This window comes from Melopsittacus undulatus, chromosome 4, assembly GCF_012275295.1.
Source record: "Melopsittacus undulatus isolate bMelUnd1 chromosome 4, bMelUnd1.mat.Z, whole genome shotgun sequence".
NCBI classification, from domain to species: Eukaryota; Metazoa; Chordata; class Aves; order Psittaciformes; family Psittaculidae; genus Melopsittacus; species Melopsittacus undulatus.
The window spans coordinates 111,691,219-111,835,397 of NC_047530.1; the positions used below are offsets into that span (position 1 = coordinate 111,691,219).

Sequence of the window (144,179 nt, forward strand, 5' to 3'; positions counted from 1 at the left end):
GAGACCAGCAAAGCAGAGAGGAAAAAATGGCTTTTCTTCCATCCTAATCTTCACTTTGGTGCACAACAAACCCAAACCTCAACATTCGCTGCACAAGTGACCCCCATAACAAGTGTGGTAAAGCACAACCAAGGCTGTAAAGAGGACATGGAAACACTCTTCACTGGAGAGCCTTGAGGGCAGGCTCGGAAAGCTGTGTGAGCTGTAGATACATCTGAACAGAGCTGAGGCCATGCTTCCTGGATAACACAAGTCCCAGAAGAGATGCATTTGCACTGCATGGCCCTGGCACTACACTGTGAAACCCATAAAATCCATGTGCTCAAAGGAGTGCTGCAGGTGGCCTCTTTTAATATTAATCTCTCCACCTTGCTGTTATTGCATGCCTCCCCTTCCTCCTTCACTTTGCCAGGGGCCCATGTAGGCACTCCTGCATCAGCAATGACTCCCCGGTGTGAAGGGTGAGGAAGGTCCTTTGGCAGGTTATAATTCAGTCAGTTTGTGTTGCATTTATTGCACTGTTTCTTAGCAAACTTTCTTACATTAACAAAAATAAATAATTCCTCCTGCAGTTGATGGAAACAGCAGAATATTATAGAACATAAGGATGGTTTGTGTTTGAAAGGACCTCAAAGCTCCTCCAGCTCCAACCCCTGCCACGGGCAGGGACCCCTTCCACTGGAGCAGCTGCTCCAAGCCCCTGTGTCCAACCTGGCCTTGAGCACTGCCAGGGATGGGGCAGCCACAGCTTCTCTGGGCACCCTGTGCCAGCGCCTCAGCACCCTCACAGGGAACAGCTTCTGCCTCAGAGCTCAGCTCAGTCTCCCCTGTTCTGGCAGGTTCAAGCCATTCTCCTTGTCCCGTCCCTACAGGCCCTTGTCCCAAGCCCCTCTCCAGAGCTCTCTTCAGTAATGGAATTTATAGTTTGCTTTAGGTGATTAAAATTACCTATTTTGACTTTTTTTAATGCACATAATTTAAAGCAATGCACCCATCTCCCTTTTCACAGCAACCCACTGCAGCAGAAACTTTGTTGTAACCATTTCAAACCCGACATGGGGACAATCTCCCTCTGTTCAGTGCCACTGCAGAGCCTTCAGCCACACAATGTGACAGCCAAGAATTGATAGATTGAATGATTTTTAATTAGGTACTATTTGTGCAAATTGGCCCCGACAAAAGCGCTACCCACAGAGTGCATCTGCCACCCATAATTGTCCCTTGTGACAGCCAAGGCCCCTGTCAGCACATCCCCTGAGCCCGTCTGCTCTAAATGTCAGACACAGAGACCATCAGTTCTGCTGCACCGAGACCTTTTGCTGCTCGTCAACAGCAGCAATTTATTACTTACTCACCCAGTACCCACCTAAGTGATTGTAGCACAAAGAAATTAACTTGACTTTTAGGTCACCAGTGTTAGGCTGCTGCAGGGTACAAGGGATAGGAGCCCAGCAATAGCCAGAGGTCCTCAGGACAACTGCATGGATGGGAAGTTAAACTGGGGTAAAAGTTACAGCATCCCTTATGAGTGGCTGCTGTGAGGCCAGAATAATACAGGGAGATTGCCAGAGCTGAGAACATTGTCTGCTTAGGTTCACAGAATGGTTTAGGTTGGGAAAGACTTACAAGATCAAGCCCAGCTATTAACCCAGCACTGCCAAGACTACCACTAACCCATGTCTCCAAATGCCACATCTACACAGCTTTTAAAGCCACATCTACACAGCTTTTAAATACACCCATGGACTCCACCACTGCCCTGAGCAGCGTGTTCCAGTGCCTGACATCCTTTTAGTCAAGGTCATTCCTAATATCCAATCCAAACCTCCTCCTTTAAAAGCAGTAGAGGACAAGGCTTTGTTTTTGTTGTGTTTTAAGCCCAGGCAGTAACTCAGAACCACGCAGCCACTCGCTCACTGCCTCCCCACCTCCTGCCTTCCTCCCTCTGCTCCTGAAGGGATGGGGAGGAGAATCGAAAGAATGCAACTCGCACAGGTTGAGATAAGAGCAGTCCAGTAACTAAGGTATAACACAAATCACAGCTGCTACCACCAATAATAATAATGATAAGGGAAATAACAAGGGAAGAGAATACAGCCACTCACCACCCGCTGACCGATACCCAGCCTGACCCAAGCAGTGAACTCACCCTTTTGGGTAACTCTCAGTTACATCCTGGGCATGACGTGCTGTGGTATGGAATACCTCTTTGGTCAGTTTGGGTCAGGTGTCCTGTCTCTGCTTCCTCCTGGCTTCCCCTCCTCCCTGGCAGAGCATGAGACTCACAAAGTCCTTGGTCACACTAAACATGACTGAGCAGTAACTAAAACCATCGGTGTTATCAGCGCTGTTCCCAGGCTGAAAGTCAAAACCACAGCACTGCACCAGGTACTAAGAAGGAGAAACAATGACTGCTACTGCTGAACCCAGGACAGTTTTGCACCATTTTTGCAGACTCCATGCAGATACTCAGTGGCCACAGGAAGCAAATGCACCAGCCCTGCCATCACTGCAGGTCATTCTGTTGCCAAGATGTCAGCTAAAGTTTTGTGAGGTGCCTTTGGGGCCATTTCCCCCCCTTCAGTACCACCCATGCAGACTGCCTGGGGGTATGTTCTTCAAAAGATAGTCCGTATTTATCCTGGAGATGACCACATCATCTATCTGTGCTCTATTCAGCTGTGCAAGGGAGAAGATACCAGGTGATTATATATTTTGGTCTTGAAGAATGAGGATGTTTCAGTGCTGAAAGTTATTCATTTTTTCTGTAAGGAGGCCAAATACTCCCAAACCCTGTGGCTTTTCTGAGAGAAGAAAGAGGAGAATTTACAACTGGCAAGAATTAAACACCACAAGGATCTCTCATAAACCAGGATCCCACCCCAGGAGAACGGTGCTGCAGATGACAAGCAATAACTGCCCTCACTATGACTTCAAGCTAATTAAACATAGAGCAAATCACCTAGGGAATATATTTTTTACAGGGTTTTTATTTCCCCCTCTCTCTACTGCTTCTCAGTGGGGGATGAAGCATGGCCAGGTGTCAAAGATGCAGTAATGCACTCAAAAAGCAGTAATGTACCAAGAAAAAAGAGTGAGATGCAACAGAGGTTCAGGTAGCTTTGAACTCCTCACTGGTCTGAGGGGGACAGGAGGGACTTCCCCAAGCAGCTCATCCTGAAGGACTGGCTGTTTGCTGGAGGTGGTGGGTTGGACAGCCACTGGCATTGACAGGCTATGCTGCCCCTTAATGCAGTCACACCATTTTGACACTGGTCCCCTTCAGCAACCAGCCATGCACCATTCAAAAGTAGAGACAGCTCCTCCTGGTTATCACCCATCATCACTTCTGTCTGTTTTAGCTGCACCATGTACATCAGTACCATGTGTTGTGCTGCTTCTCAGGGCTGAGCAGGACTGACACTGAAATCATCATAGTCGCAGAATGGTCTAGGTTGAAGGGACCTTAAAGCTCCTCCAGCTCCAGCCCCTGCCACAGGCAGGGACCCCTTCCACTGGAGCAGCTGCTCCAAGCCCCTGTGTCCAACCTGGCCTTGAGCACTGCCAGGGATGGGGCAGCCACAGCTTTTCCTATGTCAGTGCTTCAGCACCCTCACATTATCCACTAGGTGTGGGATCACAAATCCAGCAGATATTTAGATCTGTGTCCCTCCAGAAAGACTTAAAGAGGATATGGAAGAGAAGAGAGAGCTCTCTATGGTTTGTAAATAATACATTTTAACTAAGGCCTGATTTTCACCTTAAGCCACATACAAAAACTTATGAATCAATTAAATGCCTTTAATCTCCTTTAGGATTCCAAATATTAAATGGCAACTGAGAGAACAAACATCGCACATTGTGCCAACAAACCCAGCTCATTTACACTGACCAGGTTCTCCTAAAGCTCTTATTTTCCACATTTTATGACCTTCCCAGTCTAACCATCCAGATTTCCCTTAACCACAGAGAGGTTTTGGCACAATCCCATCAGTCTCTTTGTCCCTGCCATGCTCTTCATTCCGAGAAGCACCATTGTGTGATGCAGGGAAGAGGATTTCCCATCACTTTAACATTACAGCTACTCTGAATATCAGTAAGAAGAATAAACAGCTTTTGTTAAAGAATAAAAACACAGCAGTGCAATTTGTAAGAGAAAGGAGGCAGATGACATGTCAACATCCTGTTGACTGTTTGAATTATTAAATCAATATTTAATTCTTTTAGAAGGAAAAAACATCACATTTTATGGAAAATTACTTTCAATCCAAACAAAACACGAGCCTTGGAAGTCTCAGACAACTGTGCCTACAATCACTGACATTTCAGATGTGGAAGGACTTGATTAAGAATTCTCTTTACACTTAAATGTATTCCTGTTTTTCATGCAGGGCTTGTTCCAGGCAGAAATGCTGCTTCTCTGCATGCCAGGGAGGGACTTTTCAAGGTAGGAAAAGGAGGAATATATTAAAAAGGACATTTTGTTTCATCACATAAAGCCTGTTCATGCTGCTCACAAAGTTGGGATGATGCTGAAGAACACAACCTCCAACAAGTGCCCCTTGAAGGTGCTTTATTTGCTTGTATATATTTCAGGAGGATAGCACTGAAGAAGAAGTCTGAGGAAGAGGCAGTGGAGTTCTTGTAACAGGAAGGACAACATAGGAACAGAAAACTCAATGTGATTGTGCTCTGCTATGAAAGCTCCAAGGGAGAGGAGCTAACAAGAGAGCTGCTCTAGCTGAACACATAATAGGAAAATCACTACCAGAAGATGATGCTGTGCTAAGAGCAAGGCTGATAAATGCTAGGAATTGCATGGAAGAGCTAGTTAGGAAAACACAAGGAAAAAAAAATCATGTTGATTTGTTAATCCAAAGCTGTTTTGTTCAAAGTCAGTGATAGAAAAAGAGATTCCAACAGGCAAATGTGGGAAAATTAATGTAGAAAGATAGGGATTAATCTTTAGAGCAATAGCAACATGTATGCAGAGCTGGAGACTTAGGTTCAATTGAAAAGCTGCCTGAAATCTGCACCTTGAGCAAGAATCAGACTTACAAGGACAGGCTTTTTTCCTTCTAAATAACAAGCTCACAAAGAAGGGGGAGTGTTGGGAGCCTGCAAATAAGAAAAGGCTGAAATGGCAAAGAAAGCTTCTGGTAACAAAAAGGTACAGCTAACTCCAACAAATAACTACAGAAGACATTGAGGTATATACTGAAAACTGTTTCAGAGTTAAATAGTGACAACTTCTTCAGGTGTATACCTAGAAAGAGAACAGAAAAGGATGTGTTGTGGTTTTCAGTGAAGAGGTAGGACAGGAACAGCAGCAGTTTAAACCAGCAAAAAATATCCTTCATTTTTCTCCCCAAAGCTAAACCTGGGCATGGAAATACAGTGGATTGGGAATGAGCTGTAAGCAAAGACAAACACTTCTGCTATGATCACAGTCCAAACATCCTTAATGGGCAGAAACTGCAGGGAACGACAGGCACAGAAGGGTGGAGAATCCCAGATTGGTTTGTGTTGGAAGGGACCTCAAAGCTCATCCACCTCCAACCCCTGACACAGGCAGGGACACCTTCCACTAGAGCAAGCTGCTCCAAGCCCCATCTAACCTGGCTTGAACAGACCACAGCTCATAGCTCCATGACTCATGTGTGGCTGAGCATTGATTTCTTAGACACTTTTTAGGCAAACTCTGTGGTGCATTTGGGTTTCCAAAGAGCTTTCAAGAAGGATGCCACACAAAGGGTGCTAAGTAAGATGTTAATGAACCCAGCACAGGAGACAGGATGAACAGCAATGGGAAATCATTAACAACAAGAAATGTGAGATCAAGCACCTGGGGATTAATTTATGCCAAAACAAAGGTGATTGTCGAGCAGAAACATGAAAGACTCAAATTTACCTTGTACCTTTGTGGTAACTGCATCAAATTATCATGTGTTGCTGATCACTGAAAAAGCCTTTCATAGAAATGAATGGGGTAGGTACAAGGAAAAGCTATGAGGCAACTGTAAAAATGAGTTGCTAACCTGAGAGGCTGGAAGAAATCTGCGTTACTTAGGATGAGTGATGTCAGGATAAGGGCACTTTCTACCAGCACACCAGGCAGAGGACCACTAAGGAGGGGAAAGAACAATTGTTATGTGTTTTCTAGGGTTGGAAAGGGAAATCAGATTGAAAAATACTATTTTAAGAGTGGAACAACTAAAGCATAGGATGGGGTCAGGCATCTCTGCAGGGATGTAGAACAGGACAGAGCTGAGGACTGATGACCAAAACCCCTGCTTTTTGTCCAAATTTAAGCATTTATGACCCAAGAGGTGAAGCCCGACTCTGCTGATGTCAGCAGGAACTTCAGCAAAACCCTGTATCTGCACTTTAATTTAAGGTTGTGGTTTTCTGGAGATTTGGATGCTTAAAAATATTTAAACCTATTGTTCTCAATGTCAAGTACATTCAGCCAAACCAGCACCTGCAGCTGCCCATGTGCAGTTGGGTTCCCAACCCATTTTCATACATACACCTATTTCATCTCCACAACTACGTATTTCACCTAATATCTTGCAAAACCAGGTTAACACACCCCAAAACTACAGACAGATATGTGTAGGGTTCTGCATTAATGTCCCTCCCAATCCAGTGTAGGTTGCTTGAGGGAAAATAGAGTCCAGTTGATAGCAATTTCAACCAAGCACAAAGCATTCAGTGAGGGGTAGACAGCACATCCACCTCACTGTCTCAATGCAACTTCTCACAAACCCTTCAAAAGCAAAGCAGCTTCAGTTCTCTCAATGCAGCCAGTCATGGAACTCAGTTCCCTGTCCAAGACAAAGCATTTCTTCTGTGTTTCTAGTTACTGCCCTCTTTCCTTCCGCAGTGTGAAACATGATTAAATACAACAACCTCAAGACATGTAAGCAAAAGAAAACCACACAAAACTGTCTGGATACAGAAGAGCTCTGAGAGAAGCAAACTTGCCAACAGTATATTCATTATGGAAAGTGTGTGGAGAGGCAACAATTCAGGATGTCACAGCCACTGCTGAAGAAATACAATATATAGATATTTCATTGACGGCTGGAAGGATAAATCAAGTTAAATTGCTCGCAGAAGCAAACCCAAAGCATCTTGCTGTGAATCCAGAAAGGTAAATTTGTGCTATCTTGGGAACATTCCCATCGTTTGTTTTCATTCCTGTGACTTCTCTTCGTTTATGCTACGGATTAGCTCTCCCAACAATGATCACAGCGATATCAAGATGTGCTCCCAGAGGAAGGGGTTGAAAGTAACATTTACTGAGGTAAACCCGAGTGAAGAAAACACAATAGGAAGAACTAAACTTAAGAGAGCCAGAAAGTACTTAGGAAAGGGGATCAGAATGACTTTAACTGCTGCTGAACCACCTATCATCTACCCTAAAACCTGTAGCCTTCTTAGGAAGCCAACAAGCAGAGAAAATCTCAAGCCAAAACCCATGAAGAACCACCATCAACAGTCTCTCTTTTATATTTCCACATTGCTCATATTGGTCAGAATTTATTCTCTTTTTCACTTTTCCTCAAGACAAACCCCCATAGGATTATCACCTTTGCTTTTTCCTCCTATTTGTCTCATTTTTAGTCAAATCTCATCCTCTTCAGGTTGTAAGCAAACACATTACTCTTGAAACAGCATTATTCAAGCTAATTATTAGTATTCTATCAGCATATGGAGCTAATATGCAACCAGCTCAAGCCTTTGACAGTCCATTTCACCTCAACTTAGTCTTAAATTACAACTTCCTTGTTCACAAGGGAGGCAAAACCAAAGCTCTGTCTAGGCATGTACCCTGTGGGCAGCTCAGTACCAATGACTCAACCAACCTACAAGCATATCATCTATGCATGCCCTGTTGTGGGACTTCTTGAGGGTTCAGGGTTGTTCTCTCTATGCTGTTGGTTAAACTGATAACCATCACATACTTTGTAGTGCTTTGCTTTTCCAACTTGAGAAAGAGCAAATATACAACCCCCCCAAGGCACTTACCTGAGCAAAACACCAAATCCATCACAGACAGGAAATCATGGAGCAACCAAAGAAGATGCAGATCAACTGGAGACTCCATTGAGCAGCAAGGAATCCAGTACCTTGATAAGCATCACCACATGAGCAGACATCAGGTACTATGCATGTCCAGCCCACACATGGAGCAGTTCCATGGCCATTATTGTAGCCCCTTTCCCTATCCTATTGCCAAGACTGGGGATTGCTCAGACAAAAGAGCCAACTGCTTCAAATATATTAGGTTTCCAGGCAAAATACAAAGCATATACATTGCTTCCTATGTCCATATGGGTCAAGCCATAATGGGCTTCAATTATAACAGGAGAAAGTCACACAAGAAAGGGAAAAGCTTTCCTGCTAAGAGCAGTTAAACTAAGGAATGAATCACCTGAGATCTCTGAAACCTATTTCAATAGCCCAATTCCTATCAAGTGGGATTATCCACAGCTGAGGCTACTGAACACAGGGAATGGCTTAAAGGAACAGGGCAGTGCTGTTTGTTGTGATCCCCCCTGTATTCCAAGTTTAATTTCCATAATTCAGTTAACAAAGCGAACCAGGATCTGCTTTACTGAAATACAAATACAGTGCTGAACAAACACTACAGGATCAGAATCTTTTCATTCTGATGACTTTCTGGTCCTAAGAAATCCAATATCCTAAGAAATTCACCAGCACCAGCAGCTTCTTTCTGGATGTGTGTTAGCTCATTCTTGCTCCATGTATTCTCAAGCTCATTTCCAGTTCTGTCCCTCGTTGCTATGGTGGGGTTGGGCTCTGCTGCTGATGGCATTTCGTTTTCTTGGTACTTTAAAACATAGCAAAGGTTTTAATCTTCTCACAACAAAGACAGATTATAGTTATTACAAATCTTGTTGAAGATTCTGTTTCCACTTTATTTCCCCTGCAGAAATAGCAAATTTCAATGTCATTACACACTTTTATTGGCTCCTTTAGGACCACTTAGAGTCATTACAGAATATTTGTTTTCTAACTTTGCATAAAAAAAGGAAAACCTCACAAATCTGCCCCTCTCCCAACACCTTTTCTTTTGCTCATTTTCAGAAATCCAGTGAAAATTAACCTTTTTCTACTTTCAACAGCCAAACCATCACTGCTCCACAGGAGAAATGGGCCCAGAACACCCACACCAGAACCCCAAAGTTATCTCCTCCTGCCCAGGCAGCTCTGAGCTGCGGCTGTGACAAGAATAGGGCAGCTTGGACACACCTGAGCCCACAAGCTGAGAGCTGGAGCAGCTCTGCTCTGGAACCAGGCTGAGAGAGCTGGGCTGGGGCAGCCTGGACAAGAGAAGGGGAGACCTGAGAGCAGCTCCAGTGCCTAAAGGGGCTGCAGGGAACCTGGAGAGGGGCTTGGGACAAGGGATGTAGGGCCAGGCCAAGGGGAATGGCTTGAACCTGCCAGAACAGGGGAGACTGAGCTGAGCTCTGAGGCAGAAGCTGTTCCCTGTGAGGGTGCTGAGGCGCTGGCACAGGGTGCCCAGAGAAGCTGTGGCTGCCCCATCCCTGGCAGTGCTCAATCCCCCTCATCAACCATCATGTGCAGTTATCCCAGTGAGCTAAAAGTTGGATTGCACCTGTTTTAATGCGTCAGGTATTAGGAAACGTGGGATTCCTGGAACGCTGAAGATGGAACAAAGTTTGTAACACTAATTTGAACAATTTATTCACCATCCACCCTGGTGCTGCTCTCTTCAAACCACACCAGAAAAAACTGCAATGGGCTGCTCGAGTCAGGAATAATTAGATTTTCCTCTTGGTTACCCAGATAAAAGGAAGAGTGATCTCAATTTAGAAGGGGAAAAGTGAGTCCTGAAAATTAACTAACTCATGAAATCAGTGTGTCCTCTGGTTTATTCTTGTGGGGTTGTTCAGGTTTGGTAAAAATCATCTCTCTTTGCTCAGATCACGATCTCCCTTTCCAGACCTAACTGAACCAGCTGAACAAAGGCTGAGGGGTTTAAGTCTTCTCTTACATGAGCATCTCCTTTTCTCCTTGGTGTTCGCTACTGATGGGTCTGCCACCACATAACTGCACACAGATGAGCTCCATACAAAACTGTTGTCAACATGGTCTTCCCAATGATCAAGGGTAGGCAGCACTGTTTGTCCACCCTTGATATAGCTTAGGACATACTGAAGTGTGCAACCCAGCATGTGGAAATTCAGATATATTGCAGACAAGAAATAACTAACTCAGGAAAAATGGTATTTCCTGAGAAAAATCACCAACTCTGAGCATTTCATGGAGCCTTCTGCTTTCCAGACATCCATGAGGAAGTTCAAAGCTCTGTGTGTGCTTTGCACCTGAGCTGTGGGGATTGATGCTGCCTCCAAAGCTGGCAGGTAGACAGGCAGGTATTGGGTACAGCTCCACAGGTGATCTCCCCTGGACTTAGCTATAATGTCTTGGCACTCGGTATATGCCATCAATGTGTTGTGGTGACACATTTGTGGCCATATGCTCTGCCACGTCTGAGGAGCATCCTGGTAATGAAAAGCAGTTGTAGAATCCAAGACCAGTTTGTGTTGGAAGAGACCTTAAAGCTCCTCCAGCTCCAAGCCCCTGTGTCCAACCTGGCCTTGAACACTGCTGGGATGTGGTGTTATCCATTCACTACCACATTTACATTGTGATGAGGATTTCTGACATTGTCAGGAAATGCTAAAATCAAGGAGAACCCTCAAAATATTAATATCCCATTTTATTCATACTCAAAATAGGGGATGGCAGTAGAAGGTCCAGATACACACATACAGTTAAACCGGAAAACAACACAAGGGCTACAAGCCACTGAAACAGAAGCGCTTTAGTCATAAAAGCCTCCTCTCATTGGTTTGCTGCAGCAAAAGGAAGATCTCCATAACCTCCTGAAAGCCCCAGTGAAGTCTGTCCTCAGCCTGCTCAACCCATGTCTTTCTCCCAGGTCACTGCTGCCTGGTCCTACCACACTTGAAGTGAACAGCATTTGTCCCTACATCATTCCCACAGGGCTCCCGGGTCACACAGGGATGGATGGGAGCAAACCAGGCTCCTCCAGGGATGGAAAAATAACTGTTAAATAAAGCTGTTATCACATGTCATGCGAGCCATTAAAACCAAATGGCATCTACCAGCTTGCACTCCGCTTGGTCCCAAAGCATCACCCTCACCTGTGAAAATGGGCAGCATCTGTTAAACCCCATAATGCCAACACAGCAACATGTTTCCTGACCCACACCACCAGTCAGATCTTGCTCTCATAGAAATAAATGACTTTTGTTTTCCATGTAGAAGTTAGAAATGGTACATACTTCATACTGGAACAGGTTGCCCAGGCATGTGGTAAATACTGTAGTGACAGGACAAGGCGTAATAGGTTTAAACTTAAACAGGGGGAGTTCAGGTTAAATATAAGGAAGAATTTCTTTTACTGGGAGGGTGCTGAGGCGCTGGCACAGGGTGCCCAGAGAAGCTGTGGCTGCCCCATCCCTGGCAGTGCTCAAGGCCAGGCTGGATAGAGCACATGGTGCAGTTTGAGGTTGGAGCTGGATGATCTTAAGGTCCTTTCCAATTCAAACCAATCTGTGACTCTATGATTCTATATGTGGCATCTCTGCAGACACTCAAGACCAGGCTGGATGTGGCTCTGGGCAACCTGATCTAGATGAAGATGTCCCTGCTCATTGCAGGGGTTTGGACTAGATGACCTTTGAAGGTGCTTTCCAACCCAAACCATTCTATGATTATACATATCTTACATTAAATATTCTTTGAATTATTCTGAGTTCATTTTCCCAAAGGATTAGAAAATACCCTTTATTTCCTTGATTATAAAAAATACCCAGTGCAAGGCTAAAGAAAAATTGCCATCAGCTGGAGAAAATACCAACAGCTTACTTAGAAAATAGAAATCTATAAATCTATTGGGTAATAACTTAAAACTCAGGTCAAATGAGAAAATGATTATGACCACAGAGGAGAGTGTGTCTTTCATGCAGCATAAAGGAAGGGATTTACTGCTGTGCTGAGTTACTCGAGCCACGGTATTCTACCTTCACAGCCAGAGCAACTATTTTGCTCTCAATATGCTCCAGATTCCAACTGACTGTAGTGGAATTAGCACACAACTCATGAGTGGTGGGAACTCTCCCTGGTCTTCTCTGTCTCAAACCCATCAGACCTGCGTTCTCTCACCCAACATTCCCAACAGTTCAGAAACTTTAACCCCCCTGAAAATTGGCTTAAAATATTTATTAATTAAAAAAGTTAAATATTTATGTATACAAATAGGATGAGAAAAATCTCATGCAGACTTTTCACATACAGCAACATAACTCATGGTGTGAGGGTTGTACAAATTAACTGACAGTGAAATGCTGCTACCACCCGTGTGCTCAGAAGCACCATCCACGGTAAGTTAAAAGCTAGTTCTGAAACTTAAGAGTTTTCCTATGGAATATATGCCAAGATTTCCACACTCTTCACTAAGATTAACAATTAATATCTTATTACTACTACTCAGAGAACTGGACAGAGACGTATGAATACCAGGTAATGGATTCCTGCATACAACAGCACCTCCGAACACTTTAGGGTAATGCGTAAAGCTGCCAAAAGATTGCTTTAGATGATTCCCCTAAATGATGGAAATATCTTGAGATAGTTATGGATGGCATCTGCTTCTGCTTAATTATAAATCTGCATTGGATTCATAATTTGTGTATATTACAAGTAATTTGCATAATTAAAACAATTAAGGGATTGACATATCATGGCAATTAGAAATGCATCAAACTCTGGATGTTGTACAAAAGAGAGCTTCAATATGAAACATTAATTCTTTGAGAACAAAATATCCTTCTGATTCCTGCAGAACAGCCTTCCCAAATTCAATATATGTTCACCAAACTCCACTTAGAAGAACGTTTCCTCAGGGATCTCCTCTTCATCATCAAGCTGTCCCAAGCTTAACCCTGAACGCTTTAGCCTTCATGTGAGCTCCTTACTGCAGTCACAGCCTGGACCTGTGTCTTTATTGCCAGTTTCAGGGGGTTTTATCTCATTTTCCGTAGCCTTATCCTGTTTTCTTTGTCCCTCTTTTTAAGAATAAGTATGAACTGATTGAAAAAGTGCTCCTGGTCCTTCTTCTTCTGCACGAGCCGGAACCGTTGGTCTCTTCCATATTTCTCTGCAAATTCCTTGAACGTTGTTCTGCAGGAAAGAGACACATTTAAAAGCTGTGATTTGGCCAATCTATTCTCTGACTCTAACCTGGGTCTGACTTTTCATACAGACACTAAACCCAAGGATGTTCTGGAGGACCTGCCCTAATGCAATTTGCCTGATGGTTTGTTAATTAACAAAAATAAGCTTTAAAAATAGCTGGTTTAAAAGCCTCAGAAGTTCAAGAGGCTTTAAAAGGTTTAATTTAAGAGGTTTTATACTGGAATAATTTAGACTGGATCTCAGGCTCTTCCCTGTGAGGGTGCTGAGGCGCTGGCACAGGGTGCCCAGAGAAGCTGTGGCTGCCCCATCCCTGGCAGTGCTCAAGGCCAGGTTGGACACAGGGGCTTGGAGCAGCTGCTCCAGTGGAAGGGGTCCTGAAATGGATGAGCTTTAAGGTCCCTTCCAACACAAACCATTCTGTGAGTCTATGAATGAATTCCATACAAATTAAGACTCCTTCTGAATATTCTGATATTTGACAGGAATATAGTGGTAAACCCAGGAGGAGGAAAGCAAGATGCCATGGTTTAAGTGCAGTCAGTAACTCAGACCCACACAGCCCACTTGCTCACTCCCTTCCCTTCCTCCCCATTTCCCCACTCCCGGAGGGATGGGGAGGAGAATTGAATGAATATAACTCCCACGGGTTGAGATAAGAACAGTCCAGTAACTGAGGTATAACACAAATCACTGCTGCTACCACCAATAATAATAATGATAAGGGAAATAACAAGGGAAGAGAATACAACCGCTCACCACCTGCCGACCGATACCCAGCCAGAACAAGCAGTGATCTAACTCTTCCGGGTAACTGTCCCCAGTTCTACATCCTGGGCATGACGTGCTGTGGTATGGAATACCTCTTTGCCTAGTTTGGGTCAGGTGTCCTGTCTTTACTTACTCCCAGCTTCCCCTCCTCCCTGGCAGAGCATGAGACTCACAAAGTCCTTGGTCAGACTAAACGTTTGAGTAGCAACCAAAAACATTGGTGCTATCAGCGCTGTTCTCAGGCCAAAAGTCAAAACACAGCAATGCATCAGGTACTAAGAAGGAGAGAAATGACTGCTACTGCTGAACTCAGGATACAAGACCATGCCAGAACTGCTTTGGACTCATGGATCAGCCTGCAACATTTAAGTTGCTTTAAAAATATCTAGGTGAGGGTTGACAGGATATTTCAGAATCATTAACACAGTATTTGCTGCACCCCAGGTTACTGCAGCTTTAATCTACACCTGCCTGTACTTCTGGACAGTATTTCAATAATTAGCTTATAACAGAGCAGAAAACCACATCTGTGGCTAATTGCAAACAAATGCACTTTGCACCGCACCTGATGAAACACCCAATAGTTTCATCTTGCCCAAAAATAGCAAAAAATTAATTGCAGCTCTGAGTGATGGGCACCATGTAATTGAAACCCACAGGGAGCTCTGCAGGAGGATTTCGTCATCAAGCCCAGCATTTTCCACTGCAAACATGGTATCTGAGAACAGAAACATTCACTGGTATCTTTGCTGGGATGCTTCTGCTAATCCCACTACAGGTCCGTCGGTCCCAGTCTGAGAGCAGCATGGTGGGCACTATAATGAACTGGAACCATAAGTCACAAGCCACCAACAAAGGTCTATAGTTAAACTCCTTGACCTTTTGTATATTTATATATACAGGCCAAGGGGAATGGCTTGAAGCTGCCAGAACAGGGGAGACTGAGCTGAGCTCTGAGGCAGAAGCTGTTCCCTGTGAGGGTGCTGAGGCGCTGGCACAGGGTGCCCAGAGAAGCTGTGGCTGCCCCATCCCTGGCAGTGCTCAAGGCCAGGTTGGACACAGGGGCTTGGAGCAGCTGCTCCAGTGGAAGGGGTCCCTGCCCGTGGCAGGGGTTGGAGCTGGAGGAGCTTTAAGGTCCCTTCAACCCAAACCAGGCTGGGATTGGATGATCCCCACCACTCCAGAAAAGCACACGGGGACACTGGAGATGCTCCAGGTCAGTGGGTGTTCCCTTGGCTGTTTGGCACTCCGGCTGGTCCCAGAGCTGCTACCGAGGATGCTGTGATGGGACACCTCTGCCTGTGCTGCCCTCTGCACCACGCTGCTGCCTGCTTCTGTCAGTGATGGTGTTCAGTCGCTGTGCTCTGCCACATCGACTCTGCAATTCTTATTCTTGGCTGAATCAGAGCTCTAAACACTGCAGATTTGTAAGAGTCCCTTGGGAAAAGGCCTGTTTTCTTCTTATTGGAAATACGTTTGATTTATTTATCTCATTGCATATCAAAATCAAGACAGAGACTGTTGCTGGAACACGAGTTTCTTTGCTGCTGTGGTCTTGCATTCAGCTCAACAGACACATTAACATAACAGCTCTGTCCTCAAGGCCAGCACATTGCTGGGACCAGCATTTAGCTGCTACATTAGCCCAGAATATTCTCCGTTTCATTGTAAAAAGCTTGTTATTACTTCCACACAGCCTGATGTGCTGCTTGAACCCACGTGCCTGGGCAGGAGGTGCTGTACAATTACCCGCGTATTTGAGCAGAGAAAACTAATTTCTCAGTTCCAATAATTTAATTGGATTTCTAATATATAAACCTTTATTTCCATATCATTTACAAATGAGAAAGCAGCATCCTCAGCTCTGCATTCTCAATGGTGCAGTTTGGGGTCCATTACTTAAAAAGCAATGTAGAGAAATAGATTCTTTCACTGCATGCTTTATTTTAATTTAGCGATGTGCCATTAATACTAACTTGGCTGAATTATATTTGTCCTCCATCAAAAGGCAAACCTAAATGGGTTTTCACTAGTTACACCTGTATGCCTAATGTAAATGAGGTTTAATATGTATTGATTTTATCTAATTAATAGATATGTGTGTGTTCTATAATTACAATGTATATATGCAGATAAAATAAGAGTGTTATGCAAAATACTACATATTGTGAATAAGAGAGGGAGAAAGGAACGGGGAAGGATGGAATGTTCCCTCTCCCAATAATATAACAAGATATTGCAAAATATCAGGGAAGAAATGCCAACCCAGCACTGGAACAACGGAAGTACAAGCTGGATATGAAGAGTCTGCTCAGTGTTATGGCTTTCTAGGGCTGATAAGCACAGGCTAAATGAGAAAACTTATCTCAATAACTCAACGAGGCAATGCCATACCTTGGTGATACCTTAGATTCTTCAAGGAGCTTTTTAAACTCTTCTTTGGCTAACAATAACTTGTTTTTCTTCTCTTTGTACTCTTCTCTGATCCTGGTCTTGACAAACTGTTCAAATATCTTTCCAAGAAAGGGAAACGAGATAAAAAGTTTATTAACAAAGCCTTCGTGGTGTTTATGCTTCATCAAAGGGCTGTCAATCTCCGGACCTGCAGTTCTTATCTGCCCTCATTGACTCAACGTGCAGCTGTACCCACTTCATGCAGCACAAACAGTGTGTTCACACAAAACAAGTGGATAGGTAAAGGTACAATGTGGACAGATAGCACCTTCACCCAAACACTGAGAGCAACATAAATCACAGTTTCCTGACTTCAGTGGCTTGCTCACGTTTTCATGTCTATAGCCTTATTTTGGGGCATCTGCACAGCTGACTGCAGTTATTTACTTTGGATCTTGCATCTTTCCCAACTTGCTGGAATTCCTGAAAATGTCTATAAATCTAAACATCAATATTCTGTAGTTTTCCCCCAAATAGCCTGAAGACCTTTCAAATCAGTTGTCAAACCCCACAAGCTTATACAAGACTCTCGGTACACATACACCCGAAAGCTTTAATGTGTTTGGAACAGTCGATGACCTTCCTCTAACAGTATTTGGCAGCTAAATATGCAGCATGGCCTCAGCATCTGGATTTCTGATGTCTTGAAAAGGAACCAAGTAGTGCACTATGGCACAAAACTCTGCCAACTGCTTTAACCACATCTTTAATAGTAAAGATCAGGCCCTGCTCCTTTCATGCTCTGAGAAGTGTGGCACACTAACTTGTTGAATAAAAGCCCCAAAATGCCATTAGCTTTCTATATTCACCACCTTTCCCACTACAAATCACATACATTAGATGTGATTACGACGGTTACTACCTCAGATGCTTCCTCATCAGCCATGAGGATGCACAGCTGCAAATCTACATGCCATGAAAGCTAAAGTAGCCAACTTAAAACTGGTATTTAGCATAGTAAGTGGAAAAGGGAAGAAATAGCACCGGGAAAGCAAACATCAAAAATTGGCCATGAAAAAAGTACTATGAAAACCTCAGGAAATACAGACTTATGATACTGTGGGCAATTGTGTAAGCTGAGTGTAAGAGCAGATGGAAAACTGGAACAAATAGAGTAGATGACACTGTATTGCTGGCCCTTCTGCTATCAGTGAAACTATCAGCAAGATACTAAATCAAAATTAACAGATAGCTCATTATTTTAATACAATTGCTCCTTTACCCTTCACTGTTCCTGTCTTATACACAAGAGCATCCTTCAACAGCTAATAACCCCTTGGAAACCACTGGTGAGTGTGCAGACATTCAGTACCGGATCGCTATGTCCCTTAGGCTGTGTGAGGACATCCACCAAGAGCAGAGCTTCCATTCCTGAATATCAAACCCACCTCAACACAAGTTCAGGTCAAGAGGAAGTTCCCTCAGACACTTGCAGATCTCAGTCAAAACACTTTCCCTGCCCTTTCCTACCTGACAATCTAAAGGAGGAAACGGCAGTACAGCCAGCCATGCTCATTCTCCTTTCCCTTTCCTTTCTCTTTTCCCTTCTCCTTTTCATTTGCTTTTCTTCTTTTCCCATTTCCTTTCTTTACCTTCCTTCCTTCTTCCCTCCCCACTTTCCTCCCTTCTTCCCTTTTTCATTCCTTCCTTCCTCACTTCCATTGTGAGCCACTTTTCACCTCCAACCCCCTCCAATACCAATTAATCTGCACAATTTAGAGTGTTCTCAGGCACTTGCTCTTCAGGCCACACACCAGCAGCCGTGAAGGTAAATGTTTCCATAAACCTAAATAATGTCTTCTACTAATTGGAGTTGTGCTTCAAGAAGTACTTTCATTAAATCAGGCATCTCCTCTGGCGGAGGCTTTATCCTTAAACTACTTCTTGGAGGAAAATGGGGTCTAATTAAATGGCACTACTCATAATGAACATCTGGGTATCTTGGAGCTTAGCACCTACAATATATTACACAGCTGGCACACGCTCCCACACACTGCTTTTATAGCACTGGTTGGCAGACGAGCAACCAACAATCACCCTCTTCCACATTAGCTCTGAGCCAGCCTCTACCTGGTGGCAGGTTTCTACCTTCAGGACTGACAATGATTTCTTGTCCATAACCCTTTTGTTATGAAGCCCACCCCACAAACGAGGTCCTCTCAGCAGTGCTTCACGCACATTATGTGTATTCATGATGTATTTTTATTACACCATCTCCAAGGCTGATAAAAAGAAAGAAGCCATAAATCTTAATTGACTCAGCAAGGTCTAGGTTTTGTCCTTGCTGATTCCCTGGAATAAGTACAAAACTCCCTGCTTGTTCTCTTGCCTTGCACTATTTCCCATTCTAGCAGTTTCTCTTGCATTTTCATTCCCATATTTCCTTATTCTTTTCACTGTTTTTTCTTAGGAAAGAAAACACTGGAAAAGGAATAAAGGAAGATGTACATGACCAGTGCCTCGGTAAATCCCCACAAGAAGCTCTCTGGTGACTCATGGACAAGACAGCCCCCAGTGCAATGGAATAGGAATAAGAACATTTTTCATTGTGTTGATTTAAAGAATGGACAATTCCATATTCAAAGTTCTTCCCTCTCTAGGATGACAAAAGATTGTAAGGAAGAGAAATACGGAATAGAAGCATTCCCCTTCCCTGCTACATCCTAGCATCTCCCCTACATTTTTTAGACTGATCTGCAGCCCTCAGGTCCTTTTAGATCCCCAGTGATGATTAATGCCCGAATAACCAAGGCAGCAAGAACCCCACTCCCTTTGCAGCCTGCCAGAGAAGCTAAACCCTTTCAAACAGACACTGGCACAGCCACAGTGTTCTCCATTTATGTCTTAGCAAGCTTACTTATTGCAAGATATAGCAGTAAATAACAGCAAACTCCCAGAAAACATTCTAAGTAATAAAAATGAAGTAGTCTCTCTACAGTATTTAAATAATTCAGAGTGGTAACATTGCTTTATGGCCGCTTCCCTTTCTACAGCCCAGTTTTCCAGCCTCAGTACTCGTTGTTCCTACAATCCAAGAGCCCGTGGCTCATCTCGATGCACTTTACTACTTGGTCTCCTAAGGAGACAGCACTTTCCTATGAGCAAAGCCTAACTTATGATTCTCACTGAAGAACTCAAAAAAGACATTTTAATTCTATGCAATTCCCTTTATCCTGCCAAGATAATTCCTCTTTTATTACGCTTCATTTGGGAGACATTTGTCGCCAATGAGGAGCGATGCTGGAGGCAACACTCACCTGCTTACGTTCCTCTGAATTTAGCAGAAGGTAGCGCGGATCAAATACTATCTTGTGTAACTCCTTTTCCCACGTAGAAAAAGCTGAAACCTGTGAAATACACAAACACGGCTGCATTAAGGAATTTTAATAAGGATGTGAGAGAAGAAAATGTTCCAAGGTGAAGCAAAAGTGTGGTTCAGAAAGCTAATGAACCCCCTAAAGAATGTTTCAGAGCAGTTGGAAGTTGAATTCTAATCTGTTTCTAGCAATGCTCTGGTCGCCCCCACACCGTTACTATTGATTTGCTCTAGGACGTCTCAGGGAGTGTCTGGGAGAGGGTCATTCCACATTTTTGATGGAAAGAATCCGTAGCAGAAAGGAAAATGCCATTTTATGATCCCCTTTGTACAACAGAAGCATCAATTTCCAGTGAAACAATTACCTCAGCTTTAACTCCCTCCTCTCTGAAACTGAAATAATAACCTAAATGAGCTTCTTCCACCTTCTCCCAAACCACTTTTGGATGTGTGGGCTATAAGGACCATGGTGGATCTCAGCAGGTCCCTTTCATGCTCAGTGCCATGCGCCAAAGACTTCTACAACACAGGAGTCTGGGAGCATAGGACTGAGATCCCCAGGCTGGTTTCTATGCCTTGTACAACATCACTGTTAATTAGTTTGTTACAGAAAACTCTGGAGTAACATTAAATATTTTAATCATTCATCTAATTACAATGAAGAATAAAGTCACTAAAAATATGTGAAGTATAATTAAAATAGAGTCATTAATGCTCAAGCAGGAAAGCTCTGATGAAGCCAAGTGGGTTTGTGGATCACAAGGGTGGACAAGTCCCAAGGTTTGGGGTTTCCTCCTGGAAAGGTTCTTGGCTTCAGGAGCACTTCCCCCTTGAGAAGGATCAAGCAGGAATCCTTTGCTTTAGGGTATCTTTCACACAGTTGGACATCAGCTTTGTTCCCAGTACAAAGGCCAGTTAGAACGCAAAGCTAGGTAAGCTTGGGCTAATTCATCATATAATTATATATCATATATATATAATCATTTATAGAGCCATAAAATCATGGGATGAAATTCCAGGAGGATATCAGAGGTTCCATTTTTTCCATAGGAAAACTTGCCACAGACTTTATAGAGCCATTGTGCTGGAGACAGACCCAAAACCTTATAAAACTTCACAAGAAGGAATCTTCTGTTGCTGTAACTGATGTCGGATTCAGAGGGATGCTGAAGATCTTCCCACCCAGTTCAAGCTCTTTGCAAAGTCACCAAGGAACTTGTTGAGAAATAACATTATGAGAAAATGGCAGGAGATGTTCATTAAATAGCCAGTTTAAAAGCACACCGATAGCCTCACTTTATGTCAAGCAATGCCAAGAAGCTGGTGCTAACCAGTGGCTTCTCTGGACCTTTAAAACCCGCTCAGGGCAAAAGCAAAGTAAGCAATTATCACTGCATTTTAAATAATAGCAAAACCAAGCAGCTAATCTCCTGATTTCCTTGGTTTTATCAGTAAGTCTGACTCACACTGGAAACACTTGAGGAATCCTATTATAGAACATCCCTAATGCTTTTGATTTTGACTTACTGCCCCCTGACTTAAATGATGCCAGCAGACGTCTTTAACCAGTATTCATTTCTGGCACTTCTGCATTTTCTAAGCATAAATAACAAAATGTGTTAATAAAGCAGGTCTGGTGTGGAGATAATTTACTGTTGAGCTTCTGGAGTTCTAATTATCTACCTTTAAAGCCTGCTGATTACCAGTGATAAATATCACAGGCTTTGCTGCCTAACAACAGACACCTTGGCTATTTATTCCTTACAGAAATTACATGAACTTCTACAGAATTATGTATTTGCAGAGTGTTGGAGGGAGGCAAAAAATCTGCACTCACTGCTCCATTATATACCCATTTACATTGGCAGGATTAGGACCTAAACCTGGTGTGCTTACTAATTCTATTCAGGCTCAAAATGTCAGGCCAGGTTGGTCAGGTCTTGGAGCAGCTGCTCTAGTGGAAGGTGTTCCTGCCCATGGCAGGGGTTGGAGCTGGATGAGCTTCAAGGTCCCTTCAACCCAAACTAGTCTGAATTCCATGGCTCTGGAAGGCCAGTAAGAGAATTTGGAATCATGAGAGTTTGCGGTGATGAAACCTCGCCCATGCTAAACAAAGCAGAGCATGCCAGGACTGTTCTAGACACTCCTAAGCCTGGCACTGCCTTTCAGGTGATGTACACGACACATCTCTTCCTCTTTGTTCCATTTCTGAGGTTCATGCGGGACCCCAGGGCTGGTGTGTGACCATGGTCCCCATGCCCTTCTCAGCTACCACCTCTGGTTATCTTTGGGTCTGTCTACAGGCATTTACCTGGAACTGCATCTGCAAAGGGCTTTCAGTTCCACAAGGCCATGTTTGACTGGATGGCATTGGAAGAACAGTCACAGTAGAGTACAGCAAACCCAGCATGGCTAAAAGGCAGAAAAGCCTTCAATAATTCTTCATCTGACCGCTAAGACACAGTTATGAAGTGATTCCTGTATTGGTCCTAGATGCTGCTCTACCTTAATAAATGGGACATGTCATAGAAGTAAGTGTTTCTTACCCCTCTCTCCAGAAGCATGTCTCGGAAATGAGTGATGCGCTCTTCTAGGGGAGGCGTGACCTGAGGTGCTGATGTCTCCTCATTTTTCTCCTCCGTTTCAGCCTTTCCCTGGTCAGCAGCTTGGGAATCTTCTGTTCTTTAACAAGGTAAGACAGACAACAGTTCAGTAATTGCCAGCTGGGGAGGGGACTTTCAACCCTCCCAAGAAAGCCCTCCAGGATGTTGGACTTCTTGCTCACAAGCAAAGGTTGACAGCTCAGAAGTTACCCAGCCTTATACTGTGTTATTAAACCATGGGGCTCACGGGCCCTGCCAGTGGACCTCCGACAGCTCATTATGTGGAAGGATGCTCATCAGTGTGATCACAGAGGAGCTCACACCACAGTGGTAGGCTCTATTTCAAGCTACAGAAACATGACAACTTCATCTAAGATGTGTCAAGGAGTGGAGACTTGAAAGCAGTGACTGAAGAGACTCATCTTGGTTTATTTTTCCAGCCTCTGTTTTTGTGCCCCAGAACTTGAAAGTCAACACTAATCTTTATTTGATGTTCCCATGCACCCCAGGAGCTCACTCCTAAGGGAAGAAATCTGGCAATACATAAACCTGCCAATAAAGCATCAGTGAAGAACCTACCCTTTGTCAGTACAGAAAGGTCTGTATTTATCCTGAAAGCCCTTTTCTAAGGTTGCTTCTGATTTGGATAAATAGCTGTTTCTGAGAAATACTATGCATTGCCTGAGTCCCTTTGCCTGCAGGAACCCCCTGGATAAAGGCACATACATAGCAATGCTGTGCCCCATCCCTGGCAGTGCTCAAGGCCAGGTTGGACACAGGGGCTTGGAGCAGCTGCTCCAGTGGAAGGGGTCCCTGCCCGTGGCAGGGGTTGGAGCTGGAGGAGCTTTAAGGTCCCTTCCAACATAAACCAGGCTGGGATTCTGTGAATGAATGCCATACAAGTCTGGAAAGATCTGGAGCTTCACAAGGTTCAAGTGAGGATAACGGATATAAGGTGATTGCATTTTTAGCCTCCTACCGACATGACTGTATTTTCTACTGAGGCAATTTTCACCACTACAGAACATTACTTAGTTTGAAATTTCAACAGGAAAGCATTATTTTGTTTCTAAGCAAATGAATTAATTAGTGTGGAGTGTGAGCTCCGGCGGATTATCTTCCTTCTGCAAGTAATTACATTACACTCACATTTATCCTAAAATGATGCTAGTAATAACTAGTGATTTGAGAGATACCAAATTGGTGTTCTTCACAGATTGACAGTGACTTTAATATTGTAATAGGGCATTTCAGTCTGTGACACGATCTATGAAAGGCCCAATCCAATCTCTAGTAGACACAAAGTGCTTTTTTAGGCCCAAACTAGGAGGAATACAGCATCCTGCTCCACCACCCAAGCACCAGAAGAGCCCCTCTTTCCTTCAGTCCTCCTTATGCAATTGAAAACGATGCTGCAAATTACACAGGTTTTTTTTTCTCATGGCAAAAATACAATAAAGAATACAACATAACAGAGAATAGAACACAATAAAGAATTTTCTTTAGAAAATAATACCATAATCTGCACAAACAGCTATGTGACTTCCTTCTCAAATGGGCACATACGAGCAGCCTACTAGAACAATCTTGGAAGCCTGGAAGTCTTCACATGGATAGGGCAGTGGGATGTTTCTATGTAACTGTGGTACCCACTGACAAAAGAAGAGGCAATGGGCACAAAAAGAAAACCCATCTAAGCATAAGATACTGTGAGGCTGGTGGGCACTGGGGCAGGCTGCCCAGGGAGACTGGGGCTCCAGCCTTGGAGATGCTCAACCCACAGGACCTGGTGGGAGCAGGGGGATGGAGGTGTCCCCAGCCCTTCTGTCACTGTAAGGAAACCCCAAAAGACCTAAGTTTCTGTGAAGATTGCTTTACTCTTTATATTAACCTGCTCTAGTGGAAGGTGTCCGTGCCCATGGCAGGGGGTTGGAACTGGATGAGTTTTAAAGTCACTTCCAACACAAACCATTCCAGGATTCTGTGATTCTATGAACTTATGGCAACGTTCTTAGAGCTTTAAATATCCTCTCCACGAACATCTTGTCACAAATCTCAAGTACCATAAAGGTTGTATTATTTGTTATGCCATACATAAAAATAATATAATATAAAGGATGGCATAAGCAGCAGTTGATATAAATTCATTACCACCTGCTATTCAACTTCTGTGGCATGAAGTTACAACTGAGGGTTGCTTTGCAGTGCTATTTTGCTGCCTGTGCTCAGCAAATGTTGCTGGCAATTCAAGATGCTGGCCACCATCCTGTTGCATTTATGATGTGATTGTGCTTTTAGCTTGATTACTATAAGATTTATGCTTATATATGTATCTATGTATCTACAAATATATACCACAAGAATGATTCTACAGTGCATTAAGGCAGGAGAGTAGCGCAGCATCTCTGTGGTAGGCTGACACTGCCAGCTTGAGCTGCATTTAACTATTTGCTTTAGGGAAAAGGCATATATACGGAGATGTATTTTTGCAAATAAATACAAGATAAATTCTAACAAGATGTGCTATATGTGGGACGGATAATTTTGACAATGTTGCTTTGAGAATAAAGAAAACAAGGGACTAAAAGTTGGTCTTTCAAGTGAGTAAGTCATGGAAACCCACTGAAGATAACACTCTTTACTCACAAGTGAACATCGAAAGAGGCACTTTTAACACAATAATCTTTGAATAAGTGCATTTTTCTGGAGTTCTTTGAATAAGATTCTCAAGTTTTGGAATTCTCCTTAGCTACATGAATGGAAAGATGCTTCCACATTTTCTCAGCCAGTCACAAAAGGAAATTCCCTTAATAGCACATGGAAAATATCCACCTCTATACAGAGGTCACACAATGTGTCAAACCCACTGATATCAGAAGATGTATTCTTAAGTATTTTATACTAAATATAAACTTTTATACTGTTTATGAATGCTAAATACTATGTAAATAGGAAAAGTACATATTTAGTATACATAAAGTATAAATAGACTCTCTTATACCAGGCATTAAACGCTTAAATAGCATGAGTATTCCATCTGGGAGTATCCGATTTTTCCTTCATAACAACACAAAACCACAGGAAGTCTTTACAAGGTCAGAGGAACCACCCAATGTAGTAGGATAGGAACAGCAATGAGAATAGACTTATCTTCAATCTATTCATTTGGAAAACACAAGACATTTGCTGTGCTCACTCATCACAATGCCCTCAAAATATAACACACTGTGCTAATCAGATTTATTTTACAGGCTTATTTTTAATGGCCCAAACCAGTATCTTACCCATAGTAACCCTAGTTAGGTTAACTAGAATGAAAAGTCTCTAAGGTACTCCTTAAAACACAAACTGTTTCCTTCCTTTCCTTGCTGTTCTGGTGAAGGGTGAGGGAGTTGCTTGTTTGGCACATGGGATTTTTTGCCTCTTACTTCATCAGAATTTGAAACACACATGGTAATAAAGGTCAAATGAAAGCACAATAACAGAAATACCTCCGGATATTCTAAGCTGGCAGCCTGGCACCAGTGGAAAACAATCTGCTCCACTTCAATGAAGATAAAGCTTTTATCCAACGGCTTTGAAACAAACACATATATCTTTATAGGCTTTTAACCATTTCAAAATAAGCATGAATTCGACAAAAAATGATGAATTTCAGGGGAAACAGAGATTATAAAGAATCATGGGATTTCATGAAGACTGGCTACCTTAACAGTGACTTTCATAAGCAGTTATCCACACATAAAAGAACTGTATTTCTCTTTACATTTATTTGCGCCAGATATTAGCTTCCCAACATTATATATAGATAAGTAAACTTTAGAACTTACTTATTTCTCTTAGTTTTGATGCTAAGATCATCAGTTTCATCCCCTGGGCAAGAACTAACACATTTGTCTGCTAAAAAGAAATAAATAGTTATTAGATTTGAACCAGATAAATGGGAATACAGATTCCTCAAATTAACCTTTCATTCCCTGCCTTTGGCTGCTGCTCAGATATTTGCTATTCTCTCCTCTCCACAGAGCGCTTTAGAAATAACACATCTTTCATCAGACCCTCAAAATTGCCTTCATCCAAATGAAAGTGATAGCAATAAACCCGACCATTTCCATTCTGAAAAGCTCCTCATTTTTCATTTGTGACATGACTGGTTGAAATCTTGTTATGGTTTCACCTGATCCTCCCTTCCCTTAAAAATGCAACTACAAAGGCACTTCTGCAAGATTATGTCAGTACCGGCAACCAAGGATTCAATAGCAGCACCTCGCACCAGAACTTCCCTCCTCAGCCTATTCCTTTCTTATGTAAGCAAATATAATGCTGCTTTTCTGGTAATCCACCACCAGTGCATCAAGGTTATGGGCATACCAACAACCTCCATGCTCCCTATGCCACAGATAACTCCAAGGTAATGTTATACTCCTGGCTTGGTCTGGACAACCATCCTTGGAGGTCTCCAAGGTTGCACTGTCACATAATGAATGTGAAGCATATGGGACAGATATGTATTTCTGGGAATCCTTTTTCTTCAGGTATACAAACTGCAGTTTTCATCACAAATCAAACAGAGCATCAGGAGCCTCATCCACCCAGTGCTCAGTTTGTGCTGGGGACTCCAGTAGTTCGCCATGAGAAACGTAATAATCAAGGTGTACGTGGTTAGGTTGGGCATATCAGAAACACCAAACGTCAGCCTCTCTGTATTAGCGTGGTAATGAAAACATGGCTTTGCTATGGAGGAGATGATGAAAAACTACATTGAAAATAAAGCTAAAATTGAACTAAGGTTATGGAGTTTAAAGGTTTGAATAGCTTGGTATGGGGAGGTCTGATCTCACTGAAATCAGATGAAACTTCAAGACATTTCCTACAAAATGGGTCTAATATCTGATAATCACTGAAGATAATAGAAAATTGGCCATTTATTTCAAGTTTCAATTTAAGAATCTTGTTCTCAGCTCATTTTGCTTCCCTATTTTAGGTAAATGTCACGTTTCTTAGTGCGCTTCCAGCAAATGTTACCTTTTTATATTAAGTGTTTGAACAACACAAACACTAAATCACTGCAAAAGGAACAACAAAAAGCAAATGGCAGCTGCAATGTTGCAATGAGGGAGACCAGGAACAGAGAGCACATAAGGAGGAAATACAAATGGACAATGTACAAACTAGAACATAACATGTTAATACAGAGAGATGAACGGCATTCCAAAACACGGAGAGTTTGGTCTCAGCATTCCTGACAACATATGAGCATTATGGATACACAAATGAATTTGGTATCATCTCAAATAAACACAAGTTCACAAGAGCTATTACCTCTACTTGGAAATTGTTCTACCTATTTTGAAGGTAAAAACGTGACATATCTGAAGGTAAAAACATGACAGAGTACTTAATGGTGCTTCCCAAGAGAGCTGAAGGGGACTGGGCAAGCACAGCTCTGCTCCTACCAAATTTCACCACTGATAAAGAAGAGGAGAAGCCATTTGTCACACCACAGCCAGCTTATCCAGAGCTGGTTGGAGGACATATACGTGGACATCACAAACCCTGATGGGATGTTCTTTTCCTAAAGCAAGTGGCGAGAAGTCTGGTCAGGGCAGTGAGTCTTTCCCATTCAGCATTTCAACAGGACAAGAGCAAACTCATTGGTGATGACAAACAATTATATGGAGCTCTACAGGTACTTGAAGAACACAAATCTGAAGTCAAATTACACCAAAATCTCACACAGATTTTTGAAAAGGATAAGGAATTTCTAGATTTTTCTGTGAAAAATAGGTCAACTCTGCATTTATACAAAGAAATCTCAGCCACCATCCAGCCTTCAGACAAAAGAACTGATACAAAGGGGGCTGCAGGAAACCTGGAGAGGAGCTTGGGACAAGGGTCTGTAGGGACAGGCCAAGGGGAATGGCTTGAACCTGCCAGAACAGGGGAGACTGAGCTGAGCTCTGAGGCAGAAGCTGTTCCCTGTGAGGGTGCTGAGGCGCTGGCACAGGGTGCCCAGAGAAGCTGTGGCTGCCCCATCCCTGGCAGTGCTCAAGGCCAGGTTGGACACAGGGGCTTGGAGCAGCTGCTCCAGTGGAAGGGGTCCCTGCCTGTGTCAGGGGCTGGAGCTGGAGGAGCTTTGAGGTCCCTTCCAATACAAACCAGGCTGGGATTCTGTGATTTCAGAGCTTACTTCCATCTGCTGGTTCCTGACACACGTCAGGTTCTCCCAGAGAGCAATGACAGCCTCCCAAGTCCTTCTCACTTTCCCTGCGTGACTGACTACTGTGGTTACACTGCCTTGGATAAACGGAACGAGATTAGAATCAGCATCATCACTTCAAATTTCAGTGCAATGGAAAGCTCAGTAAAACATGACAAACGCTATCTATCCTCTCACTCAGGAACCTACTGATTCACTTTGCACCGCTGGACCCTTGCTAAGATTATAAACTGACTTTGAAAGGGAAGAGCAGCAGCCAAGCACAAAATCCAGTAATTGATTTAAAGCTTTGAGGAAGAATATTACCTGGCAGTAATCTTTCCATGAAATCACTGCCCCAGTCTGACGGTCTGTCAAGTTTAGAGCTTCTTAATGAAATCATTCAGCTAATCCCAGCCAAGTCATGAATGCCGGTTCAATTCCCAGAACAAAGAGGGAACACCAGCGTTTACAAGGTGAGTTGAAGCATTAGCAAGCCATTGGCCACATGCAAAGATGCGATCAGCAGTGCTGTAGTGTATGTATCGCACATAAGCTTGGGAGCTTACCTATACTATTTGTAGGAGCCATGCTTTATACATATGTTTGAATGCTAGAGGGTCCTAAATATGTGTGGGAACAGACTAAACTAAATCATAACTGGTTTTGGACAGGGATCACCCCAACTCTGAATTAACTAGCCAGAATGTCTGTTTTCTTTTAATTAGCTGAATAAATAACCCTCAGCCTGAGCATCCACAGAAACCATTTGAGCAGAGGAAGGAATAGAAATAAGTAAGAATGGGTTTTTCCCATTGTAGTAAGACAAATATTTCAAGGAATCTTTGAGGGAAAATAGGGATATTATGGTCAGTCTGTCACCCCGGTGATGTCCCCATGGAGGAGCCAGGGATGCCAGCCGAGAGATGGCCTGATGGGAACACATCAGTAATGAGTATACAACACATCAGTAATGCGCATACAACCTCAACACCTCACACATCCCCCTAAGAACTATTACTTAGTGCAGGGGGAGTAACTGATAAATGAGTAATTTTGCATCTATGCCTAAATTATAAGCGTGCTCACTCTTTCAGCAGAGGGATGCACACACAGCCTCCAGCATCCCATGAAGAACTACTCTGCCAACTTCTTTTCATGCCCGTGATTTAAGAATTCCAATTAAAACTCAGCAGCACCAACTAAACTAAATACATTTGGCAACCATTGTTGGAAGCACACAGCTCATGTGTTATTTATTTACTCCAGATCCCGAGCTAAGAGAAATAGTGACAAATAATTCCTTTCACCTCAGCAGCTCATATATACTAATTATAACCCAACTCTCTCAAATACCGAGCAACCACAATTCCCAGCTATATCAAGGAAGATTAAGACTATTAGCAATGATGATAACCACGGTCACAAAGCAACTGGTGCATGAATCAAATCTGCATGGTATATATTGGTAATAAACAGAAAGGATGGAACACACAGCAAGAAATAGGCTTTGAAGCAGCACATATCAACAACTTTAGACTCTTTAATTAAAGACCATGCACAATGACCCTCAGTTTTGTCCTTGGTCATCATTCTCCCTGGTCAGCAATTAATTGGCCTTTCAGTATAACCTGTACTAGCAAACATGTGCCATATCCTTCTCCTGAAGAATGAACTTCAGGCTTTGGAATTATTAGATATACAGCTGAAGTTCTTCAAGCCACAGACATAAATGATACATAAAAGAGCACCTGATGATTGAAATTTATACTGAAAAACGTTATGACATTATATGGGGATAAAGACTAACACAAAACCACTCTGCAGCTTTTTTATCAGCACACTTCTGCTAATACTGGTAGCATAAATCCTGATTATCATTCACTTTTATCTACCTGCAGGCAGTGTTTCAAGTCCACACACACACACTCACAGCTGTTAAGTGGGAGGTGTGCCTGTGGATCAAAGCATGTTGTCTATATGCAGCTGGATGTCCTGCCAGTAAGAGCAGGTCTTACTGGCACTGCTCCCACATGAAAGCTGGGAAAACTGCCTCCATGCACTGGTCATGGTGGGAATGACAGGATAGCAAATACCCTTATCACCGACCAGCCAAACAGTGTATTTAACCTGTGTTTTGAAGCACTGAGCACACAGCCCTGCAGATCAGCATGTTGTTCTTCAGCACAACTAAGTAATGGGAATTCAGCATTTAGAAGGTGAATGCAGGGTCACGTTTAGATGGAGCCACCCATGTTTCCACCAAACCTTTGAGCACTCATCAGAGATTTACTGCAGGGATTTTCCTCCCCCCCCCCCAATTTGGTTGGATAATCATTACCTACGGAGCATCTCCCTCTGCATAACAGCTGAATAATGCACTGGTAATGCATTCCTAATGTACATCTTGGACATAAGTGCAATAAAACATAAAGACAGCATCTTCAGAGATGTATTTCCTACATCAAAGATTGATCCAGTATAAGAAGACACCTGGTTCTTCATTACCAATAATGAGAACACTCTATCCCCAAGCTCAGCAGTGCTGTGGAAATAAGGATTCTGCAATAAACATCAATTTTAACGCAATACTTGAGATGAAATCCCCAAAGGAAACCCACTCTAATTACAGTTATCAAACTTTCTCTGAGCGTACTTAGTGACCACGCTTCGTTCCATATTTGAGTTTAAATAGAGGCAAATAATCACAGGGCTTTAGTTACTTGCTGCAGCTTCCAGCTTGCGCTTGTGAGGAGGATCCTCGATGATCCGGTTTATGTCGCCGCGGTGCTTCAGGTCCACCGGCTTCTCCCACACTGACAGCTGCATTGTAGGGTTGAAGAAGAAGACCCGGTCATCTCCCGTCCAGACTACACACCTATTCCAAGTGATAGACTATGCTTAGATAACGTCAGGTACACCCACGAACAAGCAGTTAACCCACAGCTGATGTATTGCACCCCTGTTTGCAGCCTGTGGGTTGAGGCTCCTCTTGGATTGACAGCCTGCTCCATGCCAGCCCACGTCAGTCACCTCAGGTAGGATGAAATGTCATAGAAATGGTCTAAACACCCCCAGAAAAGCAGTGGGGGGAATATTCCATCACAGAAGGGGAAAAGAACCAGGCAAAGAGGAGCACTGTGGTGCTCACAGCAAGAGAAGCCACAGGAAAAGACATTGCATGCTCTAAAGACACAGCTGAGAGCAGCAAGTAGCAGAAGCCTCAGCACTGGGGCTGGGTGCCCATCACTTTGATGGCCTTGATGACCATGGGTCACCTCCTTTGCCTGCAACTAGAAGGGAGGAGGTAAAACCACAGCATCCCTATGGCAACCCAACAGCACCCCCATAGCATCCCATTGCACCTCAGTGGCATCCCCGCTGGTTCCCACTATGCCCTGCTCTGGACAGGTACCATCAGGCACTGTAGAAATCTGCCACAAGGGTTTAGGTTTATGGGCTCTTTCAAGTATGTAAAACACACTCAAGTGCTGTTGAGCAAACTGCAGCTCCCTGGCTTGGTCAGTTTAAACATGCACAGCAGCAGCTCCACTTCTTGTCCTGGCATTAATTTTAGATCAGGTAAAGCAACATGAAAATAAGCATCACAACATCCTTAATAGACATTCAAACCCCTCAAGTTGCACTTCACTAGATCTATATACTAAATATACTAAATCTGTATGTAAATAAACAACCAGAATATCAATCTCAAACCCACATGCTCTGAATCATAATGAAAACTAACAAACATCATCTACACACTTTGACTTCCTCATGCACACAAATACTTATAATAGGAAAATGCTGGTCTCTGAAGCAAGAAGGAAGGAAAAAATCTTATCATTAGAAGCTCTGATGTTTTATTGTGATTAAAACCAGGAACAAAACTGGTTAACAAAGAGACTGGTCTGGGTAAAAGACTGCAAACATGAAAATGCTCCATCAGTGTGGAGTGCTATAATAAGATAACCCAAGATACAATGTGTACCATGGTAAGACATGACCACTTATCTTGCCCAGACATGTAATGAAAGATGCACAACCCCTGTCAGAAGCCATGGAGGAAGCTGCAGGGTGATGGCAGCAAATGTGTTTCTGAGCCTGAAAAACCCTGTTATTATGTTCAGTGGAGTTAAATGATCTCCCAGTAAAGAGAAGCACAGAACTGGTTGTATAAACCCAGCTGTGGACTTCAGGCAATTTGAATAACTTCATTTTGATGCACAACTGTTTTGGATCACAAACAGCCCCACAAGACAGATGCTCTAATCCTCTGTTAGGGGATGATTATCAGAGAATCCCTGACTAGTTTCTGGTGGAAGGGACCTTAAAGCTCATCCAGCTCCAGCCTCTGCCACAGGCAGGGACCCCTTCCACTGCAGCAGCTGCTCCAAGCCCCTGTGTCCAACCTGGCCTTGAGCACTGCCAGGGATGGGGTATGGTAACACATTTTCTGTCCCTAGAGGTGCACTTGAATGAAGGTCCTGGATGCTCATCCCACACAAGCAGATGCTGCTGAAGGAGGGGGTGCTGTTAGATCCCACTGTGAGTACCATCAGCTACTGCTCTTTACTGTAAGAAGGTAGGAGCCATAATCTGCTTATGACACTGCTGGGCTCAATGGCTCCTCTGCACTACACTACAGAGCAGCAATTGTCTAGAAGAGAAATGACTGATGTAAATAATGTATTTATGATGTTGAGACTAAGTAGGATGTTGGACTGTGCATACAACAGTGGTCTGTAAAATGGCACAATATAATAATAACAAATAATGGCTGATACCCACATATAGTGCCTTACCCAAAGATCCCACAGATAGGCCAAGGGGAATGGCTTGAACCTGCCCGAGGGGAGACTGAGCTGAGCTCTGAGGCAGAAGCTGCTCCCTGGGAGGGTGCTGAGGCGCTGGTACTAGGCTGTGGCTCTAGACCAGCCATGAAGTATAACTGATTATTATGAGATTTAGTTACCCAGTATGTAGTTGCCTGAATGGGAACATGGTCAGGAATGTGGATCATGAGGTTAATTAGAAGCTCTAGTGGAAGCTTGGACAGGAACCCAGCATTGCTACTTAGCACCCAGGGCAGTGTGTCTTCCCCATGTAACAGAGCACTAATGCATTTCTGGCAACAGAAACAGCACTGCTGAATGGCTTATAACAATTGCTTACCATGGTGATCCCGGCACTGGAGTGGATGCCACAGGCCTGTTGCCACTGGATGAGCTGTCATCCTCATTTACTAGTTTAAAAGAATGCTCCTTGAAAGACAGATAGAGATTAGTCAGCAAATAAAGCCGATGCAAAAGGCTGCTACTGCTACACAAATCACTCCCTTTAACTTGAAGTGGCTCAGCCTCATTGCCATTATTCCACAAGGGGCTTTATGAACAACCAGCTACCTTGAGAATAGCCCAGTTAAACAGGGAACCATAAAAACGTCGCCTGACTTAAAGCAATAGAAATGAAAAACCAGCAGACACGTTTCTATCCACACCAACAGCTCACTGGGGAGAGTGGATATGATTGAACATTGCAGCCTGAGATGCAGGAATCCCCCTGTGACAGGGCCAGGCTGTTTGGATGGAGCAACAGGCAATGCAGGAGGTTGTATGGTGCAACCTGCAAGTACAGGTGCTGTTTTACCTGCTGAAGAACAGCTATTGATTGTAAAAGCTTATGGAAATGAACTGCAAGGGAAGGTTTGGGAGAGGTTCTCCTCCCCTTCTACTCTGCCTTGGTGAGGCTGCATCTGGAATATTGCATCCAGTTCTGGGCCCCTCAGTTCAAGGACAGGGAATTGCTTGAAAGAGTCCAGCGCAGAGCCACAAAGATGATGAAGGGAGTGGAACACCTCCCTTATGAGGGGGGGCTGAGGGAGCTGGGTCTCTTTAGCTTGGGGGAGACTGAGGGGTGACTTCATCAGTGCTTACAGATATGTAAAGGGTGGGTGTCAGGATGATGGAGCTAGGCTTCTTTCACTGATATCCAGTGGTAGGACAAGGGGCAATGGGTGTAAACTGGAGCATAGGAGGTTCCACATTAACATCAGGAAGAACTTCTTTACTGTAAGAGTGACAGAGCACTGGAACAGGTTGCCCAGGGGGGTTGTGGAGTCTCCTACATCGGAGATATTCAAGGCCCACCTGGACAAGTTCCTGTGTAATGTACTCTAGGTTACCCTGCTCTTGCAGGGGGTTGGACTAAATGATCTTTCAAGGTCCCTTCCAACCCTTGGGATACTGTGATTCCCCTTGGCCTGTCCCTACAGGCCCTTGCCCGAAGCCCCTCTCCAGGTTTCCTGTAGGTCCCCTTTAATAAGGTTCTGTTTCAGGAGGGTGCAGTTGTAAAGGAAGGCTATGGAAGTGCACAGCAACTCAAACCAGAAACATGAAAAAGGGGCAGAAATAAACTCTTTCCAGCCCCTGGGGCTGATATTGCAATAAGCAGCACAACACCCACCCAGGGGATGATCCTGCCCTGAGCAGGGGCTGAGCCACCTCCACAGGTCACTGTCACTGCAGTGAGACAGCAAATCACAGACACTGTGATCTGATCACAGCTTCTCAGCACATGAATTGCTGTGTGGGCTGTGTCACAGCTCCACATATGCACACACACCCCCACCTACAGACTCCCTTCTCCTCCAGGATGGGAAGAAAACCCATCCATCAGCATCAAACCCATCCACGAGCATCCCTCCTCCCATACCCTGACACTACAGTGGCAGAGCTCCTATAAACCAAGATAAATTAGATAGATAGCTCTTTAAAATCGACCCTAGGAAACCATCCTGTATCAGCAGCACAGCTCCAGAGGACGGTGCTTTATCCTTTACCCATAGTCTAAAGAGGTTTAAAGGAGAAGACCCCCCCAGCCCTGCAGACCTTCTCTCCAGCGCTGTGCACAGGGGTGCTCTTCCTCTCCGTGTGCAGAATCAAGGCAGGTGGGCAGGAGGATCGACTGGATTCCTTGCCATTATCTGCAAGGGGAAACGATCTCTGTTTAATGAGCAATTAATACACTCCCAACGAGCCACAGCTGATGAATTAAACCCAACCCCTCTCCCTGTTGCCTCTTCCCCTCTTCCTCCTCACTCATTTACTGACACCCATACATGTCTGTAACACATATATGTGCTGAGGACTACGTTGCCTGTCTAAAGATCATCCTGTGTTTCAATGGGACACATTCATACACTTCAGAGTGAGCAGTTTATTGCTCTGAGATTTTCATCCTGAACCTGGAACAAAGCAGAATCCTGTTGTGTGAGCTCTTGGTTGGCTCCTCACTCACCCCCATGCCCTCCAGCCGGTCACTGACACAGGGGGTGACACCTCCTCCTCCTCTGCCTGTGCTTCCCAAAGAGCTTGTACCCTTCCATTCCAATGCTCCAGGCACAGAAGCCATCCCACCATATCTAAATGTTACCAATAAGGTCATAGCCCTACCCTGCAGCCATGCACACAGAATCATAGACTCATCATAGAATCATAGAACAGTTAGGGTTGGAAAGGACCTTAAGGTGATCCAGTTCTTTGTCTAACTGCTCTTGTTTATTCATAGGATCCCACTCTGGTTTGTGTTGGAAGGGACCTTAAAGCTCCTCCAGCTCCAACCCCTGCCACGGGCAGGGACCCCTTCCACTGGAGCAGCTGCTCCAAGCCCCTGTGTCCAACCTGGCCTTGAGCACTGCCAGGGATGGGGCAGCCACAGCTTCTCTGGGCACCCTGTGCCAGCGCCTCAGCACCCTCACAGGGAACAGCTTTTGCCTCAGAGCTCAGCTCAACCTACCAAATAATGATGATGCTTCAACTCACATATGACAAACCCCCACACGTGATGTGTGATCATCACCGAAGCCTTTCTGTGCCTGAGGAGCTCCAGTACAGCAGTTATATTGCCAAAGGAGGCTCCAGAATCTCAAAGACAGGGGCATGGTGATCCCTCCTCATCAGCTCTGCACCCACCCTACACTGCATCCTATGCACCCACAGGCTCCATGCAGAGCTCAAGTGCAGCCCTGCACTGCAAATAGGGGCTGCTACCACCAGTGTTAGGGTGCCATGATGACAGCAAGTCATGACATAGCTTACCCCTTATCCATACTTAACCATCTTATCCTACTCCATTTATGGAGCACTTGCCATCTGCCTAACAACAAAGCTTCAGTGCAGTAGCTTCAAGAAACTCTTTGCAAGCAAGGCTTTTGTAGGACTGCATGTTACATAGCAGATTCACACATCAAAATACTATTCATTTCATTTCAAAATCACTCAGACCACAGCACAGGTGACATGTAACAGGAGCTACGCTGAGGGAAAGGTAGAGCCTGAGCCATTTGCTTCACCGTGGAATATATCATAATGATAAATATTTAAACAAATGTAGTTTTCTCAGAAGATGACTTAATTTTTATGGGCAGCGAAAAAGAAGCTTTACAAATCATGGCAATTAATTTCCACATTAAAGGAGTGAGGAGTAGGGAGCAGCTAATACACATCAAAAGGGTCTCTAAATTTATCCTTCTTCTATCGACATCTGGTAATTGGGAATCAAAGTGATGTGCTGCACATGGGGTTTTGAACGTGGCACTGTCACACCAGCTTCAGCCAGGCCCTGAGCACCAACCTCCATGGAGCAGGAGAGCCAAGGACCAAGGATGCTTCCTGCATTCACTGCTCGGAGAGACCTGGAGCCACAATGAGGGAACCTCACTTCAATTAAACTGTGCTAATACATTCTCTGTCTCTAACACACAGCAGGAGGAAGACAGAGTGCAGTTTCTGAGCTGTTTCATGGAGGTGTTTAATTATCTCACCCTGTGTTTTCCTGTCATTCCAGCTGCTCTCCCTCAGGGACACCCTTGGTGGCTTGTTCTCCACTCCCATGGCGTGCAATGAGCCAGCCCTCGGCACGACCGGTGAACCGGTGCTGTACAGCCACCACCTTTCTGACAAGGGGTTTGAACCAAAATACATCTGTAGGGGATTAAAGGAACCTTTTCACATGTCCCTCCCCAGCAAAGGTTCCTTTGTACCTCATTGATTTTGTAGCAATTTAAAGCCCAAGGTTGGGATCCCTTTGCAGGCACACATCTGGTGCCAGGCACATTCTGCAGGTGCATATTTGACACAGGCACCATGGTTGACCATGTGCTAGGAGCCTTTCAAGGCAATGCTGCTGAATGGCATGGTGTGTGTATCCTGGGTTCAGCAGTAACAGTCATTTTTCTCCTTCTTAGTACCTGGTGCAGTGCTGTGGTTTTGACTTTCAGCCTGGGAACAACGCTGATAACACCAATGGTTTTAGTTACTGCTCAGTAATGTTTAGTCTGACCAAGGACTTTGTGAGCCTCATGCTCTGCCAGGGAGGAGGGGAAGCCAGGAGGAAGCAGAGACAGGACACCTGACCCAAACTGACCAAAGAGGTATTCCATACCATAGCATGTCATGCCCAGGATGTAAACTGAGAGTTACCTGGAAGGGTGAGTTCACTGCTGGGTTGGGCTGGGTATCGGTCAGCAGGTGGTGAGTGGTTGTATTCTCTTCCCTTGTTATTTCCCTTATCATTATTATTATTGGTGGTAGCAGCAGTGATTTGTGTTATACCTGAGTTACTGGACTGTTCTTATCTCAACCTGTGAGAGTTGCATTCCTTCGATTCTCCTCCCCATCCCTCTGGGAGCAGGGGGAGGGCAAGAAGTGGGGGGGGGGGGGGGGGGGGGGAGAGGGTGATGTTTGTAAGAGAGAGACTACATGGCTGGGTTTAAACCATGACAATGCCCCAGCATTTCCAGCTCTTGACTCTTCTGCTCTTGTCATGAAACAAGCCCTGGAGCAACAAGTCTGGGAGGCCTGTTAACTGCTGATGAAAGAGCCACACACAAACTGCTGCTTGGATTCTGTCACTCAGACACAGAGCAGCAGCACTTGGGAAACGATGCCTAACAAAGCTGGGATTTTAGTTTTGATTTGCAGGGAAATCCCATCAATCCCTCTCAGCTCTGCTTCTTTCTCCTCTTATCTCACAAGGAAAAAAAAAGCTTTTTCTTATTATTAGAATTTTGCTTCCTTTGTAGTCTTCATTATCACATTGGTTTAAGAAGGAGTCACGATGTTTCCTTCATGTACATGCATACACACATGGATGAGGAACACGACAACTCATCTGCCTGGCTTTGGAAGCATTAATGCAAACACAGAACTGTCAGTTGGCAGATTTAAACAAACCTTTGCACATGTGAAATTCAGCAGAGGATTTTCCCAAAGCTGACGCTGAGGAAATGCAATAGGAGAGAGAACCTAAGCCAGCCTTGGCACAGCGCTGGGAGCTCCGGCTTGGTGCAAAGGAAGGCACCACATATGGAGTATGTACTTTCATTACTGCTGCTTCTCCCCTGCTCTTTCATAAATGAAGATTGGGTTGAAGCATGGAGCATGGACGCGGCTCTTGCCCATTGCAGCCATTCTCACTCCCCTTTGAACCTTACACATCTTCAGCATGGAAACACTGCTGCAAAGGCCAAAGTCAACCTGTTTTCCTTCCCCCTTTAAAAAGTCCCCTCACTGCATCCAAACTGGAAGCAGAAGCCCCATGGAGGAACGTGGGTGCTGTAGATTTTGCTTGAAACACAGTACCAACAGCACAGCACGTGTCAGGGAACATTTGCAGCACGCAGTGCATTAGGCATTCACATGTGCAATATACATCCACAACATTCTGGACAGTCAGCATAGAGGAAATAAGATGGAAATAAAAGACCCATAAAATAACAGAAAGACCTGAAAGTCACTGTGCATGTCAGGAGTCATTTGTATCAATGGTTGAACATTGAGACTGGTTTCCATGTCATGGAAAGAAAAGATAACTTGACCTTATATGCTGCCCTGGAGCTCAGCAGTCACTTGGTGCCCCTGGAGCAGGGAACACATGCCAGGGCAGGAGCACACCTCAGCTCAGACTCACTTTGCTATGGAGGGACACCAAGCTTCTGAAAAGCAAAGGTATCAGACCTGCAACTGCAATGGGGGAGGCAGAGAGCTCCTGCTGCTGAGACACAGCCCTGCTCTGCTTCCAGAGGAGGGCATTGAGCAGAACACTGGCAGAACTTAGATCACAGAATCCCAGCCATTCCCCTTGGCCTGTCCCTACATCCCTTGTCCCAAGCCCCTCTCCAGCTTTCCTGCAGCCCCTTTAGGCACTGGAGCTGCTCTGGGGTCTCCCCTTCAGGAGCCTTCTCTTGTCCAGGCTGCCCCAGCCCAGCTCTCTCAGCCTGGCTCCAGAGCAGAGCTGCTCCAGCCCTTGCAGCAGCTCCATACTCTCCCCCCACAGATCCTTAGAGACTCCTCTGAACGCACCAGGAACAGCCAGCAAGCAAGATGCATTTACCCTCTAGCAGCAACCAGTGCATGTCTTTGCTCAGGATCACTCTTTTCTCATTAATCAAACTCTTTCCCCCCTGCTTTAATTTCCATACATATAAAAACCCACAACCTGACAATTAAGTCACCCTGACATGTTTCAACATAATCACACACCTTTTTTGCCCCTAAATTTAGCACTACAATTACTGATGATGTGTTCCCGTGCTTGCTATAATGCCACCGAAGGATGCGCTGGAGATGGGAGGGTAAAGATATCTGATTAAAGACACTTCTCTGAGGCTCCACAGCAGGTAGAGAGCCATGAATAATTCACAGTATGAAAAATAAAGGTGAAGCAGCAAAACTGTCTTGGGTGTATCACAGAGGATGTAGGTGTGTGATCATAAACATCTCATTGAAAGCAGAATTAGGGAGAGGAAAGAGAAGATTGATCCATGCCACAAGAAAGTATGGACAACAGATTAAACCAAATACTGTGCAAAAGTATTTAGAAGCCAAACCCCCATTAGTTTAAAATGTTGATCATAAATGTTTTCATTGATTGGATTTTACTTAAAGAGCACACATAGATGACTATAGAATTGTGGAACTGTGTTGGAAGGGACCTTAAAGCTCCTCCAGCTCCAACCCCTGCCACGGGCAGGGACCCCTTCCACTGCAGCAGCTGCTCCAAGCCCCTGTGTCCAACCTGGCCTTGAGCACTGCCAGGGATGGGGCAGCCACAGCTTCTCTGGGCACCCTGTGCCAGAGCCTCAGATGGAAACAAGAACCCCCACTCAGAACCATGGGGGTGGTTCTAAACCCACCTCTCCACCATAACTGCCCACCTGGCTGCTGCTGGTGACCTGGAGCAGGATGATGTTCCTGCACTTGCCCCCAGAGGCCTCAGCACGGACTTCTGGCCTCCAGCACCAACTGACCAGGGACAGGCCACCCATGAGGCTCTGTCAGGGTCCCAGCATCTCCTCATGGCCCCCTCAAGTGCACATTTGCTTTTCTGCAGCACTTAGAGGCTGTGAAAGGTGTGAATACTCCTGTACGACTGTCACATGCTGTCAGTTACGATTCCTGCTTTGACTGTTGTTCCACTGGAGATAAGGACAGTCTGCAGCAACCTGGACAAAAAGAGTGTGATCTCCTCCAAAATGCTAAAGCAAAATCCATTTTACCACTTTTCTCTTACATATATTTGGCAGCAGAGCAAAAATGACAAAAGGAGAACAAAAGAAGATCTTTTGTCTTTTCAAGAGAGAGCTGGGAACAAAAAATGTAATGTTTGTCTTATTTCCATTACTTGTATGCATATAAGAACATACTAATTGCTCTTCCAAAGTGATGGCCTCCCAACAGCATGGGGGCACTTGGCTTAGGCAATCTATGGATCAAACGTCACACTGGCCTTGTCATCAGATGTCACCTAGTCATCAAAAGGCTTTCTACAGACACATCCTTATTCAGCATGCCCGATAACAGCAGGAGCATTTGTGTTTTCAAGACTGCCAGCAAGGAGATTATAAAGTATGTTCCATGTGGAATATACAAGAAACCAGGATTTCAGCTCTCAACAAGCCTGATCCTTGCACGCATCTTCATCCCTGCATTCTTTGAAGAGGTTTACTATCTCCATCATCTCACTTGCTTCTGACAAGGAGGTAAGTCAATACAACTCCAGGGGACTTTAAGAAGGATGCAATCCTTGAAACACAATAACTAGGGGCAGTAAAGGAGGTAGGTGTTTACCAGAAGCAAACCAAACCAGACAAGAAACTTTAAGCTAAGTATGTCAAGAGACATGCATGAGTATTTCTGCAGTTTTAAGGTGTCTGTGTCATTAAAGTTTCAGCAGTTTCTAGACAGAGCTGGAATACTCAGCACACGATTCAGTCAGAGGCTCCTACTGAGCAGCAAGGGCACCCGCTTCAGAGGGACCCTCCAGCTCCACTTAGAGATCTGCCCAGCAGAGCTGAGTACAAAGTGCTTTAAGAAGCTTTAATCTTAGCTGTGGGTAGAGGCAGTGAGCTGGGGTATCCATGAAGGAAACAGCTTAACTGGACAGGTGAGAGCTTCTACCCCAAATCCATCCCCATGAACAAGGACTGACCAAGCACATTCATTTCTAACTCTTCAACACCTCCATAACTGTGCTAATCCCCCGCACAGGGAACAGCTTCTGCCTAAGAGCTCAGCTCAGTCTCCCCTGTTCTGGCAGGTTCAAGCCATTCCCCTTGTGCTGCTGCCCCAGAGCTGGAGCAGGGCTGCGGGGGGGGTCAATGATGTTCCCAATTTCCTATACAAATCTGATTTTGATTATCATTTGCAATGCACATATGTGAACCTGAACAAAGGCACAAGACTTCCTCCAGTCTTTGGGAACAGCACTGCCCCTTCTCTCACAATAGCACATACACACATTTACATGACAGTAAACGAACCAGCTTTATCACACCATACAGCACAAAGCATCCTCCGAGGCTCCAGCCAACAAGCCTTCATGGAGCAACTACCCAAAAGATAACCACGTTATTACTGTAATGCTTGTGAATACCACTGGCATGGGACATGAAAAGCCCAAGGACATTTCGGAAACCTGCCTTTTGTATCATCAAATGCAAAGCAACTGCCAGACCGAGCACACAGGATCCAAACCCCTCTGAACACACTCGTAATGAGCTAAAGCAAATGTCATAACATTTGAGCTGATTTTTTAAGGTTCCCCCATTTAAGTGCAGTATGGAAAGATGGTTTGGAAGTATGCAAATACACAACATATGCTTCAGTAATATAATCAGTGTATAGAACCATAAACACACCTGCTAAGGCCTGATCCATCAAGTTGGTTGCCATGAACGTCACCGTCGGTGCAGACACAGCCGTTACACGGGTGACTTGCGTTGGCATCAAGGGACCCACGTGAGCATCCATTCTGGAGGCAGAACCTGCATTCAAACCACAAGGAAACATTTGGGGTTTTTCCAGTAAACAAAAATGCCTTTAAAATACCCCATTTTTCCAGCTGTATTTCATGGATGCTCTTTTAACCTCCTGCTAACCACTTGTCCCTATGCCTGTCTGCATGGTAAAACAGGAGGGCTGTGTTACTTGAATTACTGCTCTACTCTGGCCATGATGTCCATCAATTCACACGAAATAAGCATTGGTGGAAATCTTAAATTAGTAAAACATGGCTTTAAGATAAGGACTTCAAGGATATATTAATGCCTTCAGAATGGGTTACAGCAAGATTAGTTTTCTTATTTAAGGTTAAATAACAGACCTCCAGTTTCTACTGTTAATTCACCACAAACTCTTTTGTGTTCCATTCTATCCGTTGAAAATCATTTTCCTGATACTATAAACCAGCAGCTTTATCCTTGGGAATCACAGTCTGCTCAGACAATGCAGAAAGCAGAAAATCACTACATCCCTACTATATGTCATTCATGTTAAATCAGTAATCCAGGTCTGCTGCTAGAACTGTGCCAATTAAACCAAGCTACTTAATCCTTGGGAATTTGTGGCCATCACCAAATTTGAGGGCAAACCTTGAGCATCAGCTTCCCATTAAGTGTTCATGAAACCACCTCTCAGAACCTGAACGACCCATAGCACACATCCTTTCATTTCAGATGGACATTCCAGTGCCCCATTAGCAGTCTTCATATGCTGTGTACAAGCCACCATCTGAAAACTGAGCTGACAATGACCCTGCAACAGCAGCAGCATGGGCTGCCTGGGGGCACAGGGCAGGTGAGCTACAAGCAGCTGCAGGAAAACACCAGAAAAGGGAAAGAAAGATAGGATTATTTCTCTTTTTTTTCCCTGCCATCATCAGGATAAGAGAAATCAAGACATGATCAGGAGCACGGTAAAGAAAATACCCTGCAAAGTACTAAGTTTAATCCATACTTGCTTTGATGAAAGAATGACAAATGAAGCATGTACAGAAGAGGAACAGGTCAGTGTGATGTTTGTTGTGCTACCTGCAGCACAATAACATCGCGGGAGGCACTCGTAACTTGGCCATCTCTAAGAAGGCAATGAGCCATTCTCCTGCCCAAGCTGCTGTTCAGACCTCAGGCAATGACAGCTTCTTTTTAATGCTCCTGTCAAAGCCCCTGGCAAAACTATTACCTTTGATGAGCTCTCTGGATATAAAGAAATGCTGAGGAACCATCAATTCCTACACCAAAGTCTAAGGTGCCTCTAATTATATGAAGCAACCCACACGACACAGACTCGCAACAGCCCTCCAGCTTTAAGGAGATGCCCAGCAGGATGCCCACAGGAACAGACTGAAATGCTGATTTCCATACCCTTGGGGACCATTACTTAAGCTAGGAACCCCATCTGTAACTTAGGTTACGTTACTACACATTTAATTCCAGGAGTAATATTCCATGAAGCAAGTGTTGAGTTTTCTTTGGCTTCCCAAATTAACTGGGGGTTGAAGCTGGATGATATTTAAGGTCATTTCCAACCCAAACCATTCTGTGCTTTTGTAAATTTGATGACAACAAAAAGGACACTTTAATCCTATTGCTTGCAGAGTCTGATTAAAATCAGTCTCAAGTGAGGTATGTGCATGTGAATGCCTTGCACTACAACAATATCCTTGGAAAGGGCTACACAGTGATTCTGAATTTACCCAAAATGACCATCCTAATGACAGCAGTCATCACCTTAAAGATGGTCATCATCTTGAGGTATTAATCTTAAAGGTGATCATAAGACAGCAACAAATCCAAACCATACTGGAGATGAGCATGACCAGGAACCTCCAGTTTGCCCCTTAATGCCCATGTTTCCAGATGTGAACCCCTGCCCTGGAACAGGGTTGGACCTGGTCCCCTCCTGCTGCTGAAGCTCCCTGTTGCCACAGAGCACCTGAAGAACACATGGGACACGTGCAGACACTTGGAGGTTAACAGCCCAGTGCTGACATTTATAGGGACACCAGGCTGCTGGAGGCTCCCATTAAGGTGTGCACGTGGATTTTGGTACACAGGCAATTAGGGTCAATTCTCTACACCCCAAATTGGAACAATTTGCATAATGTGCTTAATTATGTCCCTCTAGTTGGACACATGAGATGAGCTCTGCTCATTTGGTTACCACAGTGCATGCTCCATGTTCAAACATGACTTGCCATTATACAATTTCAGCTGCTTCTTTATGTTGATTTATTATCACAACCAGGAATAACAAAATCATCAGTGCATCTTTTGGTGTGATGGAAGCAATTAGCTCACACCTTCTGTCCATACTGGAGCCAAGCACATATATATATATATATACATATATATATACACACACATTATTTCATATCTGCAGATTGCGTTCAACTGCTCATTTTAATTACATCTGATGCTCACCAAACAAGCTTGAATGATTTAAGGCAATCTTAACCTTTGAGGAATAAATATTTATGCTTTCTAGCTTTTCATGCTCATAAAGAGCAGGGATGGATTTGGAATACAAATAAACTCTGTGGATTGAGTTTAATGTCATGATGCAGCACAAGCTTTCAGCCTGAACATAACCTGGGCTGGAAGAACACCCAAAGGTGACCCATGAAGAACCTGGCACCCACCTATAGATGCTCTGTGCATTGTATGATTGAGTTTAGGTAAATTGTATTGCAAACCAATGAATGCTGAAGAGGGGGAGGAGGAAAGTGATGTTTTCTATGAAGTTTGTGATGACTGTTAGAGCCAAGGAGGCCTGAGCAGCAAGTCATGCGTTTGGAGAACATCTGTCCCTGTTTAAGACTGTTTCAGTGCATTTTACCATCGCTTACAAACACAAGCGACCTTGGTCTCACCTGTAACCAGGACAGTACAAGGACAAAGGATGATGAAAGCAGATGAGTAAAAGGTTCAGAAACCTGAAGATCTTTTTGCAAGTGATTCTCTGCCCTGATTTGCATAACTAATGAGCAGACACTGATTTGCATGTCTGATGAAGGGAACCTCAGGGGAGGGCTGGGTGTCTGAGGCTCCCTTCCCCTGCACAGGGGCTCCATGTACCCACCTCCAGCTTGCTGGTCCCACAGCCATGCTGATGAGCCCCACCTCAGGAATGGCTGAGCATCACCATGAGCAGAGCAGAAGGATGGTGGCAGGGACACCTCCAGCACTGGTGTCACTTCCCAGCCCTTCATGTGAGCAGCCTGGGACCAGGGCTGGCATCAACCAGGGGATGTTTTCCCTCTTCTCTGCTCATAGGTAATGGCAGCTCAGGAAGACCAGTTCCTACAGCAGCTCTGGCCACAGTGGGAATGGTGACAGCCACACTGGCTGAAATGGGAATGGTTATAATACACAAGCCCATCACCTGGCATGTCTCAATCAGCATTTTTATACTGTTGCTTCAGCACCTAAGAAAAGAATGGGGAACTAGAATAGAACAGAATATTATTATTTCTATTATTATTATTATTTCTAATGGGGAATTAGAAAATTCCCTATTACAGAATGACAGAACCATGGAGAGGACCTTAAAGCTCATCCAGTTCCAACCTCTGCCATGGGCAGGAACACTTTCCACTACAGCAGGTTGCTCCAAGCCCTGTCCAACCTGGCCTTGTTGTAACTGACTGACTATTACAGCAGAAACCACCATCCCCAGGTGTGCATCAGGAGCCAAACCACATCAGAGAGCAGATTTTCCCCAGAACACACAGATGACATTTCCACCTCTGATATTTCTAGCACACAGTATTTAAAGTCTCTTCCCTTTTTCACCCCATCCCACCCAGATGGATCACTGTTGCTACCTCTCCTCTCTACTTGCTTGAAGCCAAACAAGACCTAGGAGATGGAGCGAATGCATTACTGACACCCATGGCTTGGTTGAAAGGGATCAGACAGATTTTGAGGGCAAAACTGTTCTTATACAGGTTTATTCCATGCCTTGACAGATCCATCTTCTGTCATCACCTCATTAGACAGCACATGGATGTTAATGACCCATACTAACACACCCATGGCAGAATAACATGATACTGGTCCTGGACCACACTGCAAGCCACAGCAGTGGAGATCTGCTCCTGCTGTTAAGGGTTAATTCTTACCTTTTCCAACTAAACCATGGCACTTCCAACTTAAGCCTAGGTTGGCAGTTTGACAAGGGTTTAAGCCTGATTTTCCTCATTGTGATTCAAAAAGCCTTTAACTGAACCCAAAAGAACAGGGCCCACATTGTTTATTTATTATAACTATACCTATTGAAGATATCCACAGCATGAGCATAATCTTACCCCCAGTGAAGTCAGCATCATTCTCTCCATTGAGCTTTATGGGCACTAAACACACTCCCAAAGCCAAAGTTTTCCTTCCTGCAATTTGCCTCTTGGAAAGCCACTTTATGCCCCAGGACAAAAGCTCTTCATGCATTACTGAACAGCAGCATTTGTCCCCTGTATGTATTTTAGCTAAATATATCTCAGGACTTGCATTTGCTAATGGCTCTGTAAGGCTGCTGCATGAATGGCAGCAATGGGAAGGGCACAGCTGCTGGGGTGCCAGGTGGGGCTCCAACCAGGCAGGACTCGACCAGGAAAAGGTCTGTAAGGCTTCCTAAAATGCACCCTGGAAATACTCATTTGGTGAGAAATAAGTAACAAAGAGGACATTGGTTTCCTGCAGGGAAGGGGTCAGGGGATAGAGCACTGCAGGGCATGTTCTCGTGTCAAAAACTGGATGCTGCTCATGCACCTAAACCCACCCCTATTCCATTCACCTTCTTCCTCTTTCCTTTTAAGACATACTTCATATTTGCCTGTAGTTACACACTTGTTTCCCAGACATGAAGAGCACATTGAACTGAAGCACTTTCTATACCACTGGGATTAGATGGTTAAAGAGGAATATAAACCAAAGGCATTTTGGTGAATACTAATCCTGGTTTGCCTGAAGAAATCCATCCAGGAATAGTCTTGTCATAATGCTACAGCCTCAGACTTTGCCTGCCCATCTATTGCTTTGCACACCTTGCACATGGAACCACACAGCACTTCATTCCTACCAAAGCTCTCCAAGCACCAAGCCTCCTGTTTCAGTGCTGCTTCCTATGCTCATCTGTGGTTGTTCAGCGTGGGAAAAGGACACCGGAACTCAACAGTGCTAGGAGAAATCACAGCAAGTACCGAGCAGCTTCCTCAAGGATCTGAAATGTTTTCCATGCATATTCAAAATTAAGGAAAAATATATCTGGAAGGGTTTCTATTTAAACGTGCATGCTATGGAAGTCATATAAAATTAAACCTTCAGCTCTAGGCTGCCTGAGGGGAGACTGAGCTGAGCTCTGAGGCAGAAGCTGTTCCCTGTGAGGGTGCTGAGGCGCTGGCACAGGGTGCCCAGAGAAGCTGTGGCTGCCCCATCCCTGGCAGTGCTCAAGGCCAGGTTGGACACAGGGGCTTGGAGCAGCTGCTCCAGTGGAAGGGGTCCCTGCCTGTGGCAGGGGTTGGAGCTGGAGGAGCTTTGAGGTCCCTTCAACCCAAACCATTTCCAGATTCCATGATATTCATTCCATTCCATTGCATACAGACACACTCACCTCTGGTTTGTAAAGACAGTGGAAATTTCCAGTGGTGTAAAGGCCAAGAAAGTAATTTTCCAAAGTGTGCCCGTGACCGAAGGGTAGAAAACCCATTTACAGTATAATTTGGTTGACTTTCAAGTCACTGATGCAACACGGAAAATCCCCCCTCAACAGGAGCCCAGGAGGCACTGCAAGATGTGCTTATTTCTAAGTCAAACATGAGCTGCAATGGTTCTTTTTTACATCCAAATTGAAACATAATGGGAACGTATTAACAAAGAGTATTAAATACTCAGTGGTCTGGCTGTGCTGGGGAAAGACTTTAACTCAATCCTTCCAGAGGGACCCAGGGAGCAACGCTGACACCAGGCAGGCTTTGGGCTTTGCCCTTTTGCTACCACTTAGAGGAATTCCACTTCTACCCATCAACTAATACCAGAAAAGCCAAAAGCAGGAGGCAAACCAGAAATAAGAAATAAAAGGCTAATATTGGGTCTAAACACTCAGAAGAACTTTCCTCATGCAGCTGATAGAGTTGCTGTTTCCTTTGTGGTGAGTACCGACAGGAAGCAAAAGTTTCGGGACCAAAGCAAACTTGCCATCAATTCCTTATTTCTTATGGATGCCTACGAAGCCATGGAGTGGATGAACATGGTGCTGTAAAACCTGTTTCAGCAATGAGAGGAGAAGTTCTGCCACTGAGCATACCAAACCCTCCCTTGTCTTCTTCAGGTCTTTTCCAACCCAAACCACTTTGGGATTCTATGAAAAATGAAGTGCAGATATGAGAAGCCATGCACTGATTAATCCCACATGTGTGTGGGATAACAAACATGTCTGTGCTGTCTGTGTGTGTTGCAGGGTGGGCACAAACAGCTTTATCCTATACCTGGAGGATGCTGTCCTACCCTGCAGACACAACCATCACAACATAGAGACCATGAAAGGTGAGAAGGAAAGGTCCCTGTGCCCAACACAGCATCTAGAGCACCTTGTCAGCACCTACATCCTCTGTCATTATGGTGGCTGAGCAGTTCTACAAAACCCTCCTCGCTGTCAGCACTTGAGGCATCACATCTGAGAGGGATCTGATGGTGAGCACCAAACGCAGCCCTTGTCCAATGGGAGGAACATGTTTAATACCCAGCTGCTACCGTGGGCAGCTTGGTAGTTAGGAGCTAAGTACTAGGAATGAAAATCCAGCACGTGATGCTGCAGGGAAACCACAGCTTGCTTATAAAAATCACTGACAGCATTTCACATTTAACTCATTTCTGCTGCCTCTCTAATGTCTCCTGTGGGATTTGGGCTTGAACTGAGAGAAAGAATCATGGGAAGAAGATAACAACCTAAAGAAAAATGTAATTGGGATTAAGCAGGTCAGGCAAGAAGCATCAGCACAAACCCACCACCTGATTTAAACCCAGCCCAGCAGAGAAAAGAAGGTTTTCTACCGGCAAGGAAAGTCACAGGCAGCAAAGACTGCTAAAGGATGGTTCAACAATAAGGAAACAGAATCCATCCATACCTGGTCTGATCCTTTCATTACTGAACATTTACTTGGGAGGGATGTGCATATTCCCAGCCCAAGGGCCTCACCCCAGTGAATGACACCAGCATCAACACCAGGACAAGATGATGGGCACAATTGTTATCTTGCTTCCCCATGAGTATCCCTTTTGGTCATCTTGGTTTGGCCAAGAAGTAGGGAGGATCCATTTGTGAAAATCCCTGGAATATGTAACACTTAGTTCTATAGAATCAAAGAATCATCAAACGGGTTGGGATGGAAAGACCTTAAGGCTCATCCCATTCCGACCCCATGCCACAGGCAGGGACACCTTCCACTATAGCAGCTTGCTCCAAGCCCTGTCCAACCTGGCCTTGAACACTGCCAAGGATGGGGCATTGGAAGGAGAAAAGCAATGAAATCCATTATTTCAGGCACTGTATCTAATAGCCAGTAGCAGAAACACACTGATTTATTTTTATTATTGCTGTTATCATTTTATGACCCCAGAAGTTAGTGAAGATCAGGACCCAGGGACTAACTTCATTTAGAAGCCACATCCATCATGATAAGGTAATCTGGGGCAATACTACTTATCTGCAAAGGATGGGAGAAGTCTCTTTGCTTGAACAAAGGGGGAAGTGAACAGCAACGAAAGAGATCAGTTTCTACAAGCCATGCAGACTCCTCCAGCTACATCCAGCCCCTCAGCTCTGCTTCCACCCTCTCCTCAAGGTCCCACCATGCTTTTCCTCATGGCCATTTTCAGAGGCTGCCTGGAAGCCACATTTGCGGAATCCTCTTTACTCTCTTTCTTTAACAGACCTGGAAACAGCCATTAAAATACTCAATGCTTTCTGAGTCTGATCCTCTTCTTCCCTCTGCTTTAGGCTGCAAAACACGCTGCATTTTCAGAGCAGCATCTGCCCTCATGGTCTGTAAAGCTGCTGCCAAGTGAACCCTTGCAATAAGCATCTCCAGCACAGATGCTGCCCAGCTGCTGAAGGGCTCCCAAAGCCCTGTATTCCCTCCCAGCCCAGACTCAAACCAAGCCTCTCCCCTCTTGTTTCCTCACCTCCAGCGCTGGGTGACTGCAGGAAATCTCCATCACGGTGCCATACACTGTGATGCTAGGTAGGAAAGCCACAGACACCCAAAAAAATACCCCCAAGAGCTGGGGAGAGTGCGTAGAAATGGCAATCCTTGTTTCCCTGTTTATAATCTTCCCTGGTATCTACCATGAATGTGGTTACACAGGTTAACGATGATTTATGGTGCAACCTCTGCACTGAGCGCTTCCTCACCTGCAGTGCGCAAACAACCCCTTGAATTCTCTGTTAGAAACCAGAAACTGAAGCAAATTTACCAATGAGAAGCAGATGGGATCTGTTTGCTTGCTTATAGAGAACCATGGCCCATACCTGAATCACAGATACACCAGGAAGGTAACACCCCACAGACCACCTGTGTCAGCAGGGATGAGACAAGGGGAGGATTTTGGAAACCCAGACTTTAATTGTTCCCTATTGTTCTGTGTTCAGCAGTAGCAGTCATTTCTCTCCTTCTTAGTACCTGGTGCAGTGCTGTGGTTTTGACTTTCAGCCTGGGAACAGCGCTGATAACACCAATGGTTTTAGTTACTGCTTAGTCATGTTTACTCTGACCAAGGACTTTGTGAGCCTCATGCTCTGCCAGGGAGGAGGGGAAGCCAGGAGGAAGCAGAGACAGGACACCTGACCCAAACTGACCAAAGAGGTATTCCATACCACAGCACATCATGCCCAGTATAGAAACTGGGGGAGTTACCCAGAGGGGTTAGTTTGCTGCTCAGTCAGACTGGGTATTGGTTGGTGGATGGTGAGCGGTTGTATTCTCTCCCCTTGTTATTTCCCTTATCATTGTCATTATCAGTGGTAGCAGCAGTGATTTCTGTTACACCTTAGTTACTGGGCTGTTCTTATCTCAACCTGTGGGAATTACATTCATTCAATTCTCCTCCCCATCCCTCTAGGAGAGGGGGGAGCTGGGGGGGGGAATGAGCGAGCGGCTGCATGGTTCTGGTTTGCCGGCTGGGCTTAAACCACAACACCTATCCAAATAGAAACAACACTTTCCATTTTGGCAGCATCACTGCTGTTGGCAGAACCACCCCCACTGCTTTGCAGTTCTTTGTCCAGGCTTCTCGTGGGTTTATTTCTGTTTGAGTTCCCCTATTTTTAAATTAAAGCAAAGTAAAACATGAAATTGCTACTGAAGATCTATTTTGCTGCTGTACTGGTGACTTACACAATAATATATTCAATGACTTGGGATGGAAAATAGAAGAATGGCAATGAGCTGGAAGGGTAAAGGGTGATACTGAAATGAATATGAGTCTCTAGCAAGGAATAGCTCTCAGCAGGTTATGGTACCTCCTGGCACAGACACAAGGGACTCGAGGGCATCCCAGCAACCTAGAAAAGCATTAGGTGGCTTATCAGTTTTGACACAGAGAATTTGTAATGTTTTTAGTTAAAAGTGGATAGTGCAGAGGATCAGTCACCTCACTGCTGTGCCATAAGGTTAATAAATTACCCTATGAGGAGGTGAGAAAATTAGTACAGCCCTTTCTGTCTCTGGTTAAATGAAAAATGGTGGCATGACACACAACTACAGATGGATAGATATACACACACAGACACATATTTGTTTGTACAGCTGAAAGACAACATGGAGAACTACCAATAGTCTATTTGAAAGAATAGAATTCTACATAGAATCAATCATAGAATCATAGAATAGTTAGGGTTGGAAAGGACCTTAAGATCATCCAGTTCCAACCCCCTGACATGGGCAGGGACACCTCACACTAAACCATGGCACCCAAGGCTTCATCCAACCTGGCCTTGAACACTGCCAGGGATGGAGCATTCACAACCTCTTTAGCAACCCATTCCAGTGCCTCAGCACCCTCACAGTAAAGAATTTCTTCCTTAGATCCAATCTAAACTTCCCCTGTTTAAGTCTGAACATTACTCCTTGTTCTATCACTACAGTCCCTAATGAAGAGTCCCTCCACAGCTTCCTTGTAGGCCCCCTTCAGGTACTGGAAGACTGCTAGTTTGGGTTGGAAGGGACCTTCAAAGATCACTTAGTCCATCCATTTTCCATCTTTGCACTGGAATTCATTTAAACAGTACCAAGAATAACCATTTAATAGGAAATAAACTCCTACTACATGATTACAACTGTTTGACTCAGAATGCCTTTTTAAGGTCAATGTTACAGAAAGCTCTCCCACAGCAGCACCTCCCAAAACATCCACACTCAGCACCTCTCACATCCCTCCCGAGGCTTTCACAGCCCTCCTCAGGTATTTTACAGGCAGCATAGATGGCTTTGAACAGAAAGCCAGACTGAAGATCCCTTTTAAAAAGCAGATGCAGACACATGACAGCCACCACCAGCATCAGCTCAAAGCCCTTCATCCCTGGCTCATCACTACACTGTTGGAGGGTCAGTAATGAGCTGTTTGTGGTGAGGAGCTCACATCTCCCTGCAGCTGCCCCAGCACAGCTCCAGGCTCCTACAGAACGAGAGCTTTTTCTTCATACCTTCTGTTTTAGGAGAAGTTTGCCCCTTAGTTCCTCCACAAACACACTGTAAACCGCGTCTGTACACATCTGAAAAGAAGGGTTGAGCTCTCAAAGACTGGATGAATCCCTCTGTACTCATAAGTGGCAGGGAGGATGAGAAGAGAAAGATGCTGTAAGTGCTCAGACTGGGAGAAGATGATGGCAAAACCTCATCTTTCTGTAAGTGCCTCAGCATCCACAAGAAAACAGTGCTCTGAATGTCAAAAGAAGCTTCAAGTGATGCTCGCCAACAGGCATAAATCCATAGGAACTCCCCCTCATCAGGTCAGAGAATCACTGCAGGAGGTAATTGCCCATCTCCTTGCACACTTACTGGCCAGTGGATACGTCCATCTCAGCCATCAAGCACAAGTCTCCTCTGACTGCCACTGAGCTGCCCTGCTCTGAAAGCCTTTTGTGTCCTTCATCCCCAAGGAGTTACAGGCAGATATTTACTGCTCATCCCAATGATCCTCTGCTACATTGGTGAATGCTGCTGGGGGAGAGAATTCTGCATGAAAAACAGATTATTGGGCAATGTTTCCCTCTGTATTATTAGTGATGAGGATGTAATGATTGGATCGGAGGCACCCCTGCATGGCAGCTGTGCCCTTGAGCAGGGGGAGAGGAGAGCAGCAGCATGGGCAACACAGTGCAGGCTCTGCCTAATGCCCTAAGGGGGAATATTCATGACAATCTACATAGCAAACAGCTGGGATGCCTGAAAAAGGTGCTTGAGAAGATAGATTCAGCTCTCAAAGCAGAGAAATCGATATCTGTGTGCTCTGAAGGAGAATCCCCTCACTTAGGATGAGTACAAACGTGTACGTTCACTCTGGTGGCTCACAAACCAACAGTTCTCTTTGTCTCACTCTCACAACTCAGTGCTCTGCCTGTGGCAGTGTTTCAACACAGGAAGATGCCAAGTCCCTCACTGTGTTCCAACAGGCAGGCAGCAGCTCCAACACACACTATGCTTCCTCCCTGCATCCCACAAGGAAGCTCAGTAACAGTTTTCGAATTTGGGTTTTCAAGGGAAGATGTTTGGGAGTCTTTGATGGGAAAAAGTCACCCGAAGGAGACTGGGGCATCCACACATTAGATCCATTGGAAGGATGGTGGCTAACAGGGTCTCTAAGTCTTCAGGCTTCCCAAGACCAGAGAATATTCTCATATCAGCTACTCTCTCAGTACATCCATAGAGATGAAGGGACTGTAGTGATAGGACAAGGGGTAATAGGTTCAAACTTAAACAAGGGAAATTGAGATTGGATCTAAGGAAGAAATTCTTTCCTGTGAGGGTGCTGAGGCACTGGAATGGGTTGCCCAGGGAGGTTGTGAATGCTCCATCCCTGTCAGTGTTCAAGGCCAGGTTGGACAGAGCCTTGGGTGCCATGGTTTAGTGTGAGGTGTCCCTGCCCATGGCAGGGGGGTTGGAACTGGATGATCTTAAGGTCCTTTCCAACCCTAACTATTCTGTGATTCTACTTCAGCACAATAAAAACGCAGCCTACCCTCAACTTAAACCAGAGCTGAGCACCCCTCTGGTTCAAACCAAGACCAAGTCTTCAATTCCCACATCTCCTAAATGCTAATTGAGATTTCCTTGAAAAACCTTATGTTTCATGGGATTTCGAGACAGGATTGTTACTTCAGATTTCACCTCATGTGAGGAAAAGCTTCTGATGATACAATCTCCCTTAGACATAAATCTGCTACCTGGAGTAAGGACCTGTAGCATTTTCAGACACACTTTGCCAAGTCCAAGTTCTTTGATCTTCCTTTTCCTCCAGCTCTTCCTTTCGGGAAAGGGATATTTAAAAGACATGAAAAAACACTGGCTCAGAACATGACTTGACACAAGAGGCTGTGGAGGACACCCAGCAGCTCACCCACACATGCAACCAATTCCCTCCCCAGGGTCAGCCTGTGGACATCTCTACAGTGAGAATTCCCATTCAGTTATTCTGACCTCAGCTTTGCTATGGTCAAATATGGGAAACAGACAATAAGATGTTTCCATTTTTGGAAATACTGGAAACCTGTTGTTGTTTGGAGTTGATAGGTACATCTGCAATGCCTATGGAAAAGTGTTGGCAGCCAAGTTGATGTGCAGCGGCCACTCTCCTCAGCCTGAAGTCATTGCTTCTTAAGTATAGAACTACAGAATGGTTTGGGTTGGAAGGGACCTTAAAGCTCCTCCAGCTCCAACCCCTGCCATGGGCAGGGACCCCTTCCACTGGAGCAGCTGCTCCAAGCCCCTGTGTCCAACCTGGCCTTGAGCACTGCCAGGGATGGGGCAGCCACAGCTTCTCTGGGCACCCTGTGCCTCAGCACCCTCACAGGGAACAGCTTCTGCCTCTTTGAAGAAACAAATCATCAACAGAAACCAAATGAAAGAGGCTCCTTCCAGTGCCAGAAAGGATTAAAAAAGGGAACCTTCTGGAGCAGAACCCATCCATAGTAATGCAGACTTAGTGGAGTGTTTCGCGCCTCATTTTCTGCCAGCTCCACAAACAATAGCTGCGCTGGGCTAGAAACATCCTTGTTTTAATCATGCAGTTTTAAAGGAACCAGAACACTGCACCAGAACCAGCCCAGCTACAGCCTCCTCCTGCACAATTCCATTTAAAGATATGCAGACGCTGTGCTGACAGCCATGCATGGTGCTACTGTTCAGTAAGGAGAAATTAGGGATCCCAGTTTCTGTGGCCAAGCAGAGAAACCAGAACATGGCTGGTTAACAACTGCAAAGAGAAATGAAACCAAAGTCTGTTGCACCTGAGAGCAAAATGGAAATGGAGGATGAAATCGCTGCTGATGAATACCCTCTCCCAAAGGTACAGAGGCTTGGAAGTGCTGGAAAACTCCTTTTTCCTATTAAAAGGGCACAACTGGAAGGTCTTACTCATGCCGTTTTCCCAGGTCACAGTTTCATTGCATAAGGTGTTCCTCCTCTGTAAATCAGCTACAGCGAACATTAGACTGGGCTCCAGGAAAGGATGGGTTTGATAACTGTGAGCTGGTGGGAGCCATCCATGCACGACCCAAACGGCTCAGATTTACAGACATTTTGGAAATGGGAATATTTGCCATTAACTCCATAACTTCAAGGCCAAACGTGGAAGCAACACTGCTTGGGGGCATTGTTGTACATCCCACCCTGAATCTCACCCTTTTCTCCACCCGTGTGTAAAGCTGAAAGAAGGAAACTGCTTTCCCATCACTGCTGCGTAATGCAGGCATGGTGTCAACCTTTGAACTTAAATGGCTTTTTTGGGTGGTTCCAGTGCAAGACAGCATGGGCCAATCACCCCAGCCCATGAAAGTGGATGGACCAGAAGCCCTTCCCATGCAGGAGGCTCCCAGACAAAGTCTTCCACCTTGGGATGCTCTGAGGCAACAGGCATTGATGCACAGGTGGGTTTGGTACCATGTATCCCTCCTAAGCTTCCTCCCTTGAAAACGCTTGCTAGTTCTGCATATGCCACATTGGGGTCCAGGAGATCAGGAGAAGTTCCAGAATCTCAGGCTGGGTTCCCACTTCCAAAGCCCTGGCATGGCGTTTCCTCCTGTGCTCCAACAGCAGGCTCTCCACTGCCAGCTTTACACAAACTGTAATTCCACAAGTAGCCACTGGAACCATGTTCTGAGTAGCAGAGAGCTCAGAGTTGGTCTCTGAAGATGTATTTTGGCTCCAATGTGTGCTACAGGAATAAGCTCTGGATCCCTGCTCAGCAGTGTGGGCCGCTAGAGATGTGCCAAGATGGGATGTGCATACATCTCCCTGGCCCACTCTGGTACAAAGATGTGCCCATGTGCCCTTAGCTGCATCCAGTATACCCTGCCCTTTCAAAAGGGAGGATGGAGATGACTTTTCATAACCACAGACAGCCTAGAAGAATGCTCAGGCCACCCTAGTACATGACTGCACATTGTGATACTGCTCTGCACTGTCGTTTCCATTCACTATGATTTTAACAGGACAATTGAGTTTTAGGGACCAAGGGAAAATAAGATTTCATCTCCTCTCATGCAAGCGGATATTTACAAGACACAAATCATACAGATGACATGGCTACAACTACCAGATTACAACCTGTGCTAGACTGACACGGTTTGCAATTACTTTGCTTCTGCTACAGCTTAGCCCAACAAATTTCTCCTTCAAAATGATCTGTGTTGATTTCAAGTCTAGACTACAGACACATAAAATCTGGGCAGCTCCTGGGCTTTTCCTCTGTAGACACCAGGTGCTCTCAGCATCACCACAGATGCTATTTAGAGCATTAAAAGGATCTCCAGTTCAAATGAGGGCAGTGCAGGGAACACTCAGCAGTGTAAATACAGCTGTGTTGATGTGAAAATACTGAAGAGCAGCAAGATGACAGAGTAGGTGCATCAGTCTATGATGCACACACTCACACCCAACTCCAGAGCCCTAACCATGGCTCACCACTGCCTCTCCTTGTCCTTCACACCTCTCTAATGCTGCAGGCGACTACAAATCCAAGTGATGCTAATTCAGTCAAACACCCAACTCCCATAGGAGTCCCAGTGCAGTAACTGGACACCTCAAGGCAGTTTTGCTATTCAGGAAGGTTTCTGAACTTCATAATTACCCATTTATGTCCATTTATGCAACTAAAATCCAGCTCCAACCCCTGCCAAGGGCAGGGACCCCTTCCACTGGAGCAGCTGCTCCAAGCCCCTGTGTCCAACCTGGCCTTCAACACTGCTAAGGATGTGTCCTGCCCCCCCTGCCACCTCCCAGCACAAGCAGTAGCTGCACTTTGGTTTCTGTAGGGTGATGTTAAGCTCTCAATCCAACACGCCTTGGCACAACCACTTCAAGGACAAGTAAATGCTGAAGTAAATTGCTCATTGGAGTGGCAAGTGAAGATTTGCTGATAGAAAGGCAGCAAGTGCTCCTGTGAATCTGCAGAGTAAGTACCAAGTGTCAGTGAGCATTTCCTGTCAACCAGCTGAGCCAGGTAACACTTTCCTGTCCCCCTTCTCTCCTTATAACAACCTGGGTTTTGCAGTTTCCAGTCAATGAGCATCGTGAACCATCGTGAACCCAAGGCTGGTCAATACCTTTAAAAGCCAGCAGCTGAAGGGCCACGTTTATCCTCTCTTGGAAGCTATCCTTGATGCTTCTAAATACCATCTGTTAGAAAACAACCAAAGAACCTCCCCCTGACCCAAAGCAGAGGGAAGTGATGGTACCAGCCGCTCTGCCACTGCCCCATTCCAGAGAGGAGGATGTGAGGGGGGAGCATCTCCTGCACTACCAACACACTGGTATTACCAGGCATGAAATACCCCCAAAGGAACAACCACGTACAAACCTCCCTGCTCCCCTCTCCATTCTGGTTTTGCCATTCAACAGGCATCAACCTCAGGCAGTTACAACTCTGATTGCTTTCCAAAAGCCTTGGTGTCACACTGGGGACAGCTGAAACTTCTCACTTTACAAGATTTCCCACAGGAATTATTTTAAATGGGTTTTCAGCATCCTCATTTCTTCCTTTTTAGGGAGAAACAGTTCCTGAAGTCCACACAGTATCCCCAACACATATCTTGACCAGACCCAACCACACTCCTCACCCCTGATACTGCCTTTAGCTATGGCTGCCCCATCCCTGGCAGTGCTCAAGGCCAGGTTGGAGCTGGATGAGCTTTAAGGTCCCTTCCAACCCAAACCAGGCTGGGGTTCCATGGTCTGCAGTCTCCAGCAGGAATGAAGCCCTCTGTGAATGGCATCAGTGATCTCCTGTTGTGGGTGCTTCATTAAGAAAAGCCATTAAAGGATCTCAATCGACAGGCGAGCAGTGTGCCCGGCAGCAGGCGAGACAAACCACTTCCCAGCTTTAATGAGATTTCTCATCACAAGAAGCATAAAAGCAAGAATCATAATAATGGTATTAAAAATGACATATTTAATAACAGAAACAAGACTATTAAACACCACTTCAAGCCCCACAGTTAGAAAAGCAAATGATGCAAATCCCAAGTGCCTCAGCCAGCAGCCCCATGTAACATCTTGGCTCCCTGGATGGCTTCTGCCTAAGAGCTCAGCTCAGTCTCCCCTGTTCTGGCAGGTTCAAGCCATTCCCCTTGTCCCGTCCCTACAGGCCCTTGTCCCAAGCCCCTCTCCAAATCCCACAGGTTCAGATGACTGAAAACACAAATTCTGTCCAGAAGTTTCTTCTCTCCCTATTTGTTTTCAAAGATGACCGTTACAACCCACAAGATACCAAGCGTCAGAGCCACTGAACACCCATTCCCCACCTCAAGTCATAAAGATGGAATTCTTCATCTCTACTATTCCACATTTCCTGCAGTGTTATGGATTGGGCGGCCACAGAAGGGACCCAAGAGACACCCCAAAGGTTTCAACACAGGAAGGATAGTAATGTATTTTGTAGCAGAGATCTTCAGCACCATTCACAGCGAGCTCTGGAACAGCTGCTTACACCAAGTGTGAAATTAGATTCCCTGCTTTTGCTCCCACTTACTAACTCCCGGAATCCATCTCAGTTATCACAGGCAGGGATACAGCCAGGGCTGGAGCTCCAGATCTCCCCTTCCCAGCTCTTCCTCCTCTTCCTCCCAGCAAGGAGGCTCTCCTGACCCACAGACCCCTTCAACCCCATAGGCTGTCCTGGCCCAAACCTCATCATTCATGAAGGGAGGGGATTCTCCCCCCCTGCAGCCCTGATCCAGCTCTGGGGCAGCAGCACAAGAGGGACATGGAGCTGATGGAGCGAGGCCAGAGGAGGCCATGGAGCTGCTGCGAGGGCTGGAGCAGCTCTGCTCTGGAGCCAGGCTGAGAGAGCTGGGCTGGGGCAGCCTGGACAAGAGAAGGGGAGACCTGAGAGCAGCTCCAGTGCCTAAAGGGGCTGCAGGGAACCTGGAGAGGGGCTTGGGACAAGGGATGTAGGGACAGGCCAAGGGGAATGGCTTGAACCTGCCAGAACAGGGGAGACTGAGCTGAGCTCTGAGGCAGAAGCTTTTACTTTCATTCCTATGAAGAGTGTGAGCTCACCATGACATAAGAACTAAATCAGATCCTGTAACACACCATGGAACATGTGGCCAGGACTTACATTTGCAGAGGACACACACACAATGGTAGAGAGTCCTACAGCAAAAAGATCTTTATCCTTTCCGAACGACCACAGCCTTCTAGATCCAAACAACCCCTGAATAGGATCCTCTGGAAAGCAAAATCATGGTGATGCAGGAAAGGGAAAATGAAGTATTACTCTTCTCCCTGCAAAATCCCATTTGCCTACAGCAAACACAGTGCACTGGTCAGGCTTAACAAAGCCAGGGCTGGACTTGCACAGTGCTGCACTAAGAGATAGTTTGTCTTTAGAAGTGAATGAAATCCAGGTGCTAAGCTGGTGTGATTGACAAAGCCATGGAATTAAATTGCCCTCCAGGTTTACCTTCAAAATAAGCACTATGAAGTGAAACCAAGTTCCTCTGTTAGATTAGGGGAAACAATAATTGCTTATCCTTCTGTCTTAAAATGATGTTGCTCCTCTGTGCCTCATTTTAATAGTAAAGCCAATGCCATCAGACAGAAGGTGACACCGTGCAGATTGTCACTGTTGAAGGGATTTACTGACCATAGGAACCACTCACTGGGCTCATGGTCAACCTCCAGAATGTAATTATTATCATTGGTATTAAAGTATCAATAAAATACCTTTTTCCTGATTCTCATTTTGAGGATTACTCCCTCCCAGTTCCCTCTCATAAAGGCCAAACTATGACATTACTATTTCACCCTTCAGTAAAGCACAAATGAGATGTAACCGATGGCTAAGAGGAGCAGCACTGGAGCTGTTGTGTTTCTCTAGCAGTGGTTCACATGTGTTTCTGGGGGCACATGTCTAAAACTCCACCATGATCACTTCAGGCACCACTGGTGCATTACAGAGCATAGCACAACCCCCTCAGATGGAGAGAAAGGTTAACATTACATTAGATGTTGGCAAGTTTCTAGTGCAGCAGCACTTAACCTGGGTGAACTCTCCATGCAGGGGACCTCCTGAACCCAGGAACGTGACAGCCTGTGTAAGACAAAAGGCTCCTTTTGAATTATTCACATGATCCATCATATGAAATTGGAAAAATAAGGATATAGGTCCCCAATCCAACAGCAGTGATTTACACTGAGTGGGCATGGCACATTTCACTTGGAACCAAGGTGTTCACTTGGAACTCTAAGGGTGTTAGTGAAGAGGTTCCCAGAGTAGAGCGTGAACTGAGATGCACCAGCCAACATGGATGAGGGCTGCAGTGTGCCCATCCTGTGCCCATGGGACTGAGAAGCACATGCCTAGGGATGGGCAGGGAACAACAATGATCACCCCACACCTTTCATCTCTCATAACGCTTCTCCCTGCTCCATAACGTGGTCCCACTTGCAAAACTGACTTATTTCCAGCCTTATAAAAACTAACTCCAGCACAAAATTCCAGTCGCTTCACTTAGCAGGATGTAATTCTGAGAGAATACACTAAATTATGCACTTTCAAACCTTCGGAAATTCCACTTTCTCTCTGTTGTATCAGAGTAATTATTTCCACATGAACTAATCCTTTGTGTTTCAGGGTAAAACCTTTAAATACTTATTTCTAAAGGATTTCAGTTATAAATTAGGTTTGGAGTTTTGAAATCAATAAAGTAAAACTAGAAGCACGATTCTCTTGCACAAGGTTCTCTTCCAAGGCCAGGTTGGACACAGCTGCTCCAGTGGAAGGGGTCCCTGCCCGTGGCAAGGGTTGGAGCTGGAGGAGCTTTAAGGTCCAACACAAACCAGGCTGTGAACTTTTATGCTGGTGTCTGAGCTGAGATTTAAGATAAGTGGTTCTTGAAATCACTGGGGGGAGTCAATGTGAGGTGTGGTGGGAGGGGGTTGGTTTCTGGATCCACAGGGCTCTGGTTGGACTTTGGTGCTTTATCCACTCTCCAAACCAAGCCCTTCCCTCGGCTGCAGAAACATCATCATCCCGTTTTGCATGCAGTGGACTGAACTAAATTCACAATAAAAATCAATGTAATTCTACTTAGCTCCTCCAGGGAAGTATCTGTGGCATGCTCCAAACTGGGGAATTGAATTCATTTTCCTTATTTATATTCTGGCCAGTGAACTAAGATTCATTTTTACCTCATTAAATTTATTTACACTTCTATAGTGGGGGCTGATGGAGAAACACGTGAAGTCAACCAGAAAACATCCACTGACTCCTAATTGTAACTGGCTAAAAACACCATGAAAATCACTATAAGCTTGTTCCCCACCATTTAAGATGCTGAACAGCCAGAGCTGCTTCACTGGCTTAGTAATAAGGATGATTAATACCAATAACAACACAAGCCCTGTGTCCTCCATGGGGACATGCCACCTGCACATCCCTAGGGCTGAAGGACTAAAGCCACCAGCCGAAGGACCACCAGGTCCTCCCCAATGAACTGCTCTGAGCTCCCACCTTTGGAGCCCTCCCCATCACCTCTAAACTGGGCATCAGCACAGAACTGCCACAGCTCCCTGTCATTCATATTCACATTGAGGTTTCCTTACAATCAGTTTCCAAACAGGTATTTTATTGTATTTTAATTTCCCAGATTAAATATAATTGCAGTCTTAAATTATCTGAAAGGCACTTTTGTGGCACAGGGTTTACTCAGCTCACAATTACATCAGACACACTGTTTAGGGGAAAACTGACGCACCATTAGCCTTTGAGAACCCGCTGCATTTTGGGGAATGCTGTGAAAGGATTGCCTTGTCTAACACATCACACTGACAGTTTTCTATCAGAAGAAACAAATTCTACAAGATCAGAACAGTTTAAGACCACAGAATTTCTTCTTTCATCAGATGCTGCTTTTGGACTACATACAGATGGGATTCACTATTGCAGATTCAGATCAAACATGGATAACATGCTGGTTGACACAAGATGCTGCCTAAAAGAAAGCTGGAGCCTACAAGAAGCCTGGAGAGGGGCTTGGGACAAGGGATGTAGGGACAGGCCAAGGGGAATGGCTTGAACCTGCCAGAACAGGGGAGACTGAGCTGAGCTCTGAGGCAGAAGCTGTTCCCTGTGAGGGTGCTGAGGCGCTGGCACAGGGTGCCCAGAGAAGCTGTGGCTGCCCCATCCCTGGCAGTGCTCAAGGCCAGGTTGGACACAGGGGCTTGGAGCAGCTGCTCCAGTGGAAGGGGTCCCTGCCCGTGGCAGGGGTTGGAGCTGGAGGAGCTTCGAGGCTCCTTTAGTCCAAACCAGGCTGGGATTCTGTGGTTCTATGAAACCCATGCTACAGCTTCATTTTACAACATCAAAATAAGCCCATTCCCCCCTCTCCCATCTGAAAAATGAAGCTGGCTGAACATATTATGAATTATATGTATAATATTAAAAAATCCCATAGTTCTCTTCTCCCTGATAATAAACTTCAGGTTTCCCCTAGTGCAGGAGACACGCACACAAGGGAACTCCTCTCCTGCCTCATCCTTCCACCTTTTACATAGATCTTAACAGAAGTTGTTCTTTTGTCCTGCTCTCAAAATCACCCCAGCATTTCTGGTGGCACCAATACATAGTGCAGGGGGGATGGCTTTGCCTCCTCATACCTGAACTGTCTTACACTGCAGCAACATTACACCGTAACCGCATTAAGCCTTGGCAATGCATGCAAAGCTCCTAATGGTTTAATTGCACAGATAAATTTAAGCCAACAACAGCCACCACCAAAACGGGTTCCTTCAGCGCTGATTTAAAACTCACAATCACAAACAGTAATTCCCCTCTGTTCATCTTCTCCTAGAGGGGGGCAATAACAACTCTCTTCTTGAAACTATTATCCTTGCAAGACCTATTGCTTTGTTTCAGTCAATTGCTTTTTCCTTCTAAGACTTCTGCTCCACTTATAATATATCAGGTTTAGCCAAGAAGCTGCAGAAATCTCAACTAAACCTGAGTCTGCAACAGAACAAACCTGAAGCAGCAGGCTCCCTCATTGGAAAGCCTTCCAGGGGCAGGAATGGTGTCTCTTGTAGCTAACAAGGAGAAGCTGAACTGACTTGAAATGAAATGTTTGAACTCCCTGACACATGAAAAAGCCCCAGCCCTGGGATGATGCTTCAGGAACACTGGTGAGCAGGTTGGCATCTCAAGAGCTATATGAGAATGGAGACCTTTCAAGGCCAGGTTGGACACGGCTTGGAGCAAGCTGCTCCAGTGGAAAGCATCCCTACCCATGGCAGGGGGTTGGAACTGGATGAGCTTTAAGGTCCCTTCCAATCCAAACTAGTCTGTTATATGATTCTATGGGTCCCCAGTAGTCCCGTGTGCCACAAGTGGGAGGAATTCAGCCCTTAAAGCACAGATCAAGACCTAAAAGACCACACCAGTCCTGCCCCATCCCAACCCCTTTCTTTTAAGCATGAGATTGAGGGCATTCACATCCCACCAAGGCAGGATCTCAGAACTCCTGAGACAGAGATTATGATGCTGGTCAAATGATCACCAAGCATGAAAGAGAAAGAAGTGATACAGCAGTGTGCTTTCAGCTTGCTCCCCATGTGCTGCAGCAAGGGGGGCTGGCACCACAGTCCAGGAGACCCATCCTGCTGGGGAAAGAGCGAAACATCACCACAGTTCCTCAAAGTGCCTTGGCTTTCCAGAGGGAATATTGCTAACTGCCCTATTAATGTTAATCTTCCAAGTGTAGCAGCAATAACTGCCTGGTCTGCGGCACTTACTTGTCTCTTGAACAGGGGAAAACCACTCTGCAGGTGTTTTAACAGTGTAAATGCTATTACTGACATGTGAAATCTGATTTAAACACTCTACAGCAGTGCAAGGGCACTGTTTTTAAAGCAGAAAAAACCCTTACTCCTTGTTTTAACGATCAGTTAAACATAGAGTAAATTAAGTGAGACTTCAGTGACATTTACCAAGCAAAGAGTTGGGCCTTTGGAAGGATTTGGGTGGTTTGTTTTGTCTAACTACTGTGTGAAATGTTAAGTTTTTGCTGTTGTCAACACCTTGATACTACGTTCAAGACACTGAACCACTACTTGTGGTTCACACCAGAGAAAATAGCTCTTTACCTAAGAGCATGGTATAAATGAAGGGCTAGTTTGTAACTGATACCAGCTTGGTTGTATGAGATAAGATGAGGTACCCCAGCAGTACATTCCCTCTGCAAGTGTATTTTTATACCACCAGAAAATTTTCCCCTCTACTATATGTCACATCAATGAAATTCCAGGAAAAGGAGGATTGGAGATGTCTTTCCCTATAGATACATAAGGCATCGTCTTAATGCTTGGAAATCACCACCTATTTGTACAGACTAAGTGCATCATGACCAATAAAGCCAGTTTAGCCCATTTGCATCAACAAACGGTGTGTGATTGACTTTATTTTTCACCAGGGATGGTGTAAGGAGTGTGCAATATGATGGAGTTCTGCCTGAGATCACTGTGCCTCTCCTCCTCATGCAATGCGTTTGCCTTGGTAACCTAAATAAATGGCTGAATCACCACACAAACAATAAGAACCATCTTAGGAACAATCATCCCGTTTCTTAGAGTCTTAATTGGGCAGTGGAGCACTTGCAGCTTCCAGCCCAACGGGAAGAAAACGTTGATACTCATTTGAATGGGATCCCTGGCATCATTTCAGCTCAGAAGCCCAGTGTACGTGCATGCCTTCCCCTGCACGTGGCAATACAGATATGCAACAGAAAAGCAATTTTATGCTGGATATTAGCTCGAGCAGGAAGTTATCACTTTAATAACTATAAACATTCATTTGCCTGCTTCATTACACAGCATTAAAGCTGGGCAGATCATTTACAACAGGCTTGTTAGAACTATACCGTATTCATAGTCTAGCCTGCGAGACACGCAGGACACCCAGGAAAAGCTTCTTGTGTAGATAAACACCCCGTTTCTGGTTGGTATTGTCATAGAATCATTGAATGGCTTGTGTTGGAAGGGACCTTAAAGCTCCTCCAGCTCTAACCCCTTCTTCCTTGTATCAAACCTAAATCACCCCTGTTTAAGTCTGAACCCATCACACCTTGTCCTGTTGCTACAGTCCCTGCTGAAGAGTCCCCTCCAGCATCCTTGTAGCCCTTCAGATATTGGAAGACTGGTATGAGGATTTTATACTTTTCCCAAATTGTTAGTTCTTGCTCACCTAACATCTAGGAATTCTGCTGTACTTAATGGCTAGAGTATCTTAAATAACAGATGCACAAGGAAAACTACCACGTGATGAATCCTCTTAATGATGGGAATAAGTACCTGCAGAAATGAGCCCTTCAGAGCCAGGAGAAGCCATCCGAATGCTCCCAGCTGCACAAGCTTTCCAAGTATTTACTCACTAGATTACATTTTTTAATGAGTATTGTGAAGAAACAGAAAACATTCACCGTTTCTGCAGAGCTTGGACCAATTCCCTCATCCCCAAAGCCTGTTGGGAGGAGACAAGTGGAACAAGCCTCCAGGTAACTGAAAGACACCAGAGATGTCTGAGCTTACTCCTTAATTCCTTAAATTCCACTCCCCAGAAGCAAAACCTACTTCTTACACATGGATTTTATCCCACCTCCCTTGCTCCATCTCACCTTTGGCAGCAGTAAGAACCTGAGGAGGAGGAAGACATGAGGCTGAAATAGCCATCGCTTCTGCTTGCAGTGGGGAGAAGCTGCTTCTTCCAAACTCACCCCAAAAATAATTGGGTGGTTGTCACAAAAACATGTTTTATATCAGCAGAATGTGCTAATGAAGCAAGCTGACAGCCACATGAAAGAGCATGCAGGAAAATGCTGGCATTAAGAGTTGGTTTTAACATAGGATGTTGCTTGGCCATTAAGGTACTGATAGGGAAAATACTCAGTCACTTCCCAGCTGTTGTGTGGCAGCCTAAAACATTCAATGTAAACCATTAAATAATTGTGAAAGCAGGGGAACAGGTGGCAAATGGTTTATATGGCAGATGGTGCCTTTTTTAATCCTTCTACTCGCTGCTAATTTACGGAATCCGTAACCATAAGCTCAAATCTTACCTTTTTCACTCTGATAATCAAGAAATTGCATGTGAAAGGAAGAAATAAGCACCCCGATTCTTAATACAGTGCCGTAAAAGTGGGATTAGAGTTTACCACATATCCCATCCCTGAATCACTCCATGTAAGTGACATTCCCAAAGTTCATTGCATTTGGGTGGGTTTTTTACCATAGTCCTCTTCAAAGACTTGGCTTCATAGTGCTGGGAAATTAAGTTTGCTCTTTACCAGCAGAGCACGTAAGTGTGAGGCTGCAGCACAGTGGGTAGCTGCATCTCCACAAGCTCCTATTTAGCCTTTATGTTAAATCTGGCACAAAAACTAAGATAACAGCAAGGCTGGCATTAAATATTGAAGGGAAGCTTTTGCCTGGTACACGTATGAGCAGAGCCACCAGTAGATGAAAAAAGATGAAAGGGTGAAAAAAGGAGCAAACAACCAAAAGCTGAGCTCTGATAGCATTGCTGGAACCTTCTCCATTTTAACTCATTGATGCTCAGAGAAACAGAGACTGGTTTGCATTGGAAAGAACCTTAAAGCTCCTCCAGCTCCAACCCCTGCCACAGGCAGGGACCCCTTCCACTGGAGCAGCTGCTCCAAGCCCCTGTGTCCAACCTGGCCTTGAGCACTGTCAGGGATGGGGCAGCCACAGCTTCTCTGGGCACCCTGTGCCAGTGCCTCAGCATCCTCACAGTGAATGTGCCTTTTCATCTGATAGGAAAAACAGATATATTCTATCTGGAATCATTACTCAATAAAAATAACAGTAGAACAGAGCTTCAATACACACACTCCCTGTGAACATCCATCAAAGTCAGGAATTCTTTAGTGCAGCTGAGGCTGGGGAGAGAGACACACAACTCTGCTCCCTCCTTCCCTGCTTACAATATCCCTATGACTCCTCACGAGAACAAAGTGACTTCTGCAGCAACTTAACCCTCACATGAATTGCACATCACATTGACAGAGCTGCCAGTCCAGGCAATGGCAGAATCCATCTCTTACAGATGAGAAATTGATGTTGTCAATTGTATGAGCAGTAAATAAACCCAAAAGCAAAACAAGGAGAACACTGGTATTCAAGGTCAACTCCCATAGCACCAAGACAAGGTTTTGTAATACCTATTTATTCAAGTGATCACATCACACTAAATTCAACTGAGTTTCAGAGTTTAAACACAGAATCATAGAATCCCAGCTTGGAAGGGACCTCAAGGATCATCTGGTCCAACCTTTCTCACCAAAGGGTAACCTAGACTAGATGCCCCAGCACCTTGTCCAGACTGTGATGCTGGATCACTGTTGGTGATGCTGGATCACTGTTGGTGATGCTGGGTCACTGTTGGTGATGCTGGGTCACTGTTGGTGATGCTGGGTCACTGTTGGTGATGCCGGATCACTGTTGGTGATGCCCTTGTTGATACTCCCTAGCATCCTGTTGGCTTTCTTTGCTACACTGGTCACTCCTTCGAGCTTGTGTTCACCACGACCCCCCCCAGTTCCTTTCCCCAGAGCTGCTCCCACCCAGGCAGATCCCAGCCCATGCTGCAAGCCAGGATTTGACCTACTCAGGAAAATGTCAAGCCCAGGAGTGCTATGACTTTAAGGTCTTTTAAGCAGACTTTAAGGTCTCTTACAGCTGAAACCCAGAAACACCTCCAGGTCACTGATCCCAGGACCCTCTGGTCCAGGCACCACTGCCATGCTTTGGGCTGTCACTTAGCTTTGGTACAGAGACATTGAGTCCTAGACATAAACCCATATATCAAGACCTGAGCATGAACTTCCAAGGGTGACATAAATTTGTGTCCCTCTGCCTTCCCTTTTTGCCTGTTCACCAGTGGTCAGAGCCTTGCTTGTGTTTTTGTTCTGCATTACATTGTTGTAACATGCAGCCATAGACTGGCGGAAGATCAGAGACCACCTCATGTAGAGACAAACAGGTTCCTCAGCCTTAGATACAGAGGATTTTATGTTTCTTCTTTTCCATACATTTATTTCACAGCTAAAAGTTTCTAAGATCAGCACGGTGCCAAACTAATAGGCAACAAAAACACCTACAGAAGCTTCTCCCATATCACAGCCAAGGGCCATGTGCTCTCAACCAGCACATCCCATCCTCATCTGCTTATCCCCAGGGCCAAAGACCCAGCAGGGATCCTTCACAGCATCCCGCAGAGGGGCAGGCTACAAACGGGCTTTAATTCCCCAAATACCATGTACTCTGCTACAGCTCTACTTCTGATTTTCTATTAGAATATATATCATAGAGTTATAGAAACCCAGCCTGGTTTGGGGTAAAGAAACCTTAAAGTCCATCCAGCTTCTCTGGGCACCCTGTGTCAGCGCCTCAGCACCCTCACAGGGAACAGCTTCTGCCTAAGAGCTCATCTAATGTTAAATAAATGCTATTAAAATGACCTGTAACAACCACCAGCACGTTCTGAACACTCTCAGCTCTCTTTAATTCACCAGACCTCACAATTTGCCCCAAGGAAGCTCCAAGAGATACCCTCTGTGAGACTGGGAAGACACTGGAGCCTGGACCCTCACCTACTGGCTCACCTGCCTTGTTTCACTCACCTGCTATTAGTTACTTACTCACCAAGCTCTCTAATGAGGCTGGCAGGAGGTACAACAGCCATAAGGCTGCAAAACTAATCATATTAAAAAGCCTCCTTAAAAACAAATATTCAATTATAAGATTATCGATTGAACAAATGGCTGTGATTAAAAACACAGAACTCCACAAGGCACTGTTGTTAATACCAATCTCCAGTTTAGTAGTTTAACAATGTATGAGTAAGTGTGCAACATTCAGCCTCACAGGCACCAATATACATATAGATTTAAGTTGGAAATAATTTAATCTTTGGTTTCCTAAATTCAGTCCTATTAAGTGAGCACTGCCTTGAATAAACTATAGACAAGGAAGACATGGGAAGTTCATCAATTATCATGTTACTCTATAAATCACAGACAAACCCAAAAAGAAGCAGCTGCCCCCAGGGTGCACACATTACACTCCTCTCCAAGATGCTTTCCTCTTTGAGAACAATAAATCACTGTTCATAAGTGCCCACGCACAATGTTTTTAACAGAGAGGCTGACAGAGTTACAAAGCACTTGGGGCTACCTGTGCATTAGATTATGCTTCCTTGATGCTCTCATCGAATCACAGAATCACAGAACCTGGTGTGGGTTGAAGGGACCTTAAAGCTCCTCCAGCTCCAACCCCTGCCACAGGCAGGGACCCCTTCCACTGGAGCAGCTGCTCCAAGCCCCTGTGTCCAACCTGGCCTTGAGCACTGCCAGGGATGGGGCAGCCACAGCTTCTCTGGGCACCCTGTGCCAGCGCCTCAGCACCCTCACAGGGAACAGCTTCTGCCTCAGAGCTCAGCTCAGTCTCCCCTGTTCTGGCAGGTTCAAGCCATTCCTCCTTGGCCTGTCCCTACATCCCTTGTCCCAAGCCCCTCTCCAGCTTCCCTGCAGCCCCTTTAGGCACTGGAGCTGCTCTTAGGTCTCCCCTTCAGGAGCCTTCTCTTGTCCAGGCTGCCCCAGCCCAGCTCTCTCAGCCTGGCTCCAGAGCAGAGCTGCTCCAGCCCTCGCAGCAGCTCCATGGCTTCCTCTCAAGCAGACCCATTAACCTTCCCAGCCATTAACCTATATGGTGATGGAGGCATTTAGTTCTGACAGCAGACCGCTGCCTTTGGCCAACTGACCAGTTCTTCCTGTACATTAAACCCAGTTTCTGCCCCATGTCCATTGGTGTTCCAGCAAAGGATGCAGGAGTTACCCCAGTGCACGCTGAGTTTAATGTGCTGGGTTTAAAGCTTCTGCACATGCTTTTCCCCCTGCTTCACTCATGCCTATCCAAAGCCCATCTCCTTCATCAGCACTTACAGAAACCCTCAGCCCTGTTTCACCAGGCAGTTGTGGCTGCTCCTCCCTGCATGCAGCCAAAAACAGAGAACAGTTAGCTGAATCCCAGGTTTATTGTACATGGACTGGGTGCTCTGGAGCTTTCTGTTCTAAAAAGCTACTATATATTCTCTAGGAGAGAGCACCCAGAAGTGTGTGGCTTACTGTGAATGATTGATAATAGGGTGATTGCTCAGGCACTCAAAGCATGCTATTTGATAGCCTATCATACACTCATTCGAAAGGAAAGCAACAATTATCATGGCCTGACATGTTTATCACTGCAGAGCTGAGCCTGTTATCCAAGTGGTGGAGCTTCCTGGCATTGGATTATTTGATCCCATCTAACACTCCCCACACAGGGCTCTCCTCCAGCTGTAATTCACAAGTCCTGTGACAGCTCCTCTCCACATTGCCCGAGCATCTCCATTCAGGGGAGAACACATCTGGCACAGAATCCTCCCATAAAGAATGACTTTTTCCCCTTTGGGTTCTCATCCAAGACCATAGAACCTCAGTGGTTTGGATTGGAAGGGACCTTAAAACTCACCAACTCCAACCTCCTGCCATGGGGGGGGATATGCCAGTTTCTCCCAACCCAACTCATCCCCTTTGAATTTCCACATGTGAATTCCAGCAGCAACAAACAAGATGAGCCTCAACCTGCAGGAGAGACCCTGCAGCTCCACAGAGCATCCTTGTCCTCCAAGTGACACCCTGTATCTCTGCAGGGGTGAGGACAGGGATCCTGCCCTGCCCTGCCCCATGCTCCATCCTGCACCTGCCCCAAATTCATACAAGGGTTAACCTACAAACCAGTCTTATATCCTTCTCCTGCCCCATCCCTGCCTCCTGCCCACCCCAGCGGCTGGTCCTCTGCTCTTCACAAGGCTTGGGATGCTGACAAAGATGCTCACTTACAAACAGGCAACGTGGTTACTATGGGTTAAATATCACTCATGGGAAGCAGCACCAAATCCCTACCCAACAGCAGGGATTACTCTGCTTTCTGCTTTTACCCAGGTACTGCCCTCTCTTGGCACAGTCTAAATGACTTGTACCTTTATTGCTACAGGTCTGTTGCTCTCCAGACTCCCTAAACACAAAGACACCGCGGGATGCTCTCAGCAGGCATTTATCTGGGTGATCCTAATGACTGCTCAACAGGAACAATAATTACTGAGCTACATTTCTCATGAATAGATTTCATCTGAACACCAGCCCCATAACTGCACGCTGCCTGCGGAATCCAATCTCGCTGTATCTTGCTGCGTTACACTTCAAGTACCAAAACGATGGAAAACGCATCCTCATTTAAATGTTTTACTTAATTGGAATATAACATTTCTATATTGAGCCACCATCAGCGTTCCAAGTAGGTTCCAACATTACCCTGCAGACTCTCAAGCAGCCAGACCTCCCAGAGAGGCAGGGGGGCAGAGTGCCATATGCAGAAAGCAAAGTCATGCTAAGAAAAGAGCATCTTACCCCATAAGCAACCCCATGTAAGACATCACAAAACACAAAACCAGGGCTACACTGTTCCAGTGTATTTGATAACTGCAAACACCCAAACAAACATACTTCAGTCTTAAATACTATTTTATGTTGAGCAGACACCTTTCCACTGCCAGCATTGAGACCCAAGGACCTGCTGCAAAGCCTTGGTGCAACCAAGACCATGTTTTCTTATAGCAGTCACTGACAGAACAGAGGATGCAGGATCTGCTGCCTGTAAACATCACAATGTCATCAAAACTCCATGAAGTGCAGTGTTTAAGTCACTTTTAGCATGCAGCTCCAGAGAACAGCTCTAAACCACACCAGACAAAACAGCTTTAACTCCAGACTGCAGCAACACCACCAATATCCCTTGAACAGTCACCAAAGCACACTCGGAAACCGCTCTGTTGCAAAGGAAACATAAAAGCAGCTCCTCAGTGCCACCAGGATCCACCTTACCTGGAAAAGGCGAAGCCAAAACTGGGATCTTGATAGGGGAGAAGGTGAAGACGTGGCAGGGTTGGATGCTTGGCGCCGGGGGTCCCTGGTGGGGCTCGGGCTCCATTGACACCATCGCCGTGGTGGCCAAGGCCAGGGTCGGATTGCCACCGACAGCTTTAAGGCTATTCTGGCAAGCACCTGCGGAAGGGTGAGACACAACAGGCTTCATTTTTAACTGGAAACAGTGAATTTGGAGACAATGCTGTCAGTAGTTTGAATTTCAATACAAGATAGAACAAAACTCTATGACATCCTCACCCAGCCCCTGCTGTTTGCACACGTCCCTTGGAGAGATGCTCCATTCTTAACATATTATGTATCTTCTACAGACTCTCAAAGCCCCTTTCCTCATAGAAACATAGAATCACAGAATGTTCAGGTTGGAAGGGACCTCAAAGCTCCTCCAGCTCCAACCCCTGCCACGGGCAGGGACCCCTTCCACTGGAGCAGCTGCTCCAAGCCCCTGTGTCCAACCTGGCCTTGAGCACTGCCAGGGATGGGGCAGCCACAGCTTCTCTGGGCACCCTGTGCTAGCGCCTCAGCACCCTCACAGCCTTAGATCTAACCTGCACATGCCCTGTTTCAGTTTGAACCCATCACCCCTTGTCCTATCACTCCAGTCCCTAATGAAGAGCCCCTCTCCAACATCCTTGAGGCCCCCTCCATACACTGGCAGCTGCTCTGAGGACTCCACACAACCTAATCATTATTCTCAAAGCCCTAGCCTGGAGCTGGTGCATTTTTAGATATTAAAACCCAATATACGTGAACATATCATTATAACCCAGAGGGACAAAGCAGCAGTGAGTCATATAGAGCCTGTGCAAAGTTATTAGATTTAAATAGGAAAAAAAGCCTTCAATAAAAAAGTCAAATATTTGAACACATTGGTTGGCATTTCCTGCAGCTCCCACAGTTTCAGAGCAATCCATCACCAAGCTGCTCCAATGGAAGGTGTCCCTGCCCATGGCAGCGGGTTGGAACTGGGTGAGCTTTGAGCTCCTTTCCAACACAAACCAGTCTATGCCCACCCGAGTCTGAACTCTGCTAAATATAAGTTGTCTGATTGCAAATCTGAATGTTCCTTTTATCTACCATATTAACCATCCTCTAACACAGGTTATCTGCCCCACTGCTCTCCTGTGTTCTGCACACAAATACCTGAGTTTCACTATTGTACATACTAATCTTCATCCTGCAAACATACCATGCAGGCAACTTCCAGTGGCTCCACATGGGAACTCAAAACCTAAAGCAAGGCTTAAGTGTACTTTAGAGCAGGGAATATTCACCTGTAGATCTAACAGACATGCAGGGCAGACCTTCCGAGCACAATCTCAGCTGAGTTTGTTAAACAAACAGGAAAATGAGTAGTCAAAACCTGAAGGAGAAAAGCTAATTTGACAAACACCAGCTGTTACTCACCCTGCACTGAGCCGGGTAAGGAGAAATTAAGCAATCATTAGCTTATTATGTCATTCAGCAAACGTCTCTGGTTCATGAGGAAATCCTTCAGGCAACCAGAGCCAACTGTAGTGCTGCAGAAGGGAAACCTCTGTTTGCTCAGGCTCCTCACTTGAGGCATTCCATGAGTTCATAGCATTTCTGCTTCTATGTGCACCTCTATGTGCTGGGTCCAAGACCAGCACTTGGTAAGTGTAACCATGCAGCCCCTCAACACCAATGCTCCAGGCAAGGTAACTGCAGCCGAGCAAGCTTGGTGCAGATCCTGTTCCCCTATGTAACCCAGATGCCTCATCCAGGGTGCCTCATTCAGATGCTAAGCACTGGTTTGGTTCCAGTTAGCGCCAGGTGAAGAGGGGCCAGTGGGTTTTGGAAACGACCCTGCCTTGGTTGCAGCTAATTGGGGCTCCTGAGGCTATTACATTAACTTCTGGCATAAAGAATTATTCGCCAACAAATTCAGTTCTGCAACAGCAAAACAGAAGTCAAATATTTTCAGTAAGCACTATAATAAGAAACCTTCTATTATTCCTACTGTATTTATCAATGCCAAGAACAATTCACTTGGAACATCCACACGTGCACAAATTAACAGGCACAAAGGCAAAACCACCCTAAGATATTCAAGTTTTGTTCATTCAGCCATGGAGAGAACCAGGTTATCCTGCCAGAGTAATAATGGAAATGAAAATGAATACTCCATGTACCCAGAGAAGCTGTGGCTGCCCCATCCCTGGCAGTGCTCAAGGCCAGGTTGGACACAGGGGCTTGGAGCAGCTGCTCCAGTGGAAGGGGTTGGGGCTGGAGCTGGATGGGCTTTAAGGTCCCTTCCAACACAAACCAGGCTGGGATTCTATGATATGAAATAACCAGTGTCCAACTAATCCAGCTGTTCAATCCAAGTTTATTGTCTGCCACCCAAGGACTAGAACAGACCATTAGGTTAGACTGTACCCACAGCCTCCAATATCCTGCTTTCATCCCTAATTCAAGCTGTCAGCAGTTGGGAAAAACCCACAAAACACCCTCTGTAACTCAGGAAAACAAATGTTGTGTGGAAAAAACTGCCTTTCCTCCTGGCTTCCCACAGGGTGCCCGAGCAGGAAGGCTGTTTACTGCTCCTGGATCCTTTCATTTTGGAGGAGAGGATGCGATTTCCCCAAAGAGCCCAGGAAAGCAGTAAAATAATGGAACCTCAGTTGCTCGAGTAGCTGAAGGCTTCCACCAGCACAGATGAATACAGCTCCTGAAGCAGGGCTTCCTCATTAAAGTTTCATCAATCCCCTTATTAAAGTTTCATCAGTCAGTTGAAAGAGGGCGATTTCCCTGCCTTTGATGAAGCTCTCTCTCCCTCTCTCCTCCTAAATAATTCCATGAGGAAAGGACTACCCCTATAACTGTTACTACTGGAGAGGAGAGCGTGGACAGGGTGCTTGCGGGTCATCAAACCCACTCTTGCTGTCAACTGAACAATGTCTTCAGCAGTTTATCAGCCTCTGACATAACATATCATTTGCCAAAGCAACTGGAAGCTGGTGCAGGATGTGACTTGTCAAGAGCTAAGGACTTTCATCTGCACTCAGCAGAGCTGGAGAGCAGAAGGTCTCAGGAAGCAACCAGATTTTGCTGTTTCCAAAGGCTCCTTGAAAGGGTTAATCACCATCCCACAGTTCCATGGATTTCACGAGTCAAATGCCTCCAAAATACCATTATCAATGTACCCTGAGGGAGAGGAAATGCACAGTTTTGCCTGGCAATAGTGGTTTGCCAAGTCATGCTCCATCCTGGGCACAGGAAGGCAACACTCATCTGCTGAAACACCAAACCCCATTAGAGGGCCCTTCCCAGCCTTCCAGCTCTGCTCTTCTCAGGCAAACAGATCAGGAGGAAACTCAGGAGGTGGGCAGAGAATGTGATGTGAAGCAAAGGAAGGGCAGAAAGGAGATGAAGCAACAAAGGTTGTTTAGAGGTGGTTCACCAACAGTGAGGAAAGGGGCTGGAGGCACTGGAAACAGGAGTCAGAGCCACAAAGGACCACACATGATGGTCAAATATCATGGAATCCTGGAATGGTTTGTGTTGGAAGGGACTTTAAAGCTCACCCAATTCCAACCTCCAGCCACAGGCAGGGACACCTTCCGCTAGAGCAGCTTGCTCCAGTGTCCAACCTGGCCTTGAACACCACTCTATTAAATAGGGGTCAAACACTTGAACCCCAATAAGTTAGCAGTGCTGAGGTCTTCAACCTCACCCACAGAAGGATGTACAGCATCCTCACCTCTTCTCAAAGCAATATGCAAGCTCCTTATTTTTAGCAGTAACCCAAGGGATCACTAGCACCCTGTCCGTATCCCTGTTCCTTCTGGTTTCTGCCCAGTCCTGTCACAAAACACTTAACAACGCCTGAAAAAACAGCTCCAAGACAATGAAAGCTGAAATGTGAAGCATTGTTTATTACCCCTTATTCCCTTCTCCTTCATCTGCAGAGTCTGCAAGCTGAAGTCTGTTAGATGACAGTTCTGTAGCAGGCTTTTATCAGAACTAAAACTAACAACTTTTGATGAAGAGGGAAAAAGAAGGTAGTTGAAACAGGCTAAAATGGCTCTTGTTGCTTGATCCTCCCTCCTTGGAGATGAACCAGGAATAGGAGGAACACTGTAACACAAACCATGTGGAGATCAGAGGTTTCTCACCATTCATCAGCCTCCCCAGCCACCTTCTCTTGGCCAGCAGCAGTGGTATCAGGGGAGCTGCCTTGGCCACCTAATCCATTAAAACACAAGACAAAACACGCCACAACAAGGCAAAACCTGGTGATAGACAGACATAAAGCTACTGGCTTCAGGATACCAGGAGATGCTGGTGGGACTTGGGTTTTCCTGTCCAAGGGAGCTCCAAGTCACAAAATAGGGACGAACATTCCCTGAACTTAAAGGTTCAATTCTCAGCTTCCTCAATTAACAGTCCCTCGTGCTGGAAGAGGGTCAGATGTAAGATGCCCAGTGGAAAAATGTATTACAACAAGGCGGAGGTCCAAGTTTAATGGAGAAGGGGCAAAATCCCTGTCTGCAGACATTGTGTGACCATCAGGATTTGGTATTTTTCTATTATTAGCTAATTCTCCACAAATGAACAGCAGCTCTGAGAATAAATCTCTTTAATTCATAGGTTTATTCATCAATAGGATTAGACAGCTGTTTACTACAAGCCCCTGGGATCAAGCACTCTCTGTTCTTGCTTGCTCCACTCAGCTCTATACCACTTACGAACTATTTTCTGGTGCTGTAAAGTCAATAGGACCAATAATTCCACAAAATACATGTATCTCTAAAAGAGATACCAACTACCAATGGAACACTTGGCTCCAGCAGGAAAACTCATGCAGACACTTGCAAAAGGAGGGGGAAAAGGAAGGTGTTACTTAAACTGAGCCCACCCCTGCATGACACCGCAATGAGCATCTAAGGCTGAGTACCACTGATGAAGAGCAATGGCCTGAATGAGGATGGAACTCCAAATCCCATCAAACTATCACTTTATCCCTCAGTAAACTACATCCTTGAAATGATCATGGAATCCCAGCCTGGTTTGTGTTGGAAGGGACCTTAAAGCTCCTCCAGCTCCAACCCCTGCCACGGGCAGGGACCCCTTCCACTGGAGCAGCTGCTCCAAGCCCCTGTGTCCAACCTGGCCTTGAGCACTGCCAGGGATGGGGCAGCCACAGCTTCTCTGGGCACCCTGTGCCAGCGCCTCAGCACCCTCACAGGGAACAGCTCCTTGTCATCCAGCACCCCTAAGTCCTTCAGATGGATCTGACCTTTGAAGATGAAGCCATGGCTGCTTCTCGCTTAAAGCCCCCCTGTCATTCCTTACACACCACTGTACACCAAGCTCACCCTGCAGAGTGGCTTAAGAGGGGTTTGGGTGCTCTCCCTCAGGTGCTCAAGAGCTGCCTGGAATCCCACTCCTGCCTCCATGTAAAGTCCACCCCATGCAGTGCCCACCCCAAGGTTGCCACCAGCATGATTCTAATGGGCTAGAAGCCTTGTCTTCTTATGCAGCACAAAGACCTGGAAGACCTCTAGCCCACAGACTGATCACAGCAGCACTGAAGCTCACAGAAGGCAGATCCTCTGGCCTAACACCTCAACTGCACATGGTCTGAGCTGCCAGCTGCCAAGCAACTGCAGCAGCATTGAACCATCAATAAAACAAAGCGAAGGATTGGCTTAAATGGCATATTTATCCCAATGCAAAGGAAAACATATTGATATCCCTTATCTCCTGTAGCCTGAAGGGAGGAAAAAAGCTCATTGTCTTTTCCATTTGTAAACTCCAGCTACTGCATGAGCCTGACAGCAAGGAAACCACTAACAGCTCATAGGCAATAAATAAATATATCTGGCCCTTCACAAACAAGAACAGGCTCTCCAAGTCACTGAAAGATCTGGGTTTCTTTATATGAAGCCTTGGGGCCAGGTAGGACAATATTAGGAAAGGGTCAGACCTACAAGCCCTTCCTATAAACACATTACATGTAGGTTTGTTTCTATAATTCAAGTAAAAACCATCTTAACTGGGATGAAATCTGCACTGGATTTAGGTAGATAACAGAACAAGCACCCAAAAAGCACGAACTTAATAAGCAAAACCAAAGCTTTGTAAAGGCTGTGACTAAAGTCAAGCATTCCCAAAGACTGAATGAAGCCTTCGCCTCAGCAGTGCCTGAAAGCTGCACAAACAAAGGGGTTTTCATGGCATTTCAGGGATATTCAGGTTCTCACAGTGCTATTCTCTTTAACAAAGAAGGAGCCCTAGCACACACACAATAAATACAGGAGAACCCAACCTGAGAAGCACAAACCAAGGCTATTTATATACACACATGCTTCAGATACAGAGCTTGTGATTAGAAAATACTGAGAAATGAGAAAACAGAGCCCAAATTTAACACAACAACCCCATTTCTTCATAGATTTGTAAAGTCTGAAATGTAAACTGCAATCCCCCAGAAAACTGCATCTGTAACATACTTGAGTATATGCATGTAAATGCTAATACTGAGACTTGTTATAGAATCATAGAATAGTTAGGGTTGGAAAGGACCTTAACATCATCTAATTCCAATCCCATGACAAATACTGGCTCAGTTCTGCAAAGATTACCAGGAAACAACACTAACTGAAGGATGAAAACATTAGTCTATATGGCATCAGTAATGCTAAAGCAATTTGATGGAAGATTATACATCAACTCTGCATTTGTGATTTCAGCACCAATGGAAGAAGGAGCAGAAGGACTGCTACTGAGAAAGGAGACCCTGTGGAAATGCAGAGGCAGAAATGGAGCTTTGACTTAGCAGAAAATACCTGCTCTTGCAGAATCATTCTATAGCAAACCAAGAAGAAATAAACTATCTGATTTAAAAAGAGGAAACCAGCACTGGAAAACCCTGCAAGTCTTCATTCCAGGTTAGACTGCCTCTGTCATAAAGGAAAATACAATACTCTAAGCATTTTGTTCGAGATAAAAACCATTAAGAACCTTTCACCTCTTCAGCATCTCCTCCTGCCCTCATGGCTCAGACAGGGATCCCCAAGGAGACCTCTGAGCAGGCAATGGGTTTGTGCTAACACATCCTTCTGCATATGTTACAGCAGCTACTGCTGAGGGCATCCACAGCACTGGGGCCAATGCAGCACTGAGCATGAGCAAGAAAATGCAGTTTATGTTGACATGTGCATAAAATCAAATCAAAAGCCATTTGAGGGCTGACGAATGTTTCAAAATGGGAACAGATGTTCAAATGCCAGGTTTCCCCTTGCTCCGAGGAGGGCAGGAGGCAGTATCCCAACCACTGAGCTGTGCCTCCTGCTCTACAAACACACTAATCTCCAGTTCTGCAAGACTCCAGATGGCTGCTGAGCAACAGCCCACAACGAACACCCAACAACTCTCGAGGGTATCTATTCCATAAGCCATTAGCAAGGGGCAGATTGAGCTGAGCTCTTAGGCAGAAGCTGTTCCCTGTGAGGGTGCTGAGGCGCTGGCACAGGGTGCCCAGAGAAGCTGGGGCTGCCCCATCCCTGGCAGTGCTCAAGGCCAGGTTGGACACAGGGGCTTGGAGCAGCTGCTCCAGTGGAAGGGGTTGGGGTTGGAGCTGGAGGAGCTTTAAGGTCCCTTCCAACACAAACCAGGCTAGGGTTCTATAAACACCTTCTCAAACACACCCAATAAGAACACACTCTTTGTACAGCAGCACTGTTGGTGATGGCTTTGAGAACCAGAAATGCCAAAGTGCAAGAAAACACCCTCACACACTCAAAATAGCACCAATAACAGTAAATGCATGGAACATCATAACCAGAGGGCTACAGCTTTCATCTAATGTGTACCACCAAGGGGTCCTGTCGCTGGTCCCTCACCCCACAGAGGTACGTGTACATCACACAGATGCCATAAGGGCAAATCTGCCTTGGGACCCAGCCAGCCCTGATTTCATCCACACATAGAGAGCACAATACAAAATATTAATCTTAAATTAATCTTATATTCATCTTAATTAATCTTGAAATATTAATTTTAAATTAAGCTTAAAAAATAATCTCAAATATTAGACACAAATATTAAGCTTCCTCTGCAAAACTATCTAGTCGCTGCTTTCCTCATGAAAAATGCAGTACCCAGTAGACATGAAAGCAGCTCTCACGGCGAGGTGGGAAAATAAAATGTCACTATTGGCTTTAGACACACAAAATAAGTACATAAATTCGTGTTTTGCAATATGAGTGTAATAGCTGCTTCCTTTTCTTACAGAAAATAACACCTTTCGTAGCTGCATCTCCAGCTGTTAAATGATGAGCATTACCGCTCGCCAAACTCCAGTGCCTCCTTCCTTTATCTCTGTAACATTGCTGATACATTGAGAAAACAGTTGTATCATTACTGATAACTGTGGAAGGCGAAACTGTCGTGAGACAGGCTTCCAGAATGAAGACAGAGCAGGCACAAAGCTTATGAGCTCCTCAGTTTAAACCACTTAACTAAGCAATTTGCTCTTGGTATTTTTATTACGTTTCATATTAAGTGTAAAGATTGCATAGGAAATGCTTTGAGCACAACCATAACACTTGCCAGAGGAGCTCCTGATGATTCTGGTAGGGTACCATTATTGCCATCCAGCAGTGATGCCACCACCATGCATACTTCTGTTTGCACACAGCCTGGGATGCCACTGGGTCAGCACTGACCTCATGGACCAGATGATTTCAAGAGGGATGGGAAGATTTTGACAGGCTGAGAGAGCTGGGCTGGGGCAGCCTGGATAAGAGAAGGCTCCTGAAGGGGAGACCTGAGAGCAGCTCCAGTGCCTAAAGGGCTACAAGACAAGGGGAATGGCTTTAACCTGCCAGAGGGGAGATTGGGATGAGCTCTTAGGCAGAGGGTTGGAAGAGGTGGCAGCCACACTGAGCACACTGCTGAGGGAAGAGCTGGATCCACCCAAACATCTCCTGTGTGAACAGGCTTGTGTGTGCCCATGCACTGTCTGGGGGAAGAAAACCATCTTTTCCCTGTCACTTCCAGACCACAGATGTGGCATCAGACTGGGAATGTCCCTGTGTGCCAGGCACGCTTCCCTAACCTGCTGTGCCAGGTACGCTCCCGCTTGCTGTCTGAAACACTGTGTGATAAAACATGTTTATGCATGTTTAGGTTATTGGGATATTTGGCTTCCATACACAACCAACAGGCTGTCACTCCCCTGCACAAAACACTTCTCTTTCCATCACACCTGCCTTTAAAACATGCTTCAACCGGTGCCTGCTGTCTGAGAGCGCAACTCAACAATTCCAATGGTATCCCAGAGGAATGCATCCATCCAACAGGATCCCACCAGCAGCAGCTCCACTTGAGCATGGGGTGATTCTGGCAGGGGAAGGAGGCAGCTTTCTGCTAACCCATCAAACCACAGAACGGATGCGTTTCAGAACAGAACAATAGTCACTGCTAATTAATCAGCCTGGCAAACGAGCCCAGGCTGCAAGGAGCAATTCCAGCACTCTCTCAATGCATCTCTGTGTTACTGGCAAAGCACAGGAAGCCTTCCTGTGTGCTATGGGGTAGCAAAACAAAAAGGACGTTACAGGGCAAAGACCAGGATAAGGAGGGCTCTGCTGTCAACCCAACACTCTTCATCCACGCTCTAAGAAACAACTTACCACAAGCCATTAACAATATGCTAGTTTTCCATTTAAGGATATATGTTATGGGTTTAACCATGAGTAGCATTTTATAACCCTTCCTATGAAACAACTACTTTAAATCACTACTGCAGCAGCAAATAGAGAGATTCAGCTTTACCACAGTGTAATTCCTGTTCTTTTCCCCAGGTATAAATCTCAGTTCCTCTGTTACAGCTGTGACATACCTGAGTTACCCAGATTAATGGGATTTATTTCAGGGATAACATTGTGTATAACTGAGTCTTAATGAGATGATGGATCAATTGCTCTTCCCTACTGAGAGCTGTCTGCACAGACTACACCAAACTCTAGAAGCCAACAGGAGAGTTATACATGAACTGTGTCAAGAATTCCTTGTTTGAAACAAGCCAAGGCTGCCCCTTCATTCCATGAATCAACAGCAGGTTATGGAATAATCCATTATAATCTTCTATAATTACACACAATCTTTTGTTCTTTAAGTAATATAGAGGAAGAAACTCACTTTGCCATCAAGGTTCAGATCAAGAAGAGGTTTTCAGCTGAATGCAATGAAACCCTTACATTAGAGAATGGTTTATGCATCTCTGAGAGATCCAGGTAATAAAAAAGGTAAGTATTTAATTACTAATGTCCCACTGACCTGGTATCAGTTGAGGTGCCAGCACCACGGTGGGGAGAGCCCTGGAGGCAGCAGCTGGCCTGGCTATAGCCATAGCGACCTGATTGCTCATTAACAGCGGCTTCTCACTGCCCTGGAAGAGCCTTGAGTCCTCAGGATGGAGCCATGCTGAATCCAGAGCAAAGGCATTGTTCAGGTATATCTGCCCAATGTAAAGGAATAGAAGAATGATAAGGTTTGAGGTACAAAATTCAGACATAAAACTCAATATTACAACAGGTAGTATCTCAAGCTAGGGACCAAAAACATTACTGATTTTAGCTCCCTCAGTGCTGCAGGATGGGTTGAACTGACCATTTAGAAATGAATTCCCATTTAACCTGACTAATCAGCCTCCTAAAGAGAAAGGAATAGCTGAAGGCACTTGTGTCCCACACACAGCTGCTCCGGAGTAAGCCCATCTCTGATCCAGAGACCTCATCCATCTTCCAAATTGGAGAGATGGGTGTGAGGGACATGGGATAGCATCATAGAGACACACTTTCATTATTCAGCCAGATAAATTACAGATGTAGGTAGCTGTGGGTGAGATGAGGACACAGGACTGTGAGTGACACCCCAGGGACATGGTAGTGCTCATGGTGATGCCACCGCTGCCAGTGCAACACCACAGCATCCCTTGGGGAAAACAGTGGAAGGACCAAAAAGAAAGGGAAAATGGACAACTCCCATAACTACATCCCATTAAAACATTCTATTCAATGTAATAAAGACCAATAGTAAAGATACTTCAGTCTTTCTAAAACTTGAGAAAACAAAGATGTTTATCAGCTGAAGCAGCCTCCTCACCTCCATTATCTATCCCTCACAACATTCCTCCTCCGTGGAGTTTTACCTGACCAGCTCCTGCCCTCTCATACACCTTCACAATTCACCAAACCCATGACATTTGCTGTACTTCACCCTTAAAACACTTCACCACGCCATGACCAGACTTACTTTGCAACTGGGGAGCCTTTTATCGATCCAGTTTTTCGCAGTGTGAGGTGGGACCGTAGATGTGTACACAGGTGGGAAAACAGGGACAAATTCCATGCTCGAAGAAGGTGAAAATCCAATGACTGGGGAATGAGCTCCAAATATCCACTTGGTGGGGAGAAAAAAGAGAGAATGAGAAGTTAATAGAAGGATTTTATCCTGAACAAATGGATGCTTTTCATGATTCCCTAAGTAAATATGAGTACCCGAGATTTCAAGTATGTCCCTTCAACCCCACAACCATTTGGGTTTCTTTAGGCATTGCACAGTGCACCTGGCACTGACATGATAAAGGGCTTTAGAAAGCCACAAATCAGTAGCCAGGCAGGAAAGCAGGACTTGGCCAATGGTTGCTAGTTGCCAGGGCAGTCTGGTTCTCCTCTGCTCAAACAGAATCTCAGACACAGAGCAGGAACATCACTAGAAAGTGGCTTTAAAATTCATCTGGAAGCGAGTAAGAACCGTAGGAGATGTCAGAAACGTATTTTCCCTTCACTTAAATTCGTTTGGTTCCCACAGTAAAACCCCCTCTGCAGTTTACGTGCTCTCACACCGGGGAACAACTGATGCTCGGTTCTATCAGACCCAGCACTACCCATCCTTCTCCCTCCCACTCTGCTCCCAAACCACCAGAGACGCTGGTGCTCGGGAAGGCAGGAAACCACCGCCCGAACCCCAGCGGACGCCTCGGCGCTCGCATCCCGCTTCGGTTGTACTTCTGCCGAGTAAAAGCCACGCAGCCGAGGCAGAACCAGGAGCGCAGCATCCACCACATCCCTGTACCGGGACACCGGGAACGCTCCGCTGCTACAAGCAGCGATACGACAGCAATCCGTAACTGAAATACGCACTGGAGAGGCAGCGACTTGAGTCACAACTTCAGGCTTTGTGAACAGCCACAGCAAACGAGCCCTTCCCTGCGCGCACGGCGCCGGGAGCGCTTCCGCCAGCGCTGTGCTGCACAAAACGCCTCCAGCGACCGGCTTCCACCGGCCCCGTCGGAACCCCGCAACCCTTGGAACCCTGCGGCCGGGTCCTGGGGAAGGAGACAGCCCCGACACACGCCGAGAGCTGCGGGCACAGCACACGGAGCCCACGGGGCACGGCGGGGACCGGACCCGCTGCTGCCGCCCCCCGCTTCGGGCTGCGGCTCCATCCCCGGGGCTGCCGATGGGTTAGAGGACGGCAGCACCGGATAAACGGCTCCCGCAGCACAGCCCTTACCTGTCCGTGCAGGAGCGCAGCGGAGCGCGGCTCGGCAGCCAGCAGCGGCAGCAGCGGCTCGCAGGGGCCGCACCAGCCGGGGGCTGCCCGCAGCAGGGCGGCGGCGGCGGCCGGAGCGGGCGGCGGAGCCGGGAGCAGCAGCGGCGGAGGCGGAGGGGGAGCCCCGGAGGCAGCAGCACCGACCCGGACGAGCCCCGCTGCTGCCGGGAGCACCCAGGCCCAGGGGGGAGCGGGGGGCTCGGCAGCGGGGGGCGGCCAGAGCAGGGGCGGCGGCCGCTTGGCTGCGGGAGCCGGCAGCATCCTGCATGGCACGGGGCGCACGGAGCCCGACCGCTCCGCACCCGGCTCCGGCGCCGCCGCCGAGTGGAACTCCAGCCGTCGGCGGGCGCTGCCGACAGGCTCCGCCCGGATACGGGAGGGGGGGACGGGGCGGGGGCCGTGATGGGGCCGCCTCCCACGGGGGGGGCACCGGTAAGAGGCTGGATCCGCCTCCGGGGCCAGCCCCGATCGGAGCGCTGCGTTTTGGGGGGGGAAAGGGGAGTTTGGACGCGTCTTGGGTGAAGGATTCTCACCGGCGTCTGGCAGCGCCTGCCCCTGCCCGAGGCAAGGGGGGTCCGGGGGCAGCGCTTCCGGGGGAACGGGCAGCGGACAGGAGTCGTGGGGTCACGGAGGTTGTGTTGGAAGGGACCTTAAAGCTCCTCCAGCTCCAACCCATGTGCAGGGACCCCTTCCACTGGAGCAGCTGCTCCAAGCCCCTGTGTCCAACCTGCATCGGGTACAGTTCGGTATAGTTATGACTTCCTACTTTACACCTTGGGGCCACATGAGCCTATGTTCTCCCAGAAACACTGAGCCACCAGCCCCAAAACCCCAGAATACATCAAGAGAGACTCCTATGGGAGCACTTCCAAAGCAAGGCTCCCATAAATACACAGCTGTCCCAGAAGGAAGTAAGTAAAATCCAGACATTTAAGTAACAAGGACAGACTTAATCTATAAATATAAATGGGTTACTGCTATCCTTTAATTAAATATCCAACTCACAGAGAGGAGACAGATCCAGCCGTGCCTAGGATCCATACTGGCCTTGAAATGCACCTTGCTGTCATTTCTATAGGAAATAGGAAATACAATAGGAAATGAGCTGCAAATTATGGTAAACTGGAATAGGAAATAACCTGCAATAGGAAATGGGAATAATAGGAATACAATAGGAAATGAGCTGCAAATGATGGTAAACTGGAAGGCAGCATCTTGTATGGGTTCTGCAGCATTACCATACGCACACAGGACCATCAGAGATGATATTTGAGAGGGATTGTATTTGGAACCGAAGAATCCCTGACTGGTTTGGGTTGGAAGGGACCTTAAAGCTCATCCAGTTCCAACTCCCTATGAAATGCAGCAGTCCTTGAGAGGTCTGGTTTAAATGCAACAGCTCGTCAGTGAAATACTGAAAATAACAGCAAAAAGTGGAACATTTCATCTATCTTTATTATGGCTCCAGATTTATTTGGGGGGGGGGAAGTTTGAAAGAGAATTTGAAGTTGTTCAGCAACTTCTTAGCCTCCAGATGATGCTCCTGACACTGTGGTTTAGTTTCAGGCTGTCCTGCAAGGAGCAGGGCGCTGGATTCAGTTATTCCTATGGATGTCTCCAAATGCAGGATGCTCCATGATGCCAGCAACCAGCAGCAATTCCCTGTATCCAGGCCAGTTAGTGCAGGATATACACAAATACCTTTCCTGAGGTGCACAACAGCAAAACTACTTCTCCTGTGTAAAACCCAGAAGTAAGGTGGTTTCATAGAGGGCTTTATTCTGTCCCAAAACCATGACTAACACCAGCCCAATAAACTTAACCAAGGCCAGTCTAGGGCCAGCACTGGCGAGCCTATTTAAAGCATAAATCAGTGTTGTTATTTAGATCATCAAACCCACTGATTAATCAATCTAAACCATTATTATTTCATACCAATGGGCAGTCTTACTCAACGCTTCCCTAATGTTGGCTGAGGAAGTCTGTGTATGTAGCATGGCTTCAGAAAATCCCAGCTCACTTGGGTTGATGGGGCTCAGAGGAGCAGTTCTCATCCATGGGCACACGTTCCCACCTGGCTGCAGGGATTCCCACACACACATCAGTTGCTTTTTGCTCCAGCTTCCATCTCCTATGCTTTAAAATACAGTAATAGAGTTCTTATTGCCTTTCTCATGGAGCTGGGAAAGGGTTTGGGTGTTCCCAGGCTTTTTGCATGGCAGGTTGTGAGGGTCACCATGGGGCAAGCTCTGTGTAACCAGGCTGCAGCCATGCAGGCGAGGGGTGATGGAGGAGAGAGGGGTGACATCAGGAGGAAGGGGTTATGTCAGGGGAGGAAGAATGACAGTCGGACAGAGGGGTGAGAGCAGGAATAAGGGGTGAGAGTGGCAGAAGGAGGGTGACTGCATGAGAAAGGGGTGACAGCAAGAGAGAGGGGTGACAACAGAAGGAGTGACAGCAGGAGCGAGGAGAGATGGCAGGAATGAAGGATTGCGGCAGGGGGAGAAGGGATAACAGTCAGAGCAAGGGGTGGTGGCAGCAAAGGGTGACAGCAGGATCGAGGGGCTGCATCACCCTCTCACACAGGCGATGTGCGCTGCCGGGCTCTGCTTTTCCCGGCCAGCCCAGCGAGTGGCAGTGATGCCGAGCCCAGCAGCAGTGCGGGGATGAGCGCAGGCAGCGCTCAAGCAGCGGCTGCCATGGCTGGGGACAGGGACGGGCTCCTGTCAGCCTGCAGAGCCCTGGGTGACCGCCGGGCACTGACCCTACAGCCTGAAACCAGGGTGCGCAGTGAAAGGGGTCGGGTGAGGTTTGCACATCCTGGACCTTGTGCTCCTATGGGCAGGGTCTGCAGCATCTTCATGGTGTTATGGAGAAGGCTCCTGAAGGGGAGACCTGAGAGCAGCTCCAGTGCCTAAAGGGGCTGCAGGGAACCTGGAGAGGGGCTTGGGACAAGGGATGTAGGGACAGGCCAAGGGGAATGGCTTGAACCTGCCAGAACAGGGGAGACTGAGCTGAGCTCTGAGGCAGAAGCTGTTCCCTGTGAGGGTGCTGAGGCGCTGGCACAGGGTGCCCAGAGAAGCTGTGTCTGCCCCATCCCTGGCAGTGCTCAAGGGCAGGTTGGACACAGGGGCTTGGAGCAGCTGCTCCAGTGGAAGGGGTCCCTGCCCATGGCAGGGGTTGGAGCTGGAGGAGCTTTAAGGTCCCTTCAAGCAAGTCTGTGATTCTATGAGCCTCTGTGTGTTTGAATGTGCTTAAATTACCAGAACCTCAGCAGAATTACATATGTACAAATTCCTAATAAATAAATCCCTCCCTGCTTCCATGTGCTCTCCAGGCTGAGTCCCAGGGAGCAAAGCTCACATCTGTCTTTGTCAGCATCTGTTTCTCAGGTTAGATGCTTACTTCATCCGGGGCTGGAGTAAGGAGCAGGAATCACCTTGGTCACCCTGGAGCATCTTCTGCTGTGTTTTAAAGCAGGTATGAGCACACATGTTTTCCTTTGCAAGCACTAACCCATCTGGTGACTCCTCAGCAGCAGTTCAACATCAGGAACCCCATCTGAGGAGCTCTTCTGTCTTCCCAAGCAGAGCTGTCAGAACACCTGGCCAAACAAATGGCCTGGTGAGGTGATTATTCTGTTTTCTCATAACAACACGGAGTTAGTCTGTCCCCAGGGTTAATCCTTATCTGCTGCATTAGTCATTTGTTCCCAGCAGTGGTAAATAGCAGATATTTCAGACATGTATCAGATGAAGCTGCTCTGTACCTCATTGTGCAATACCACACTACAAAGGGAAATGAGCTCCTGAGTCCAGCTGGTGATCAACTTAGTCTGTAGCATCAGATTTGATTGTCCCTACAACTTACTGCAGCTAGAATTGTAGATGCTGGTGTTATTCTCCTATGCAGCTCATGCGAAGCTCTGACACATCCCCCCTTTTGGGAACTGGTGGCTATGGGGCAGTACTCCAGGTACAGACCTGGATGGAGGGCTAAAGTAGTCAGGTTCTCATGAGATTCATCTCCCACTGCCTGTGTGAGGAAGAGCAGCACAATACGTGTGAGCAGTGGCTGGGGGAACGGATTGCACTGCTCCTCAGAGCAGAAACCAGTTCTCTGCAGAGCCCAAGCCCTGAGGCAAACATGTCAAGTGAAAAACCCTGAAATAAAGTGACCTTTGGTTCTATTCCTGCAGTGTGGAATGCCCGATGTCTGTGCTGAATTGTGGTGAGTTCCATGGGCACTGGTTCAACCCCATTAAGAGAAATCAAAGAAATAGGGGTCAAATGGGTAGTAGCTACAGTGCAATAAAAATCACTGCACAGGAAAACATGTGACCATAGAATCATATAATTCCTGGAACGGTTTGGGTTGGAAGGGACCTTAAAGCTCCTCCAGCTCCAACCCCTGCCACGGGCAGGGACCCCTTCCACTGGAGCAGCTGCTCCAAGCCCCATCCAACCTTGTCATAACCAACCTCACAACAGAACTCACCTGCCCCAAGAGCCATCAACTCCTGGTGCAAATGATCTGTGTCCACATAGCGCTGCTGGTGACTCCTGGAGCTGCTGCCATTGACACCATCTATGTTTCCCAGTGGTCCACTTGTTCCCTTTCTGCTCTCTCCAGACTCACCAGCCTTCAGGTTTTGGTGCATCCCACCAGGAGACTATGGCTAATCTTCACTTTGCTGGGAGCTGGATTAACCCAATGGCAGCTCTCAGAGAAGGACATGGTTACACAAAGATGATTAATTAGCAAATTAAGCTGGAAAATATGAGTTTCCTTTCCAGTGCACTTCAATCGATTTGTTTTCTGATACCTTATACAATGTTCTCAGGCTATTTTCATACAAAACATGGAACTATGACACCAAAACTTCAAACTCTGGTTATTTAGGAAGGGAAAACAAATGAGAAACCACTGCCCTCCAGTTGCATGGTCATCTGGAAGCAGGATCATGGAGGGGACAGGCAAACATCTCCTGCCAGGGCAGCTGGGATAGCTAAACCCATTAGTTAAAACCCCAAATTTGTTCTAATCCTGTTGGATTCCAAGTCAAACACATCTTTTCTCTTTAAAAACGGAGCAACTAATGCGTAATCCACAGCAAAGCTCTGCAGGGTTTTGCATAGGGGAAGATCAATTCAGGTAGCGAAGAAAACGAGCAGAAAGGAGTTCAAACCAAGAGAAATGTAAGAAAAGGGCCTATTCTGTATATAGTCACTGGAGACTCAGTTGCTGGAAACATTTGGTTTGAGTTGAATAATGAACAGCACAATCATCTGAGGCAAGATTTGCTGTTTAACTCTTCCGTGCTCTGACTTCAACCCCCTTAGGGTGAAAACCTCCTCTTGTCCAGGCTGCCCCAGCCCAGCTCTCTCAGCCTGGCTCCAGAGCAGAGCTGCTCCAGCCCTCGCAGCAGCTCTATGGCCTCCTCTGGCCTCGCTCCATCAGCTCCAGGTCCCTCCTGTGCTGCTGCCCCAGAGCTGGATCAGGGCTGCAGGAGGGTCTCACAGAGCACAGCAGAGGGGCAGGATCCCCTCCCTGAGCTGCTGCTCTGGGGGTGCATCCAGCACACGGGAGGTTCTGGGCTCAAGCGCTCACTGAAGCCAGGTCATGGGGGCTTCTCCTCACCCAGCACCCCAAGTCCTTCTCCTCAGGCTGCCCCATTCAGTCTCCCCCAGCCTGTGTTTGTGCTGGGATTGCCCTGACCCAGGGGCAGGACCTTGCGCTTGGCCTCATTGAACCCCATGAGGTTCACACGGTCCCACCTCTCCACCCTGTCCACGTCCCTCTGGATGCCACAGTGTCAGGGAACTGATACAAGGGAAGTGCTTCCCTTCCTTCCTCCCAGCCACAAATAGTTACCTCCTTTTAAGCACAAGCATTGCTGATGTGAGTGTGCTGGCCAGGCACTGGTCCACATACTGCAGAAGGGCCCTAGGGGCTGTCTTGGGTCCAACACATTCCATGTCCATCAGAGATGTTCCTCGTTGGTATTGGTGGCTGCTAGCAGAAAGAGATGAATTTCTTTATTCCCTCCTGCCTTTTCAGAGCCTACAGATTGCCTGGAGAGAATCTGTGCATCTCAGAGGAGACATATTGCAGAAACATAACGTTCTCAGAATCAGATTTGCACCTTCTCAGTCCTCCAAAATACCGAGGCACATGCTCAGCATCGAGGGGTTGAGGAGAAGATGTTGGCTTGCAGCTTGTACACCCCAAAGAGAATCAGTAGGGGTGGTTTATATTTAGCTCTTCAGAAGAGGGATGCTTTCCTGATTTACATGTTTCAGCCCTCATGGGAGCCTGGAGAGCTGGTTCTCTGCATCACCACGTGTCTCACAAACATCTTGGGTACCTCAGGTAGCTAAGGAAGGAATTCTGAGCATTCCAGGTCCTTGTTGAAGCCAGAACAATGAATGCACCCACAGAAACTTGCTGGGAATTTAACTGTTTCATGCATTTCAGCAGAGTATGTATGTGATAAGCTTGAAACATCTCTAGTCGAAAAGCTGTGGATTCCAAAACAACAAACAACAGATGGTGCCATCTCACATCTACCTACTACTCAAAATCAATAGCTTGATGTATAGTCAGATGAAGGATTAACAGTAGGGTTTATACTATGAATGTTCTGCCTTTTTGGTGGCCGCTAGTAGCTGCTTTATCAATAAAAGGTGAAGAGCATCAACCAAACCTGCACATCCCTGGCGCTAGCAGGGCAGGCAGCAGACCCCGCAGTCCAGAACGCTCTGCCACATGCCTAGTGAGTTATTGACCATGAAAAGCAAGTTGCATGTCATCCTGGAGGGATAAGAGTCCTTTCTCACTCCTCTTGGTCGCTCAGCATTGTAACATTGGTTTGCGTGGAAGTGGAAGATGAGGAGTCTTCCTATCGGTTCTTACAGTCCTAAACAAACACTTGTTATTGCTTAATCCCCAGTTCAGAAAAGACCAGTTTTCCACAAAAGCCTTGGGAGCAACACTGCATTAACTGATAAGACATCAGGCAGCCAAACAACCCCACAGCTTATCTCAGTCACAAGGCGCTTTCTGAAACCCACTTTGCTCAAACTCAGCAGTGAAGCTTGGAAATAACAGGAATGAGGAAGAGCTCTAAGATGGGAGAACAACAGAAAGGGTGGTCAGCTCTGCAGTGGGCAGGGGCTGGAGCTGGAGGAGCTTTAAGGTCCCTTCCAGCCCAAACCAGGCTGGGATTCTACAATCACATCACATGCTGATGCTCAAAGGGTGGACAAGTCATCCACCAAACAAGGAGGAAGCTTCTGGATGCAGATAGGATGCCCCCAGCAACGCTCTGGGTACCAAGTGGGAGTGTTTGAGAGGTGCTGCACCCACCACACTCCTGTTGTGCACAACAACCAAATCCGTTGGTGGAGAGGCAGCAGCTCCATGCCAAGGACAGACTTTTCCTGAGGCACCTAATTACCATCGGCCCATACGCTATTTACACAAACTGCTTCTTGCAAAGGCAGCATCAGGAGATGGCTGCACTGAACTCAGGTTATTTAGAATACATGAGGGGAGGGAGGTGAGTCATGGGCACTGTGGTCGCCAGGAGATGGGAAAGTATCCATGTTATTCCAAGGGAAAAATCCCAGCCTGGTTTGGGCTGGAAGGGACCTTAAAGCTCCTCCAGCTCCAACCCCTGCCACGGGCAGGGACCCCTTCCACTGGAGCAGCTGCTCCAAGCCCCTGTGTCCAACCTGGCCTTGAGCACTGCCAGGGATGGGGCAGCCACAGCTTCTCTGGGCACCCTGTGCCAGCGCCTCAGCACCCTCACAGGGAACAGCTTCTGCCTTAGATCTAACCTGAACTTCCCCTGTTTCACTTTGAACCCATCACCTCTTGTCCTATCCCTACAGTCCCTGATGCAGAGCCACTCTTCAGCATCCTCATAGCCCCCTTCAGACACCAGAAGCTGCACTAAGGTTTCCACACAGCTTCTTTTCTCCAGGCTGAACAGCCCCAATGCTCTCAGCCTGTCTTCGTATGGGTTTTGGCTTCTGAATCAGGTGGTTTACCTCCCCATGTTAGCACAGTTACATCAAAGCTCATTGCAAGCTTAAAACTTACTTTATCAGCCAAGCAATTACACTTTTATGGGCTTTATCGTCTTTGTAGTAACATTAATACACTTTTGTTATTTAAGAGCAGTAATCTGGGAAGAGGAATAATTAGGTACCATCACTGTTATTCTGGATTCAGTGGCGGAGGCAGCATACCAAGTCATGTACTTCTCTCCACAGCCATTTTGGGAACCAAATGGGGAAATATCAGTGTCAAGTTCCAGAAAAATGCACCAAGAACTAATTATTCCATCTGGAAACCTTCAGGTTTAATTTCTCCAGCATTAAATCCCCCAGTACCAGCCTTCAGTCACTCAGCTGTAATGGGCTCTGCTCCACTCTCAGAAGAGCATTCCATGGTGCTTTCAGGACAGAGCTCTCCCGGTCTCTCCTTATTGCAGCCACTTTTGCTTGCAGCCTGATTGCCCATTTCAGGGAGGATTTTACTGTGCAGTTGGCTGCTATCTGAGGCCATTTATTCCACCCCCAGTCCCTTCTCCTGCAATTTGGGTTGACTGGCAAGCCTACAAGCAGGGCTCGATGCTGCATTTCAGCTCCCCCCGTGCTATGAGCTTTCCTGCCTTCCCTCTGCCATAAGCAGCTTAGGGCTGGATAACGGATGTCTGGGTTTCATACATATTAAAGTGCTCAGCCATTCCCTTTGGAATTAAGTGGAACACAAAATCATCCCCAAAACAAGTGCCTGTGCTAAAATCCCTGCCTCTGAGCTGGGTGGGTGCTGCTGTGCACTGGAGACACACAAGCCATGAGGAGTGGGGTCTGTGCTCTGCCAGGCACCCAAGATGAATGGAAGTCCTCTGGCCAAGAGCAAACCCAGTCCAAGCTTCTCCAGTAAATGCCAAGTTCCTAGCTATTACATGGAGAGCAGATACTAGAACACTGTGAGCAGATACCCATTCTCTCTCACAGCTTGGGTTTGGGGTTAGAACTCAGTCCTGCTGCCATAGGTAGCCACCATCTCAGAGAAGCAGTTGTGCTCCATCCCCTAAATGGATCAGAGCATCCCTCCAGCATTTGGGCTGTGCAGCTCTGAGCAACAGCACAATATACAGCAGCAGCAGCCTGCAGTGAGGAACCCAGGGGAGTAGGAGGAGGAGGAGATGCTGGTGAGGGTCCAACTCAAGCCTTGGAACAGATTCCCAGCCCTGATGTGGGAATAGGCAAGGAGGGAGGCAGGTGATGCTCTGTGACACTGGATACCAGCATACCAAGAGCTAAGGACAACTCCTGCTTCCAGCCTCATCCCTCCACCTCACAGGGGACATGCTGCAGGGTCCTCACACCAGCCCCTGTCCCACATCCATCCCTGCAGGGTTCCAATCTGCCCATCAACTGGCACAGCAATGGGACCTGGGGAGCTGCAGTGCCTTCTGCCTCCCTTCTGCAGGGAGCCAGAGGCTCCATTTGCCGGCTCGGGATCTAGTCACCATGTCATGGTCCAGCACAAAGCAAGGGGCCACTGATGAAACTGGGGATCCAGTTGGACAGGAGACGGATGCAGAGGACCTGCTCTTTAGGACTCATCAGCAGCTTCTTATACTTCCCAGGGAGAGCAGGAATTACTGATCACCTGTTTCCTGCAGGTGAATAACACTGATGGAGCTGTGCCTGTCAGACACTCCTGTTAGCGCAGAAAACACCATAAAAAGCCATTTTCTTCTTTTACAAGACACATGTTGCTCAGAAAGAACTTTAACTGAACACCATTAAATCACCCTGTAAAACAGCCAAACATGAGTTTCCAGCTCAAAGATGCTACTGGTGTTCCCACCAACATGCAAGGTGGACACAACTTTACAGCCCTGGAGTTAGGGAGGGAAACTGCTCAATGCAGTCCAAAGGGAAAGACTGAGAAAGGTTCTATGGGAAGTGATGGATCTGTTCTATTGATTCTTTTTCCCCTTTTTTTCCTTGCAGTTTCTAGTGGTGCATTACCCCACACAGAGCTCCCATTGGAACTAGATATCTTTAAGGTCCCTTCCAACCCAAACCATTCTGTGAATCTATGACTTGAGTAGTGAATTCCAAACCCATACAATCACAATCCCCTCCCCTTCCCACCCCATGGGAAAGCTCATGCTTGATTTAACTTTGGGTTTTGGGCTGATGTTTCCTCCTCTCAGAGGGTTAGGTTGATCCCACTGATTTCCAAACCTTAAAGTACATTTTCGGGTTGTTTTGTTGCTGCTGTTTTTCAGTATAGCCTTTGGAGTCCATCTTCCCTCTTTATTTCCACGGCACTTTGGTCAATAAAACATAAAAGAACACACAGAAAAAGAAAAGGAAAACCCCTCCAAGGACTGATCTTACCTGTGTCCACAGGAGGTAACTTCACACCTTCATCTCTCCAGGGATGTCTGCAAGCTGTGCCTCTGTGCATTACCAGCATTCATAACTTATTCATGTGTTGCTCAGCTGAAGAGGACACCTCCGCCAGTGTTAAAAGGGAATATCAGCAGGCAGAGGCAAGCATTATTTGCCCTCCTGCCATCTTCCCTTCATTGCAGCCGGGGATTCCCTCTCATCCCAGCTTTCTTATCTCCCTGCTTGCTCTGAGGAAGGAGGGCTCCACAAAGAGCACGTTGCCATGGCCGGGCCAGATGCACTTGCTGTTTGAAGGAGGTATTCCAACTGATGTATCTCTGCAACATGTCATTCATGGCACAAACCCGATTCATACTCTGTTTGCTGCTGAAAGAAATCATGTTGTTGAATCATAAACCTTCCTCATTGCCAGAACCTGTGTTTTCAAACCTGCCCATGGAGCAGCTTGCTTTTAATGAGTTTTCCTATGGGCTATGAACTGACATCGAGGACCTTCTTCACCCGGCTTCTTGCACAGAAGGATTCATTACAGATGCCAAATACAGCTGTCAGAAAGAAGAAAACCACTGCAGAGATGCAGCATTACAAGATGAACTGAACACAAGAGAGATCTCCCAACAAAGAGAGCTGGGATGTCTCCCAACTCCACATCTTCACACAGCCTCTGCTGCTTGCTCAGTGACTCAGTGGCTGAAATCCAGCCATGGCAATGCACAGATCTCATCTATCATTTAACTTGATGCTGACAGGCTGAGCAGAACCAGGTGAGATGGTGTTTTGGGCTGGTGACTGTCACCAAAAGAACTGGAACCTGGATCATGCACCCGTGGAGCCCCTAAATACCCACTAACTTTGTTGTAATGGCAATGGAAGCTCCAGCAATAGCCACCTGCTTGGTTTCTTTTACTCTCTATTTACTATTCCTTATCTGTCTTTATACTTCAAGGAAAAAAAGATGCATTACATTGCTCTAGAAATAATGCCATAGGTTCTCATCTCAAAACCAGACACCAACAATGACTTTGCTCTAGTGATGGTTACAAAAAGACATTTCTTCTTCATTTATTAATAAGACATTTGACTGTTTCATATAGTCATCTACATGTTTAATCCCTGCTTGCTAGATCTGATCAGAACCCTTCAAAAAGCCCCTAAACCAGGTTTTGCTGTAATGTCCTTTCTCCTTCCTTTGGAGTACATCTACTTTTTTCCCCCTGAAGTCTCAATAAGCACAAGTCTCTTATTTTGCTTCCAAACACTTAACTTCTGTTGTGCCAGATATAGTTGGTAAATTATAAATATGTATCCAGCTTACCTGAAAAAAAGAATATTGATGAGCTCAAGGTCTTTCTAGTGAATCATTATCATTAAACTAATCATTGCTGCATCTGAATAGCAATTTGAACATTGTTATTCAAGTAATAATGTTCTTTGTTGTTTCATTCATCCATAATCAAAGAATCATGGAATGGTTTGTATTGAAGGGACCTTAAAGCTCCTCCAGCTCCAACCCCTGCCACAGGCAGGGACCCCTTCCACTGGAGCAGCTGCTCCAAGCCCCTGTGTCCAACCTGGCCTTGAGCACTGCCAGGGATGGGGCAGCCACAGCTTCTCTGGGCACCCTGTGCCAGCGCCTCAGCACCCTCACAGGGAACAGCTTCTGCCTCAGAGCTCAGCTCAGTCTCCCCTGTTCTGGCAGGTTCAAGCCATTCCCCTTGGCCTGTCCCTACATCCCTTGTCCCAAGCCCCTCTCCAGGTTTCTGGTAAGCCCCAGCAGCAATGCCACTTTCCTAACTTTATTTCCCTAAGATTATCTCTTAGAAAACATTCAAGCATGTGTTAAAGAAATCCATACTAAAAAGTCATGGAGACAGAATGTCAAATTATGACTTTATTCTCCTCTATGAAAAGGAATTGTTATTTTTAATGTACAGAGGGATACGATCTTAAATTTTCATAAGATAGGGAAGATGGAGACAGGAACAGAGAGGAGAATTTCTAAGCAACTTTAAAAAGTCATTTAACGAATGTTTTTGGAAGGAACACACATCTCCCTACCTTCATATTGCTCATTTATAGAGCAATCACTTACTACTCAGTGAAGTCTTATGGCTGACCCTGTAAGGCAGTTTAAAGGCACCGTGAGCACTGCAAGTTTCAGACAAGAGTAAAGAGTCTTACATTAAAACCTAAATCTAACAAAGCAGCTGTGCCTGGCACAATGACAGCCTTGGGCTTTTCTTCTCCAAAAGAACAATGAGAGGTGGGGAAAACTGCTTCAGGCTTGGGCTTGAAGGGAGACAAAGAGTGAGTGAAATCCTCTCTTGTTAGAAAACACCTCTGCTGTTTCATCTAAAAATAGGCTCAGCAGCTCTGGTAGCTATGGGAGAAGGGGAACTGAAGGAAAAAGGAGACTTGGGTGAGGAAAAACCCACCTAAGTTTCTTCTTTGGGTATTTTTGGGCAGATAAATTGAAGGGAAAAGTAGGAGTTTGATGAAAGCAAAGCTCAATTCACAACAAGCTCCTAAAGGGAGAAGTAATCAGTTCAAGAGGGTCCTGCTGGTAGAGACAATTGCACCTTCCCCAGTATTTGTGCCTGGTAATTGGGTGCTGGGTGTCTCTTGTGACTCCTTGTGAAAGCAGAGGGGAAGGTTCCTGAGCTTATCACAGTGATTTGTGTTCTCATTTGGGGTTTGGTGCACTTTAAATACTTCCTGAGCTCATCGGGTTTTTGATTGAAAACAATATACTAATGGCCATAGATAGACCATGCAGGGGTAGGGGTGAACATGGGAAAAGGTGCTGAAATGGATTCCCCAGATTCTTTCCTAAAGAGAAAAAGCCCAAACACTCACATTCCTCAGCCACAGGGACAGCCTTTTCAATAATACAGTTATCAGCCCATTAGACTTTAATGCCATTCCTGAAGAGCTATTTATCCACCTAGATAATGACACAGCTTTGTGGCCTGCACTCTCCTAAGCTCCCCTGTTAAAATCCTTCCATGTTTATGGAGATGAGCCAGAAGAAATCAGTTTCTCACCAGGTGGGAGAGTGCAATGCTTAAGGGTACAAGCTGTCCCTGGCCATAGCTGGAGGTTTTGTCTGGGCTTCTGGAGGCTCTACTATGGTCCCCAGCAGAAAGAGCCATGGTGGCTCCCATCTCCATCCATGCGCACACAGCACAGGCTGTTTGTCCTGCATCACCAAGGGATGCAGCTTCTACCTAACCAGATCCCTCATGTCTGAGTGCTCTGAGTGCTGGGTATTTAGCAGCACACTTCAAACGGTTACCCAGACATTGTGAAACTTCTCATCATTTCAGTGCTGCTTTTACACTCCTCTGCAGTCCCTCTGGGTTTTGCTTTACTCTCTTATGTCAATCCCTTATTTTACTTGAACTCTGTCCATCATCTTCCCTTTGGTGCAAGCAGGAAAGATGTCCCTGTCTGTGACCCCATCACTTTCAGACTCTCCTCTTACCTTGAGTTCCAGCAGCACAGCCCAACTCACACCTCACCCCTAAGTCCTTATTTCATTGTCACCTCCCCTTACTCCACATTACACAACTTAGAGGACACAGAATGTATTGAATTTATAAATGAAAAATAAATAATCAATCTTTTCACTGGGTCTATTTCATTCTCTGATGGTTTTACGCACACCTAAGCACTTAACAACTGGGTATTTCTTATCTTTAATCATTACTGCATTCAAATCTGTTCCTTTCATTCAAATAATAATGTTTTCTGTGATTTCATCCATCCATAATGACACTTCCATAACCTCATTTTTACAAGATTAACTCTCAAAACCAAGGTTCCTCAAATTCTGTCTTTACCAGCAAGGGAGTTTCTTTACTTCCCCAATCTACAAGCAAAGCTCAACTCCCCCCTGAGCAGGACCAGGAGATCAGTTGTGATGCTGCAATGCTGGAAGCAGGGTTTAATGTAAGAGCTGAGCATGACTGTGGAAATATGGGTGAGAAAACTCCTGACGTGTCAAACAATGGGGAAATCCCCCTGATCCTGTGGCAGGGAAGGAGAGCATCTCACTATGCTCTGCTTGAAGCTGGTAGCATTAATGAGTTATCAAACTCTCTGGTTTGTTCAGCTTCTGTAGCAGAAACTGCCAGAAGCAGAAAACGTTTCATGCTTTCATCTTCCAGACACAGGTTGGCAGAACTGGAAGATGTGATCACCCCGATTACATTATTATTGTTTGTGGGATACCAATAAAAGAGGTTTACAAATAATGAATACATCTTTTCACTGCTTGGTTTGCAGAAGCAGGTTGTGCTGTGACAGGCTCTCATGGGGAGATGGGCATGGGTTTGGTTTGTGTTGAAGGGACCTTAAAGCTCCTCCAGCTCCAACCCCTGCCACGGGCAGGGACCCCTTCCACTGGAGCAGCTGCTCCAAGCCCCTGTGTCCAACCTGGCCTTGAGCACTGCCAGGGATGGGGCAGCCACAGCTTCTCTGGGCACCCTGTGCCAGCGCCTCAGCACCCTCACAGGGAACAGCTTCTGCCTCAGAGCTCAGCTCAGTCTCCAACACTTCAGTGCACACGCAGCACTGGAACTCTAAGTGACTCATTCCATGGAAAACTTACTTATTTAAGCTAACAGACATCCCTCAACACTGCCCCTTCCCAAAGCCGTCTGCTGCACCAGCTCTTCTCACCCTGCTCCACATCAACACTTCCAACCAGGGGCAGCCTGACCAGCTGCAAACGACAAGCTACTGCAGAAAGTAAGGAAAATGCAGTAAACATTTCCTTTCTTCTGCCTATGTGTGTCTTTAACAGAAACCCAAGCCACCCATTTCAGCAGCCCCACACTCTGACAACAGCTTTTGCTCGTGCGATGGGTCTGGTGGCAGCTGAGCAAGGCAAAGGATCAGTCTCATTATTCCCTTCCTTGTAGCATTAATTTGCCTCCTTAATCCATACACAGCTTTCTGCAGTTATTAAAGTAGTTTTAATCCAATAAAACAAACAGCATAGATCAGAGAATATCCCAGAGGCACAATACACAGAAAACAGCTCATGTAAAGTTCAACAACATAAAATGCAAAGCCTATTTACCGCACATAGAGACAACCCAAAGGTAGGAGAGATCCAAGACGTGACTGTCACTTTATTCCCTGTGCTGTAATGCCATCTCTCCAATTAAAGTGCATCTGACTAATCACCAGTTAACACATTTCAATTAATTTAATTAACGTGTAATAACATTACATCATGCAAAGAAAATACTGTAATGTTTTCAGATTAAGTTCTAAATTACTGCGGAACTTGTCTATCCCTAAATGAAATGAACATGAAAGTTGCTTTTCTCCCTAGAACCTTTTAATAACAGGCACAGATGTAAGCTTTGGACAACTGAGTTCATTCAGTGAATGGATGGGTTTCATGAGATCCATAGATGTCAATTAATCCAAGACTATTTGTGTGCTTCTTGAATTATAAAGGGCTTGGAATTTGACATGGGAATACACCCGGTACAGTGTTGTTCAGCTTGTCCTTTCCTGGCTCCTACCACCTGGATGAACAGACCTGATTTGAGTCTGGTGGTTCACCAGCTCTCATAAAGGGCATCCAATTCAACAGTAGCTGCCTGGAATTCCTGACACTGCTCCTGGTGTTTCATGCCTTGTTCACACCCAGAGACCTTATCCAGGGCTCATCACCAGCCCCCCAGTTCTTAAAGGAAACTGGGGACCATTTCCCAGCTCTCAGCAAAATCATGTCACTGCCAGACCCTCACTTGCATTTCACACCAGCATCTTTAAAACCCTGCTTTGATCTACTAAAAAGCATTAATAGAGAAGAAAGATCACTTTCAAAACAACAGTCTTGATAAAAGGCTCATAGTGTTTTGAAAGATGTCTAAGATGTTTGATTGTCAACACCAGTTCCTGTGTGAATGTGATAAGAAATTGGCTATGGCTCAAGTCAGGTCCAGTGGAAAGGGCAGAGGGAATCAAGTCACAGAATGTGGGTATGGGAGAGATGGGGAGGGCAGCAGCAGGAAAAGGCTGGAATAACGTTTCTTTCTGTAGTTTCCAGAATCATACAGTGGTTTGTGTTGGAAGGGTCCTTAAAGCTCCTCCAGCTCCAACCCCTGCCACAGGCAGGGACCCCTTCCACTGGAGCAGCTGTTCCAAGCCCCTGTGTCCAACCTGGCTAATTCCACTGGAGATTGCCCAGTTGTCCTCATTCTTTACTCTGGGAGTCTGCATCCAGGTTGCAGCAAGGCTGCTTCTGACCCTGACCACCAGTCCAGCTCTGACTCTGCCTTCAGACTACCATCTGACAGTGACACTGTTCACTGCTGAAGACACCAACACCTATGCTTTCTGTTGGGAGAACCTTAATCACAATCAGAATACCTCCAGGTATGTGCTGAGCTTCCCTGCTCAATCTGTGCTCCACCAGTCCCTGGGAATGTCCAAGGCTTTATGCTCCCTGTACCAAAAGCAAACGTTACACTTACACCTTTACAACTCATAGAGTGTTCATTTGGGCACCAAGAAGATGCATTGGCAAGTCTCTAGAGCAGACACAGTGCTTGGTAGGCCCTCAACACAGCAGAGATGATCACAGGCAAGAATCCCAATCAGTTCCAAGCACTGTATCCCTGGGCAGAAGTTCTCACCAGCTTCATAGGGAATTTTGATCACTGATAAATACCCCATCTGAGCAACTTGTCTTTGCTTCATTTACATGCAGCTGTGCTGTTGAAGGATGGAACCAGTGGAAGCATCAGTGTGATGTATCTCATTGAAAAGAGTGAATTATGATTTAATACTACCTTTATGCATGAAAAAGTCTGTTATCTATCCTGAACAGGTAACACGTTTCTACATTTGAGAGTCAATTTTAAATAGAAATTCCAACCCAGTCAAATGAAATCTACTTCCCTTTGAATTTCCCTTCTGATCTGTGCATGGCAATATTGCTGCTAATGGTGCCCTAATCAGAGGTTACACGGCACCAACTAGAAAGCAATCCCCATAAAAATCATGTCAGGGTTTTCCTTTGCCCTGCAGCTACTGAAAGGACAACTCAAATACCAGTATTATTCCCAGCCTTTGGAAGGTTCCTTTCTGAAGAGTTCTTTTAAGTGCTAATTAATCAAATCAGTGATATTTTTCCCGGGTCAGTGATTCATTAGTGCTGTACCAGCTGAAACTGAAGTAGTCTGAAATGTGAAACTAAATAGATCATCTTTCTTCCATAGATGGTCAAGCTGTATTTGCAGGCAGAATAGACATTACATTGAGTCAAATACATTCTGAATCACTCTTTCTGCTCTTCTCTTTCTCCTTCTGACAGCAGCACAGAATCTGTGAGATGAGATTATCAGAAACTCTTCCATCACCATCGAACCATAGATGAGCATCCAGATCCACCCTTCCCTCTTGTAACTAACCCAGCAAGAGCCTGAATGGGCTGTCATCACATTCCCAGCAGGGTCAATGGATAATCTTAAAGTCCTTTCCAACCTTAACCATTCTATGGATTTAGCCATATTCTTTATGCAGAGCCAGTATCTATATCTGTATGATGACACCACACGTGATGTGAACTGTTACACACAGGATATCTTTATGGGTAGGAAACTTCGATGTGTTATCCTAAGACCTTGCACTGAACAACTGCACACACTCCTGCCAAGCACAAACCCATTTAATTTATCATCGTATTCCCGAGGAAACACACAGACATTAACCTAATGCAACGGAACACTCCAGGAATTTGTCTTCATCAACACAATCAAACACACAGGTCTTTCAGATGCTCAACTGGAGGAAACATTTCTGCAGTCTCAGTACCCACCTCAATGCCACACAAACACAATTCAGGAATTGACATTATGAGTTATTACAGCCTATTAGATGTGGGGGGTTGTTTCTTTTGTTAACTAATGCCTGGCCTCAGAATGAAACTCGCATGCAGAAGTTTCTATCCACAATCACACAAACGTAATCTAAAGGCTGTCACAAAAGAAAAGAGGCGGCTGCTTTTTTTGGACAGAAAAGCTGCAGTTTAAATAGTCTGTGTGACATTTAAGGCTTGCCAGAGACTACACAGCGTCACAGGTAGCATAATAGGTAATAAACACTGTTAAAACCAGTAATCTACTGCAGATTATAGGGAAGAGTTATTACTTGCTGGTGCTTTCAGTGTATTTGTGCAGAGCTGCAGCCAAAATACTTGTGATGCTTTGGGTAATTCTCCCCTTCAGTGCAGAATGGAGTGCTGGATTTTTCTTCTGCTAAGAAAAGGTCCAAGCCCAATGTATGTATTGGTGCTATTGCTCCTTTTAGCCCTTCCCAAAAAGAGAAGTGGTTGAATACCTTTGGCTAACCACATCCCATTTCCCATCTCATTCACATGCTGCTTTGCACAGGCAACTTCTTAAGTGTGAGCCGAAAATAAGAACGTGGCCACCAGAGCAGAGCTGGTGGTAGAAGAAACACTTAAATTGTTCAGTCTTTTGAGTTACCAATGAAAAGAAACCTCCAATGCCTGGATGCCATTCTGGGGAGAAATACGGGGTTATAGGAGAGGAGTTATTTGCCCACCAAATGGTGCAGGAACTGTGCATCAAGTGGGATAAAACCCAAGGTTCCTCTGACAGGCTGGATAAATACAGATAAAGAAGGATGTTTGCAAAGCTCTGGGTTTGGCTTACTCCTAGTGCTTATGGACTTCATATCTTACAGAATCCCAGCCTGGTTTGTGATGGAAGGGCCCTTAAAGCTCCTCCAGCCCCAACCCCTGCCATGGGCAGGGACCCCTTCCACTGGAGCAGCTGCTCCAAGCCCCTGTGTCCAACCTGGCCTTGAGCACTGCCAGGGATGGGGCAGCCACAGCTTCTCTGGGCACCCTGTGCCAGCGCCTCAGCACCCTCACAGGGAACAGCTTCTGCCTAAGAGCTCAGCTCAGTCTCCCCTGTTCTGGCAGGTTCAAGCCATTCCCCTTGGCCTGTCCCTACATCCCTTGTCCCAAGCCCCTCTCCAGGCTTCCTGCAGCCCCTTTAGGCACTGGAGCTGCTCTCAGGTCTTCCTTTAAGGAGCCTTCAGTCTGCCCCAGCCCAGCTCTCTCAGGCTGTTCTACATTCTCCTATCTGCCAAGCCTGGAGAAATGTAATAGTGAACATCAGCAGTGATGCTCCCTCTGCTGAAGCCAAACACTGCCCAGCCACTGGCATCTGCTGCATGGTGAGGGGCTGGACACAAATACCTCTCTTTCTATTGAGGAGTTTGGTCACCTGCCCCAGGTGATGCTATACAGGCACCTTCCAGTGGAGATGATTAAAATAGGGGCTCAGCAACAGTATAGGAAAGCAGCACAGCTTGAGTATGGATGCGGTGTTTTCTGTTCTTATGCACTAAACCTTTACAATCTTTACAAGAAACCAGATCATCCAGAAAACAGGAAGATTTTCTCCTCAGAAGGGAACACATAAAGGATGCTTTTAGCTGGGGAAAAAAAAAGCAACATTGGCAATGCTGAAGGCCCCCTGAAACCTGCTCTGTGGTAGCCAGATTTGATACGATTGTTAAAATTAAAACCATAATGTATATATCCCCACTGCTGTTGTAATGCTGATTCAAGCCAAAGGAATTGTTCCTTCTGATTTCTTTTCTCCCACAGAGCGTTTTAAGCAGGTTTGCCTGCAGGCCTCTAGCTGGAAATGTTCCCTACAGCCTCCTATCCAGGTAGTATTAATATTCTCCCTCAAAGGCATCTTTCCCCACAGGCTTTGTTACACTCATGACTGGTAATTAAAGGATTCAGGACTACACCCACACACCAGAACCACATGGAACCTGCTGCTGCTGAGCCCCTGGTGACAGCCTTATTAATTTGCTATAGAAGAACAAAGCCTAATGATCACCTGCACAAAACAGCTCCAGTCTTTCTTCATCCCAACCCTCCCAGCCACGCAGGGAGGATGGATGTACACCCTGGAACAGGAGAAGCCACATCATCCCAGTCCATCATGACTTGGAGAATAACTTTCATCCAAACTGAAATGGAAACAGGACTATTGGATACAGCAGGCAGGAGTCTGCGACAAATGAGCACAGAACTGAGATGGGCACTAAGAGGGAAGGAAAAAGGTCAGGTCCAAATTAGCCCAAAGTGGAAAAAGAGAAACAAATTGAAATGGTAGAATAATTTATCAAACCCATTTTGTTCAATTTACAAATGGCTCCATTATCGACTTCGCCATCTTCGCAGCAATGGCAGAGCAAAGATAAGAGCATCAGATGAGAATTATAGGGTAATGTTATTCATAAGCCAGCCTTATCAGCCTCTCCACAGCTTGCATATTTTTATAAATAGCTAAATTCTTTAACCATTCGAGGTTTGGAAGCTGAGAGATCCCTATCTCATGCCATTTCCCAGAGGGAATGGATTTATGCCTGCTGTAGAGCACGCATCTAATTAGTCAGAGGCTTTCAGCTTGATGAACCTGATGAACCCCCCAGGTATTGAACCTCTGTGTGAACAGAGCCCAGCAACGACACTATGGGAATCATGAGCAGCACTTGACAAAGCAGGAGGAAACTTGCTGACAAAGCACCATTCCTGATCTCTGTTCACTCAGGGAAAGCGCTCGCTCCCATCACCAGGTTAAATGATGCAAACACACACCAGGGCATTTCCTGCCCCATTCACTTCCCCACACATAGATCACATCCTCCATCAAAATAAATGGGGGAACTTCAGCAGTTGGGAAGAGCAACAGCTCTAAAAGCCTTACAGACAAAGAGCATCGTTTTTAATACGCTTTAAATTGCAGATTGAACGAGGCCACTGTTATGACTTTGCCTACTTTCAATTTTTGCATGGTTTAAAGGAGTAATTTGTTTTTTTAGCTGAAAGCTTCCAAAAAGTCAAGCTGAGAGTGGTTTCTGGGGAATAAATCCCATAACTGCTGTAAACATCTCCTTTAGAATTGCTTTTTGCACAGCTTCCCAGGCCTTTTGTTCTGAGGGAAGCAGTTTAAGGAATCTTTCACTGCCATTTTAGTGATTAATAATTAAGCTGACATGGTTTGACTGTTTTTGTCATTTCCAAAGGCAGTGTCAAAAATCTTCCTCTTGCCTCGCTGATGTTCACCTGCAGAAATGTGTTAAGTGCATTGCAATAGCAAGAAAACAATGAGGAAATAAATTGTTAAGATAATACTGGTTTAAAACTAGGGAATGACTTTGAACGCATGGGTGGAGTGAATCCAACCTTTCTTTGGATGTGCACAGCATTCTCACCAGGGCAGAGGCAGGGAGCACCTGAAGAGGCTGCAGAGATGGGATCACATCAGGGCATCTCACCAAGACCTTCAGCAGCTGAAGAGAAGGATGCCAATGCCCTGTTCAGGAAGGACTCCTGTAAGATGGGGCCGTGACTCTAAAAGGAACTCAGCACTTTTATCCTTCCAGTCTCTCCCTCAATCTCTTCCGTTTCTGGGAATTCCCATTCACCAGTCATATGAATCCCAGCCTGGTTTGTATTGAGAGACCTCACAGAAATTAGTGACTAATCAGTGTATGGTTAAGTAACCATGCAGACCATGTGAGTTTGGGATGCTTTATCATCTACCACTTCTTTGGAGGCCCTGAGGCTTTGCAGAAATAGCAGCTAATGGTATCCAGGATGACAAGAGCAGGAATACAGGTCAGAGAGAAAGGGACACTGCAATAAGTTCATAATCCAAGGATACAGCTGAGAAAGCTTTCATTTATTTTACTCCTTTACTTATCTAAGCTGAATTTGGTTCAATTTTGCAACTTTTTTGTTATTAAAAGTTAGGTAACAGAGCTCAGAACCCTGAGCTAAGCAGCACACTCATGCAGAAATGGGCCCAAGTGTTCTCAGCAGGAAAAGAAGTTTTAAACAAAATAGGGAAGGTCATCCGTATTTTAGAATATGGGAGATGAAGTGGGCTGGAAGTCTTGCCCCTGGTAATGCAATTTAATAGCCAAACTCTTAGCTCAGGCATTCTTAGCCCTCATTTTATCAAGCTACTTCATCTCCTGCCTTCTGCTCTTCACTGGACAATGACATTTCAGTCTTTTTCATGCTTAGCAATGGGCCATAACCATTGTGATCCAACATAAAACATCTAATGTTTCAATAGAGACAATAAAAAGAGATAACGAACAAAAGTTAAAAGAATCTTTGTAACATGTTCATAAATGAATAGAAATGTGTGACAAAACTCTGAAACAACATCCAATAATTGGCAATATTTACAAGAGACATCACTAATGGTTCATTTAATTTTGCAGTACCTTAAATTCACTCATTCTGTGAGCCTGGAATTATTCATAAGACAGTTTATTACGAGTAGATTAATATTCATTGGGCAGTTGGCAGAAGATATATGCTTAATGTCTCTGAATTGTTTTGCAAAGGGAAAAGCCATCATTTTGTGAGTTTGGGACAGAGAACTGATTGCAATCAGCATTATCCCGAAGTTCATTAGACACTGAAATACCCTGTGTGGAAAGGCATCATTTAAGTTAATCACTTCCTGGTTGTCAGGCAGAGAACAGCTTGCTGAGCTCAATGCTTTATAGTGGTGGCTTGCACATTACATCCCTCTGAAAATCACGGATTTAGAAATGTGTTCATGCCACTAATAAGATATGGTTTATTAGAAGCAATATTTTCAGTTTACATCAACTTTGACACAGCCAATTCTGAAGTATTTAAGGAAGAGCAGTTTCCTAATGTAGAGCAGCCCAGCTCAGCTCTACAGCCTACCAGGCTCCCTGAAGCTCCTTTCCTCTCCTTCCTTTGGTCATCACTGGAATATATGTTACTAGTGAGGTATCCATTTCAACAGGGTTTCTGCAAATTCAATACCTGACTCCACTTTGGTTTTCCATTCACCTAAACCATTGATAGGTCAATGCAGCAAACACCAACAGGAAACTGCCACCCCAGGATGACCAGGTCTTCCAAAGGGCTGATGTCCTGAGGACTGCTACAGACACCAGTAAAGCATTTACCTGTTCTACTCACACCAAAATATCCCAACTATCAATAGCAGAAACATATATATACATTTAAAAACAAGCAAGAAAGCACCTGGGCTCCTTTAAGTGATGGTCTCATTACTTGCCCCCATCACTTGACAAAAGCATCACTGCTGTACCAGTTTTAGCCATCAGGACTGCGGGAAGAGCAGATATAAAACTGTCAGCCACAAAAAGAAATTGCAGTGATGCTGTCATTGAGACAGCAGGGAATAAGGAAAACATGTCTTGGATCAATAGAAAAAAGCATTTGTACTTCTAGAACTTGTCTCATTCAGAAATCTCCAGAATAACAAATGCTGTCTGATGCATGCCAGTGACTACTGCTACCTCCTGTTGTTAATGGGCTCTTTTCTCCAAGACTTCAACTTGTTCATGCACATTTCTCAGCTCGACAACACCATGATAATCCTAAAAGAGCATTTTCTTTCACTTGGTTTTGCCCCACAATGAAGACAGAACATTACCTAGGAAATGCAGCATGTGCAGAGCACATATGCCTTTGTTGCACACTGTAAAAGGAGATTTCACCATGAAATCCACTATTCCTCTATGATTCTCAATAAAGCTCATCTTTAGGCTTCTTCTCAGTAATCATGGAATCATCACAGAATGGTTTGAGTTGGAAGGGACCTTAAAAGATCATCCAGTTCCAACTCCCTTAATGTAGACTGAGCTGAGCTCTTAGGCAGAAGCTGTTCCCTGTGAGGGTGCTGAGGCGCTGGCACAGGGTGCCCAGAGAAGCTGTGGCTGCCCCATCCCTGGCAGTGCTCAAGGCCAGGTTGGACACAGGGGCTTGGAGCAGCTGCTCCAGTGGAAGGGGTCCCTGCCCGTGGCAGGGAATTGCAGCTGGATGAGCTTTGAGGTCCCTTCCAACCCAAACCAATGCATTTAATGCAGCATTTCACAGTTGGCTGCATAAATCACATTGTGCAAAATTACCTGACAACATGTAATTAAGGATGACAACTGCAAATGAGTGCCTCTCACATCTTCATATAAGGCTTCACTCAGGAAAAGCCCAATTTGACTGTGGCTTCATTAGCAGAAAGATGTTTTACAACACACCAGCCATGGTGTGCTACTGATGAAGTGTAATCTCTAGCAAGACAAGAGGTCTGCTCACAAGGAAGAGTCATAACATTCCCAAAACAACAGACTTAAGAGCACGTGTCAGTTCCAGCATTGAGACATCTTAAGCAAGCCTGCAGCACAACATCTAATCTGCTATTGCCTTTCTTCCATGATGCTCAGGCAGGGATCCAGGCAGAGCCTCACACAGACACCGTGAAGGATCTGTCAGAAGATCCATAACACAGATCAGGCAGCACTGCTGCTCTCTTCCAAGTCCTTCTTTTGAGGGCTACATGACAGGGGTGAGTCAGGAACTTCAGTCATTGATGCTACTGCAACAGCCCAGATGCTCACAGAAGCACTTGAATGGTTTGGATCATCTGATCCTTTTTATGTGAGCATAGAGACCCAGTTAGTTAGACCCAGTCTAACTTTCCACTATACTTTAGTCTTTCTTGCCTCCACCCCATGCTGCTGAGTCCAAGCTGTGTACAACCAGGGCCAAAACACCCTTGCTACAGGGGAGCTGTGGCAGCACCAGCCTTGTAGCATTAAAACCCCCAACCAGCTGCTGGGGTTGCTGTTTCTCAGCACCACATCATTTGTGCAGGCCTACAGTAAGGCAAACAAACCCTATGGCTCATGCTGCTGCTCCCACATCTCCCCTTGCAGCCTTGGTCTGCCCCACATGCTCAGTGGGGTGATCCCCAGCACAGCAGTGATCTGCTCTCCAGGGAGCAGGCAGCTGCTGCAGAAGATTCCAGAGGAAAATGGTATCTCACAGTCTCTGTTTCCTTTGCTTACTATGAAATTATGCACATCCACTCACCTTGAGCAGTGGGAAAGCAATTCCCATGTTTCTGCCTTTCTTGTTCTCTTTAAGCTGGAACACACACCCTGAGAAACACTGAAGTACAGAAAACACTGAAAACAGAGGGTTTGGAGGCTTGGGAGAGGGGTGAAGGCAAAACCAAAGTGAAAATGAAACCCCCATTGCACATTCAAATCAACATCGAATTTCTTACAATGTTAACACAGAAGAAATTCAATACATGAGCTCTGGGTTTTTCTCCCCAGCACCATCACTTGTGCCCCACACAGCCTAGCCACATGCATAATGTTCCTCCACAGGAATCCTTGAAACCAGATAACGTATGTATGTGCAAAATCAATGCACATTTGAATAACCTAATGAAAACAGAGCATTTGTAACAAGCCTATTTTTGGTGTAGGTATTTATAACTATCCCATGCTAAATTGAAAAGAAGTTTATAAATGCATCCAATATTTGCATAAAATATGTGGCTAGATCAGTGTAGTCCATAATATCATTGTACCTAAAAACCAGGTTCTCTAGCTGAGAATTATTCAGTGGCCAATATTCACACATCCTCAGCCTAAATGTAAGCAATGGTCGTCAGCACCATTTTCACCTGAAAACCTGCTTGCAGACCAATGCAAATACCAATGCAGCAAAGCCTCCCCAGTGCTTTGGCTTCTCCTCAAGTGGAGATGCAGAAGCACTTGTGAGCAGACACCACAGTTAAGATGTTCCTTAGCAGCCTGGAAGCGTCAAGGAGGAATTAATGCACATTCAGAAGGTACATTGAAAGGAACACATAGGTAAGTATTGACAGGATAAGCAGTCACACAGGACATCCCACTGCAAACCAGAGCATCCCCAGAGCAGCTGGGACAAGGAGCACACAGTCTGTTTGCCCAGCACAGAGCAATAGCATAGAACCATCCTAGAATGGTTTGGGTGGAAGGGACCTCAAAGCTCCTCCAGCTCCAACCCCTGCCACAGGCAGGGACCCCTTCCACTGGAGCAGCTGCTCCAAGCCCCTGTGTCCAACCTGGCCTTGAGCACTGCCAGGGATGGGATATGTAGTGTTAGCTTATATACCAGTGGATAAACTGCATACCAGGCATCCCCTTATCCAGAACTTACACAAGAAGTATGACAGACACAGGCAAACCACACACATCATTCTTTGGTTAAAAAGGGCTTTGCTTTGCCAGTCATGAGGGAAGTCTGACACCCCCCTTGAAAGTGGCTATTTTCAGTCCCCTCACTATGTCAGCCTGCACATGAGACAGCAGCAAGGAGCAGAGAGGCTACAGGAGGACACTGACTGCGGTGGAACAATGATAAACCCTCCTCAACAAGAGCCAAGCAGCTGTGTGCTGGGACAGAGCAAACCCTTCCATGCTCTTAAGAGCCACTCACCCGTATGACAGAGCAAAGCAGAGCAGAACTTGCACACATCAGCTGATAAACAGCACCCTTCCCTTCCCAGCCCTCTTATCCCCTTGGCTCTCAGCTCAGGGGTAGGATTGCCATCAGGTGTGGGCATTGGAGGTGACAACCCACCCTCCATACCCTCCTGCTTCACCATGGAAGGTAATGGAGAGAGCTTGCCCTTCCTTCTTGAGCCTGAGGCTGATTTAGCCCCAGAACCTCTAAACTCTCGGCTACCTTGTGTCAGGTGAATGGGTGTTGGCAAAGCTGACAAAGGGCTGCTCAGGTCTGCTCCTGGTCCAAGCTCATCTCCATCTCCTCCCAGGGCAGGGGCAGCCCCTCACCAACACACACGCTTGTGTTTGCTCTTCACAGCACAAACTCTCCCAGGGTGGAATAGGGTGTTTTTCTAGCACCTTTAAAGCTCTTTAGGAGAGACACTGAGATTATGCATGTGATCTTAATATTTGCCACTTAAGGAGCAGCATCATCTGCTGCACTCGTGGGTTGTGCTGGCAGCATGATGGGAATGAAAGGTGACGATTTGCTGGAGAACACCAACGTTTGTCTTTAGAAATCAGAGAAAGGAGAGGATTAAAATGGGGTTTTAGCACTGGAATGCTGCAGTACTGATGTGTACAGGAGCTGTGGATGTGTACAGGAGCTGTGGATGTGTACAGGAGCTGTGGAGCTGGCACAGGAGTCATGGAATCAGCCTCACAGACTGGTTTGTGTTGGAAGGAACTTAAAGCTCCTCCAGCTCCAGCCCCTGCCATGGGCAGGGACCCCTTCCACTGGAGCAGCTGCTCCAAGCCCCTGTGTCCAACCTGGCCTTGAGCACTGCCAGGGATGGAGCATCAAAGGAAACCTTTGCAATACCTGCATTACCATTTCTTTATGCACAAGCTCTCTCTGCCCCATGTAAGCCACACATTTGGCTTGTGCATGGCTTTGAAGCAGAACTAACCCTGCATGCTCTGTCCCATTAAAATATGTTTTTAATATTTGCCATTTCATCTCTTTTGCTTTGAATCTGATTTCATCTGTTTGTTTTAAAGCTGCAATGAGAATTGGATTCCTCTCCCCTCGGCCCCAACCAGCTCTGAGTTGTTTGCTTTCCCATTTCTTATCTCCCAGCTTCCCACTTTCCTACCCTTACAATCTCACTAACTTTAACTCTATAAAACTCCCTGAAATTGCCCTGCATAGCAATTGGCTTCGTTTTCTGCAGGAGCACAGTGAGCTTAACTACGTGTTCGTTATTAACTTTAATAGATGACATGTCTCAATCCCTTAAACTTTCTGCTTTGTCTTAATTACCCAGAGGCACAGTTAGCACTGAGAAGCCGAGCTCAGCATTGAGGTTTATTGTGCTAAATGGTGCACGTAAAGAGGTTTCCACTCCAAGCAGGCGATGGTAGCATCCTTCATCCCCAGTGCTGGGGGACCACAGAGAGCTGGGGTTGTCCCACAGCCTCTCCCCTCTTCACCAAAGGGAATGGATGCCACCAGCTTGGATGGACATGGAAACCCCTCATTGCTCCATGAGGCAGCACTTTGCAAAGACCCATCTGTCAAAGACCAGGAAAACTTGGGCTTCCTTATTCAGCTCAAAAAGCAATGACAGGAGTGTGAAGCCAACAGGAGCAGCAGGTAACTAGGTCAGACTTCTCTACCTGGGGCATAATGTGGTCTCTGTTGTGGCTGCAATATCCCTCCTTTTGCTGCTAAACCCCATGTGTTTGGCTGGCTACATACACAAATAGGAAAGCGTTCTGCTGACAGCAGGATCAAAATACATTAGAGTGATCTGGGGGAAAACCCCAAGATCCTGCAATGTGAATGTCCCCAGAGCATTCTTATCTTGGCATTTCAGTGCTGGGAATGGGAGGTTCCTTCAGAATGGAGCAGAGAATCATCACCCAGGGGAGAGGGGCTCCGAACCCAAACAACATCCAACACCACTTATTCACTAGCACATGAGGACTGATTTCCTGCCACATTCAGGGGTTCAGTGTATAAGGAAGCTGCCCAGGCTCAGCACCCTGCTGGGACTCCAAAATGAACATGAGACCATAGTTTGGATGTGACCTATTGGGGTGTCTTCTGCAGGGAGAGAAGGGATGGTTATGGAAATCATTCTGCCTTACTGACAGCTCAGCTCCTCAGCAGGGAAAGGAGTTTAATTGCTTGAGCTCAGGAACTGACAGAGCAAAAAACCCCAAACCCAGCCCATTTTGTGCTCAGAACACATTTTAAGTGTCAGAGTAATTGTTCCTTCAATTTGTTTCTCTTTCACACAGCCTGACAGCCTTCGGCATCCAAGAGGGGGGGAATGCCACAGGGAGCAGGGCTAAGTCTGTCTTGTAGTGACACTGATCCTCCTGGCTTTAGGGCATAGCATGGCACAGGTCTGTGATCACACATGGTGGGCTTGGTCCTTTCTGTAACTTGAATGTGAGAGGTTACCTGGATGCTTGCTTGTCCCTGTGGCTTTAACAAAGTACACATTGCTCTACACCTGATAGAACATCTCTAGGTACCCCAGTAGCAGGCTGACACACAATTGCCTGACCTAAGAACAGTCACTACACAACTGAGTGATGACATTTACCCTGGGTACACCCAGCTCCCCATGAGCCAGCACCCCAAACCTGAGATGCTGCTCTCATCCCCTCCCTTCTCAATCCCCATCACTACAGAGATTTTCTCCTTTGCCCTGGGCTGTTTCTCAAATCCCCCATGCCTCAAAACCTAACAAAGGCAAGGCTTAACAGCAACAAAAAAGAGCGAGTGACTGAATGACAGCATCATACTGCTGAAAGCACCCAGAGAGAGGGGAGAGTGGGAAGCAACACTGTGAATGTTTGCAGAAACCTGCCTCATTGGTCCCATGATTTACAAATGAGACTGGTGTCACCTAGGAAAAGGGTTTCCTTTGAGAAAGATGGAGTCAGGTGAGAAGAAGGGAGGTTTGGGAGGGGGGGCAGGGAAATAGATGGGGCTTCACAGAATCCCAGCCTGGTTTGGGCTGGAAGGGACCTCAAAGCTCCTCCAGCTCCAACCCCTGCCACGGGCAGGGACTCCTTCCACTGGAGCAGCTGCTCCAAGCCCCTGTGTCCAACCTGGCCTTGAGCACTGCCAGGGATGGGGCAGCCACAGCTTCTCTGGGCACCCTGTGCCAGCGCCTCAGCACCCTCACAGGGAACAGCTTCTGCCTCAGAGCTCAGCTCAGTCTCCCCTCTTCTGGCAGGTTCAAGCCATTCCCTCTGTATTGTCCCTATCAGTCGTGTACAAAAGCCTCACATCCACCTGGATGTGTTTTTTGCACATGAAAGCCATATCTTGAAATGTGTTGCTTCAGTGGCACTCATGCTCCTGCCTTCAACTCCATCTTCCACCCACCTGAAAGGCACAGGAAAGGATGCAGGAGATGGGGAAACACAAAGTCTGAGATGCTGCAGAGCCTGTCAACACCACTGCAGAGGGAGAGAAATACCAAAGCAGTCTTCAGCTCCCATGACGTGCATTGAGCTCACAGGCAACGTACTGATGAAACCCACCTCGGTGGTGTGGGAGGGTGTTTTTCCTTTACATTATATATTCCCTCTCAAGGTCGTCTCTGCTCTATCAGGTTCAGAGGAATGTGTGGTTTGTTAACGTCACAGGAACAAGCAAACATCCAGGTGACTTTCTCTATATCCCCATCCAGGGGGTTGGAGCTGGATGAGCTGTAAGCTCCCTTCCAACCCAAACTAGGCTGGGATCCTATGATTTTCTTTCCTGTCCTCCCCTTGTTTAGTACTCCCATCCCTGTGTACTTCTGCAAAACATGAGATTTGTAGAAAAACACATTTCCTCCATCAAAAACTTTGGCTTTGTATTTTCTGGGTTTATATCCCAGTGAATACTCCCACTGCAGATCTGCTGCTTCCTTGTTCAGTCTTAAAAGGGAAGGAACCAGTTAAGTATCTGTAAAGTCTCATCCTTTATTTTCAGAAGTGGAAAAAAATCATTTCAAAAGAGGTTTGGGTTTGGTGGTTTTTTGTCAGATATTCCCTGGGGCAAAACTCTGAAGCAGCAGCAGAGTCAGGATGCATCAAGCATGAAGAGTATCATACATATATCTGTATCTGTATCTATATCTCTATATCTCTCTGTATCTCTATTTATACCTGTATATATCAGGTTTTGACATTTTTAATCATCCCAGCACAAGTCCCCTTAATTTTCGATGTTGCATTAATTTGGAGTTGAGTGCTCACGTTATAGCTTGAGTCTGCTGAGTCAGGAGCATGTGCATTTTCTCTACTTTTTATCATTATTCCTTTATGGCTTCACAGAAATTGAGCCTTGTTATAACTCAACCGCCCTGACTGCTACCGTGCAATTTGGCACAGAGTCCTTCTTTATAGTTCTCTCCAAATTCACCTCTTCTACAAGTGGGTGTCTTTCATTAGGGCTGACATTAATACTGAATGAACCAACAGCTGCTTCTTGCTAATGAGCCGGAGCAAAACGAGAACTCTCTCGGTGGCTGCAGTTTCAGGCTTGGCATCTTGCCTGCCAAAACCTCTTAGAAGGAATCTTGCTGCTTAGAAGGAGAGGTCTAAAATGCTTTTAGCTTTCTGTTGAGTTAAGGCAATATTCCATACACCCGTAGTATGTTTCCAAGTGGGAAAAGCAGGAATGTGTGTTTATTTCATGTACATTCCCTACTTTAAATGTTATCTGTAGCACTGTGTGATCACAGCATAAGCATCCCAATGCCTGGAAGCCTTTTGGTATTCCCCCCATATTTCCCTAGGTTTCTCTTAAGTCCCACTGAGGTCAGTATCAACAGCCCATAGCCCCCAGTTAAGCTCAGACATAATTTACTCTGACCTTGGTTGACATATTGAAGTGCTCTGTGTCAAAATGCCATTTGCTGCCCTTGAAATGTCATTTTCAGGAGGTAAGAGGGCTCTGGATGTGGCAGTAACCCCACGAGGTCAGTGGCAGATCAAAGGCATGGAATTGTGTACGGTTTATAATCCTTGTCCAAAGACAAGGGAATGGCTTAGGGTTAGAGTTAGGCTTAGGTTCTGCTTTTAGGCAGAAGCTGTTCCCTGTGAGGGTGCTGAGGCGCTGGCACAGGGTGCCCAGAGAAGCTGTGGCTGCCCCATCCCTGGCAGTGCTCAAGGCCAGGTTGGACACAGGGGCTTGGAGCAGCTGCTCCAGTGGAAGGGGTCCCTGCCCGTGGCAGGGGTTGGAGCTGGAGGAGCTTTAAGGTCCCTTCCAACACAAACCAGGCTGGGATTCAGAGTCGATGTATTATTAACCACCTCAGGGTATTCTACCATATATAGCAGTAGAGACCAGCATAACTAACATAACAATAGCTAGCAATTACAATGTTATGTGTATATATATGTGCATACATTGAAGGTTTCACTGTGAGTGATGGGGTTTTTTGGTTTGGTTTTTTCCCCCAAACCACACATTTGCAGGAGCCTCTAATTTGCAGATCTTCTGTTGCAGTTGAACAACCAAAGGAAGATTTTCTTACCTAAATTAAACCTCTTTGCATCCACTCTCCATTTAGTGTGTGCTTCACTCTTTTATCAGCTTCCTGAGAAACAACCTATGGAATGAATACATTGAGTTAGGGTACTTACAGGAAGCAAGTCCATGTGCCGGGGCAGAGCAGGACCAACCACTGCCTTTGATGCCTGGTGAGGCCAGGTCTGAATGCATTGTGCCTCCAAGGAGCTTTGCCCTCACTCTGCCATTCTTAAGAAGCTGTCTTGACAAGAGATGAACAGGTTTTTAATAGCTTCATTAAGATAAACTCTGCATGTAAGAAGGTCTCTCTGACAGAGATTAAAGAGACCTTCCTTTGATATTGTGATTACCAGCAGCAGTCATTACAATATGACTCTGTTAGAGGACAGATTTAAGGTTAAGGTTAGAGTTTACCAGGCTTATATGGACAACTGAAAGTAGAACCAGAAGAAACACTGTTTATATATATATATATATATATATATAATATATATATTATATATATATATAAATAATATAATATATACATGAAATAACACTTTAAAAGAGGGTCCCACCGCATTCAGATGAACCATAGGAACACATTGATAGCTCATCTAAAAAGCCACAGGCTCAAGAACATGGAGCCTGGGGGAAGCTGGGCAGAGCGTGGCTGCAAGGCAGGCTCACCACCATGACACAGTCCTTTCTGACAGGGATCTGAAACATGAGAAACCCCCAGTCTCCCATTGTTTTTCCAGAGCATCTCTGCAGAGCTTCTGACAAGTTCAGTGGGGTTTGCAGGGCTTTTAACCAGAGGAATGTTTCCCCAGGAACATTTTCCTGTTGGAAGCAAGATAAAGATGTCAAGCAAAGCTCAGGGTGTTTCTTCTGGAGAGCAGCAGTTTAATTTCTGACTCATTTTCACCATTTCCATTGACTTTACAACAACTGAGAGATACAGGCCTTGAGTTTATCTTTTCTTTGCATGTGTTTTATGGTCCTTAACAAGAGCAATTCTGGGGGCAGGGGGAGAGTTTGGTGAAATGAAATTTTCTATGATAAAGGGAATTATGAATGAGAAAGACTTCGTTTCTGTGCTGCAAAAGATGTTTGAAACTGTTCCTTGATTCGAAATTCAGGAGTTTATAGAATTCGTCAGGTAACTTTGAAATGCAAACTATTGCAGGTTTTATTTTCCCATTTTGGTGAAGTAAAGCATCATGGAAGCAGCTTTCCTGATTGAAATGCCATGGGGCAATGGGAGCTGGTGCACTCTGAATGCAAAGCAGAGAAACACTTAGATTAGAACAATTAGTGCAAAAACATCTGCATCTCTTGTTAACCATAGGGACCACTGAGCAGAAGTGGTTTTTCTTTCATACTTTTTGCCATTAATTGGAATTCATTAAAATAACTTTACTTCAAAGTAAACATTAAAGGCATTTCTGAGCTTTTCACTTTCATGTTTACCTCTGTAGATTCCATCTGGTTTAGGCTATTCTGATAACCCCTGTTTGGAGTAAGAGACTAGACTTCTAAAGACATCGTTGCTGGTAGCAGTCTAAGGACATCAGCTGTCCTTAAAGCCAAACCTCACCTGAGCCCAGGTCATTGCTGGGATCTCACATGAGGACTTCTCTATTCTGAGACCATGGGAACACCTTCATTGGGGAAAAAACAACTTTGATGTTTGTCCAAATGAGTTAAACATCAAAGATGCTTTTATAATGGGAGGATTAATAATGTTTGAGGCAGCTGACAGCACACACAGAAGGAACTACCTGAGAGAAATGCCTGAATCACATAGAAGTCCTTTAGGTTGAATACACTTTAGGTGTGTTAACCGTAAATGCAGATGCTTCATATAAAACCATGAGATTAAGATGTATGTATAGCAAATGTGGAGCCTTGTATTTCAGTCCCTTGAGTACTATGTGCTTTTGGCAATCACACCCATATACTGATTCTGAATCCCGTGCCTGAAGGAAAATAAAGCAAGGGGAAAGATCAAAGCATCAAAGTTACATTCTACACCCATGGTAAAGCAGTGTGCCCCCATGCCCTGAAGAATATCTTCAGTGGGGTGACTTAATCCTCTTAATGTCTCCAGAAAGGTTAAAAGAAAGAAAACAGTGCAAGATAGCATCAAAACAAAAAGCACAGTTTAATATCAATATGCGGCTGCCTACAGCTCACCCGTGTTTGCAATAGCAATGTCAAAACCACTTCCCCAGGTAATGTCCTACAGGAGCTGTATCGAGGCGACCTCATTGCAGCGGGTCACACAGCAGCTCTCATTTGGTGTGTGCTTTCCATCATCCCAACCCAGAGCATCCCCCCTCACACTCTGCTCTGTTCACCTCACAAAACACAGCACGCTCTCTGCTCACAAGCTCCTCATTTTCCCACCACGCCAACAATGAAGACGCACTTTGAGTAATCGTTTCCCATTATTGTCACTCGGATGCAAGCCTGCAATATTCCTGGGATTGCAATCTCAATAATGGCCCAAATATGCCATCCACAGCTTTCCATCAAAGAGCACAAAGCATTTATATGTAGCAGCGGTCACGGAAAGTGCTGAAAAGTGACAAAATATTAGTTCTAATTCCTTTCGGAATGACACGTTATTACAAGGGTATTAGCTGAAGTTTCCAATTTTTCTCGTTGCTCTGATTTAGGAAACCAATGTAAAGATTTCTAGACACTGCATATGAATAATTTAGCACTCCCTCAATTTATCTTGGAAAGACTTCCTTATTTCACCAGGATCACGCAAACGCTGACACCACCTTGACACAGCACATCACAAGAGTAAATGAGTAAATTTATAGGTAAAAGACATTTAAAGACAAGTTAATGTCCTATAAATCTCAAAATATGGGTCGGGAGGTCTCAGTGCTGGAAACCCCAGGTATGCATGAGAGGCAAGCTTTTCATGACTGGTAGGCTGAAAGACTGCATTATAAGGTTGGAAGCATCTTATTACTGCTGACTTAGGCTGGGAATCCAATGGGACCTGCTTAACTCTGGGCACTTTAGAAATCAGATGTCATTATGAGTTTAAATAAAGATTTAGAGCCCACATTTACTTTCTTATCTCTGAGAGTGTTGACATTTATGAATAAGGATTTTGAAATGGAAGTGCACCATTTGCGAGAGGGCATATCAAAGGAGGGCTTTGCAGTCAAGGAGAAGCCATAAAGTCAAGAGCGAGATGAGGGTGAACGGAGACATTCACTCCTACAGGAGCTTTTTAAGAGACACTTTCTCCTGAGAAATGAGGATAGGAAGGGAATTCACATGCAGGCAGGCGGCATTCATTTTGAGCCATGTGCACCAACAGCAACAGGATCACTGACACCGAGAGGCGAATCTGTGCTGGCAAATCACCTTTGTTCCAGCAAAACTTTCCTGGTGCAATGATTTAACACTTCCCAGTGCAACTCTGTTCCCTGGAAGCCTCCGGAATAGATTCAGTGCTGGATCATTAGAGAGCTCTAATTCAGTGGAGGAGGAAACGTTTGAAACACCACCTTGGATCTGCACCTGGTTGTTATGGCTTGAACTCAGAGGTAGCCAAGGTTCTCAGGAATGTGCCTCTGGAGAGGACTGGGAATGCAGCTGTGTCTGTAAACAAGCAAACCCAGATGCTTCCCAGGGCACTGAGTGTAATAGCCCTTTAAATTCACCAGTGCCTCTTACCTGCTATTAATTTTACACTAGGAGGAAATGCAGAGTAGAGCCCTCGCTTTAAGATGAGCACTCGGGAGCTCAGTGTAAGTATTTTTATACCCATAAATAAAATCACACTGTAGTCACGGAGTCTGCAATGGCCACACATTACTGCTTTCCCTGCAGCCGAAATGCAATTCCACAGAAGCATTCCCACAAGTGGGATTGCTGCCTGCTCCTGTGAGCACTCCTGGGGACAAAGTAGAGGCATTTCACTGAACCAACTAAGCAGAACTTGTTGTGACTTGTTATTTCCAATGAAACAATAAGAGCTTCTAACTTGGATGGAGGGCTGTCCTGAACACTCCACTCCCATTGCTTCCCAGCCTGCCCAGCCTTTGTGCTTTGCATCCTTAAGCCTCACATCCCTTTCTGGTACCCGAAGCCCCAGTGCTCTGAGATGCCCTATGGCTCTGCCCTTCACTTTCATGCTTGTGCATTACTACTGCTTCTTTCATGATAAAGGCATCTTTCACTCTTACCTTCTCACTTCCATGTCCCATTTGTGGCTCCAGCTCCAGGCAGCTTTGGAGCTCGGTCTGGAGAAGGCAGATATCTTCCCCCGTGAATCTGCATCACAGTTTCTCTTCCAGTTCACCACAGATACCTCTCAGGAGAGGCTGTTTGCCCAGCCTCATGCCCCTGCAGCTCACCAGGGCCCCCACTACTGATGCCCATCTTCTGCCTTCCAGCCAGCCATCCCCATGAGGGCTATGAGCCAAATCCTCCTCCCAGCAACCCCAGCAGCACTGCTGGTCCCCTCCTGCCCCAAAACATCCTATTTCAGCCACAGAGGTGTTTGGTGTGAGCCCCACACAATAGGAGTTTATGACAAAAACCATCTTTTTTTCCCCAGGAATCGAGGGATGTGCTTTTGGGCCGGACAGCAGCTCCCTAAATGACATATTTGTACTTCTTACTTTGTACTGAAACTGCTTTAATCGCATCCCTTTTCCAGCCTGAAGTTTGTTGTTAAACAAAAAGATGGTTACATCTGCAGCTGAGAATACTTGGCTGCCAATGCTCACCCAGACTATTGAAGGAAGTTTGGTAAAATAACAGCCTTTTTGGGTTTCAACAGCGTAAGTAAACATATGCTTTAAACAGTGTTCACCTCCAGTGGCACCTGCTTGCAGACATTAAAGCTCTCAACCATATATTTAAAGCAAAATCCAACCCAGCAAAGAGAATTACCCCTCCTGCTGACACCAAGCACCATAAAACCACTGTTAAAGACACCAGAGGGCTGGGGCTGAGAAAGGGAGAGAAGGGAGAAGAGCAGGCGTGAGCTGAAGGAAACACTGGCAGAGGCACCACCAAGGACTTGTGAAACAGGATCAGGGACCACATTCGAGGCTCAGCTGTGAGGTTTCCTCCACAGGACCCTCACAGGCTTTTTGAGTACAGGCACACATGGGATGGAAGCGGCTGCGATAGAACCATCTGCCTTCTGCTGTGCTTTAGTTGTGCAACAACCCTGCGATGAGAGAGAAGAAATCCTCCCACTGTATTACAATAGTTCAGAGCAGAGACACAGCAACAAGGATAAACAGATCAAGGATAAACTCAGCAAGGGAAAACCAGATCATTTTCCTTATCATATATAAAGTGTCAGCTCCAGTGGAAACATGCCCTTTGCAGGAAGGACAGACCTTTCCTTCGTTTCTAACTGAGCAAGCATTTGCTTTGACAATGAAGGGAGAATAATGGACCAAGCAACTGTAACATGGGGCTTCTTTCCCCTTTGTTCATCTGAAGAAAGAGAACAGGGAAGTGAAGAGTTCCCTTCTCAGTCTGTTTAATAGCTGTTTGTTCTCTAATCAGTGCCTGCAGCTATCAGCAATGCTCCTTTCCACTACAGCAGAAGAGCCTCTTCCTTCTTAACAGCCCTGGGAACGTTAAAAATATGTATTTTTAAGGGAATTTATAGAAAATGTCTTAATTTCTCTCTTTCCTCTGAAAAGTTCAAAGTTTTCAGCCAACTCCTTCTGTGCTTTTGTTGGCTGTAACATTTGGATTCTCATCCTGACGGCAGCAGAGACTGAAGATGTTGGCAAACATCGTCCTTCGTTACCTTGTACAAGTGCCTCAACGTAACACAAGGTGGTTTAAAAGCTATTAGAGGGAAATCCTGAGACAGCCATTGCTTTGTCATAGATCTCTAACAGCAGCTTTCCATCCGCTCCAGATGAAAACCAGCAGCGCCCAAGACCTTAAGGACATCAAGCTTCGCATCACGTTTAATCCCTCCACCACTTGGACCTGCTTCTTTTGAAAGACACCAAATGTGGCACATTCAAAGATAACATTTAAGATGTTTCAAGACTGCCACTTCATGCTCAGGAGCTCCCATATCGCGTCCGTGCCATCTGGAGTTGTTATGAGTTAGTTAGCAGCACTGTCACTGTGATGATGTATTATCCAGTGATGGAAGCCCAGCTGCCTGCTCACAGTTTGAAGATTCAGGCTCTGTAAAACTGTACCAAGAAATTGTACCTATAGATGGTGAGGATGGATTGAGGTAGGAATGGTGTGGGCAGCAGCAGTGAGAGGTGGGAAGATCTCTTTTTGGTACACGGGGACAAGTCTGCTTTAGGATCTCTGTTCGAGGCACAGGAGCTTTTGGGCTGGAGCCCAGGGGCCACTTAATGCTCTCCAGTTACAGCATTTGGCCTGAAGAACCAGGCTACAGCTGGTCCAAAGCATCATCCCTCCCATCTCAAAAAACCCTCCTCTTGCTCTTTGGAAGATCCATGAGCAAATCTCTGCATTCTCCAAGTCTCCCCTTATACAATCTGTGACCATAGAGGGCTCATTTTCAGGATGGAATAGGCAGCAATTTGGGATGGCATCAGACAATGAACAGGTAGTAAAGGGTTGTCTTGGTCCAGAGAGGCACAGAAGACCCAAATGGCTTTTCCTGTCCCAGACAGGCATTCTGGCAGCACTGATCTCCAATCACTGGCACCGAGTTCTCACATGTTGAGATGAAAACTGGACCATATTTAGGCGGATGGACAAGAGGAGCTACTTGGCCCTCAGCTCCCCAGAGAACAGACACTCCATAGACCCAGACCTGCTTTGCACAGACTTTCCAGCCCCCTCTCCATCTGTTAATGGTTTTCTTCCTCACAGCACTTGTTTTCATTCTGTGTCTGGAAGTTCTGCTTGGCCCATAAGCAAACCTCAGATCCATGACATGGGAAGACAGATTTACCCCCAAGCCAGGCTGAAACAAGTGGTGAATTGCTTTTAACTTTACATCTCCTTGCCCTATTCTTCCTGTGATGTTTGTGTAGAGAGAGCAGCAAACACTGAAGGAGCAGCCGTGCCCTGCATTATTAAAGATATGATATTATAAGTCATTTCTGAGCCACGGATAAACTCTCACATGCAGCTATGAGCCATGTGTCTTGTTTGCCTGATATGAGAGCTTCTAGTAAGCAAAGACAAAGTGGTATTAAAATATCCTCTTAAGAAATGGTATGTAATATGAAGACAGGCTAGCAGATAACACAGCCAACTATAAAACATTGTGTTGATATGGCTTTGGAAGCAGCAGATAAAGCTGTTGATAGGTGAATCCCGTCTCCCTTTAGAGTCACAGGAGATTCATGGAGGAGGCTGCAAACAGCAGAGCAATTCCCCAAAGGAATGGTTCAGCACTGCAGAGCATCTTCAGCAGTATTCTGCAGGCTTACTGATGCAGGATTGCCATGAAGTTTAATTTAGCAGAAGTCAGAGGGAAAATGTCTGTATCCCATCAAGCACGTGTGAAGAGCAGAATGAATGATCATCTGCAGGAACTGGGGTGGGATGTGTCCCACCTGGTGTTTAGGGAGCAAAAGTGATCCAGAAGGCTGCCACTCAGCAGGCATCAGAGGGAAGGACTCGCTGCTGGTCCAGGAGGAACCAGAACCCTTTGCAGCAGTGGGATTCATTGTGCCTTGCACACCCCATAGTATCAGCTCCTGCACCCATGCCAGCCAACCACTGCCCATGCACTCATTGTGCCAGGGACCTCAGGGTGGGAAAAGTCACTCGTGCGGAGCTGCTGCTCCCTGTCAGCTCCAAAGGGAGCCCAAACCCACACTGGCGTACCCAGATTGATGCACAGACCTTGGTGACTGGTAATTCAGTGAGTTGTCTGTCTCCACTTGCTGCTGATGACACACATTTGAACATGCACTTCTGCTTGCTTTGCAAACACCAGCTCTTGTTGTTGTGACAAGAACTGGAGAGCAGAGAGAACAAACCCAGCTCTGTTTCCAGCACACACTTTCAACAGCACTTTGTGTGCATCACATTTCCTCTCTGTACGTGTTCACTTCGTTTCCCCAGTGCAGGTAATGCAGCAAAGGGGGAAAACACTTTTAACTGTCAGCATGTGCTTATAAAACCACAGAACCTGGCAGCAGGGCAAAGGGCCAAGTGTAAGGCTTTAAATCATCATTAGCCCTGTTTTAAAGCATGAAAAGAATGGAAGGAACCAACCAGTTCTCCTTTGGAGATGGCCTTACCAAGGGTGAGCGCTGGTGAGGGGCTCCTGCTCTGTCCTGCAGCCCCCATCCTCCAAGGCACTGGAATGCTGTCACCAGAGGCATAGCAATGAACTTGAAACAGGAGAAAAATCACAGGATCCCAGCCTGGTTTGTGTTGGAAGGGACCTCAAAGCTCCTCCAGCTCCAAACCCTGCCACAGGCAGGGACCCCTTCCACTGGAGCAGCTGCTCCAAGCCCCTGTGTCCTCAATTCCCAGTGTCTGTGTAGGCGAGGGCTGGTTAGAAAACCTGAAAACACAAGTTTTCCTTCCCTTATGGTGCTTAACAAATCTCTGCCTTTGCTCACCCTCAGAATCAATGCTGGGATTTAAATACGTCACACAGCAGATCATTTGAAGTACTTACTTCATTTATTCTGCGTTACCTTAAGGCTTTATCACTGTTGTCCCAGTTTTTCCTCCCATCCTTCACTTGCCAATGACAGCAGACAGAATCATTAAACCTGCAATATGCAAGGATAGCTTCCAGAAACAGCACTTAGCAGCTCTGTCTTTGCCCATACACCCAAAGACTTGCTCAAAAACAGAACCCTGGAGTGATTTATGCCTATTCTTACCATGATACAGGTGGATTATTGATCCATTTAATCCAGGTGCCTGCGGGCTTGTGGGAGAAAATACTATTTCTTTGTGCTGCTCATTTATGCCCTGTTTCCTCAGAATGGGAATGTGCTGCCTCTTACCTTATTTGACTGAGTTTTAAGCAAGTTTTGGTCTAGAACAAAACTCATTTCAGAAAGCTTGATCAGCCTGAAGTTTGCTCATCCTCTTCATCTCAGGGCATCTCTCATACATGGCCATTCTTCCCCCCTCTTGCTTAAGGGTCGCCTTGAAAGCCATCCAGAAGGCCATCATCTATGACAGCTATTTGAAGTCCAGGCAATGAGAACTGCCTTCACTGACACAAGGTTCTCTCTGCTCTGCTCCAAGCAAAAGTCACAATATTTGGATATAAGTTGTCAGTCTCATTACCTCAGAGGTTTTTTTCTCCTACCATTAGGGCCAGCCAAGATGCTGCTGCTGCTGCAGAGAGAGCAAAGTCCAAAGGAGACAGTCATAAGTCTTTTCATCTTCCTCTTTTAATTCTCTAGCTATGATGAATCAAAATGAACCCAAACCTTTGCTGGCCCACAGAGGGGAGTCTGTGAAAAGCCCTTTCTCTGTAATGAGGAGCACAAGATAACCAACGCTGAGAGAATCAAATGACATTAAAAACTAAAAGGAGAAATGAAAGTTGTGAGTCATTTCTTAAGATCAAGATATCTTTCACCTGTAAAGCATCATGACTGGTGCATCAGCATAGTCAGGCACTGACCGACAGCCAAAGGAATTCAGAAGTTACACAGGAACCTCCTTGGACCAACATAGTAGATCCTACAAACAACCCTTCAGATGTGCCTTGGAGCTCTTGGTACCTATGTTTGCACATGCTATAGGTACCACAGAGAGTTTATGACCTTGGTAACACTCAAGACCTCTTGGGGTGGGGGGGGCTTTTCTTGGTGCAAGGTTTACTTTATAACACAGCCTCATGACTTGTGTCCCTTTTCTACCCAAGCTTGTTCTGGGAAGATAACAGGAAGTCCCTGTATTCCCTAAATTCTCTGCAGGATAGGGCTGCACTGGATGGCATCCCTGCTGCAAGGCACCCAGGGAGAAGTGCTGGCTGCACAGTGATGGGGTTAGGGAGCCCCGTGGTGGCTCAAGCATGGGGTACACCAGCTGTCCCCCTGAAGTCAGACCCCACAGGCTGTGTTCAGGGCAACAGAGCTCACAGTCAGAAGAGAAGACATTTTCAGTCATTTCTTCTCCAAAACAGCAGCAAAATCACAATGGCAGCAGAAAAACCCAACCAAGTCCATCATTTCCCACTCAATGAGAGCGTTCTTCTGCAGCTGCTACATTAATAAAGGAGCTGGAGCTATTCCTACTTTAATCTAACTTTTACTGCATCTGCATTTATTCTGCTTCATTTCCTACATTCCAGAGCATGTATTTTCAGTGTCACGCAGCTCCCTGGTTAGCTCTTAGACCAGGCTGTGGGTGCACCATGCTCCATGCCTCTGGGGCTGTGTGAACAGTCCAAAACCCAATCCTGACTGACCCCTCGGTCCCTCTTTCGGGGCAGCAACGATCAGAAAGATATCAGTTTTCCAGCTCTTCCCCATCCTTTTTGGAGCATTCAGCCTGGCTGGCTTCAGACACCACCCTTCTTTAGGATCTGGATTCCACCTTTCTGGTGAAATCAGTGCATTTCCCAGTTAGCAACAGTGGGTTACACACAAAGCACTCAAGGAGCATCATCCTCAGTATGGACCAGACCTTCCTTTGGTTGTTCCTGATTTATACTAGCATCAAGAAAGAATCACACCAGGAGCCTTTACATCACCAGAAGACTTTTTTGCCAAGTAAGCATATTTTCAGGAAAGTGTTGTCTACTCTCACAAGCAATTCTCATTTAGAATCATATATCTCAAAACCCTCAATATCAGCATCATCCTTAGCATAGAATGAGTCACAGAACAGCATCCCCCTTGGAAGGGACCTTAAAGCTCATCTGGTTCCAACCCCCTGCAATGCACAGGGACACCTTCTACTGGAGCAGGTTGCTCAAAGAGCAAAACCTCATGGAGAAGCAGAAAGGAAACAATAGGAAAGAGCACTCAGATACACTGCAAATCCTTCCTTTGCAAAATCGTGGTCAGCTCACCTGAGCTGGGACCTGCAGGTCAGCACAGACACAAACATCATTACTGCACAAGCAAAGGCCAAACGAGCCAGCCCCCAGATAGCTCTTCTGAGTAAGGGAAATCAACCACATTGCTACATGCAGGGTGAGACTAATTTGCTTTTCCTTAATTAATCATCTTCATTTCCTCCTTCTTCAGGCCCAGCCAACGAGGTGTAAATTGCAGGGGCAGATGCAGTTTCTGGGCTAAATTCCAAACTATATGTTCTCCAAAAAGTGAGGCAGCACTTAGCATAGCATATTAGCATATTTTAGTGTTTGCTGTCATTAGGTACATTAAACTCACCTCATTCCAAAGGCTTTGGTTGCATTATTTTACCCATATTCTATCCAGTCTGACTGTGGATGATTTTGTACGAGAGCAAAGGCCTGGGCAACAATGACATCAACAACAAAAGCTCAGTTTGGATCTTTCCGTTCCCTATGTGCCATCCTGTGCTACAGGGATAGCTCACAGTGGGGTTTGCACTCCCCAAATGGGAAAAAGCCAGAGCCCTCATTTACACAACTGAGCTATGGGCAGGCAGACTCTGATTTCTGGGGTTACATTTGCAACTGTGATCTCTGAGCATGTGGATCAGGTTCTGTACGCTTCCCACATCATTACTATGGGAGTGTTCAAGCACACAGGTACATAAGAACACAGGCACAAGGCTGTGTCCCAAAACGCAGTCCCAAAGGGAACCTTTCTTGGGGTGTGACCTTTCCATTGCAGACTGTGGTTTCTAGTTAGCAAACCTTACACCACAGTTCATGTATTTTCATTAACTGCAAAGAACATACTTACTGTAAAAGCAGAATTGGGAACATATTCAGAGTGTGAGGCTTTAAGAGAGGTCCACCTTGCTGGAAACACCGTTGTACTCAGCACTACCAAAATCAATGTCGTATATTTGAATGAAACAGGGAATGATCCACCTATAAAGGACTGCAGCTATCCAGTCAATTCTCTGATTGCAAGCAGAGCTTTGGTTAATATAGTAAATGTCAGCCATTTCTCTTTCAACCAGACCCTGATGATGAAACCCGTTACAAGCACAGCTTTTTAGTTGCTACCATACTGTAGTTATTCATCAAACTGACAGAATAAAGATCCTTTTTATCCATCTTATATTTCACCTAAAAACATTTAGGCGGTTCTCAAGCACAGGCTCAAGACGTGGCTGATAATATTGGCAATAAATTAATAGTGGCAATTCTGGCTGGAGGTGAAGACTGCACCTTCTCCCTGTACTATACATTATCCACTATTCCTGTGTACAGGGTGGGGGGTGTGTTAATATCAACTAATTCGTCTTTTAAATGTATTCCCAGGCCTTAAATTATATGGGTGAGATCCTCAAGCTCTACAATATAGTAGTTATATAAAACTCTTTCTAACAGAGTTTTATTCTCTTTAAGTGAGTTTCAGTATTGTGGATTGGTATAATCAGGGATGGGGAGCTGGAGGCTGCCCATGGGTGCAAAACGATGGCTGACACAACATGTGCTGGGTCAAGCCAAAGAAAGCAAGCCCAAGTTAACAGAAAGAAGCTCTGTCTCCCATCATTCTGACACCTGGAGGAAGGAAGAGCCACGAGCTCTGCAGGGAATGGGTGTGATGGCTGATGCAATAAGGAGCCAGCAAGCCAAGTCAGTCAGCATCTATCATCAGTGGTGGTATTTCATTGGGCCTTTAGAGCAACCCTTCCATTATAAAATCATCCATCTCAGTAATTGTAGAATCCATTAAAACCCAGCAAAGGCTGCCACTTAACACAAGCGTTATTTCTATTTACCACATATTATAATGGCAATTTTAATTTACAGTCATTTGAGTTTTAATGGCATTAGCTTGGATGGCTGCAGCTGGATGACATGTGGATATATGTAATAATCACTGTCATTTGTATGAAAGAAAATGTTGATAAACCTTTAGGATTTTGATGCAAAGAAGCTGGGACAGACACTCAGCAAGTACTCACGGTTCCTGTCTCCATGTGTGTGATCCAAGCTGGCCAGTCACACTCCCGTTCCCACTGAGTATTAGCACACAAGCATTATTTGAGAGGGTTTTCCTTTTACTAAACCAGAACTATGCATTTTCCTGCGATACCTGCACCTTTGATAAGCAGCAGTTCTGTTCTGTGATTTAACAGCTACTGAACAAGCTTCTCTAACATTACACAACTTACACATACCATTGAGATTGTACCACACAGGCTTGTTGTAAGAACTCCTCATTTCTACAGACTGAGCTGAGCTCTGAGGCAGAAGCTGTTCCCTGTGAGGGTGCTGAGGCGCTGGCACAGGGTGCCCAGAGAAGCTGTGGCTGCCCCATCCCTGGCAGTGCTCAAGGCCAGGTTGGACACAGGGGCTTGGAGCAGCTGCTCCAGTGGAAGGGGTCCCTGCCCGTGGCAGGGGTTGGAGCTGGAGGAGCTTTAATGTCCCTTTCATTCTAGAATCCTACAAGGAGTTTGGCTCAAGGATCTGGAATTTCCAGTACACCTCAATCCCCAGGACTGCAGATCATAATACTAATCAATACCAAGTGAAAAGCAATGCTCTGAAGAGCTGTGCTGCTGACAATATTATGCAGCTTGAGTGTAAAACTCATCCCCACACAAAATTACACCACTGGTTTGCAGTTGAGGGTCACACATCCTCACACTACTGTAAGGAAATGTTAACATCTCCCTATGTACAGACATCACCAGTATCGATCAGTGCAGCCAGAAGTGGGTGGATATAACGTTAAAGCCACACAGATTATTGAGCTCAGTCTTTATGAAGCACATAAAGAAGGCAAGGAGGAGGTAACTCTCCATCAAACAACTCTCCCCTCGGTGGCTGTGCAGCTCCTGGCCCTGCTGTCACTGCACAGCTCCAGGCGGCTGGAGCTGAATGAGCTTTAAGGGCTCTTCCAACCCAAACCAGACTGGGATTCAGTGATTAGAGCAATCATCTGTCTGCTGAGGCTCTGCAGTGAGAGCTGCAGGAGCAGTAAGTGGGCACAGGCAGAGGGATCAGTGTTTCACACCCTGTCATCACTTCCCACGCTCCTGCTTCTCAGTGCTGCAGGAAAAGGAAAACAGCAAGAAGAGAGGAATCCTCCATCAGCGAGTCCAGGGAAGACCTTTCTCACAGCAGCACTTCAAAAGCAGTTTTCACATCATCGAAATCACCCTTGCACATCACCTGTGAAATACAGAGCTCTGGAAATACAGAATGAATGTCCCTTAAATTAGCACAGACACATCTTGTAGTGTTACACATGCAGGAAACAGGCAGCAACTCTTGAGACAATACCCTTAAAATAATCTTGAAGTAGAGTTATGCATAGACCTGTCAGATCTTTATCAGTGAGTCTTTGGGGTGCCGAGTATGAAGCCATAAAGAGAAGGTTGTTACTGTGATCCCCAAGGTGCTATGGAGGTTCCTGCCTGCCCTGAGTGTTCATTCATCCCTGGAGTCAGTCTTTCATAGAACCATAGAATAGTTAGGGTTGGAAAGGACCTCAAGATCATCCAGTTCCAACCCCTGCCATGGGCAGGGACACCTCACACTAAACCATATCACCCAAGGCTTCATCCAACCTGGCCTTGAACACTGCCAGGGATGGAGCATTCACAACCTCCCTGGGCAACCCATTCCAGTGCCTCAGCACCCTCACAGTAAAGAATTTCTTCCTTATATCCAATCTAAACCTCTGCTGTTTAAGTTTGAACCCGTTACCCCTTATCCTATTACTACAGTCCCTAATGAAGAGCCCATCCCCAGCATCCTTATAGGCCCCCTTCAGATACTGGAAGGCTGCTATGAGGTCTCTTTCCTGGGTAGTAAAACCAGCTGAGAAACATTGGAGATTGGAAATGTAACAGGAACCAAATGCAAACAGCAGGGTTCAAGTTTGCCAACATGCAGTAAAACACACAAGCAAATGCAAACCTATTTTACATCAACACATTGGGATAAGCTCCCACACTCTGGGCAAACACCAGCTGGGCATCACCCTTCTGTTTTGCACCAGCCCCACCTTAGGCCAACACCAGCGGCTGCCATTCACCCAAGCTCCGTTAGCAACATCTGTACCAGACAGCTGGAGAATGCAAACATAATTACCTCAGCAGCATCACAGGCATTTGTTATTAACGTATTGATTAATTGTATTTAAACTACACCAAGTGACATTGAAAACTTGAACGCTGCCTTTGCTGCCAACACAAAGCAAAAATAAACTGTAAACCCCTCCAAGCCACCCCTGTGCCTGTTCTTAGCTGCACTGTAGAATTTAGACTGTGAAAATGGCTTTATTTTCCTTTTAAAGGTGATATTTAAGTGTTATTGTGTAATACTGAATCAGAGATGCTGGAACAAGAGTTCTATTTTCTGAACTGCAGCACTGCTGGGGTCAGTGATTTCTTTATAAACCATGCACTCCCTGAGGCTCTGATTTCTCTTGTTGCATGTGGAACACGGAGCTGTGCCAGCTGATACTGATGGACAAATACACTGCCCCAGCACACATCAAGTCCCATGTCAATGTGACCATGCACACCCCCCATCTACTTCCACAGTCACTATTCCTCCACCATAGGCACAGCCCAAGATGCAAACACCAGTCTGGCATCACTCGGGTTCCATCAATATCCCAAACTTTCACTTCCCACATTTCATTATCAGCCCTCTCATCCTTATGGGGATTTGATTCCCAGCTTGCTCCTGGATGGCAGGTAGCACTGAGAACTGTTCAAATGCATTGCAGTGATTTATCCAATAGCCATCTGACTCTCCCTCTCTCCCATTGCAGGACTAGAGCTGAAGGAGAGAGAAAAGCTGTTTCTCATCCACCCAGATTCACAGCTCCCGAGTCCTGAACTTGGTCGTAGGGGAGAATTGCAGTTACCCAGTGAGCAAACTGCCCCTGGTCAGCACTGAAGAGAAGGTGAAAGCTACACAGCAATAGAAGTATCTCACATTAATACCTTGTCACCTCCCTTGGCTCCGGTAACTCCCGCATCTCTGCTGATGGCTCTGGATTCCCACCGGCAGCTCTTGAGCACAGGGCACTGTTCAAGCCACTCCACTGATCTCAAAGCTGATTTCCAGCAAGGTTCTAATAATCCATCACTGTAATCCTGCAGTTTGAGGAAGGAGAAGAGGCAAAGGGATGGTTTCAGCAGCTTGAGAAGGGGAAAGGTGAGATGTGGCTTTGGCTCAGCCTGCAACAGCAGCAGCTGGGAATGGGCTGGACAGAAAACATCAAACTTTGGGGCTTTTTGAAGTACTGTGTTTTTAAGGGATTGCTGTACCTGTGCTGAGAACAGTTCTTTGGAAAGCTTCACTGTTCAGGGAAACTCCTCCAGTGTTTTCTTCCAGGAATTACACTATTTCCAAGGCTCAAAACCAGCAGTTTAGAGATGGTCCTTCAAGGCAGGAGGTTTAAAGATGCTGCAGGTGTTTTACTTAGCAGCCCATTGAATGCCATCTTAGCCCACCCATTCATTAGCCCACCATCAATTCCAGGCACCTCTCTTAAAGTGATCTCATTGAAATTATACCCAAAAAGCCAGGGTAAGCAAAGGCTTTGTCTCTGCCTTGGGTGGAAGTTGTTGGCAGAACATTTTAGGTCATTTTTTGCCTTCCTCTGCTGGGGAACATGTTCACCAAGGGCAGCAGAGCTCTCAGGCACACAGACACTTGTCCTCACTGTTGCTGAAGCTCAGGGTTATCACCAGTGATAATAATACCCTTTTATAACCCAAAATGTGACCCAGTGCTACAGCACATCACCAACTGCTTCTCCAGCACCCAGAGGAACAGCTTTCAATGGCTGCAGTGGGATGTCAGAGACATGTCTGCAATAAGAATGTGAATATCACCTTTTCTGGCTTGCTCTATTTCCCTCCCCTCCCCTTCACCATTGGATGTTATTAGTCCAGCAGAAGGATTAACTCATTATAAATGCAGGGCCTTGGGGAATGGGTTTCAAACGTCTAAACCAAAGTGAATGGGTCCTTCAGAGCTCATCTTCAAATGGGCATGATACCATTCAGAATTAAACCAGACCATGGTTTAATAAATCATCAGATCATACTTCGTGTGAACACTACCTGTCACATATCGAGCTTGGCTGATCCTCTGCGGGGCTGAGCACTGAGCCAGACAGGAGCAGCCTTTCAGCTGTAATTAAATCTACTTGTACATCATTAAATAAGAGATATCCTTGGACAACAAGTGCACCACCATCACTCGGACTGATGTGGCTCACACCATCACTAGACAGCTGGTAAAATCCAGGTTATTTGGCCAGGAGATGAAAACAAAATGCTTTACAATGATTTTTCTCTGCTTGTTAGGAGATGGTCAGTCCTCATACGGTGCTTTAGTAATAAATAGAATTGCTGTTCTCTCCTTTACCAGAGCTTATCTCTGGCACAGCCAAGCAGCTGAGTGCACTTAAGGGTTACACCTTTGAGTATGTCTTTTCAGCAGTCATAGTCAGACCAGCAGTGAAGCATGCCCTTGCTGATGCAAGCTGGGCATTGCTTGTCTTGTATCAGAACTAGAAAACATATGTAGTAATAATAACTCAAATGGAGTGAGCCCCAGAGAGAGGAGGAGAAGGAAGCAGAGCCAGCCCCATAGCATCCCAAGCCTGGGCAGCCAGACCCAGAGCTGCCCTTGGGCCCTTCCATGTGTGCACAGACACGTATGCAGTGTAAAAGGCAGTGCACATGGGAAAACAGACAACTGCACAGCCTGGCATCATCAGCTAGAAACAAATGGTTAAGGATTCAAAAGCACTTTTGGTCTTTTCTCTCCACAGTACTCATTACTCAGCCCTGTGCACGGAGACACTGTCAAGCACAACGCAGAGCAGCAGCAAAAATAAGGCAGATTCCTGCAATCAACAGAAGAGGTTTCTCACAGCAACTGGCCAGCAAGAGACAAAACATGGGATAGCAGAGGCTGCAAGGCAGCCTGTGCTCATGAAATTTTCAGCTCGGAGGTTCAGAGGATGTAGATAACTACGTGAGCTTTTGGGTCCTGTATGAGAAACAAATCAAAGCTTTGACTGCAGTGTTATTGCAAAGCCATTCTTTATTGAAACTTGTTTGCTTTCAAGTTCCTGACACTGTCTCAGTTAGCAGAGATGGGGCTGCCTTGAGCCAGAGGGTAACTGCCCTCCCCATCAGCATGTTTGCCAGCATAAATCAAAGCCCACCATAGGATGTTCTACCAGGGTCAGGGAACTTTAATAGCAAGGAACCCCTGAAAACCTGCTCTGAAAGACCCCACATTTTTCAAGGCAAGAGAGAAAGGGACACAGGAGTGGATAAAGATTAAAAAACCTCAACCAAATGTCCTGGGTTCAGCAGGAGCAGACATTTTTCTTCTTCATACCTGATGCAGTGCTGTGCTTTTGACTTTCAACCTGGGAACAGCGCTGATAGCACCAATGGTTTTAGTTGCTGCTCAGTAATGTTTACTCTGACCAAGGACTTTGTGAGCCTCATGCTCTGCCAGGGAGGAGGAGAAGCTGGGAGGAAACAGAGACAGGACACGTGACCCAAACTAGCCAAAGGGGTATTCCATACCATAGCATGTCATGCCCAGTATTTATATACTGGGGGCAGTCACCCAGAAGGATCAGATCACTGCTCAGTCGGGTTGGGTATCAGTCAGAGGGTGGTGAGCAATTATGTTCTCTCCCCTTGTTATTTCCCTTATCACAGTTATTATGGGTGGTAGCAGCAGTGATTTGTGTTATACCTTAGTTACTGGACTGCTCTTATCTCAGCCCGTGGGGGTTATATTCTTCCTATTCCCATCTCTTCAGGAGCAGGAGGGAGGAAGGAGGAGGAGTGAGAGAGCTGCTGCACGGCTCTGAGTTACTACTGGGCTTAAACCATGACATCAAGTAAACACAGAGACCCCAAAATGCACACAAACACCCCCCCCCCCCCCCCCCAGCAACACAAAACCAAACCCATCCCACTCTGATTTCAGACATGCTAGTATGGGTCTGGCTGAGCAAACTTAAATGGGGTTAAATCCTCAACCCATGGAAATCTTATCTCCCAGGCACAATTACCTGTATGGGTTGAATCAGTCACTGATTTTTTTCTATATCTCATATTTTCCAGGGTAAACCCAACATTTTCTTCCATGTTCTTATAGTCTTTCTATGGCACTGCTGGAAATAAAAAGTTAGTATGATTATAATCAGGATCTGTCAAGGTATTTATGCCCCTAAGACCTCTTTAATTACCTGAATTTAAGCACATAAAGGTCTAACACTTGACAGTTGTGTTGGGTGACTTGCTTATTAGAAAACCCCCATAATCCTGTTATTCTTGTGCCTTCTTCTATGTGTGGTTCCAGCACTCTGCGTGCAGAGTTGAGGTATGTGCTATATTTAGTTGTAAATATAAGTTATTGCCCTTCCTAGAACTAGGCCAATGCTTGAAAATTTAACCAGAAGTATTTCTTTGCATTAAAATCTGCTCGAAATTCAGTGAAGTTTTGTGCTTTGTGTATCTGCTTTCTATGGATGCTTTAGTCAGTGAGTTTCCTTCTGGATACCAGAAGAAGCAAATCCCTGTTGCGCACTCTTTGCAATGTTTCAGAGCACATACCAAAACTGAAGAGTCTTTGTAATGAAACATCATTGTAAGTCCAAAAATACAACCATTACTTGGAAGCCTGGAAGAACTAAACCTCTGCACAAGATACTTGAACAAATTCAATCATCCTAAGAGTCTATTTAACCAAAGAGACAGCAGAAGAACTTCCCTGTATGTTCACAAGGTGTCCTTTTCATTTGATCTACTCTGCATTGAGCATAGGTTACCTGTGCCACTGAGCCCTCCTCTCTCTCTCCATACAAACCAAGAGTAGAGCCAAAAAGAGCATTGAATTCTCCCTAAAGGACACATCTTCCTTATCTCACCAGGAACATGACTCAGTCCTACATCTGCTAGCAAGAAAACCTGGTGGTTTTTTCTGATACTGCCTCAAAGACAAACTTCATCTTCCTTTCAGGTACATATATATACATATATTACTCAGTTGAAGCATTGGTGGAATGTGTGAAACTAAGAAGTCTTTTAAGCTCAGAACAAAGCAGAATCCTTGCCCCAAGTGTTGTATTTTCCTACTTTTAAGATAATAGACTGAAATTAACGTATGTGTTTCAACAGTGTAAGACAAAATTGACAATTACAGGCATTAAAAGCTAAAGTTACAACACAACATTAGCAAATCCACTAACACAAAGCACAGCTTCCTTCATCATTTCCAGGCTATCAAACTGATCCAAACAAATGTGGCCCAAGAGACCATTTTTAAGGCCTCCTGTCCTCCCACTCCCCCTGATGGTTGCAATCACTTATGTATTATATTCACCTATTTAGGTGCAGCATCTGCATCTTCCACAAGTTTTTCCTAGTAGTTGTTAGCTATATCTAATTTACACCATTAAGAGAAAGCGAGGGAGTGCCTAAGGGGTAACCTCACATCCCTGATGCAGTTATTGCTGCTTTGGTGATGAGACAAGAGAGAATCCTCCAAACTGATTGCTCTTGTGAAATACTCCCATAACACTTCATAGAATCCCAGCCTGGTTTGGGTTGGAAGGGACCTTAAAGCTCCAACACCTTCCACTGGAGCAGCTGCTCCAAGCCCCTGTGTCCAACCTGGCCTTGAGCACTGCCAGGGATGGGGCAGCAGAAAACAAGCAGGGTTTTTGCTGCCTGGTGCTGTGCTTTGAGCAGGCTTTGGGCTAACTCAGTTAATGTGCTTGCAATGAAAAGCCTCCAAACACCCCCCACCTTCGTTATGTTTGCTATTAATAGTATCCAAGGCTACACTTTGACTTTCAAACTTTCAGACACAAACAATAGGAATTTTCCAATTAAAAAGCATAATCTCCTGTCAGACAGAGAGCAGTGAGCACAGTGAATAATTTAAAAGCTTTGGGGGTATAAAGATTAATTCTATTTCCCAATAAGCCAGAAGCTTTGAGTAATAGCTAAAAATAGGGAATGGGAAAGGAATTAAGTTGTAAAAGATCTCCCCAAATAATCGTTTGTATACTGTTAATATAGTTTGAAATGTTTTCATTGTATGAAACAATCTGCCTGTCTCATTTATCCTATTAAAATACATTGATCAGAATTCGTTTTTTAATAAACTCATTTGGAATTAATTTCCAGATTCAGCAAAGCTTTGTGATATTAAATACTGGGGTTTAAATCTTGAAAATCAGAAATTGAAATGCATAAAAATCTCCTCCTGGAGATCTGGCCTTGCAGAATCACTCACCACAGCACTGACCTGCCCACTGTGCCCAAGCACATCAGCATGGAGGGTACCATGCAGATGCACATGGAGCTGATACCTGCAGCACCAAAATCATAGAACCCCAGACTGGTTTGTGTTGAAAGGGACCTTAAAGCTCATCCAGTTCCACCCCCTTGCCAGGAGCAGGGACACCTTCTGCTAGAGCAACTTGCTCCAAGCCACATCCAACCTGGTCTTAACAGATATATTCATAAATGGCAACTTGATCTACTTAAAAACCAAAACTAAAAGTAAAGCCTTTGTTTCCATCTAGTATGTAGCCAAAGGCAGCTATAGGAATTGTCAATCCCTTTGTTCAAGTTTTCTCACTGCGGCCTTCCCATTTGCCATCAGTTCTGCATTATTTCCCAAAGCAAAGATATACTTCTGTGTTTTCTCCATAGGGATGCTCTGTTTATAGCCAATATCATTATTCAGTAGCTCTAACCACAAATGCCAAACACAAATGCTTTGTAAAATGTGACTAACTTTCTAGTGATACGTATGCATTAGGATCGCTGGATCCTGTACAAAGTGTGCTGCTTAGCAGCAGCATGTAGCATATAGAGGTAGGTGGTATATAGCAGTAGGCATTATATAACAGTATATAGCATATAGCAGTTTATAGCAGTATGTAGTACGTAGCACTATATATTATATATCACATAGAGCAGTTTATAGCAGTATATAATACATATCAGAACTGCTTACAGTGTATAAGCAATATGACAGTGTGATTTCAGCTTAGTATGAAGAAGAGCCCACATGCATTAGGATACATATACACTACTGCTGGCTTAGGGATATGTTTGCTATCTAAGCTGTCACAGCTCATCAGCACAGTGGTACTTGGTGTTCTTGCAGTCTTTCCTGAGTAGGTCAAGAGACACGTCAGCTCAGGAGTAGGGAATAAAAATCAGCTTTTCTCACTTCCACCACATCCTTAAAGGTGCTATAACAGAAACTACACAAACCCTTTTTGTCTAAAGGTAATTTAAATGTGGCATAAAAAGGTGAGTGCAGAAAGAGACCAATGGATGCTTGTGAAAAGTGAGGCTCAAGGATGTGGTGGGAGGAAGCATCCCTCCTCCCTGTTCTGTGCATGGGCAGCCAGCATCAAACCCAGCAGCATGTCAGCAGGTCCCAGGGCATCTGTTCCCATGCAGGTATTCCCAGCCCTCCTTCCTCGGCCCTGGGGCAGAGGGAAGGTGCTGGGATGAAGATCATTCCTTCTGTAGTGATCAGAGCACTTCTCCCAGCCCAGGCTCTGCTCTATGAGTGGCTGCGCTTCGCATGCCAAAGCACCGCATGTATCCTTGTCTCAGCATTGCAGCGTGGGTTTTTTGGTGTCCAGTTGTAGTTCTGAGGATGCAAATGGAAGAAAGATGAAGGAGAAGAGGGTTTTATGGCACACTGACAGGTACTGCAAACTTTCTGTTGTCTTATAAGCAGCAGTTGGTGCACAAATCACTGCTTTCAGAACAATGTTTGGGAACTGAGATAGCGACAGCACTTCCAGCCTCAAGATAACTGAATCTTACAGATTCTGCAATCCAAGCTGTGTTAAAGTCAAAGCCCTGCTCCAGCTTTCTTGAGGGCCTCCTTAGGTACTGGGAGACTGTTCTAAGCTGTCACTAGATCCAAAGGTTGCAGCACTGCTGCTCCAGGAGGGTTTCAGCTCACGTTTGGCTTTGCTGAGTCCATCCCCCTTGCAAGGTCCCTTCATCTAAACTCATTAACCCCTAAACTTCATCAGCCCTTACTGAAGAGGTGGTGGGAGAGTTCTGACAGTCTTCCTTAGCCAGGGGCACGTGTTCCTGCTGGTGTTCTCCTGCAATCAGGGATATTACTCCTTCTAGCTGCTGTCAAGAGCTGTTTTCTACCCAGTGACAGTCACCCATTAATAACATACCGTGTAGCTCCAGCAAAGCACAACACTCCTGGTGAAACATCCCAACGGCCTTCTGCATGGATCAATCACAGCCAGGGCATCCCTGGGCAGCTGAGTGCATCTGTCCCCATATGTGAATGCACTGCTGCAGTTTGCTTCCATGCATGTAATGGGCACCTTAAAACAATAACTCTGGTTAGCAACAGAGGAGAGCCTTCCACCTCATCAGGGGCAGGGTGAGTGGGTCTGTACAGAGCTGCTGCCTCTGCAATAAGGGTTACAGAGTGACTGCTCCCCAGAGAAAAGTCCTGCTTTATGGGAAAGCAAAGTCCACACTTAGGTGCTGTTTAATGCAGGCAGACAAAGCACAAAAGGCACACGCGAGACAGGAGGCGGATGCAGCTCTCCCAGTCTGGGGAGTGATGCTACAAGCATAGCACTTCTTCCTCACAATGTTTTCCACACATCTTTGTCATTAGTGTTAGCTGGATGCCAGCAGCTCCCAAGGATTGCAGCTTTGCAATAACTGGATATGTGCGATTCTGGAAGTGATAGGACTTAAAATGCACAGGCCTTGCCTAAACACACACATCCATAGATTGTGCTGTCTGTCTGGGTTTAATCAAATGGGATAATGCTGCTATTCACTAAGAAAATTATGTGTGTTTTCTTACTCGAGCATGTAATTTTGTTGCAATGCCATGCTTAAATAACAGTGTTAAAGTCATGGAGAAAGCTTAATAGAGCTGAACTTGCACATTGGAAAAATAAAATGGATGTATTTTGTTAGAGGCACCATGCTTTCTGCTATCCGGGTTCCCTTCCCCTTCCTCTCATGGCTGATTTTCCCTGTACTTGGCTGTTCACAGAATCCCAGCCTGGTTTGTGTTGGAAGGGACCTTAAAGCTCCTCCAGCTCCAACCCCTGCCATGGGCAGGGACCCCTTCCACTGGAGCAGCTGCTCCAAGCCCCTGTGTCCAACCTGGCCTTGAGCACTGCCAGGGATGGGGCAGCCACAGCTTCTCTGGGCACCCTGTGCCAGCGCCTCAGCACCCTCACAGGGAACAGCTTCTAATGTCTGATCACCCTGCAAAAGTCCTACTCAGAGCCATGGAGGACTAAATCATGTCCCACACTAGAGCAATTCATTGCTGTTTAGTAATGAAAGATGCACCCCTGCCCAAGGAAGGTCATAAACTTCCTCATAGTCTGATTATTTGTGTGTAACTGATTTTTTACTGCCTGACATGCTTAGAATCCAAGATTTGTGTTTACAAATCCAAAGTCTCCGTGGGCAGAAAAGCTTTTTCCTTTCATGTTTTCCCTCGGGAATCGATTTTCCCTGCACAGCAGCAGGATGCATTTTTCACATGAAGATCCCCATAAAGGTGTGCTCGTGCCCTGTGTGTTTCAGTGGCAGAGCTTTTACCTGCGAGGCCAGCAGGAGAGGAGAGGAGGGACTGAGGCTCCATGCGTCCTGGTGCTGGTACTCACAACCATCAGGGAGTCTGCCTCTTTGAAGGTTTGGTGGACTTACACAGGTAGTCCAAATACTGTTTGTGTGCACAAAGCATCCCTCAGCCTCTGTTCACGTGCTCATTCCTGTATCTCTGATCCAAGATGTTGCTGCGCATGGCCTCTCAGGGCATCATCAGGATGGGAAGCTGGTGCTACATCCAGGGGATGTATGGAGGACCACACGTCGATCTGCTCTCGGAGAACACTGCTCAAGAAAGATGCTAACACCGCCTGTTTTCTGCTCAAGTGAGCAAAATATCCTCAGAGGAGAAGTTTGTTAGCTTGAAAATAGCAGATTTTTATGCATGGTGTAACTCACTTGAAGCTCCACTGAGCTGAAATTGCCTGACCTTTTGATCTTCTGCAAGTGAATGAGCAGCCCCGGGGAAGCTTGGAAGTGCTGCACCTCCAGTGGAGGAGGACAAGGTGCCTGAAGGACCTGAGGAATTAAAGCTGCTTCTTTTTGTTTTCAGCTTACAGGACTCAGGATAAATATGGCTACTATCATATAGTGAAAAACCCCAAAATATATTTGTACAAAGGCTCAAAGAGGAGTTATCATTGCAACTATTGCCCAACACAGCCCTGCCCTTGGGGCTTGCTCCACTGCTCCCAAGCCCTGCATCACTGTCGTGTAGAATGCTGTGTCTGCAAAACATTGAGGATGTATTTAAAACCCCATGAAGGAGACGAGTCTTGATGGATAGGCTTTGAAAAGTCATTAAGGTAAAAGAT

General features: G+C 45.7%; 1 protein-coding gene across 1 annotated transcript; it reads right to left on the bottom strand.

Moving 5' to 3' along the window:
• Positions 1-13,048: 13,048 nt before the first annotated feature.
• On the bottom strand, positions 13,049-86,574 carry TCERG1L (transcription elongation regulator 1 like). The gene is made up of 13 exons (XM_034062364.1): positions 86,275-86,574; positions 85,012-85,158; positions 84,034-84,214; positions 73,663-73,842; positions 42,822-42,947; positions 35,512-35,606; positions 33,797-33,885; positions 31,345-31,499; positions 26,253-26,322; positions 22,366-22,501; positions 19,761-19,850; positions 16,444-16,562; positions 13,049-13,266 (listed from the first exon to the last, which is right to left on the bottom strand). Exons 1-13 carry the CDS (start codon positions 86,572-86,574, stop codon positions 13,110-13,112), a joined length of 1,845 nt encoding a protein of 614 aa, XP_033918255.1. The 3' UTR covers positions 13,049-13,109.
• Between the last annotated feature and the right edge of the window lie 57,605 nt (positions 86,575-144,179).

Excerpts from the sequence above, each read along its gene's own strand:
- TCERG1L (XM_034062364.1), bottom strand. The coding sequence starts at position 86,574 with ATGCTGCCGGCTCCCGCAGCCAAGCGGCCGCCGCCCCTGCTCTGGCCG. Across the intron at positions 31,500-33,796 it reads CCAGTGCCGGGATCACCATG|GTGTGTAGTCTGGACGGGAG; the intron begins GTAAGCAATTGT and ends CACTTGGAATAG. Across the intron at positions 22,502-26,252 it reads ATCAAAACTAAGAGAAATAA|AACAGAAGATTCCCAAGCTG; the intron begins GTAAGTTCTAAA and ends ACCTTGTTAAAG.